This window comes from Mus musculus, chromosome 8, assembly GCF_000001635.26.
Source record: "Mus musculus strain C57BL/6J chromosome 8, GRCm38.p6 C57BL/6J".
NCBI lineage: Eukaryota > Metazoa > Chordata > Mammalia > Rodentia > Muridae > Mus > Mus musculus.
This window is the reverse complement of record NC_000074.6, coordinates 60,580,827-60,725,005: the sequence shown is the minus strand read 5'-3', so window position 1 is coordinate 60,725,005 and position 144,179 is coordinate 60,580,827. Positions and strand designations below refer to the sequence as shown.

Sequence of the window (144,179 nt, the reverse complement as noted above, 5' to 3'; positions counted from 1 at the left end):
AACAATACAATGGCTATGATTGATAAGCAAAAATGTGGCCTCTCACTAGGGTGAGGGCTCAGCAAGTAAGAGTGCTGAGAGAGACCTGTGCATGAGGACACAAGTTCAAGTCCTCAACATGCATGTCAAAAGCTGAGTGTAGCCAGACACCCTTTGTCTAACTCCAACTGTGGGAAACAGAGATAGCAGCTTAGCTTTTGGTTCAGTAAGAGACAGAGTGTCAATGGAATGAAGGGAGAGTGATAGGGCAGGCCACCAGGCAAGCCTCTGGATCCACACATATACATGTGTACATACAACACAAATGGAATACCAATAAATTTACATAATAAATTGTATTGGTTGTATCCTTTTGGCCCTACTACAATCAACATTTCATTATTACCTATGGTATAGGATGGAGTTGGTGTCATTTAAGGCAGAGTGTGTGACTCTAATTTTGTCATTGCCCTTGAGAATTAAAATTCTACAGTCTTTCCTCCAGATAGCTATATGGTAAAGCAACTTGAGAGACGATGATCAGCCAGCTTACACAGCCATGTAGGAAAAAGAAAGTGAGCCTGGTTTCCAAGACTGATTGAAATAACCTTAGATGTTTGATGATAGTCTTCTCAACTCCCATTTAAAGGAAGTTCCAAGTCTATTCATGGCTGTATCCCTAGGACTCCATACGTGACTGTGCTAGCTTTCTCTAATAGTTCCCCAATAGGAAGAAGAATGGATTGTGGTTTTTTATTTTTGTATTCCCTGTCCCCTTGTGCTCACCCTCCACCCTTGCAAACCCCCTCCCCCGAAAGGAAATAAAAAGATATAAACAAAAAATAAACAAAACAAAGCATAAAAAACATCTCATCATACAATCTATACTGTGTCACAATGTGCCCCCACAGAATACCCCTCTGTCCACACATCTTCCCTTGCGTATATTCATTGCAATGAGTCACTGGTCTGGTCTAAGGTCTCTGGCTTTGGTGACACCATCAACATTGAATCCTCACTGGGACTCCTCCTGGATATCCTTTTGGTGTCCTGTATCATGGAGATCCTCCAGTTTTGGATTAGCAGGTCCTACCCTTTCACACACTCCAGTAGTTCACAGGTGAGGTAGATTTTGGGGTGGGTCAACTCAGCAGAGGACTGAATCTGGGCCTGGATGATAGCTGAGCTGGTCAGCACCCCAGCTTTCTGGATCCCCACCACCAGGGTGAGCTCTCCAGCACTGCTCCAGCCAATGGTGCCATCAGTAGGAGTCAGGGTCAGCTTTCCAGCTCTGGTTTGGGTTTTGTTGTTGTTTTCTTTCCTGAAATGAGATTTTAAAAATTATTATTACTATTATTATTATTTATATTAATTTTCTAATTATCCCAGTCTGACTTCAATTTATTTCTCTTGCCTCAACCTCTGAAACTACTTGGGTTATAGTGTGCCTTAAGTTGGTACTATATAACTTCTTCAGAGTAAACATAATACATTAGGTCCTCTGAAATGGGACGGATTAACTATTCCTCTCTGGTTTGGAGGGAATAGTGAGATGGAAAGCGGATAGAGAGGTGTACATGAATGAACACTTGCTTTAGACAGAGCAGTCAACATACAAGTCTTGGGGCTTTGATGTGTATCATAAGGCATGTTTTGGATGCTGTTAGACAATTAATAAGTCGCTGAGTTCTCAGAATGTTTTACTGGGTGGGAGCAAGGAGTTACACTCACAGGTTAACAGAAGAAGAGATGCCCAGCAATGAATAAATGCAACGCAATTTTAAGGAAATGAGCAGCATGCAATGCAGTCAAGCTCTGAGCTAAGTTCCGTGAGAGAGGAAGTTCCATGATGGTCTGGGATACATGGAATCAGAAACTCTGCAAAGACTAAGAAGAGCTTCCTGTGCAGAAAATGGTCATGAACTGAGCAAGAGAGCTGACACAAGTATTTGATTTGAATAGATGTTGCCCTTAGAGAGCCCATAAGTGACTGGATTAGATTCTGCTCACGCTGTACATATTTGGAATTCTCGGATGGATAGAGTCCAGAAGCTTCAGAAAGGGACAACAGAAATACGAGGAGCTGAAGGAGATCTGGGACGATATTCTCTCCCATTTAAGGATCTGGTCATCTTTTAGGAGGGAGGGAAAATGGGTTCCACTCATGGATGATAAACATGTGTAATAAACATGGATCTAACTATGCCTGCTCTTAGGATGACCCCTGGTAAAAGTGATTAGAAGAATGTTAGAGGCCACGTGCTGAGAAGTTATTTGCTTTCAATCTGAAGAGGTTCAGACTAGATATTGAATAGCTTTCATGGGAGCCTTTTACACAGGAGCATCCAAAGCCTTCTCTAAGACATTACTACTTATAGGCATTTACTAAATGACCCTTGATCTGGTTTTGATAGGAAGAATTACCTTAGATAATTATGGAATGTCTCAATTTACCCTCAGCTACCTCTCTTGTATTTTTTTGAATTCAAAGGTGGTCATTTTTGTGAAGCGACAAAGATCCAAATATCTCTGTTGTATAGACCATTTGTATACTGTAACGTTCTTCTAAAACCTTCATGGTGGCTGGGCAGTGGTGGTGCTCACCTTTAATCCTAGCACTCAGGAAGCAGAGGAAGGCAGATCTCTGTAGTTTGAGGTCAGTCTGGTTTACCTAAGGCTACACAGAGAAACACCTGTCTCAAACAAACAAGCAAGCAAACAAACAACCCCCTCACAACAAAAGAAGAAAATAAAAGGAAAAAAAAAACCTGTCTTTGAAGATATATTTATTTTCATAATACAAAGCAGCCAGCACATAGATTGAGACATTTGCTGCAGTACAAGAGTCATATTAATAAGAACTCTTAGTCTGACCCCAGGACTTTTGGCTGACCTTAACACTTTAATAGCTTCTTGATCTTAATAGGTTTCATTTGGTTCCTATGGTGGTTTGAATAAGAACGTCTCCCATAGGCTCATATGTTTGAATATTTGGCTCCTAGTTGGTGGACTATTTAGGAAGGACTAGGAGGTGTGGCCTTGTTAGAGGAGATGTGTCATTAGGGTTAAGCACTGAAGTTTCAACAGTCCCTGCGCCCGCTCTCTCTCTCTCTCTCTCTCTCTCTCTCTCTCTCTCTCTCTCTCTCTCTTTCTCTCTCTCTCTCTCTCTCTCTCTGCTTGGTGCGTGTTGTTTCAACATGCAAGCCCTCAGCTACTGCTCAAGCCCCATGCCTGCTTGCCTGCTGCCATGCTTTCTGCCAAGATGGTAATAAGACTCTGAGACTCTAATCGTGCTCACAATGGACACTTTCTTTTATAAGTTGCCTTGGTCATGGTGTCTCATCATGGCAATAAAACAGTAACTAAGGCAGTTCTATGTGATATTTCTAATCTACAATCCCAGAGATTGATCTTTATTTCAGTGACATCTCTGTCAAACTCTTTGGGTACTCCTTGGCAGATTATTTTCCATCTGAATGAGAGCTCCTAGGTTAAATCCACCCTTCTCTATTTTGTTGATCTTTTACATCCCAAGACATGAAAGACCCTCCTCTGTCTTCACAGGAGCTGAAGGTATTTGGGTCAGATAATCCAACCTTTCCCCTTTCACTCACCCACAGTGCCCACCTCATCTGGAGCCAACCTGTAGGGAGTCCTCCCCATTATAATACCCCCATCTCCTTTCCCCCCACTTTGTCTTTTTATGTGATATGGCCATCTTCAGGATATTTAGCCTGGGAAGGAATATATCTTTCTAAATGTATCAAGAGACCCTTGTCTCTTGATGAGTGTGGAAAGCATCACCACAAAGGGTGGTACATGAAGAAATGGAAAATCCAGCAGAAACACAGAGGCTACTGAGTTTCCCCTGGACCTTCTTCGATGGAACAGCTCATAGAACCTGGGAAAGTCATCCCTGAACTTTCTTTTCCTCTGAACATTTATGGATTAAGTGTGCAACCCCATCTCCAGCAGGAAGGACAGTCCCACAAAGACCAAGGAGAATCTGACTGAACAGGTCTTGGTGAGCATCTTGCCTGTTTATTACCATTAATTAAGCATCCTGCCATCTTCCAATCACTTTCTTGTATTGCTGCCCATTTGCAGCTTTCCAAGCTTCTTTGGTTCTTAATTTCTTAAAGGCCTTATATCGTATAAAACTGGTGTGAAGGTATGAAAAACATTTGTATGCGTTCCTCTTGTTAATGTGGTTTTCACTAAAAAAAATCCAGCAATGAACTAGCAAAAGTTGAATAAAGTATATTTCCCTTACTGTCCAGTCCCTGCCTTTTGAAATGCACTCTGTGCAGGTAGAAGGTGTGGGCCTGGTACTTTCATTCACCTGGTCATTACTTTTCCTCCACTATGTCCTCCTTCCTGCCTCCTTTCCTAGGACTATCATGGGAGCCGTGAAGCAAAGAGAGAAACCAAGGGAAGAGGCCGACTTAGTCTTTTTGTACCATCATCCCCTAGATCTGGGGAACATCAAGAACCTCTGCACTCTGCAGGCACTAAAACCCTCAGAGATGCAAATGCTTTGAATGATATGAACCCCATAGGCTCATGTGCCTGAACACTTTGGTGCTACTATATGGAGAGGTTATAGAACTTTTAGGGTGAGGAGTCCTGCATGGGGTGTACCTGACTGGGATGAGTGTTAGATGAAACAGTGTACTCCTGAACTAACCAAGCCAAAGCCAGCACAGGTCTCATGTGAGAGGCTTTATTACAGAGGTGACTCTGACGGGGAGTGAAGGCGAAGAAGTGAAGAAGAGAGCTATGGTCGGGGGTATACATCTTTTATCAGGGCCAGGACAGAGGTAATGTGTGTGTGTGTGTGTGTGTGTGTGTGTGTGTGTGTGCGCGCGCACACACACACACACACAATGGGTGCTGTGGAAGGAGCAGCGCTAGAGATGCTGTCCTCTCTGTGTTCAAGAGCTGGCTGTAAACAGTTTCATGGCTGTCCATGGATGGACCTGATGCTAACAGTGAGCTTTGAGGTTTTATAGCCTCATCTCACTCCTCGTTTGCTGTCTCTGCTCTCTATGTGGGTTGGGTTATGGTTTCTCAGTTTCCTGTTCTTGCTGCTGTGCCTTCTTTGCTATTATGGAATCTCTCTCTGTCTGGAATCATAAGCCAAAATGAATTCTTGCTCCTGTAGGCTGCTTTTTGTTGATGGCATCTTATCACAGCAACAAAAAAGTAACTAAGGTAACATTTCCACATGATGTTTGCTCAGTCAAGGAATTCAGAACCTGAAGATACTAAAAACGAACCACACTAATATTATGAATAGTATTTAAGAATTTTCAAGTTAATTTGTCTAAGGCAAAGGTTCTCAAACTGGGGGTCCTGACCAATTTCAGGATCAAATGACCCTTTCATTGGAATCATTTATTGCATATCAGATATCAGAAATTTGCATTACAATTCACAACAGTAGTAAAATTACAGTTATAACGTAGCAACAAAATAGTTCTATGGTTGATGTCACCACAACACGAGAAACTGTATTAAAGGGTCTCAGCATTAGAAAGGTTGAGAACCGCTGGAGTCTGAGGAGACTTCTGCTTCAAGTCTGCCAGATAAGTATCCTTTAAGCTATTCAAGAAGAAATGAAGCTTTCTGGAGAAAGTCAGCTATGTGTAGAAAGCGGGACACTTACGCTCTTGTGGAGACCCGGCGCAGCTCTTCATGCTTCCTGGTTATCGTCTTTGATCTTTCTGCTTGGCTTGAGGGGGACTACAGTGGCTAAAGAGCTCTGAACTTAGAATTGTAAATGAGAAGCTTTTCTCTTCACCCAGTAAGCAGGCAGGCAACTTGACCTTCACTTTGCACCCAAAACCAAAACAAATTCCAGACAATTCAAGCATTCAGTAAAAAATAAAATTAAACAACAAAACAAGAGCCCTAGGAAAAAAAAACAGTCCAGCGAATATCTGCATGGACAAACCCAAGGAATAGTAGAAGTCACATCAAAGTCATGAACAGATTTGAGTCAATGAAATTAATCTTTAAATGAATTTGTTTTACTCTAATTAGATGTAGTGGGGGGTGGGTCTTAGGCAAATTGGCTTTTAAGTGAATTTGTTTGGGAGGAATTGGCCAGCTTCTTCTCAGGGGAATTGTGATTGGAGCAGAGCCAAGAAGGGGAATGAGAGAATAAGAGATGCCACTGTTAGAGGCAAAGGATTGGCCTTTGGTCAGACCTGGAGGACAGGTAGGAGGGCAGAGTTAAGAAAGTATGGGCGGCAGGGAAGGATAATGGGACTAATCAAACCGGGAGCAAAGAGGGAAGAGCTGTTGACAGTTGGAGTTCATATCACCCAGTGTACGGAACCGTGCCTCACATTTCAGGCTGAAGATTCCCATTGCTGGGCTTGAGATCCAGAGTTGCTGAGTTAGCAGGTCTGCATTGGGACTGAAGGGTTATATTTCTAAAGGGTTCTGGGATGCTGCTGATGCTGCTAAAACAGTGGCCTCACTTTGAGAACCATTACGTAGTTTGGGGATGGACATGATGCCATGTGTCCAGCAGAATAATGTGGTCAGGAGCCCTGGAAAGAGATTGGTTCTCTCTCTCTCTCTCTCTCTCTCTCTCTCTCTCTCTCTCTCTCTCTCTGTCTGTCTGTCTCTCTCTCTCTGTCTCTCTCTCTCTCTCTCTCTCATGTGTGTGTGTGTGTGTGTGTGTGTGTGTGTGTGTAAAGCTTCCCAAAGGCATATCAGCAAGGAATAATAGACTTGAATATTGAGTTGGGTAGTGACTTGGCAGAAGCTGGAGTGGCCAGAGCACTCAGGACTCTTTTCTTGGCTGAAAGGACTTGTTTCAGAAGCTATGCAAGCATTATTATCGAATTTCATACGTGTGCAGTTTCTCAAAAAGCAAAAATGCTGAAACCAAGTACTTATTCAGTGACAGGTTAAAGTGACACCCATATGAAAAAGATTGTATTGTTATCCAGATTTATAGGGGGTGGAGATGGAGGCTTAGAGAGGTCAAGCCACTTTCTCAGCGTCACATGGCTGGAAACAGACAGATCGAGGATTAAAACCTTCGTCTGGCCTCTGTCCAGTCCTTGAACTTATAATCACAATGTCTGGCTTTGAAAGGATTTTCCCATTATCTGTATAGGGGTGAGATTTAAAACCATGACCCTGAAAGAAATTGCTTAGGAAGAGAGTGTGGACACAAATACTGAAGGAACTGATTCCTAGACCCTGCCCAGAAATGAAAGAAATAAGAAGCAAGAAAGTGTTTCTCCGGTGTCATGTGCCTTGGCGCTGTCAGGAAAGGAAAATGCACAGAGAAATCAGAAAAGGCTGCAGAACTTTTAGAGAAAGTCAATGAGAAAACAGCTCCAGCATTGAAAGACAAACTTAAAACCAGTTTAGTTTGAAGGTCTTCACCGACTTTTCTTCCTGGTTCTGGAATTTGGCAACTCCTCACCATTAGAATAGCCATGTGCTCCATGAGTTGAACAGATGCATCTGGAGCTAAAGATGGAACGGGACTCGGGAGAACAGATGCAGAAAGGGGAAGGTCATTTCAAAGTTATTTTTCTTTTTACAGGTTAAAGAAAGGGGTGTCTCCTAATGATGACAGCTAAAACCGATTCATCTGGGGACTTGGCTCTTATCCCTTACCTTCCGGATTTCCCAGTAGATCAGATGAAAAACTTAGTTTTGGTTGATGTGAAAATTTAATTAGCATGAGTAACTCCATTTTGGTTTCATTTGGTTGTTGGACAGATAGTAGAAACTCTGTAAAAAACAGTGGCCTCTTACACATTCTATTAAGTATGAAAGAAGTAAAGAAAATTATTGTGGAGTGTTCTAGATATCAGTTTCTGCTTAGCAAATAACATCAAACTTAGTACCTTACAGCAATAGCATCTTTGGTCAAAGGAGATAGTTTGGTGGGTAAAGTATTTGCTATGTACATGAGGACCTGAGTTCTACCACTGCCCCCAGAACCCATGTAAAAGAGCTGTGCATGGTGACACATGCTTTGATTCAAATATTGTAGAGGCAGAGTCAGGAAGATCTCTGGGACTTGCTGGCTACCCATGTACTCTAGTTAGTGGGCCTCAGGCTAGTGAGAGAATCTCAAAAACAGAGGGCTTCTGAGAAATGATACTCCAGGTTGACCTCTGACCTCTACATGTACCCATCTACTCACTCCCATGTTCCTGCACACACATGCACATACATGTGAACAGCCACACTCATGAAATAATAGCATCATTTACTTTCTTCTCACACTTGTGGATGCTTACTGAGTCCACAGAGGTCATTCTTCAGCTCCCAGTGGTGTGAGCTGGGGCATAGGAAGGCTGCCCCTGTTGGTCTGACTGGTCAGGAATTCTGATATATGGACGACATGTGATAGAAGTCATTCCTGGTTGCCAACTGAGAAGTGCACTGAGGAAGAGGACATTGGTTATCCCCACAGAGTTTATGCATGAAGTTTGGCTCACAGCACTGTGATGGCCTAAGTATAGAAACACACATGTGACAGTTGCCTAAGATGTTTGACTATGGACCACAGTTTTGACAGCTGGAGGTAAGGGGCCATTTTCACATTTCTTCCCTTATGCTTACATTCACATGGGCCTTCCATATATGACTACTTGGATTCTCTGAGCCATTAGAGGGGAGGAATGGTCTATAAGACAAGCATATGTATCTTATGTATCATATGGATCATAACCGTATGTATATAGTCATATATATTTTGTCACCTCTGTCTTATCCTAATTAATAAAAGCAACTCACAGGTCCTGCTTACATTCAAGAGAAGGGAATAGGAAATAGTCTGTAGAGTCCATATTTGCATACATGTGATTCAAGACATAAATTTAACCATAAACTGTAAAGCAATGGCCTCACGAGAAGGAGGCGATTGGTTGGTGACAGTTGGTAGACAAGAGACAAAGTCACGTTTAAGTGAATTACATTTGGAAAAAAGCTTTTGTTTTTGATGTTTACTTTTAATATATAGAGAAAGTGAATAAACGAGAGAAATTCTGAAGTGTGTAGGAGGAAAGTCTCCATGCAAGGATCATCAGTCAGCCGCCACTTTCCTGGTAAAGAAGAAGACATAGTTCTTTGGTGAGTTTGAGAGTGAAAGCAGTATTTGTGGATTGAGGAAAAGGGAAGACAGCTAAGATGTGGACTACAGGGGTGTCGTATGTGTAGATGTTAATTGGGAAAATAGGAAGATAACAGTGAAAGGTAGACAGAGTCATCTTAGCTTGTGAATTTCTTTTAAACTTTTGGCCAGCTATGCTGGATATAGTGGAGAAATGCATGATTAAGGTGTTGACGTCATCTAAAGAGGCAATATGAGGTCAAGTAAAGTTTTAAGACATAGGAGTAGAGGTTCTTCAAGGATAGGATACTGTGGGGAGACAGTAGTTTCAGTAAGACTGAGGGGTTGGTAAAGAGAATTCAATTTTTTAAGTTTTATTTGAATTTCTAGCAAAATTTGAAAATTAGATTTGCCTCATCCTTCGCTTTCCCAACACAGGCTCTGGTTTCCTCTACTTGCATGAAGCCTTCTTCTTTTGGAATAACTCTTGTCCAAGAGCCAGCTCCACTGACTGAAGGTGATCATCGGAGTTTCTCCAGGTCAGCTTCGTAGAATTTATTACACTTGAAATGCTGTAGTTTCCCAACATTGTGTTTTCTAGCCCAGGTTTCCTTATTAGTTTAAACCTATGCACAGCTGTTTGTGTGACCACCAGCCATTATAAAAAGAAAAGAGCATCTTCCTTCCTTCCTTCCTTCCTTCCTTCCTTCCTTCCTTCCTTCCTTCCTTCCTTCCTTCCTCCCTCCCTCCCCCCCTCTCTCTTGGGCTCCCTCCCCCCCCCCCAGCCAGTGTTCTTTTTTCCCAGAATGCACCGTGCTTCCTTACTTGCTCAGGTGGGAAGCTCGGTGTCATACTTCATTACCCCCCTTTTTTTCTTCACCCCCACACCCACCATATCCACCTTTCTCCTCTCTCTGCTGTCATTCTGTTGTACCACCATTGTCATTTTGCCCAATCACCCCATCAGGCCACATACTGCCTCTCTGCTTCTAAAACGGCCTTGCTTCATTTCCTTCTGCCTTGCAGCCAAAGGAAGTTTGTAAACCTCAGCTCTTGTGAGGTCATGACCAATTCCTCTACCCCCCAATCCTACCTTGTAGACAGCAATGAATTCTTGTCACTCATAGCAGAAATAAGACTTACTGGTAACTTATTTTATAAAGGGAGCTAGCTATTCACACTGCACAGTGCTGAAGTCACCAATCCTTTAGGAAAGCATGCTGTTTCAGGACGTTGGTGATCTGGTCCCATAGTAATACTCTTTAGCTTCAAATTGTGTATCCCACAATGTTTCAACTCACCTTTTAAGACCCAGCTCACAGTTTCAAGTTTGGGGAAACCTTTCTGCTAGGTTCAACTTTGTTTGAGAAACTTAGACTTAAAGTTCTGTTTGTCATGTGTCTCTAACCCTTCTTGATTTCATGAGCTATTGCACCTGCAATGTTTTTTCACAGTATCTGGGTTATAACAATTACCGAGTAAATATTTATTGAATTAATTAATGAATCTTGAATGCATAATTCCCAAAATTAATAGATTCAAAAGAGAGTCATGTGTGATTCCACTATAATTGGTGGGGCCATTGTCATTAATGTGGTCCATCACTTACAGAAACACTCATGGGGCGAGTGTTTGATTTTTTCTACCTCTTCTACTGCTCTTTGTCATCTCTGTCTGTCTTTTCTATTATAGATGTAATGTACCTGGGCACTGGTGACCTTCACTACCTGAGATCATATCTCATTAAACTGGTAACATACCAGTTGGTTCTGAGAAGGTGAGGGGCTCTAGATGGAGCCTGGAGCTGAGTGAGAGCCTACAGTTCTCAGGATGAGGTCTTCAGAGATGCAGCATATGAAATACCTGGGAAGGTGTGTGAGTAACGTGAATTCTCACATTGGAACTGAGAGGCACAGTAGTCCATATCACGGGCTGTACACAAGATCCTGACTCATGTGAGAGTTGGAGAACCACACTGGGTTGTGTTATTGTTCCACTAATTTCATAACCACGGCTAGCAGCTACTTTGTCTGTTTTCTATTCTCTTCTATAAAAAGGGTTTCTATAGAGATGGCATTAGGAGGTAGAATTTTAAATAATGATATAGAGAAACCATATCTTGAAAGCATTGAATATTAACCTGGGAACTCAGCAGTTGCCAACCAGGACTTGTGTTGAAGTCAATGTGGTTAATGAAACAGCTCCAAAGGGTGCTTGGATCAAAGCGGGATAGGATAGATTGCAGGCCCTTCCCATCGCCAGGATTACCACTCTGACCAGTCTGTTCTTGGGTGGAGGCCATTATTTCTCTAGTAGATGCAACAAAAATCATCCCGCATCCTCTTCTTAATTAACCATGATCATCCACATGAATGGTGCTTGATGGTTGTCAATGCACTGATAGCACATGTGTGATAAAAATCTCATCATAGAAAATTCTAAACTCAGAGGCCGAGGTTTAAGTTTTAGGTGAATTTCATGTAGTCTTTAATCTCTTCCTGGCCACATAACTGGTTGGGTATATGGCCTCTTAAATGTTGTTTTGAAAATTAGACATAAAAACAGTATCATAATTGGTTTTTATGATATCACCAATTCAAAGACTCACCTGCAACTAGAAAAATATAGGCAGCTAGAATGAAGCCTAGAGAAAACAAACAGCCCCAAACAATTCTTCCACTCACCAGCAAACAGATCCTGACTCTTTTGAGTCTGACTGGGTGACTTATGATATAACTTACAATATAAACAATTGTTATTAAAGGACCCCAGTCCTTCTCAAATATACAATATTCACACATACACTCTCTCCCACCCATATATCTTCCTCTCAATTAATCTGTAGTGTTCTCATCCACAGTGTGTCTTTATGAAAACTTTTAGTAGGCATTCAGGTCTAGTATAAACTTTTGCTTATGCCCTGAGCTCATTATTCCCAGCAAAACGTGAAGCTTCTGCTTGGCATTCGGCAGAGCTGGCTCAGACTCTACTCAGCATGCACATGGCAGAGCAAATGAATACAATTCTCTCAAGTATCACCGAGAGAAATCAGTCAGCTAAGAGTGGAGAAAACGTTAGTGTGAGCATACATCCATGTTACTTACCCGTGTGAGCCGGTCACCCAGACCCATTTATAGTGAGTGAAAGCTGGCAAGGGCAACAGAGGCTCTCTGTTCTTGCCTTACTCCAACTGCATAAATCCAGCGCTTGGCAATCACAGGAAAGCTTTGCAAGCCGCTGGCAGTTAACAGGTGTATGCACAATCCATGAAAGAATCTATCCCGCGTCTTACTGCCTATCTGCTGCCTTCGGAAGACCAGAGATCGACTGGCTCTTTTCTTCTGTGGTGGCTCAACAAGAACGGTCTCAAGGAACGCTTATGCTCTGGCACTGGTTAAAGTGGTAGGAAGGAAAGCTTTCTCTGGGCTGATTTAAACTGGGCTGATGACCTGGTAGGATGATCCACAGGGTAGAACTGCAGTGGAGTGTGTGAACCCTAGCGGGTACATGTATGCACATATGCGAAGGTTTTCATTTATTACCTTTAGTGTTGAGCAGTCTTAGAACTTGAGTCAGTAGATAAAAATTTCTGGTCATTGGTCTAAAGAGACAGCTCAGTGACTAAGAGCATGTACCGATGTTGCAGAGGACCCAAGTTCAGTTCCAAGCACCAAGGTCTAGTGGTTCACAATCACTTGTAATTCCAGTTCTAGGGGATCCAATACCTCTGGCTTCCATGTGCTCACAGGTGCCCGCACCTCCTTTCTCCATAATTAAAAATAAAATAAATTTTCTGCTGTTTATAGATGATTATTTTATTTAAAACTTAATACAATGTTATTTGATGAAATTCACTTATTTGACGTAATGTGACAAGTACTTTGTTCCATAGACAGATCATGTATTCAGCATGTTCAAGGCTGTAAGCTTGGACCTCCACATATAAAGGGGAAGAGCTGAGAGCTCCTTGGGAGCTCATCCAGTAGGTGTGCCCAGTAGAAGTTACTGCTCTGCAGTGTGAACTAAGCCTATAATGTTGGTAGTCACAGAGTATTTAGGATCACAGAAATTTGTTCTGCTTGCTTTTACTATGTAATAGATTAGTGCCGGTCACACTGGCATAAAGCAACCATTTTGTTATTCTCACAGATTTGTGGGTTAGGGATTTGGAGAGGGCACAAAAGAAACAGAGGAGCCGGCTCGACGGTTCTGCAAGGTCTGGGATACCACAAGGGAGACGTGTTAGGATTTCCAATGGGAGTGCGAACACGTGGTCTCTGTGAACAGCCAAGCTACCTCTCAGTGGGCTGATTCAGGCTTCATGCAAGGATTCTTCAGCCAAGCCAGCCAGTCATACTTAGATAGTATGACTATGTAAGTATGACTTCTGCCATTCCTTACTGCATTAAGCATTCTCAAACCCTCTCTAATTCTCAATGTGGGGAATGCCAAAATAATCTGCAGGCATTCAAAAACTGCCATGAAAAAATATGGTCCTGCATCTATCTAGCACTTGGGAGAGCACAGGATACATAGGCTACCTCTGGGGAAAGGGGCAGATGATTGCCAGAAGAAGTGACTGAGATTTTTCATAGGGATGGATGCTTGGTGGGCTCACACTTGCTTAGAGAATACATCATTACACTTGAACAGCTAACACATAGGCTATGCGCCAGTTCTAAATTATATATAAGCATAGCTTTATAGTATTTATGTCAGTGATGGCCCACATCTGTGATGGAGTCCCTTAAGAATGCAATGTGGTTCAAAGGTTCCCATCACTAGTGATGTCATAGTTTTGTGCCTTACTACAATGTATTACACATGTGTTTGAAGCAACGCAAGCAAACCTACTGTCCCATTAAAAGTATAGCAAATACGATTATGCATAGTGTGTTGTGTTAATATCCGTAATATATTGATAATACGTGACGATATTGACTGGTAGGTGTTGTGCCATCTGGGTTGCACTGTTTGTTGTTTGCCGTTCTGGAGATTAAACCTCAAGCCTTGCACTTTTAATTGATATATTAGAGTATCATCTTTCTACTCCTACCTTTAAAGTAATCTGTAAAACAGCCTCAAGCAGGTCTTTCAATAGGGTTTGAGAGCTGCAAGAGTGTTCCAGTCCCCTAAAGCTCTTCTTTTGAGATATGAAGTACGCATGCATAAACCTGACCTGGGTAGGCTGAAAATAATATATATGTTAGTGTCTTAATTTTTATCAAAACATTTAAAAAGTCAAACTGAGAAAATTTAATAGATAAAATCTTAGAGAGTATTGGCATATAGAAATAAACCATCCTGTACACTTGGACAACACAGTTGTTTTGTAAGCAAAGTATTATTATAAAATTATGAAAAAAAGTTTTAAAAGAGCTATTTATTGGTGTATGTGGTGTGTGTGTATGTGTGCGTGTGTGTGTGTGTGTGTATGTGTGTGTGCATGTGTGTATGTGTGCATGTGTGCATGTGTGTGTGTATGTGTGTGTATGTGTGTGTGTATGTGCGTGCGTGTGTGTGTGTATGTGTGTGTGTGTGTGTGTGTGCGTGTGTATGTGCGTGCGTGTGTGTGTGTGTGTGTGTGTGTGTGTGTGTGTGTGTGTATGCATGTGCCCACAATGGCCAGAAGAGGACATTGGATTTTGAAATTCAGTTGGAGCTGAAATTATAGGTAGGTATGAGCCCGGAACTGAACCTAGGTCTTCTGGAAAAGCAGTTACTGCTGTCAACCACTGAGCCATTTCTCCAGCACCCTGAAAAAGTTCTTGAGAAATCTGAAAGTTGATGAAATGTAAAACTAAATATTGAGAGGACAGAGTTAGCCAGAGCCAGGCTGACTCCATGACAGGTTGCAAACTGGCAGTTTGGGAGACTAGGTCTAAAACAAGTCAACTCTAGGGAAAACCTTCACGGCAGCCAGTCAGAACGATGCCCCACTACTTAGCCTGAGCCAACCACATGGGCAGCCAACCAGGAGCTGTCAACGCTGCTCCACTATCTACCTTGAGCCAAGTATAGTCTCCATTATCATTCCGCCCCCCCCCCCCCCCGAGCTTTAACCAATCACAAAGGCACCCAGACCCCTGGAGATAGAGGCAACCAATAAAGAGAAAGAAAGGTAAAATTCACCCACTCCCACCCTAATAGGCTTTGAATTGACCCTGCAAAATCTACACCCCTGTCTTCCATGTCGATGCATGGTAGGACCCTGCATGCAAGTTCTCTGCAAAATAAATGTTCTTTGCTGTTGCATGCTATTTGACTCTGGGGTATCATTCTTCAAGAATCATGGACACTTACAGTATGATGGTTAAGATTAATCAAGGTTATCAGCTTCAGCAGACCGAAAAGTACCAAAAGCCTGGTGAGCCACATTCTTCCTGTGTCTGTGAGGGTGTCCTTAGAGATACCTAGGCCATGAAAGCTCCGAATTAACGAGTGGCTCTATCTCTTGATGGATTTATGATTTAGGCAATTAAAGAACTTCCAACACAAGATGTTGTGTCCATTGAGAGAAAAGAGACCACTGTGGGCATGCCCTGGGTGGTGACAGCTTGTCTTGGCTCTTCGTTTCTTCTGTCTTACTTTGAGCTTAGAATCTCCAACCATTCCCTTTAACTGCCCTGATGTTCTCTACCCAATCTCATGGGACAAAGTGACCACATACTGAGCCCTTTGAAAGTGTCAGTAAAGATAATTCTTTCATCCTTTAGATTGTTTTCATCAGGCACTTGATTACAACTATAAAACTTAAGTAATACACTAACTTTATTCACAAAATGAATTTTTTGATAATTTTAATATCATGTATGTATGTATGTATGTATGTATGTATGTATGTATGTATCTACTGCCAGATCTCCCTCCCATCAGTATTCAATACAGTAACACATTAAAAGCTGTAGGTTATAACACATGTGTGATAGGATACACCATTTAGGCTTGTGTATGTATAACCATGTGCCCCAAGGTATTGGTGTAATGATGAAATTACCTAATTTTGAATATTTCAGAATGTGTTACCATCAACAGCAATACACAATGGTAACTACTTGGGAAAGCTTTATGAACCAGATAGGTGTGAAGTTAGGCTTTGAAGTGAAGGTTCCACTCTCTTTTGGAAATATATAATACTCCTTGTCCATCTCTAAACACATGGCAATTTCAATTTACTCAACACATCCCTACAAGATAGCTATTCTTATTGGTCAATCAAGGATTAAAAACTTGAGTCCCAGAGAGGTCACACAGCTGGTTGGTGGCAGACATAGGACTCAAGCACTAGCTGTCTGGTTTCAACCTGGGCATCACACTAATATAAGTTACCGGGATGATTGGAGTAGTATAATGATTCAGGTTGAAGGCAACACTAGGAGCCTCAATTCGTTTTATATGCCAAACGAGAACCACTTTGTGCATCATAAATGTCAATGAATGTGGTATAAATTGTGTTCACATAGCTGTTGGCTGGGTGAGATGTGAAAACTCGTCTCTACGTTTTTAGCATTCTAAAACTCTCTTGTGCCTGTAGATAGAATTTCTGTTTTTGTCTTTGTTTTTTGGCTCTGCATCACTTCTGAATCCCTTCCCCTTCATTTATCCCTCCTCCTCCCCCCACCTCCCCCTCCCCCTCGTCCTCCTTCTCCTCCTCCTCCTCTCTGTGCTTGTGTACATATTTGTATATGTGAATAAACATGTATGGGTGTGTGTGCCCATGGAAGTGACTGGGTTGATGTTGGATATTTTGTTTAAGTGCTCTCTATCTTGCTTTGGGGGTGAGGTTAGTTATCACTAAACTCAGTATTTGCAATTCAGTCTGACTGGCTGGCTGGCAAGTCCCAGTCATCCTGTCTCTGCTTCCCTAGCTCTGGGGTCACATAGATCAGGGCTAAGCTTTCCACATGGGTGCTATGGATCCTAGCTTAGGTCTTGTGCTTTACAGGCAAGCACTTTTCCAACTGAGCCATATCTTTAGGTCCTTAATCTCTCATTAAGTAAAAACTGAAGGTCTGGCTTCTTGAAGAAGTCAGCAATGGAGAAAACCCATGTGCTGGCATTTAGGTTTGACCTGCAGGATATTCTGAGTGACCTAAAGATGGAGTTTGAACCCAATCTAGAGCCAGGAAATACATGCTTCTGTCCTGTGATTCTTAAAGATAAAATCCAATATGTCACTGGAAATTAATTTCTCTATTATCGGTTCAGGCTATTTTTTTTTCTGGCATGAATAGTAGTTGGCCTAACATTTTGTTGCATGTTGTGGTACCATTTAAACATGTATGACTATGGCATGCAGTCAAGAGGCAACAGTAGTGTACTGGCTAGTTTTGTGTCAATTTGACACAGCTGGAGTTACCACAGAGAAAGGAGCTTCAGTTGAGGAAATGCCTCCATGAGATCCAACTGTAAGGCATTTTCTCAACTAGTGATCAAGGGGGAAAGGCCTCTTGTGGGTGGGACCATCTCAGAGCTGGTAGTCTTGGGTTCTATAAGAGAGCAGGCTGAGCAAGCCAGGGGAAGCAAGCCAGTAAAGAACATCCCTCCATGGACTCTGCATCAGCTCCTGCTTCCTGACCTGCTTGAGTTCCAGTCCTGACTTCCTTTGGTGATGAACAGCAGTATGGAAGTGTAAGCCAAATAAACCCTTTCCTCCCCAACTTGCTTCTTGGTCATGATGTTTGTGCAGGAATAGAAACCCTGACTAAGACAAGTAGTAAAAGAAATGTGTCTGAATTAAAGTGGGATTAAATGATCAAAATGTCACATGGTTTTCTCAGCAAACAGAAGCTTGGGTATGGAATCTGAGGAAAAGAATGTTTTCCTTGTAATAAATTTTAGTCTCAGATCTGGTTAGAAGCACTTGGGCACAACTGCCATGTCCTGTAAGTCTTGGTCCTGGAAACATGACTGGTTCACTGGGGAATTAGGAAATGATAGAGAATGAAAAAAATGGCAGATAAAGATACTGAAAGCTGGGACTAAGTTGCATGTGCTCCCTCTGATGGAATGCACCCTCTATATAATTCAGAAACAGATTCATGCAGGATTTCATCCTATCCTTGCACATTAACTCTCAGCTCCCTCCACTCCCACAGGGCAGATTACAACAACTATATCAGAAAATGGAACGAATTGTTGGCAGCTTAATTTCAGGTATTCAGGTTGCAAGGACTTTGTACTAACAATTTTATACAGATCATCTATCATCTATCTATCTATCTGTCTATCATCTATCTATCTATCTACCTATCTATCTATCTATCTATCTATCTATCTATCTATCTATCTATCTAATGTCTATCTATGTATCTATGTACCTATCTGTCTATCTATCTATCTATCTATCTATCTATCTATCTATCTATCTATCTACATAGAATAGAAAGAAATTTAAAAACTATGCTTCTCATATGTATGTCTATTTGAATACATATCTGTATTCCACACAATTTCTTCTTCTCTGGTGAAATGACCTGCTTGCCCCGCTTGATGTCTATGCCCACTCTGAGCAGGGATGGAGAAGGAGGATGTCCAGCACTGAATTGCGAATGAACCAATGCCAGCACCAGGAGCTCCTTTTCTGCCTTGAGTCCAGTGTGCATCTGCATTTATGATTGCAGTAGAAAAGAGAGCCAAGAATTTCCATTTGCATGCCACTAGCATTCTCTACAGACTGTAGCGACTCTGAAAGAGATATCCACACAGGCTGGACTCATTTTCTGGTTAAAGTAATGAGACTGATCACTGATTCTTAAGTTGTTATTTCAAAGACACATGGTGAGGAAAATTGATCTGTAAGCATTAAAGTGAACTTTGGTCCATGGCATTAGGTGATGTGAAAAGATTACATTCCCTTCTGGATCAGATTTTATTAAGCACTCATTGAAGCTTATTATTGACAGTTATTTCTCTCCAGGAAGAAAAAAAACCTTTCTGATTGACAAACCTAGGGTATTATTACTAGAAATGGAAAATGAAACCCCCTTACCCACATGGGCCCAAAGAGTGTAAAATGGAATACTGAGAACTTCCTATCGATTTGTAAGTTATGTGGATAAGCAAGGGGTGCAGAAGGGTGTGTGCCATGGACTGGGATCTCACTCATCATTGCTTTGTAGTGTTTCCTTTGTATGTAGTCCAGGCTGGCTTTTATTAAACCTGGGTTGCTGCTGTGGTCCTTCCACGCTAAGACCATACATGGAACATTTGAAAAGAAGTCTAATAAACTACATTTTGGGAAAGAGTTTGTTTTTCCGTGTAGAATGAGTTTCCTGTAAGGGGGAATAGGAGGTTATTTTGGGATTCTTTTTTATATTCTGTTAATGTCAGCTCTGTTGAAACTCTTTGATTCTTCTCCCCTGTTGCTTAGAAACATTGTATTAAATGTTGTCAGCGCTTCAATCTGATCTGATTTAAAATGTTATTTCTGTCACTGTAAAATGAGCTCTTTGATTTACCATCTTCCATTTTCTGGAAACTGTGTTCTAAGTTATTTATAGCTATTAAAAATGTTCTATTGACAGGGCACGACAGATTGAGGAGCCAATGTCTCGTGCTTATCTATTTTAGGGTCATTGTATTTGAGGTTGGTATGGCAGAATTTGTGATGGGCAAAAGAGGATGTTTTTTAAATCTTTGACCTTTGATCTGTTGACGAACCCAAACATAGGCAGAGTTGGGAATGCTAAGGATTAAAACTCTTTGCTGAAATTTCCTTCAACCCTTCTCAGAGTTCAAGAACCTGTCATTACCTACTTGAATTCTGTCACTAATGGTAGTACCTTGACTTTACTTAATAAGACATAAGAATTCAGCTTCCTTGAAGACTGGCTTCATCGACTAGCTGGATGATTGTGAGTTTCAGGAGAAGTGGGACACAAGACAGAAAGTTGGTATGAACAATGGGATCAGGAACGAAGGGGGAATGACAGGAAAGATGGAAAAGAGACAAAGCCAAAGATAAAGTATTTGGCTTCCTCTATTTACCTCTATTCAACAAGGCCTATAGGTCTTGGTGAAGTCCTTAGGCTGTGGACATATGCTTCAAGGGGAGGAAGAAAATCAAGTTAGCCTCCTGGTTGCAAAACCGTGATTAGGTAAAGTCAGAAAGTAGAAACTAAGATAAATAGATTCTTGTTTTCTTCATGTAACTAAAGGATAGGTCCTTAATAATACTCATGACATCCTTGAGATCTGATTCAGTTGTTTCATTTACACACACACACACACACACACACACACACACACACACACACACACACGGAGTTTACATTTAACTAATGATTCCTGTAGCTCCTACTCCCTTTTGGGGAGAAGAAATTTTCCTGATATTTTTATGGACCTCAGTATTCTGATTCTAGTACTTTGTATAACATGTAACTTTAGCCATTTCAGAGTCTTTCATCCAGCTGGGTAAGACAGAAAATGGCATAGGGATTATGGACAATACAATCTTTTGTAATAGAAAGCATCTTACCATAACAATGTATCAGGCTGCTTAACATGTAAACTGACAAGGCTCAGAATTATATTTCATTTGTGAGAGATTTTTCCAATGGGGGAACCACACAGACTGGAAGGGAATATTTAAACTAAATATAATTTGGTTATGCCAATATCATTTCTCAAAACAAACAGATTTTTACATGATCCCAGTAGGAAAAGTTAATAATAACATGGTGTGGAATTACTGTTTTTGCCCCTGTGCATTCAAGTGTTGATGCAATCAGATTGTGTGATTAGGCACACATCCAGGCTATAACATACACTATGGCATTAAATAGTTATGTAGGAAAGTACTGGAAATGTATTTTAGCTTTTAAGAGAGGTCCACCTGGTGAATCAGTACATTTCATTGTAGCCAGTGTTTGTGTTTCACGTACTTTCCTCTAACGTTTGTTTTGAGATAGATTTCTCTAAGTATCCTAGGCTGTTCTGTAATTCCTTATTTTCACAGTGCTGAACTTCCAAGTGTGTGCTGTCATACCCTGGCTGTGGAATCTTAAGGAAGTGGTCCCTAGCTGGAGGAAGTGAGACACTGGGGATCAGGCCTTATGGGTTATAACCTGATCCCAGATGGAGATCTCTCACCTTCTCCTGGTCAGTGATAAATAACAAGTAGCCACATGTTCTTGTCATGAAGATGCCCACTCCTATGCTCTCCCATGATGCACTGTGTCACTTCAAAGTACAAGCCAAAATAGAGTCTTCCTCCCTTAAGTTTCTTCTGAGAGTATTGCAGCTATGATAAGTAATATAGGAACTATACCCAGTGATGCTTCTAGCTCATTAGAAAATAAACATGCGAAGAAATACAGTCTAATGCACATTTCCAAGCATTTTACATTAGTGGACACAATCATGATGAAATGCTTTATACCTCTGAGATTCTGCAGAATTTAGGATGTTTTAAAAGTTGGTTTTGCACACTGATCCCCAGCAATTCTCAAGACGTTCAAAGTAATGGCAAGATGCAATTGCTAGTCAAAGCACAGGCCATTTAAGTGGAGAACTCTTCATAAATAATAAATCTGTGGATAGGTGAGTTTGAAAGACAGGAACTTCCCTGTAAAATGTCTCCTTTTAGATGGATAACCCTCAAGTTGCAAACTTCATGAATAGTTAAGAAACGTAGTAGCACCAGCTGTGAGTTCCATCGGCTTCTTCTATCATTTCAGTTCATTGTTGGTTTCTGCATCCTCTGACCTACTAATCTGAAAAAGCAGTCGTCTACATGCAGTTTTAGTACACACAAAGCCCTGGGGCTACAGAACCAAGACCTGATCTCAGGGATGATGAGAATGGAAAGACTGTGGGTTGAAAGGATCTCTCGCTCTCTCCCTCTCTCCCCCTCTCCCTCTCTCCCCCTCTCCCTCTCTCTCTCTCTCCCTCTCTCCCTCTCTTCCTCTCTCCCTCTATCACTGTATACATCTGTTTGTATATGGATACCAGATGCAAATTCTAGGTGCTTTCCTCCATTTCTTCACATAATTGTTATTGTTATTATGTGAGACAGAATTGAGCATGGAGCTCACTAACTGACTGGCCAGTGAGCTTTGGAGATCTGCCTGTCTCCATCTTCCCTCAGAGCTGGTGCGATAGACACTACTATGGTGCCCAGCTTTAACATGGAGCTAGAGATCTAAACTTGGGTCTTCATGCTTCCAATGCAAGCACCTTATCAACTGAGACATCTACCTGGCCCTTCAAATTGTTCCAAGAAATCACTGAGATGTTGTGAAAACCTTATGCATGCTGCAGATGTGTTCTATATAAGGAAGGTACCATTATTTACTAAATCTATCTCTTGCATTATTTATTAAACCCTATCTCTCCCCAATTTAAAAACAAAACAAAACTGAGACCATTAGACTCTGGCCATTTCAGCATGCCTGTTTAATCATAAAGGAGCCTGAGCTAGCCAGCATAAATTCAGACACAGACGATACTGCCTGTTTATTTCACCTACTTAGCTAAAATGCATTTACTGTGAGTCGATATGACCTCATGACCTCAGATCCCTTCCTCTCATCTTCATAGAGTGACAGTGCTAATGGCATCTAGGCTTATACACAATTACAGTACACTAGCTGTAGTTTCAGGAGCTCTTACAGTGAGAAGGAGATCAAGTCAGACCAGAGAAGAAGGGAAGGGTTCCAGAGGTAAACCAGAATAATGCGGTGTTCAAAACCAATTTTGGATATGAGAGGAGAGAGAGAGAGAGAGAGAGAGAGAGAGAGAGAGAGAGAGAGAGAGAGAGAGAGAATAGGAAGTCAGAACATTGGACTGAATGAAGCTGGAGGTTGGGTATAAGCCCCAGAACATAACCACTACAACCACATATAACATGCTAGTGTAGAACAGAACCCTTGCCACTTCTGTCCCACTGCTGTCACTCCAGTCCTCAGAAGGATGGGAAATACATAATACTTCTTCCCAGGTCACCATCCTCCTTCTCGTACTGTGGAGAAAGGCTTGTCTTGTTTGTGAAGCCAGGTCTGAGATGCAAGGGGAGCTAGTACAGTATTAGCCATTCTCAACTTCCAGAGTGGTGGGTGGTTCTGGCTTATGGGTCATGGGGTTTGTGAAAGACAACAAAAAGGCTTCATTTGTTGTTTTTGCTTGATGCACAAAATGGTTGACTCCTACCAAGACTCTGCATTCAACACAGATAAAGACAGAGGCACGGACTTTATGAAGGCCAGATTCCTGATCCAGCATCATGTTCTTTTCGTCCTTGTACTTTATTACTTAAGAGACATCCCCACTTACAAATTTCCTAGATCATTCCTCACAGATGGTGAACCCCCCCACCAACCATGTCCCATCTCAAATTGGTGTAATAGTTCTTATCACCGCCACTAAGTCCCTGTACAACATCTGTACCATGCCCACCTTTGCCTTATTGCCAGATATCCTCCTTTCAGCTGGCTCATGCTGGATCCCTGCCCACAAAACCCCATTCATCCTCTTTTCTAGTGTGTTTGTATTTCTACTATGGAGGCCACAAATGAAATAGAGACTGGCTCCACATTCTTTCTTCTTCTCTTTATTCAACATCATTATCTGCCTTAGCACTTACCACATCCAATGTAAATGTAAATGTTTATCTTTTTGTCTATTGTCTGTCTGTCTGTCCAGCTAGAATATTATCTCATTGAGGGAAGGAATTTTGTTTTGTCTCTAGTGCCTGGAACCAAGCCTGTTTGGGAAACAGCAGGCATTCAGTAAACACTTGTTGGAAGCACTGGAGATTTGTTAGGTTTCATTCCTTTGTTTTGCAGGCAACTTGTTATCATTGTTAAACAAAGTCCCTGATGTGTTACAGCTCCAAGAGGAAAGGTGTCCTGGTAGTCCAGAGCCAAGGAATACCACAAAGTCACACCACACAACAGTCCTCACACAAGAGATTTATTAGAAGGGAGGGGAACCCAGGAGGGTGGCTGCATCTGCTTGAGGGAGAGGCAGCAGGAACTGAGCAGAAGAGATGGTTTATATAGTGCTTCTTGGGAGAAGTGGGGAGGAGCTTTTTAGGGCGGAGATTGGTGGGATTTCAAATCCCAGGCATGGGGAAAGCTCAGGGATTGGTGGGATTTCAAGTCCTGAGCTTGGACTTTATACTCTTTGGGGCAGGGGCTGGTTCTGGCCACTAGGGCAGTTAGTGTTCTGTGGGTAGGAACCTGGCAGTTGGAGTTCCTCAGAGGTGGGACTTGTGTGCCTTGAGGGGCTTGCACCTGTTCCAGAGGGGATTCTTGTATAGATGCATTTTCATCCATACAGGGCTTTTAGTAAAACAGTCTGTACAGTCTACATACATCATATTTGCGTGTGCGTGTGCATATGCATATTTGTAGTGAGAAGAAATACACATGTATGGTAGGTTGTCATTGCTATACTTACTACACAGTTACAGTGACTTATTTTTTCCATATCACTTAACTTGTTGGTTATTCACACCAACGCAAGAGGCAACTGTGGACTCCCTTTGTGAACCCTCATGACATACAAGTGGCCAGGCCCTTAGAGGAACTCCTATGGCTAGACCCTACCCCAAGACTTCCCAAAGAGCAGTTTTCTAATGGCTGGAGAGTGGCCAGGTCTAGCCATACAAGTAAAAAAAAAAAAAAAAAAAAAAAAACACCAATCCCTGAGCTTGGCCCAAAGAAGATCAGGCTACATAATTTGTCCAATCTCAGACCACCCTAGAAATCCTCCCCCCAGGAAATCCTATATAAAGCCTGCATTCTACCCAGTTCTCTGCTGCTTCTCTCCTGAGCAGTGGCAGCCCCTCCTCCTGGGTTTTTCCCTCCCAACAAGTCTCTTGTGTGAGGTTTGTTGTGCTATGTGACTTTGTGGTCTCCTTGGCTCCCGACTGTCAGGATACCTTTCTGAGCAGAGCTGTAACACTTTCATAGGGGAAACTTCCCTTGGCCTGAGCAGAGCTGTTCTACCTGAATTGGGGAAACTTTCCCAGGAGCTGGAGCAGAACTTCTGTAGGAGAAGCTTTTCCCTTCAGAGCCGAGGACACTTACCACATGGCTTGACTTGAAGATACCAAGAATTCAGCTGTATGTGCAAGGGTCTCACTAAAGAAACCACTGAAACCGTTTCTCCATAGTTAATTGGGAAGTTTTTTTAATGTGTAAGAGAAAAAAAATCCAGAGGCACCTGGAAGAGTCCAGAGCAAAGAGAAGAGCAGACTGGACATGGCCAGGACTGTCTGTGAGAGAAAGTAGTGGGGATGGGGACGGAGCAGGCAGATAAAAACCTTGAGAGAGGATTTGGTTCAGCCTGGGGTAGCATAGTGCAAGGGGAGTGGGGTAAGGGAGAAGAGTCAGGAGGCTACCTGTCGGGGATTTGAAATATATAACGGGTACTTGTGAATAGGGACTGAGAGAACATGGGGGACAACATGGGTTCTGATATGAAGCCACAGGTATAGGTTGGTGGAGAGCCATATATCTCTTCTGCTAGAGGCAGAGGCAATGACTCTTTGGTGGATTGGAACCAATTTACAAGTTCCTGAGGAATTCTTGCTTTTATCTTACTGCCAGAAATTCTTCTAATACTCCAGCTTGAATCAAGCCAAGACTCATTTCTGAACACACGCATTGCCTGAGACCTACCAATAGTTAAAGACTTCATGAATCTGAGATGGAAAGTTTGGAGCAAATTGGAGACACTCAGCCTAATGATTATGGGAGGGCAGTGTCTCTTCTAGGGTATGAGCAAAGTCTGCTAGATGTACTTATGGAAAGATTCCCTTTCCTTAAGACAAAGTAGGACACATCATCCAACAAGAAATGGCAACGTGAAGAGATGATGTATACAGTTGTTTCTTCCATCTGGAGGTCACAAGTAACCTCGTTGAACCAAGGTGCTAATAGAACCACTGGAGCCTATAAAATCCTTGGCAGTTAGTGATACTGGCAATTTAACAAGTCTGGAAACTTTTACATCTCCAAAATTCTTACATGAGCTTAAAAACATTTAAGTTATATTCAGTCATATTTTCTCCTATTGACCTCAAAGTTTCTTAATAAGTCATTTCTTTCCTACTCATTTGTTTGCTATGATTCCATAATTCCCCTCTCTTTATTGACTAGGGACTTCTGAGCAATCAGACTTTCTGGTAATTGTCCCATCATGATAAAAGACAGTAAGTGTTTGTAACAGAAGACCAATTGCTAATTGTGTTTTTTATATTTTAATTTTAATATACAAAATGTTAGTGAATGTTTTCATCTCTCAGTGGGCTTTTAATGTCCTACCACATGAAGGCATCCTGTGGGAAAGCATTTCATAATTTCCATTGTATTAAGAAGGAAATGGACATGCTCATATGCACATAAGTAGCAGTTGTAAGGAGTGAGAATGGATTTCTCAGGATTCATTATGAATGTAAATTTATGCCAAATGTCTTTGTGCTAATTTTGCTAACAAATATTCTGTTAGTTATAGAGGCTTTAAATCTCCAACTTTATTTTGATGCTTCTCCATTTTACTGTCATCGGTTGTCAGGCTTCTGATGACACCTTCTGACAAATATTTCCTACGTCCTTTCCTTATGATAAAAGGACTATTGCAAATTGCAGCGGACTTCGCAATTCTTGAGCTCTACTGGGTTTCCCATAACGCTGTCAAGTCTTCCACATATCACCTTATCATCATCTAATTGCAGTTAAATATATTCAAATACTTCTTTTCTTCTTTTAAAAATTTTAAAAGAGGTTTCTTTGTGTAGTCCTGGCTGTCCTGAAAACACATTCTGTAAACCAAGCTGGCCTTGAACTCCAAGACATACCTGCCTCTACCCCTGAGCACTATGTCTGTATCAAATATCTCTTAAAAGGAAAATCATTTTTCTGTTAAGGAGGTGATATATTCAGAATTCCATCAATTTCAACTGTATATCCCTACCTCAGTTTTCTGTTCTAGGGACATTCTTCCATAGTTCCTATTTCTTGAGAGTTATCAGAATGGGTTGCGACCTTATCAAGATGGGTTTCTTTTCTCTTGTCTCCAGTTTTCAGTGGTGTGCTGAGCTATGTGTAATGTATGTGTGTAGGCAGCATAGATCACCCTCTATGCTGTGTAGATGTGTAGGCAGCATAGATCACCCTCTATGCTGTGTAGATGTGTAAGTAGTTTGCCACATGGGGAGACAGTTCATGGTTAAATAGCTTGAGGCTTCTAGGATGTGTTGATGTTGTTGACAGTGGCAGGATGCATGTCCATGGAGGGAAGCTTCAGGGTGAGGGGAGGAGATGAACTCATGAGATCTTGGGGATCTGACAGTAAGGAGGGTAATAGAGGTAAACCAGGCCCTACCACTTTTAATCTTTAAAAGTGTGGAGGAAGTAAGGAGTTATCCAGCTTTCAAAAGATTGCCTGTGTATATATGTTTGGTGTTTGTGTAGATGCGTGTTCTTACATGGTTGGGTGCACATATGTGTGCACATGCAGATAGAAGACTGAAGTTGAAGACAGATGAGTTCTTCAGTCCCCCTCACTATGTTTATTAAGTCAGGTTCTCTCATCAATTCTAGCTAGTCTATCTGGCCAGCTTGGTCTCTCACCAATTCTAGCTAGTCTAACAGTAAGTCAGGGTTTTTATTTGAACCTAGAGTTCCCCAATGCTAGCTATTCTAGCTGGCCAGCTTTCCCTAGGGCTTCCTTCTCAGCCTCTGTAGTACTGGAAATGGTGATGGCCATCAAACCTGCCTGACTGTTATGTAGGTTCTGGGGATCCAAACTCTGGTCTTCCTGTTTGCATGACCAATACTTTATCCACCGAGTCATCTTTCCAGCCAATGGAAGACCCAACCTTGACTTGCAAAGACCTCTGTAAAATAATGGGGAGGAAGACTAATTTTAACATAATATTTGGACATTTTATGAATGTTAGTGGTGACTAAGGATGTCGAGGGTAGACTAGAGATATTTATGAGTGTCATGGCCAATTTGAGACGTCAACTTGACATGAGTGAGAGATGCCTTAAAACATTTGCAAAGCACATTCCTAGGTGTGACTGTGGGTATGTTTCTAAGACAGTTACTGAGTATAGACCACCCACCCTGAATGTAGGCATCACTGATCACATCGCTACCAACAGATCTGAATAGAGCAAAGCGTAAAGGCAGTGGGATAGCTCCTGGGTGTGTGTGCTCCATTTTCTCCAGTGGATGCCCCCTTTCTCTCTCCTCTTATTTCTGCTGTCATAGTCACAGATGTCACACTTCAGATTCTTCAGCCTTTGAACTCAGATGTGTGCCAGACTCTCCAGGGAGCTTCTAGGTCCTCAATCTCCTATTTCCTTTGTTAGAAAAGAAACCTGTGACTAAGCCATTTCTTTTTGGACAGCTAAATGTTTTAACCTATAGCTGGGTGTCCATATAGTTGGCTGTCCATATAGCTGGGTGTCCATATAGCTGGGTGTCCATATAGCTGGGTGTCCATATAGTTGGGTGTTCATATAGTTGGGTGTCCATATAGTTGGGTGTCCATATAGTTGGGTGTCCATATAGTTGGGTGCTCATATGGCTGGGAGTCCATATATCTGTGTGTCCACATAGCTGTGTGCCCATACTGTCTCTGAAAATATCTGCTCTGTGGAAAGGAGGTGGTTCTGTTTTGTCTCCTCCTCAAGTGCTGACACAGGATATGATACACAATGACATAGAAATGAGTTCAATATCAAATTTTCATGTCTTGACTTCAGCAGAGATTTCTAATTGTAAAAATTACCTTATTATGACAGAAATGAGTGAACAAAAACCTTTTTAAAAATTAGGATAAAGTTAAAAAGAAAAAAAAAAGAAATGGGGAAAATTAAAAGTCATCTGTTTGCTTGCTTGAGATCTGACAGAGCTTGTCACACTCTAACACAGGCTGAGATGGAACTCACTGTATAATCCTGGCTGGCCTTAACTCACACAAATCATCCCATCATGCCTCTTGAGTGCTTGGGCCACGAGCATGAGTCACCCAGTCTGGCTATTACTCTTGCAAAGAAGAGATATACTGAGATAACGCATTGCCGTAGTCTGTTTGTCTGCTCTCGCAGCAGTACCATAGTCTAGCTAGAATATAAATAACATAAAGTTATCTCACACAGTTCTGGAGACTAGAAAGCCTAGCATAGGTGACAGCAGAGGAGGTGATCAATGAAGGTCAACTTTCTCATAGGTGGCGCCTTTTCCCTGAGACTCCTCTTGGCAGTCAGGGCAAATGATCACCTTTGAGTCCCTTTTTGTAAGATCTTGGTCCCATTCTTGAGGACTCCACTTTCATGAACTAAGTACCTCATAAAGGCCCCATCTCCTCACAGTATTAAAGTGGTTTAGGTTCTAACTTACAAACTTTAGGTATACAGAAACATCTAGATTGTATGGAGGAACATCTAGGGTATGAAGGCCTGTACAAATAAAGTTTAAAATTTAAAGAAATTCTTCAAAATGTGCTTTTGGGGCTTAGGGGCATACCTCAATTGCAGAGGGCTAGTTCATGAGGCCCTGGGGTTTGAGCCCTAGAACTGTCCTTCATTGGGGTTACTTATTTAATACAATCCCAACAAATCTTGATTAATTGGAAGAGATACTCTTTTCATTTAATCGTGATTTAGTAAAGCCAGCAGTCTTTAGGATTTGGGGGGAAGGGAAAGAGATGTGCAAGTGTGGATGTGGTTCTGGTCTTTGCAGAGCCCAGATGCCAGTTGCTACCATGGCTGTGTACCTGCATGTTCCTCTATGAGAGTATTCATATGCATATGGGGGCCTGAGATTAAGCTTGGCTATTATTTCTCAGGATGGCTGTCCACCTTGGTTTTTTTGGGGGGAGGTGGGTGGTCAAGGCTTCCCACTGGGGCCTGGGTTCTCTGCTTAGGCTGGCTGGGATCTTTCTGCTCTGCCCCCCATGCACCACCATGCCTGACCTTTGATTTCAGTGCTGGGGCTTACACTTAGGTCCTCTGCAAGCCCTTTATGGGTTGAGCGATCTCCCCAACTCTAGCTCTTTCTTTCTTGCTGCCTACAAGCCATGGAGTAAGGAGGATGAATATTATCATGGAGACAAACTACAAAACAAAAATGACTTACAGGTTTATCTAGCTGTGGTGAAACATTCTGATATCAAGAAAATGACAGGAAATGTCAAATCGTGCTTTTGATAAATGAGTAAAAGTAAACATTTAAAGCTGTGAAATATATCATGTTCAGAAAGAAGAAACAGTACAACTTATAATAAATCTGGACTTCACATTTGAGTGCGCTGTATAGATTTTTATTCTTTTTTTTTTCTTTCTTTTTTTTTTTTTTTCTTTTTGGTTTTTTGAGACAGGGTTTCTCTGTGTAGCCCTGGCTGTCCTGGAACTCACTCTGTAGACCAGGCTGGCCTCGAACTCAGAAATCCACCTGTCTCTGCCTCCCAAGTGCTGGGATTAAAGGCATGCACCACCACTGCCTGGCTTAGGGTTTTATTCTTAACCTCGCATTTTGAAAAGCAGTGTTACCAATGAGCCAGTTACAAGGGACAGTTTTGAGGCTGATGAACCAAAGCATTCCAATTATTTCATCATGCTCTGAATAAAGGAGCATTTAAAAGATGCCTTAATGTCGCTACTTGACTGAAAGTCTGCCTTCCACTGTTGGTGGCAATAGTTTCTTGAAAAAGAGCTGACAATTTGATTTTTAAAAACAGTACATCAATGAGCTTATAACCAAATGCTTAAGCACAGAGGTTCTGTCTGTTGAAGAAATAGTAATGGCTAAAATTGTAGAGGTTTCTTGACTGAAAATTAGGTAGTGAATGTAATTTTTATGAATTTACTGAACAACTTATAAATGGTAATACAGATAGGATATGTCATATGTTACAAATTGATTGGTATCTAGGCATGGCTGTCCATGGTTGACAGTATGAAGGAGCTGCTTTTTAATATTCTCAGTCTTCTTAGGCAGCTTCTGTCTTCAGTTTTCAATAGGCTGGATTCAGGATGCTCCCCTGCATTGAGCAGCACCATCACCACCAACCCTCTTTTTTTTTTTTTTTTTTTTTTTTTTTTTGACTTTTTATTAGGTATTTTCCTCGCTTACATTTCCAATGCTATCCCAAAAGTCCCCCATACCCTCCCCCCCACTCCCCTACCCACCCACTCCCAGTTCTTGGCCCTGGCATTCCCCTGTAGTGGGGCATATAAAGTTTGCAAGTCCAATGGACATCTCTTTCCAGTGATGGCCGACTAGTCCATCTTTTTTTTTTTTTTTTTTTTTTTTTTTTTTTAGTGATTTTTTTTTTAGTGTTTTTTTTTCTTCCATTTTTTATTAGGTATTTAGCTCATTTACATTTCCAATGCTATACCAAAAGTCCCCCATACCCACCCACCCCCACTCCCCTACCCACCCACTCCCCCTTTTTGGCCCTGGCGTTCCCCTGTACTGGGGCATATAAAGTTTGCGTGTCCAATGGGCCTCTCTTTCCAGTGATGGCCGACTAGGCCATCTTTTGATACATATGCAGCTAGAGTCAAGAGCTCCGGGGTACTGGTTAGTTCATAATGTTGTTCCACCTATAGGGTTGCAGATCCCTTTAGCTCCTTGGGTACTTTCTCTAGCTCCTCCATTGTGAGCCCTGTGATCCATCCATTAGCTGACTGTGAGCATCCACTTCTGTGCTTGCTAGGCCCCAGCATAGTCTCACAAGAGACAGCTACATCTGGGTCCTTTCGATAAAATCTTGCTAGTATATGCAATGGTGTCAGCGTTTGGATGCTGATTATGGGGTGGATCCCTTGATATGGCAGTCTCTACATGGTCCATCCTTTCATCTCAGCTCCAAACTTTGTCTTTATAACTCCTTCCATGAGTGTTTTGTTCCCAATTCTAAGGAGGGGCATAGTGTCCACACTTCAGTCTTCATTCTTCTTGAGTTTCATGTGTTTAGCAAATTGTATCTTATATCTTGGGTATCCTAGGTTTGGGGCTAATATCCACTTATCAGTGAGTACATATTGTGTGAGTTCCTTTGTGAATGTGTTACCTCACTCAGGATGATGCCCTCCAGGTCCATCCATTTGCCTAGGAATTTCATAAATTCATTCTTTTTAATAGCTGAGTAGTACTCCATTGTGTAGATGTACCACATTTTCTGTATCCATTCCTCTGTTGAGGGGCATCTGGATTCTTTCCAGCTTCTGGCTATTATAAATAAGGCTGCTATGAACATAGTGGAGCATGTGTCCTTCTTACCAGTTGGGGCATCTTCTGGATATATGCCCAGGAGAGGTATTGCTGGATCCTCCGGTAGTACTATGTCCAATTTTCTGAGGAACCGCCAGACTGATTTCCAGAGTGGTTGTACAAGCCTGCAATCCCACCAACAATGGAGGAGTGTTCCTCTTTCTCTGTTATTAGACGCGTTCTCACGCCCGGCCAGGAAGAACACCACAGACCAGAATCTTCTGCGGCAAAACTTTATTGCTTACATCTTCAGGAGCAAGAGTGCAAGAAGCAAGAGAGAGAGAAAACGAAACCCCGTCCCTTTTTTAGGAGAGTTATATTTCGCCTAGGACGTGTCACTCCCTGATTGGCTGCAGCCCATCGGCCGAGTTGACGTCACGGGGAAGGCAGAGCACATGGAGTGGAGAACCACCCTCGGCATATGCGCAGATTATTTGTTTACCACTTAGAACACAGCTGTCAGCGCCATCTTGTAACGGCGAATGTGGGCGCGGCTCCCAACATCTCCCCCTTTCCTTTTAATAAGAGCAAATAGGCCACCCATATTAATGAGAGTGGAGATAGAGGTCAAATCCCCAGTGTGTAGGTAAAGGAGCCATGTACAGGATTAGCTCTTAGGCTCACAGGCTTTTACCCAGAGCAACCCTGACCTGCTCCCGTGTCGTTTTGCCTGGGGGAAGGGAACTAGGACACTGAACCTTCATGAAAGATGACATGTCTCCCTAGAATAGGCTCATATATGCCGCAGAGCCTTTCCATTGCAGTGCTTAGCCGTGCAACTCTCTCGGGCTGCTGAAGCACACTCACTCTATCCCGTGCAATGAGACTAGCCTCATGGGATATAAGAGCTGAGTGGCCAGCGACCTATTGCCTAAGCATAGATATATCAGGGGAAGCTCCATGTTCTAGTCCTGCAAGCGCCTGGGCAATAACCACCTTGTCTCTCCTAGTTTGGGCCTTAAGCTTACAGACCAATCAAAGAAGCAACACTAATCCACAGCAAAGTGTATCTCCAAATAATATTAATCCCACCCAATTTTTTAAAGAAGGAAAATGCTGAGGAGATCCAATTGGGTAATCCTTTGGTCAGCGACAGGTCCAAGCGCGTGGAGTTGACCTGAAGTCTCAATTCCCGAAGGATCTGTTCAAATTCAGCCATCCAATTCTGTAACATATACTGAAAAAGACTTTTTGACAAATTAGCTGTCCTAGTAAATTTAACATACTGAATGGAAATAACACACAATCCCGGAAACTTTTGTTCACAACCCTGCTGAGTTATTTGTCATAATACATCTAGTTGTATCTGGACAAGATCTATGAGTTGATTAACCAGCATGAGACCTCTCTGTATCTTGACATTAGCTGAGGCCTGTTCATCTATGACTGTAGTCACTGAGGCTGACAAAGTGTTAATGGTGTCAGTTGTCTGGACCTGTCCAGACAGAGCCAAGGCTGTCTGAATTAAGGCCAAACCCAGTTCCCAGTTAGTGGTAAAAAAGCAGGAGAATACTTGAGCATTATACATCACCGTCATTGGGAGTGGAAATGTCGACATTATCCCCCAACGCTGCTCTCTCTTTATTATTGACGCCCTGGACATCACCAAGACGAGGGACATTAGTATTCCCTTGGTCAGTCTGGATTTTTCGGGTGAGTCTTTCTGGTATCCAAAATGGGTTGTCTTCATTCTGTGGGAAAACACAGACCGCTCCCCTGGATCTTATCAAAATAGGATCCGGGCCATACCATTTATTATCAAGGACATTTTTCCATTTAACCATCTCATTGGGCCTATCTGGCTCTGTACAATGACGTTCAGCCGCAGTATGGCCATGAGCATCAATATTTAAAAAATTGAGTGTAAAGAGTGCCAAAGACACAGACACTCTTGGTGCTCGGGGTACAGTCTCCTCAAAAGTTCCCCTCTTCTGTTTTATAAGATAGGCTTTGAGGGTGCGATGCGCACGCTCAACAATACCCTGTCCTTGAGGGTTGTATGGAAGTCCAGTCAGGTGGGTCACATCCATCTGACGGCAGAACTGCTGAAATTTTTGAGACGTATAAGCTGGTCCATTATCAGTCTTAAGGAGTCTGGGTTTCCCCCAAGCACTCCATGCCTCAAGACAATGTTGAATCACATGTGAGGCTTTTTCTCCGGTTAACGGAGAAGCAAACATGATGCCAGAACATGTGTCAATGGACACATGGAGATATTGAAGTTTTCCAAAGGAAGAAACATGTGTAACATCCATTTGCCAGACCTGTAGAGGTCGAATACCGCGTGGGTTAATTCCCACATGAGGAACTGGCAAGAACTCACAGCAGCTTTGACATTGAGTAACAATGTCACGGGCTTCTTTTCTTGTCAAGGAGAAACGACTGCGTAATGTTTCAGCCGTCACATGAAAATTGTTATGAAAATTTCTTGCAGCCTCTACCGGGGATGATAGGGCAGCAGCCACCACTTTAGTGGCCTTATCTGCCAAATCATTTCCCAGAGCCATGGGGCCAGGTAGGCCTGAATGGGCTCTAACATGAGTAATATAAACAGGAAATCTTCTAGATAACAAAACTAATTGTATTTGCTGAAAAATATTGGCAACTCTACTGGAAGGCTTAATCACTCCAGCCACTTCTAAAAGATTTACTGCATTAACCACATAACAGGAATCTGACACAATATTAAGGGGTTCTAAAAAGGTTTTTAAAACTTCTAAGACCACTAAACATTCTACCACTTGAGGTGAATTTTCATTATATTGTTTGGATACCACTTTACCATTAGCCACATAGGCACCTATGCCAGTTTTTGATCCATCAGTATATACCACAATCCCATTTTTAAGTGGGTTTCTTACTGTTATTTGTGGAAACACAACAGATTGATTTTGGGCAAACTGTAAGATTGGATGCTTTGGATAATGGTTATCTATTTTTCCTGAAAAGGAGGTAACTAAAACTGCCCAATCATTAGATGTGGCTGCCAAGGTTTGAACCTGTGCAGCGGTATAAGGTACAATTAAAAGATATGGACTTCGCCCAAAGTGGGTGATTGCTGCTTTTAGACCTTTAAGGGCAAGCTGTGCAATTGCATCAGGATACCAATCTATTATTTTAGCTGGGGATACGTTTGGATGGATCCACAACAATGGCCCATTCTGCCACAAAACTGCAGTTGGCAATTGTGCTGTCTTAAAGACACACAAACTGAAAGGCTGCGAATCCTCAATACGTTGTAATTGTGCATTCTGTAAGGCTTTTTCCACTTTTTGTAAGGCCTGGTTAGCAGCTAGAGTAAGAGTCCTAGGGGAGGAGATATGAGGATCTCCTTCTAAAATACTAAACAAAGGCCTTAACTCAGCGGAAGGAATCTTTAAAAAAGGTCTGAGCCAATTAATATCTCCCAACAGCTTTTGAAAATCATTTAAGGTATGGAGGTGATCTCTTCTTATCTCTACCTTTTGGGGCACAATCTTATCTGGGGACACCACAGAGCCCAAGAATTGTCCTGTATCAGAAATTTGGACCTTTTCTGTGGCTATCTGTAAACCCCACTGACTTAAAGTTTTAAGTAGAAAAGGATATGCCTTTTGTAGCATGGTAAGGTCTTTATGGCACAGGAGGATGTCATCCATGTAAAGGAGCAAAATTAAAGAGGGGAATTGTTCCCTCACTGGCAAAAGAGCTTCTTGTACATAAAGTTGACACATAGTAGGACTATTGGACATTCCCTGTGGTAAGACCTTCCATTGATACCTCTTATCAGGTTCCATGTGATTAATAGAGGGGATGGTAAAGGCAAATCTGGGCCTATCTCTTGGACACAAAGGTATAGAAAAGAAACAATCTTTAATATCTATAATAATTAAATTCCAGCCACGTGGTAAGGCGGAAAGTACAGGGAGACCCCTCTGTACTGGGCCAAATAAGTTCATTTGCTCATTAATGGCTCTGAGGTCATGGAGCAGTCTCCACTTTCCTGACTTTTTCTTAATTACAAAAATTGGAGTATTCCAAGGTGAGGTAGATGGCTCAATATGGCCTAGTTTTAATTGTTCCTCTACCAGTTGAATCACAGCTTCTAGTTTTTCAGAGGATAGGTGCCATTGAGGAACCCACACTGGGTCCCCTGTTTTCCATGGTATGGGTCGTGCTGCCCCAATGGCCGCTAAGGAAAACCCAGACCCTGTCTGTCTTGGTTTCCATTAGGTGAGATGGGCTCTATCCTTCCCTGTTCTTGATGTCCTAACCCTTTTCCTTCTTTATAACCCATCTTTGCCATGATATTTTTTGCTTTAGTTGAATACCCTCCCGATGGGGCGTTTTCATTGGACAAAATAAGGCCCAAATGCTGCATAATATCCCTTCCCCAGAGGTTAACCGGGAGTGGGAGCACATAAGGTATGAATTTCCCTTGCTGTCCTTCAGAGGATTCCCACGTCAAGGCAATGGAGCTTATAGTGGGACATGATTGATAACCTAGGCCCTGTAATGAATGAGATGACTCTGTGGTGGGCCATGCTTTGGGCCACCAATGTGTAGAAATTATACTTTTATCTGCTCCGGTATCAAGGATGCCTTCAAACTCTTTTCCGTTAATCTTAAGGCGGAGCTTAGGTCTATCATTTAAAGATACAACCAAATAGGCAGAATCATTTCCTGAGGAGCCCATTTTCTTTATCTCAGGTCCTGCAAATTTCTCCCTGGTATTATCAGGGAGGAGCAGCAGCTGAGCTATCCTATCTCCTTTACTAATAGAAAAAACGCCTTTAGGGCTTGAGCACAGGACCTGTATTTCAGGGGAATGTTGACAATCCATAACTCCAGGGTGGACTACTAAGCCCTGCAAGGTGAGTGAACCCCGGCCGAGAATAAGGCCCATGGTTCCCGGGGGCAAGGATGGTATAGGCTCCACTGGCACCGGCTGAATACTCATTTGAGGCATTAATAGGAAGTCGGAGGCGGCACGCAGGTCCACCCTTGTGGGTCTTCCTGGGTCGCCTCTCTGACTGCTTCCTGGGTCCTGACAAACCGGTTCCCATATCTTTGAGGGCCCTGGGACCGAGGGCCCGATGACCCGTTTTTTGGCACATCAGTTGATTGACTATCAGGTGGGGGAAGGACTCTGCCCTTTATATCCCTCACAGAGCGACACTGGTCAGCTCTATGATAACCCTTGCCACACTTAGAGCAAAGAGTGAGAGTCCCTCCCTGTTTATCTGGAGCTCTGCAATCTTTCTTAAAATGCCCAGGCTTTCCGCAATTAAAACATGTCCTCTGATCATTTCTGCTCATGGAGCGGTTCTGAGATTGGAGGATGGCGGCCGCTAAGCCTGCATTGGTGAGAGGTCCCCCAAGCTCTCGACAGACCCTGAGCCAGTCTTGTAAGCCTTTGTTCTTTCTTGGGGCTATGGCCGCTCGGCACTCCTTTGTGGCTTGCTCATAGATTAGCTGTTCTATCAGAGGCGCAGCTTGCTCTGACTCTCCAAAAATACGCTCTGCTGCCTCTGTCATTCTGGCCACAAAATCTGAGAAGGATTCCTGAGGTCCCTGGATTATCTTTGTTAACTGCCCAGTGGTTTCACCTGCTCGAGAGAGCGCCTTCCAGGCCCTAATAGCCGTGGAAGAAATCTGGGCATAAGCTCCCCAATGGTAGTTTGTTTGATCAGCAGAATAAGCTCCCTGACCCGTTAACAAGTCAAAAGTCCAATCTCTCTGCTCTGGAGTCAAAGCAGCTGCGTTTGCTCGGGCCTGCGCTTGTGCAGTTTCATGCCAAAGAGCTCTCCATTCCATATATTTGCCCATACTAGGGAGAGCGGCTTTTACAACCGTTTGCCAGTCAGCAGGAGTTAGTGCCATGCCGGCGAGCCTGTCTAACTGCACCAAGGTAAAATTAGCATTGGTTCCGTATTTACGGATCGACTCGGCGAGTTCTTTAATTTGTAAGTATTCTACCGGAGCGTGGACACGCCCACCCTCGGCTCCTTCAAAGACTGGAAATGCCTGTTGTATTTTCCTTTGTTCCTCTCTGGGAATGAATGAGTCTGCGCACTGCCTCTCTGCGCACTGCCTCTCTGCGCAGGGCTGACGCACTACGCAGGGCGGGGACTCCGCATAGGGCGGACCTTGAAGCCGACTGCCCTGAGGCCAATCAGCAAACTGGCCTTCGCCAGCCGCTTTTGGCTTCCTTAACTGATTAGTTAGCACTTTACCTGGCTGGTACCCTTTTTTCTCATAATGAGCTGCTTCTTCCTCCCAGTCTGTTTCTTCAGAGGAGAATTCATCATCTGATTCAGAGCTACCAAGAGCTGGCTCCCCGAGCCCATCCAGCGATGAGCACAGGCTCCTTTTCCTAGAGACCTCCGCTAATTGATCTTTCTTCTTTTCCCTTTTTCCTCTTTTTCTTCTAATCTCTCTCCAGGTATTCCTACCTAACCTTAACTTTTCCTCGGGTTCAAGACCCTTGGAAAGGCCTGTATACTTATTTTGTGTACCATATTTCCTCTTTGTTCCTACTCTCTCTCCCCACTTTACTTCTGATAGCTTGTCCTGAATTTCATCCAGAATCCGCCCTGCCTTAACCACTTGATAACATGTGAAAAGGAACAAAAGGGCTTCTAACACCAGAAAAAATTCAAGGCCAAACATATCTTATAAAGCTATTTTCCACTTTACTTCTGATAGACTGTCTTGAATTTCCTTAGAAAGTTCAAGATCAGACTTACCTCGTAAAGCTGTACTCACTGGTACTCTCGTTCCCCAGCTGAAAAGTTCTGAATTCATACAGTTGAATCCTTCTTAACAGTCTGCTTTACGGGAACCTTTATTACCGCGACCCGCAGTTCTGGTTCTGGAATGAGGGATCTTCCTTGCGCCAGTCCCGATTTTTTTCTCGTCCCGGAATTCGGCACCAATTGTTATTAGACGCGTTCTCACGCCCGGCCAGGAAGAACACCACAGACCAGAATCTTCTGCGGCAAAACTTTATTGCTTACATCTTCAGGAGCAAGAGTGCAAGAAGCAAGAGAGAGAGAAAACGAAACCCCGTCCCTTTTTTAGGAGAGTTATATTTCGCCTAGGACGTGTCACTCCCTGATTGGCTGCAGCCCATCGGCCGAGTTGACGTCACGGGGAAGGCAGAGCACATGGAGTGGAGAACCACCCTCGGCATATGCGCAGATTATTTGTTTACCACTTAGAACACAGCTGTCAGCGCCATCTTGTAACGGCGAATGTGGGCGCTGCTCCCAACATTTCTCCACATCCACGCCAGCATCTGCTGTCACCTGAATTTTTCATCTTAGCCATTCTGACTGGTGTGAGGTGGAATCTCAGGGTTGTTTTGATTTGCATTTCCCTGATGATTAAGGATGTTGAACATTTTTTCAGGTGCTTCTCTGCCATTCGGTAGTCCTCAGGTGAGAATTCTTTGTTCAGTTCTGAGCCCCATTTTTTAATGGGGTTATTTGAGTTTCTGAAGTCCACCTTCTTGAGTTCTTTATATATGTTGGATATTAGTCCCCTATCTGATTTAGGATAGGTAAAGATCCTTTCCCAATCTGTTGGTGGTCTTTTTGTCTTATTGACAGTGTCTTTTGCCTTGCAGAAACTTTGGAGTTTCATTAGGTCCCATTTGTCAATTCTCGATCTTACAGCACAAGCCATTGCTGTTCTGTTCAGGAATTTTTCCCCTGTGCCCATATCTTCAAGGCTTTTCCCCACTTTCTCCTCTATAAGTTTCAGTGTCTCTGGTTTTATGTGAAGTTCCTTGATCCACTTAGATTTGACCTTAGTACAAGGAGATAAGTATGGATCGATTCGCATTCTTTTTTTTTTTTTTTTTTTTTTTTTTTAAAGATTTATTATTTATTATATGTAAGTACACTGTAGCTGTCTTCAGACACTCCAGAAGAGGGAGTCAGATCTCGTAACGGATGGTTGTGAGCCACCATGTGGTTGCTGGGATTTGAACTCCGGACCTTCGGAAGAGCAGTCGGGTGCTCTTGCCTGCTGAGCCATCTCACCAGCCCCGATTCGCATTCTTCTACACGATAACAACCAGTTGTGCCAGCACCAATTGTTGAAAATGCTGTCTTTCTTCCACTGGATGGTTTTAGCTCCCTTGTCGAAGATCAAGTGACCATAGGTGTGTGGGTTCATTTCTGACCACCAACCCTCTTGAAGTCTCCTTGGAGAGTCAATATTGCTCTTGTTAATCTCCTTCAACATTTCCACCACCAGAGATGCTCACATCTCAGTGGGTTATGTAGTCTAATCAAATCATCCCTCCCTGAACACAAATGAGTCCCTGAAAAGTTGGGAAAAATGGTTAAGACTAGCGTCATGGTTTGATTGTGAAATATGTCTCACCACCTCATGTGTTTGAACACTTGGTCCCCAGATGTTACTGTGGGATGTTTTAAGGCCTGTCAGGCATGAGTCTCAGTGGGCACTCACAGAGGCAGGGCTAAAGAGTTGTATAGGCCAACTATGCCTCTGCCCCAAGCCTTTGATTCTCAACTGCCAAAGAGACATAACCATTCTCTTTCTTTGCTCCTGCTGCCAGTCAGGGTCATGCCTTGCCTGCCATAGTGGACTGTGTTTCTAATTCATGAGCCAAGTCAACTTTTCCTGCCTTAGGATGGCTTGTCTCAGACCTTTGGTCATAGTAATGAGAAAAGTAACTTACAGCCTGGGAACTGTACTAAGATGCAGGCAGTGATGCAGAATAATAAGATATTGCCATTAGAGTAATTAGGTAAAGGCTACACTGGACACCTCTTTCTTGAGTCAATGTGAATCTATAGTTATACCAAGATAAGAAGTCTTGATGAAATGCATGTCCCAGATTTGGAGTGCTCAGATAGAGTTCATCCACATAACACACGAACAAAACCCATGCTCCCAACAGTAGTCAAGATGTAGATGATGAAGATGAGAATGTACACATTTTCTCCACTAAATTCACATTTGGGCAATGACGAAGTCTAAAGTAGGTGTCATACAGCAGAGCTATCCTCTTGATTTTGAGATAGAAAAACTACTTTAATATTTCCACAAGAATCCTTCAGTCAACAGGAAACTACAGAAATGTTTATCCTCTGGCCAGATCTGACTTGTTGAGAAGCTAGATTCTGTAAGTAAGTCACAGTTCCTCCTAAGACTAGAGTTACAAGATACTGTTCAATCATTTCACTCTTCTTCAAAGGCAAGTTCAGGCAAGAACAACTTTTCTATTGAAGATCTTAATGCTCTCAAGTAACAATGCCTATGGGGCCTTTTATAAGCCTTTATTTTACTTCTGTGTCCTTGACCCTTGGTGACTTTGTCCTGATGTCTCTACCTTTGCCAACAGTTCATCCCAGTGTTAAATAAATGAGTTGTAGTTCTTTTCACCAGTGTTCTTGTTACCTGGGCTGCAAACCCCCTGGGCAGCCTGATTTACGTCTTCCATATTAATTGCCAGTTCTGGCCTAGGTCACTGTCAAGAGCTCTGATCCCTATTTTCAACTATGTACATATATTCCATAGTGTCTTGCTAAACAATATCATTTCATTGCCTCCTAGACCCTTTAATAGCAATCTCTTCCTGACTCATAAATAGTACTGTTGGATATTAACTAGCTCAGGTCAAAACCAAGAATAGTATTCCTCGAGAGTGTTGGGATTAGAGGTGTGAACCAACAACATCTGGCTTGTATAAGGATGTGAAATACAGCTATGTTGAACTGTTCAATAAAATTGAAGTACATAATCCAGGATGGGCTTAGGTTTGAAAGTATTCTGCTCTTGTAAAACAGCAAACTCGTGATTTCCTATGTTTAATACTCTCTTCTGCAGTTGGAAATGAGTGAGAGATCAATATGGTTTACTGACTGGGTCTCTGAGTAGCAACCATAAAAATCACAGGATCCCCAAAGTAGTTATGATCCCAGAGCCAACTAGTAACTAGAGAAAAATGGCAATGCGTCATGCTTAATAACAAGAGTTGCCAAGTGTCTTCAGCCTTCTCTTCTCATGAGTCTCCCCACCTCTCAGGTCCTTTAGACTGGTGTTAGAATTGTCATAGTTTGGTTAAAAACTCACCTTAGGAAACATGGCTCAAAGAAGGCAGCTATAATCCCAAAAGAGGAACAGAAACTCAGCACCTTTTTAAAATTAAAATAAAACCAAAGCAAGAAAGCAAACTAAAACAAGCAAAGAATTTAATTTTTGAAAGACTCCAAATATTCACATAGCTACCGAGAAGACAGTGATTGTCCCACTTAAACCTCTATTATTTACAGAAGGATAGTTGAGTGACTATCTGTGGCTATTTACAGAAGGATAGTTGAGTGACTATCTGTGGCTCCCCTGCCTGTGATTTTAGGTGATGACATGGGGATTCAGAGTGAGATCTGTGTCACCTGCTTTCAGTGGCACCCTGGACTCTCAGTCCTAGTCCTTTCTTGGAGGGGGTGTCCTGTCTGTTTTCTATTACTGTGATAAAGAGCATGACCCAAAGCAACTTGGGGAGGAACGGGTTTATATGATTTTTGTGTCCCAATCACAGGCTATCACTGAGGGAAGCCAAACTAGGAACTCAAGGAAGACAAGGACCTAGAGGCAGGAACTTCAGCAGAGGTCACGTAGGAACACTGCGTACACTCATTCTTCAACAGCTGAGGACGACCTGCACAGGGGTGGCACCTCCCACATTGATCATTAACAAAGAGGCCCCACAGCCTTGTCCACAGCAATCAGATGGAGGCAATATTGCAGTTGATATTCTCTCTTCCCAGATGACTCTAGCTTCTGCCAGCACAGTGGGGGAAATCTTTTGGGCAAGGAGATGGATTTCCCAGAATGGGAAGGAGTCCTGAGGACAGTGTCCTAGCTTGTCTGGTGGAGCTCAAATATTTATGCTTGTGTATATGATGGGTTCCTGGCTGGTTCCTGACACAGGAGCTCCCCTGGCAGGAAAGTCCAAGGCAGAAGGGTACTAAGTCTTTGACTTTGACCGGGAGAAGCAACTGGAAGTTGGTCACATTGAATGTTAATCTACCTAGGACCTCTTTCCCCAGTGTCTTTATCTGGTGTGATCTGTTTGACTCCTAGTCTTTTGAGTGTTTCAGAAGTCTTTAAAAGATTTTAGAAGGAGAGTTCTAAATCCATACATAAGGATTTGGGGGAAGCATGGGCAATTTCATGGTCTGTGTCTTCCACGGTAGCTCCTTTGTGAGGAGGTGTTAGCCATGTGTTGTCTCGGGATGGAGACAACTTCTTACTAGCTGCAGCTGCTCTGTTTTTTATAGTCATCCTGTAAATCCCTCATTGATTCAGCATGTCTGGGTGTGGGAAGTTTGATTAATGTAGTTTGGCTACAGAGAGCCTGTGTACTTGCCTAAAACACAGCAATTAGCAGTTTCAAAGGATTCATAAAAGTAAAACATACTTCATTCCTTCAAATTAGGGAAGGAGAGAAGGTATCATAAAATACTCCATACATTTCAAATATACACACAACTGTACACGTGCATTCTTTCTGGAATCCAGCAGTGTTCACACACATCACTAATGTCCCTCAACTCCTGTGAAGACATAAATCCTTCTTCTTCTTCTTCTTCTTCTTCTTCTTCTTCTTCTTCTTCTTCTTCTTCTTCTTCTTCTTCTTCTTCTTCTTCTTCTTCTTCTTCTTCTTCTTCTTCTTTAAATCAAACACCAACACAGTTCCCTCTAATGAAGGCAGTGTATGAAGCTGGGACCCACTTCTTCAGACTTTCTTTTTTTGTTTTGTGTGAGAACCTTGGTTGTTAGGACCCAGAAGCCTCTTGAAGCCTCAAGGTTTTGTTTATTTACGTGTCCAAGTTACAAGTCAGCAGCCCCAGCAGGCAGTCCAGCCAGCCATAAATATAAAGAGACTTAGTGTCTCCAGTGTGGAAGAACTTTGTATGAACCATGAACAATTCTAAGAGCATGCTTGTTCAGGGACAGTTGATCCTATTTTTCCTTTTCCTAGTTAAACATAATGTTAACATTTTATTTATTTGTATACTGTTCTTTATGGTGTCTTTCTCCTGTATATTCATGTCCTCAGCTAAAGGTCAACTTGTTATTTTTGTTTCTGTTTTTTTAAAAACTTGTTTCTTCCCTATAATCTTGTGATTCAAATGTCATAAACTGTTTCCATTGCTTTTTGGTATGTTACAGGAAGTGTCTGGTCATAAACCCATAACATGTACCATTCCCATGATCATAAAAATAACTGCAAAATTCCACTTTTGTAATTACTTGCTTGCTTGCTATAAAGAGGTTTCCCTGCATTTGGTCTGGGCAGAATCCTTCTTCTACTAAGAGAGACTACAAGATTGGCTGGACCGTAAATAAAATGTTTTTTACCTTGCAATATCTCAGTGTTAGATCCTGGTTTTCAGCACCATAACATGCTGTGCAGCATTTACAAGAAACAAGAAAAAGGCTCCTAATTTTGCTAGCAGTCTATGCTCAGGTGATTTCTAGGTCCACTGGGTTTTCTAGTCTATTGTGAATTTTAAAACCAGAGTCAAATATAGGAAAAACCATTCTATTCAGTGAATGGAAATGAGGGCATTGTAGATATGAGGGAGAACAGTCAGAAGTATCCAAGAGAGTCTAGGCTGAACATGGTCAGCAGAAAAGTGTGGGTGGTGGAGGAGGGGGAGGGAATAAGAAACAAAGAGAAGGGAAGAGCAAGGGAGGAAAGAAGGCAAATGGTTGAAGAGAGGAGTTGAGAACCAAGAGATCATGTGGCCAAACAGGCAGGGTGGAAACAGAGTGCGGGGTCTGGAGAAGTTTAGGGTTAGGGTCAAAGGTGAGAAGTATAGAGAGGAGCCAGGACTTTGTGTGTGTGTGTGTGTTTGTTTGTTTGTTTTTGGTTTTTCGAGACAGGGTTTCTCTGTATAGCCCTGGCTGTCCAGGAGCTCACTTTGTAGACCAGGCTGGCCTCGAACTCAGAAATCCACCTGCCTCTGCCTCCCAAGTGTTGGGATTAAAGGTGTGCGCCACCACCACCCAGCGAGCCAGGAATTTGTAACTGGTACTTGAGATGCTGAGGGTGTCTTTGATGTATTAATAGGAACCTAGCTTAGCCCCTTGTCTTGGTTTCCTTTCAATCAGTTCTTAGTACTCATCAAAATAATTTACCTTTGTTAATGAATATCAGGCAAGAAGTAGAAAACACATGTGTAATGATAAATTGAATGAGATTTACTGACTCAAGAAAGTCATATTACCATATTAAATCTTATTTTAAATGTCATTATATTTAATATTTGTCATTACCTTAGGAAAATTATTTTAACTTTGGTGATTTCACTTAACATTAGAAAGGCAATTAGTACTGGCTATTTAAGAAGTATCTTGATGTAACATATAAGCCATACATTCTTTTTTTTCAAGTTGATTCTACTAAATCCTTGAAAACATAGTGATCTATCGAGGTAATAAATCTATAGACCTATCTCTTCCCAGCTGTTAAACAGAATTTAAGAATAGATTGATACAGAAGTCTGAGGACAATTTTATTAAAGAAAAACAAACAAGCAAACAACCCCCACAAACAAAGAAAGAAACAAACCACCTCATGTCAGGCAGGCTGTAAATATCAGCAGCTGACCAGGAAGGAACAATGGTGAAGAGAAGCTAAAATCTCACGACATTTAAACAAACATGGAGGTCAGACGTATATATGGCAGACAAGCAGCCACATGCCAGTACTGGCGAGGGCTTTAGAGGACGATAAGGAAGCCCAAAGAGCGTACTTAGGTTCTGGTCTGCAGGAGAAATGAGTTAGCATACCCTGACTGGTGACCAAGATAGTGGCCCACAAATGCACAACAGCTGCATCCACATTTTATAACCTTAAGATCTGCCTGGCACATGGCGACAAAGGACTACAGAGTGCATCATCTGGCCAGCCAATCAGATGGTGCCAGCAACAAGGGGCGAGGTCATGGACCAATGGGGCATGGAGGGTATAAAGGCACTCCCCAATTCTGCAGTAAACGAGTATGCTTCCACTTCTCACTGAATCCAGTGTCTGTATTGTTGATTCTATTACCTTCTTAACCCATACCCACAAGGACCATCCCAAGGGGCCAAGGGCTAGGGTAACACTGGTCAACATCCAAAAGAGATGGAAAAAGAGAAAAAGTTGTGCCATTCTGTCCCAAAAGGCAGGCAGACCCAGATGAAGCTCGTGGTGCCTTCTCTTGGGTGAGGGTGGGGGATGGGAGAATTCCTGGGAAGGAAAAATATAGCATCTCAATTGAAAGGAAAATTACTCTATCTCTAGCACAGCTTAAGGTGAGTCCCTTTCTTAGGGGTGGTCTCATGACCAGGTGATGGACTGGCCCTAACTGGAATGTTAGGTCTTCACTGTGGTCAGAGATTCTATTCTCTTGACCAGTTGTTTTAATGGCTTTTTATTGCCACCGGAACTATGGTTTGAATGTAGTCGTGTCCCCCAACATTTATTGTTAGAGGCTACTTCCTCAGTGTGGTGGTAGTGGGACTTTAAAGAGATGGAGCACAGTGGGCAGCCCTTGGGTCACTGGGGAGTGTATTCTCTGAAGGGAAGGTCCTCCTTGTCTTCCTGTTCTATGATCTTTCCATCTGCAATCCTGCCATTGCTATCCATGCTGAGAGGGAGCAGTCCAGGTGGGTCCTGCACAGACTGCTGTACTCTTTCCAGCAGCCAAAGGTGTGAGCTAAGTAAACCTCTTCTTTTATACTTAGCCTGCATCATCACAGCATGAGAGACACTAAGAATGTCTCATTTGAAAGAAAAGCCATTCTGGAACGCATGGCCACCACACAGCACAGCTAATCTAACAGTGTCCGAAGAGCTCAATCTTTTCTTACAATCCTCTATGTCATGTGTGTTAAATTTGGGTTGTGTTGACAGTAAAGACGACAGTTTTATTATGAAACGACCGAGTCAAGCTTCCGACACAAAGGACCAGTGGAAACAAACACTTAAGATTTTTGACTCAGCACCTAAAAAAAAAAAAAACAGTAGAATATTTTACTTCCGGGGTAAGGGGTTCTCCCTTGTAATTCCAAGCTGAGACGAACTACTTGTCAGTGATGTCCCAGAGAAGACTACATCAGCTAACCTGATGCTTGATTTTCAACTCTACATCTATATGCTTCTTTGAAAGTCACAAGCACTGGACTCAACCTTATCCACTTATGAACACTGCATTCCAGAACCTGAAAAGAAAATCATCAGTACTGTTTTGGGTCTTTGTGATACATATCAGCTCAAGTTTACCAGGACAACCTTTCTCATTTTTCTCCTGTCATGGTGCAGCTTAGAATTTGCTCAATAATGCTAATGTAAACCTCTTAAATCTTTCTGTTGTTCAAGCAAAAGAACAGACGGATGCTATATACAATGTGTCTTGGGTAACACAATCAGCTGTTGTGTCTGGCCTACTTAGAGTAGTTGCTCTACCTATAGCAGAATGCTCTAGTTCTTTTCCACAGTTATTTTAGTCTTTCTTACTCACCCCACATGACATCTAAAAGGATTGGAGCTTTTGCAGTTTACTTGACCATGAAGAACCTACTCATTGAGTCTTTGGATTCAACCTTGGTCTGGTGGTGTTCAGGCGACTCAAAGAATTTCTACTACAGGTGCATTCTTTCTGTGTGATGCTTAAGATGTGTGAGTTTCCTGGTCCAGACTAATTCCAGAAGGATTCTCGAATTGATGGTATGGCTAAAATTTATATGGAAGAGATAAACTGCTCTATAAAGTTGGTCATGGTAGAACTGGGATATAGTTCTGAACTAGGATAGAAATGAATTCATTTTCCACATTTCCCAAGAAGCACTGCAGGTGCAAAAAAAAAAGTGGGGAAACAGATTTCATATCATTTGCAAGGTAGAATTCAGGTCACAATGCAATGCTCTTCAGGTAAGATATGACACATGACACACACCTGTGTAAACCCTTTATTAAAGCAACAATCAGACTACAGGATGGATCACAAGCCATGGTTTCTCTTTACTACAGTGATACCAACTTCTAGCTTAGTCATTTGTTTATACCTTTAAATTATTTCTTATTTCTTCCTGATACATCTTCTATCTCATTTCTCATTCCCAGTTTAACAAAGAATGTTCAGAACTAGTGAAGCACAGTAAACCAAAAAATAGATGCGAACATATTCTTTGAAACCAACTCACTGTTCATGGTTCTGTAGTATTAGAGATGCATTTTGAGGCTTTTATAATTGGTTAAATAATAAAAATTCATTTTCTCCATAATGATGCTCTTAGAATGATTTACTTTCTAGCTTTATTCTAGCTATCTTTAGTGATTTTAGTAGTCTCAGAGCTAGCCCCTTACATGCCCATTTTAAGGAAAAGAAAAGTCATTCAAAGAGCATACTTCTTACATGAGATTTTTTTGTATAATAATCAACCACTTAGTCTTTTGGAAAATATAATAATTATGTACTATTTGATTATTTTACTCACCAATGGTTTGTTTCATCAAAGCCTGTTAATCTCTGAAGAAATCATAAAAGGCTATTAATAAAATGAACTTCGTTATTGGTTTGAAGGCTTTATTGGTGAAATGTAAAATCAATATCTTAAAGTTAATATATGTTCAAAACTGTGTGTAAATACATAATGGAGTTTGAGTGATATTTAAAGACTACCAGTAAGTGTTTGAGAAGCAACAATAAAAACAAAATTTACTTATGGGGTTTCTGAGAGGATGTGCTAAGTCATATGGAGGAAAGCAGTTGAATGTACTGAGAAAACATTGTTTTAAAGAGACTTTGATGGTCTATTTCTTACCAAATGAAGACATGGGAAGGAAATCCCTAGTTCATGTAATCACTGGGACTGCCAGTTAAAAGTTCTAACACAGGAATAAACATACTACTTCAAAGTGTGTAAGAAAAAAGTAGCTGATTTGATTTTCTACAACATTTCTTCCAGTGCCACATGGGTATCCCCATAGTCACCACTATGCTGCACTAAATGTCCACCGTGCCTGTTCAAAACATGCAAGCATTCATTCATTCTTCATGCCCTACCCTTTGTGTGCAATAGAACTGAGCAGATGCCACAAGGCCAGTGAATGGCAACCTGAACCTGGGATTTAAAGCATGCCCCCAATCTGTTAATGTGATTTACCTAAGCCATAACTAGATTCATTCCTCTTGTGTTCTCACTGGCTCTCATTTGCCCTTTAGAAGGATGTGCTCAGTTAAAGAAGGGACAAATAAGATAACGAAGGGAAAGAGAGTCCGAGAGCCACTGTGTAGGATATCAGGCTTTTCAGTCTTCCTTGTGAAAAAGTAATGTTTGTAAGCACCCCAGACATTCTGGCTGTAATGACATGACAAAACAATGCTTGGCTTGGGTGGGAACATTCATGTATTTCTAGAGCAATTTATATACATTATGTATGACATATATCACATTTGGTTCCTAGAGATTTTAGTCAAGTATTAGTTTTTCTTTTTGCCAACTATGATGTACAAAAAGATGAGAACAACAGATATGCCCTAAAGATATGAAAATATAAATATATAAAACAAACCATTATAAATTACATAGATTTTTTTCCCCATATAAAATTTTGGGTATTTTTCCCATTCAGAATAAATACCATCCAAGTTTATAGATTATCTAAGAGAATTAAATATGCATATGTATGTGAATCATTTTCAGAATTTCAAGAAAAAAAATTGCTAGAGGTATAAGCAGGATGAGTCAGAGACCTGAAATTGATTTTTATTTTTAAAAGAATGACTACAGCAGATCCAAAGATTGGGATTGAATGTTGAGTGCTGGGATCGAATGTTACACTTTTAAAACTGCCCAAATGAGTCTGTTGCACGTGTGTGTGTGTGTGTGTGTGTGTGTGTGTGTGTGTATGTTCAATGGGACTCCATGAATAATTCTAAGAATGGGGTTCACTTCTGGGGGAAACGATCAGCTGAGTTGTTATGAGGCTTTCCACATTTCATATTCTTTCCACATTTCATATTCTATTCTCATTTTTGAAGGCTCTGCTGTGGAATATCCAGAGCATAGACTTTGGATAGAGAAATTCCATATGAAGCTAAGCTCCTTTTAAAGTAGGAGATTCTTATCCCAAGAACAGCTGGTGCCTTAAAGAGGAAGGTTTGAAAATTATCCCCTTACTCTCTATCCCACTGCAGGCTAAAGAATCCAAATCAAACTGGAAACATTCTTTGGCCATACATCTTATTTCATAGTAAATTGGCCTCCTTTAGCTTATAATCCTAAATCAGTATCTGTATGGAATGGGTACCTTGCCCTGCAGTTTCCATGAGGAATTCTACACATGGGTTTGGATAGAATGAGAACGGAATAGAATAGAGTTCACATATCATCACAAAACATTCAATAGTTAGTCCCTGTTGGTACTGTGGGCAGATATATCAAAAGTATTTTTCAATCTTCATGAAAATCATGGACTCTGTATATTCTAAGATCTGGGAATAAAATTTTTCTGTATGAAATTGCCCTCCAGAGAGCCCAAAAAGAAGTCATGGCTTCTTATAGCTGCAGGCTATAGGTTTCTTTAGGTGACCCATAAGATATTTCAATTAGGAATTTCTCATAAAGGGTAAATCTGATCAAACTCCAAGCCTGGTCAGATTGATTTCCACAGGAATTGTCTGTAGCCTTGTCCTGGTCATTTCCACAGACAATCCTACTATCCTCACTTACATATACCCCTGCTGTAGAGTGCAGATCACACACGAACCTCGCCTAATGTACCCACTTTTGTTCCCATTGACTTAAAAGGATTGATTATTACAGTTTAAAGACTTTCCATGATATTCTAAGGGGAGCTTCAAGGGGTGACCTACACTAGCGACCATTAGCAGCATAGTCTACTCCAACTCATATGAAAAAGACCAGTACCTCAGTAAGAAAGCAGTTGTCCATGGTCACTTCCTCTGATGGCAATCACATGGTCATTAAACATCTGGGTCTGTTTTGATAGCCCATGCAGCCTCTGAAGTTATAACTCCATCATGCCCATCACACACTATGTGGCTTCTGATCTCTGTTTTAAAGTTTCAGTCTCCCTTGTTTGTATTTAAAAATAAAATAACAGTACTCGTTATTCTTACCGAGATTAAATTTAAATCGGAGAAGAGGGCCTCATTATTTTCGGAGGGGAATGACTCTCGATTTTGTTGAAAAATGCTGTGATCCTTCTCATTTGAGTTAGTAATACAGCATTAAAAGTGGGGTCTCCAGAGATGAAAGCAAAACTCTTTAAAACTTCATATCATGAAAAGAGGCAAAAAAAAAAAAAGTTTAACTATTGGGTTCTTTTCTTCTGAATGTGATGCCATTAGGTGGGGGCGAGGTGCCCTCAGAGTTCATTCCAGGTTGCCCTGTCTTACAGAGAAGGAAACTGAGGCCCAGCCTTGCCAAAAGCCTGGCAGCTGGTTATTGGCACAGTCAAGTATTAAACCTGTGAATGGCTGGTTTGTGTTTTCTCTAATATCAAGCTACCTTACACATCCTGCATTTTAGTGGGACAAAGAATTGAATCATTTTAGGATAAAAGTCATCTAGGTTATTTTCCTCATCTTGCAATGCCCAACAAGTCAAGTATTCAGTCTAATGGGGACCTGGTGATACTGTTCGCCGAGCCACTAGTTTTGCTGCCTTATATCTACGGAGCTGACAATATCTTATGGATCCTGCAAGGCCTTGTGGGAAGGTGATGTGCTATACCTTCAGGAAATCACCAGACATCTCTGTCTTTGGCAGGAAATCTCCCAGGGAAAGAACCTGTCTTCGTTTGGTCTTACACTTACATGTAAACCATTTTCATGAGTGCTACTGGTATATCTAAACATTTACAATCTCACTGGATACCACAGCTGAATGCTCTCAGAACTGGGCAGGCAGGTAAACGTTTTTATTTGACTCTTAAAGTGCTATCTGGGGGCAAAGTTTTTCTCAGTTTCACAATAGCAGCTTCATTGGAAACAAAAAGTCTATGAAAAATAGATGTGAGGTTATTAATTTTTTTAAAGAGGAAATTAGGGAAAATAAAAAGGCGTGTAGTAACTACTTTGGAGCATTACATATGACTTACAGATATCAACTGTGTCAGTGGCTGACACCCAAGACTCTGAGGTCAACCCTACTCAGGGAAAATAAGGACAAAGGTGACACAGAAGATTCCAGCAGAAAGAGCAATTAATATTAATATAAAAACAACTACTCCATTAGGAAAGAACGGCGAAGATAATTCAAACTGACAACAAAGTGCAACAAACCCATGTGTGAGCCTTTGCTACTGTAGCAGACCTGTAATTTTCCAAGGAAAAGCAATGCAGTACGCACTAGACAGGGCTCCTGAACTCAGAACGTCTTACAACAATAGTGTACTCTTGGCCAAAAGGGCATCACCACTTAAGGAATTTGGCAGAGAATGGTCTCTACAGTTCAGATCACACGGACAGACCCCTGCTCCATCTTATCAGTTCTGTACCCCAGCACTCTTCAGATCCTTTTCACTGGGGTGATTCCAGTCACGTGAACTCCATGCAGGCGTCTTCCCTCTCGAGGGGGCATCACTCTTACCTAAGGGATGAGCGTCTCCTGGTAAGGCTTAGCGGCAAGTGCATACTACATTTGTATTAAGGAGCAGCCCCTGATTTTCTTGATATGCATAGCTTTTCGGAGTTAAGATTAGACATGGCTTTCATAAATAATGCAGGTGTTTCTGTCACATGTCACTGCTGGCTCGGTTGTTTCTAGGTGTGCTGGTGGCAGTCCTCGTTCTGGTGCCTCTACAGGAGACGTCTCTTCGGACGTCAGCTCCGTGGTCGTTATGTCTGTAGAAGGCTCTGCAGTCTCTGGGGAATGTTCCTCTGATGGTTCTGTCTCCTCTTCATCTTTGACCTCAAAGTGTCCTCCCTCCTGGTCATCCACATGATCCCTTTTGGACTGGGGGTGAACTGAAACCTTGATGGCAATCTGCTGAGGCTGCTCATGCAATGACGAAGCATCCGAGTCAGCGGTGGGGGACTCACTTCGCTTCAGTGAGTTGGGGATGGTGTATACCTCGTCCCTATCTGGGGCTTCCTGGCCTTCTGGGGTATGCCTCACAAAATTCTGCCCCTGCTCCTCCAGCCCGACTACTTCCATGATCTCCTCCATGATCGTCCTGCAGTTCATGATGAGGGGAGGCAGGGGCACGCTCCTGGCAAGCTCTTCAATGTACCTAGCAAATTCCATGGTTTTGAACTGAGTCACTTTGGCAAGTTCTAGAGTTTTGGCTGAGGTTATGATGGGGATGCGTTTAGCAATCTCAAAAGCCTTCTGCAGCTTCTCTGCACCTTCTGTCCTAAAGAACTCATTGATGGCTTTCTCAGTCTTCTTTAGGTGACTGCTCATCATACACAGGCGGGTGATGTTGAGGATCATGACTATGGTGAAGGCCACGAGGCACACCACCATATAGTACACGCCCATGTCTCCAGAGGTAAAGATGACTCTCAGTGTCACCGTGTTGTTTATAGTGCCATAGATGTTAGATGCCACACATGTGTATTTACCTCTGTCTGAGAAAGACACCTTGGTGATGTTCAGGAGGCCACCGTCCAGCATTTGCCATTTTCCTGTCAGAAGGGAGGGAAGAGATTTCAACCAAGAGTATATGATTTCCATAGCCACGTAATCTTACACCCATCTCAAAACATCGAAGGCAGCTGACGATAACATCTCACACGTGACAGATGTGCCTGCTGCATACTTGTGACACCTTCCCATTTATGTCCTCTGGGACATTTTAAGGAAGCATTAATATTGGCCCTCTATTATGGGCAAGAAAATTAAGACACAGTTGAAGCAAGTTTACCAACATTATCTATTTAGCTGTAGCATATTTAACAAGAGAGTGGATTTGTATTTAAAAAGCTATATTCTTTTCCCTTCCCCTGATTCTTTTTGTGGTGACAAAGTTCAAACCCAGGGACTCAAACATGCTAGGCAATTGCTCTACCAATGGGCTACATCTCTAGGCTCCAGTGCCCCATATCCCTCCCTCTCGACTTCATACCTCCTTTTGTTGTTGTCATTACGAATCCCCTCATTCCAATTATGCTGTCTGTATATGGGTGTGGGGACATTCCCTGGAGTTTGGGCAGCCTACCAGATGCAAAGTCCCCTAAGGAGTGGGACTTCCTTAATAGACAAGATTACATTGCTAACTACAAACTACAGAATTCCAAATCTTGGTGGTAAATAACATAAATAATGTAGAAAATGAAGTGTTCTTAGGAAAGAGCTCCTTAAGGTACCATCAACCTTTCTACCTTGACTGTGAGCACACTTCATGGGAGAGGCTAAGGCCTCTTGGAATGGAAAAAATTTTAGGTTCAACATAAAACCTGGAGAGAATCAATTGAATTATAATTATTTGCCTGGGCAACTTATATTTGGGATTGATGTCATCCTTCTATGACTTCAGTTAATTAAACATAATTTATGTCACTCATTTTGAGAATTCACAGTGAATTAGCTATACTGTTTAGAGTTATAAGCAGCCAGTGAAGATTCAGAGGTCAAATATGAATTCATATCAATTAGTTTTAGCCTTGAAAATAAATGAAGCCCATCAGAGTGATGATAAGTCTGGTAAGAAGGCATTTTGGTAGATATGACCTCATGCTAGCCTGGGAATGAGGTTCCAGATCCACTGGGATGGGATGACTTCTGAGTCTGTGTCCCTGTAGCTCCCAAGATTTCTGTGAAGTAGGGCATTAGGTTTGGCTTCCAGGTATTGGGTCTGAGTTAGTAATTAAATGCTAATACCCACTTCATATTGTCTCCCACAGAGCAAGGAAGCTCCAAGCTTAGGAGTTTTAAGGAATGAGCAGATAGTTCTTCACAAAAGTCTTTTGCACTCTGAACCAACCAGAGGAGGTGAGATCATTTAACACAGCTCTAAGTATCTATTATTACCATCTATCTAAACTGCTTCTTCCCGCCACAGTAGCGGCTTTAACTTGTAACTAAAAGTCTAATGAAGTTGGGACTAGCTCAACTACTTCTAATGGCAGAGCCCATACCTTGCCTTCACAAGTTCAAGCCCCAGCACTATTAACTTCTAGAGCTCATAAAGAGCCGGGGTCAAAGGACTACTGAACGGGGTTTCAGATGATCTGGTGTCTTTTAAGCCAAGGGACATGTTTAAAGAGACTAGATTTACCAATGTGATCCTTGCCTGGAGTTACAGCATCTCCCTGTTGCCCACTGTGTTGACTCTGGCAGGAGGCCCCCACTTAGATGCTGTCAAATTTCTTTGCCTTCTGAAAGGACATGTGCAAAGGGTGTTCCTGGGGGTCCCCAAGTAACCTCGTTTAACAATGAAGCCAGTGTACTTCCCCTAAGAGTAGAAAGGGCTGGCTTAGAAAGTCTAGTGATTTCAGTTTCTTAGGAATTTGCGGGAACAGACAACATGGCATGTGGACCGTGATAGCATGACAGTCTCCATGCTGATGTAGCTAAGGCGACCTTTCGTCCTCCAAGCATGAATTTTAATCTTTCTGCTGAAGATTTAGCTGCATATACAATGACTGGAGGCCAGGGAAATGGCTCTATTTACTTTCCTATAATGTGCAAGTTTCATGTAGATTACTGTAGGCACAGAAAAAAATACTCTGTAAATGGACACTTTATTCTACATGAAGGTGCCGGGTTTCAGAGACTAGCCTTGGAAAGTGTTCTTATATCATCTGCTTCCCTTCTGTTGGATGTAGGATGGTGAGGAGAGTCAGAATTGGAGGAGGTCAATCTGGTTGTCCCCACTCCACTGCCTTTCTACACCCATTATGTGGAGAAATTATTATAAACACAAAGCTGGGCTTGGGATAGGAGAAAGCAGGAGATAGTAGACTAGGGACCGGGGTGCCTGATGGAAGTTAACAGTAGCTTTCTCCACATACTCGAATAGGTTTAGTGAAATTCCATCCACTTTCACAGGAAGAGAAAGCACAAACATACACAGCAGCTACAAGGAATGGTTTCCTTTACTGAGTATTTTTTTAATGTTCCGAATTTGACCTTTATACTTATTCCAGACATACTTAAAATTTTCTATTGACTCTCACTTATCTAATCTTGGGCCAAGCAGTTAAATTCAGACATGCAGACACTTTGAGAGTGTCTTCTTGTAGTGTGAAAAGGAGCATAGTTTGGTACCAAACATACCCTGATTTATTGCTCTCTGCATTTGATTATGGGGAATGATTGTTTACAAATATAGTTTGTAGCTCAGAACTATGATTCCTTAAACTAATGTCTCTTAAATAACATATGTCCAACACTTAAAAATCTCATCTACTCTTTTAAAAAAGCTATTATGTATGTATGTATGTATGTATGTATGTATGTATGTATGTATGTATGTATGTATAGGTGAATGAACCTATATGAGTTTATATGCACCATGTGTGCATGCAAGAAAGTGAGAGAAGGAAGTCAGGTCCATCGGGCTGGAGTTTCAGATAGTTATGAGGTATCATGTGGGTGCTGGAAATAAATCTGTCCTCTCTATAACAGCAATAAGCGCCCTGAACTGCTAAGTCATCTCTCCCGACCCTTGTTTGCCTTCAAACTTTGAAGCCCAAACACATATGTGTGAAGTGAGCATTATGATTTAACTGTAAAGCATAACAACTATAAACATGCATACTGTGATCCCCAAAGAGTTTGGTCTTCTTCTATTACTTCAGTTAAATAACAGCTATTTCCTTTCCAACCTAGGAGGATCCTGACACATCACTTTAGTTCTTGAAACCAACAGCATGTTTGTTTTATGAAGTCACATAATATCAATGCCACTTAGGGTACTGCCCATGTATCATATTGTAAAATGAACACATGATCTAGATTAACAGTTTGTCACCAGGCCAAAGCAAGTCAAAATACTGGGACCCTATATACACATACACACACATACACAAGCATGCATGCACACACACACACCAACACTAATGCATGCATACACACACATATATATATACACACACACTCATGTACACACACATACAGTCATGGACACATGAATGCATATATATACACTCACATATGAACACACTCATGTACACAGACACAGACAGGCAGACATACACAGACACACAGACATACACAGACACACACACACCTTCCAATGCTAAGTTCTGATCCTCTGATCTTAAAGGCTTGGAACATAGTTTTCTTTCTTTCTCTTGGCTGGCAAGTTCACTGTTTTCTAGACAGTGAGGCTCCAAAATTCTACACAACCTTAGCTTCCCCTCAGATTCGTGGAAAATCATCTGCTCATGATCTACTAACACATAGAGACCTGCAAACCAGAAAGATGCCATGAATTATGCTTTGTGGTTTTTCTCTCTCATGTTGGACCAGGGTCAAGAAACATCTCCACAGGATAGCTCCCCAGCTGGAACCATGGTGGGCCTTGTCTGTGTGCCATAATTTTCTATCCACCTCCATCTATGAGAATACCCTCCCTGAGACCTATTCTGGAAGGGTCCCAACATTGGCTGCCAGAACTGGAACGTGGAAGACATAAGCACACCCACAGTGACTGTCACAGGAAATCTTTGGTGCCATGAATACGAAGCAGACACACACACACACCAGGCTGCTGCCAGGTGGTTTAAACTGTAGCTGGTGGGAATGTCAGAGCTATGCACTGAATTTTCATGAAGCTGTGCCACTTCAGTGCAAATAAAAACCTGAAGTGTCAGCAGCTGAAGCCAAGGCGGCTCTACAGGCAATGTTTTGGGCAGCAATAAAAGGGCAGGCTGGTAAAGATGACTTACCTTCTGAAAAGCAAACATAAGATGGACTGTCAAGCATTTTTCCAGTACTGTATGAGTTCCTTTTCTTACTCACTTTCAGGGTCTGGCTCGGGTTGTACCCCCACCCTCAAATTCCGAATTCTTTCCCTCCATCTTTTCTTCCCAGTGCTACCTTGCAAAGTGACAGGCACCTCTAAGGCTTCAGGCTAAAATACAGACACATTCATTATTGTAGACTTGTGGTCACCTAGCAATCTGTCACTGTCTTCCTCCAGGAACTCCCAGGCACACAGATATTTCTCACACGTGAATGAACGTGCTGTGACAACCTCTTCTTTGGAAAGAGAGGAGCTAACAGATGTGGGGTTTGAGCTGGGCTTCAGGGTGTGTGCTGGCCTTCTCAAGGATGCTGACATTTTCATAAGGATGGTGATCTTGTTTATCTTGCTCACTCATTCAATCAACGGATACCACTGAATAAATTTTGTGTGTGTACCAGCTCGGCACTAGATGACAAGAATACAAAGATGAGTAAGACACAAATCCTGACTACCAAAATCATCCAGTCCCCGTGGGGAAGGACTCCAACAGCCAGCTCCAGTACTGAGTGCACTGACAAGCTGCAGATGGAAGGAGGGCAGAGGTGGGAGCAGGTGGAACCAGGACTCTTGGGGCCAGTGGGGGATGTGGAGGAAGCAAGAGAGAACACTGGTGTGAGGTTCTGAGCTTACAAACCATGGATAAAACCAGAGCAGGACTTGAATGAAGACAGCCTTGAAAGGAATACAGGCCAGAGTTCAGATGCCTGTAACACACAGTGACGGAACAGAAGGACTTTGGCCCCTTCAATTTTTGTGTTCCATTTTAACCAACCAACTTTTTCAGACACAACACACACACATTTCTTATTCTAGAGAGAGGACCACGTTACCTCCTTCCCAATTCCTCTGCCTAGACCACTCTCTTTCTCACTCGAGTGAGTCCACAGGCTGACTCAACTCTTATGTCCCGAATTTCTTGCCATCTCTGACCCCTATTAAGTCAGAGAAGAAAGTCTGAAATTCCTGATTAGAAGTAACTAGCTGGGGTTTTAAGAATGAGTAAGAAGGCATTTCAAATGTCAGTGGAGAGAGACCTTTGGGCTAACTGACCAGACATTATGTGAAAAAAAAATGTTCACATCTATGCTTTGTGTAATAAATAAAAACTCAGTCAGACACTCTTAGGATATGAAATTAAAACTATGAAATTAATAGAGGACATAAATTTGACTAACTTGGGGGATAGAGGTCCTTTCTAGGCATTTTCAAGAATTTCAGAGGCTATAAAGGGAAATGTGGATCAACTTTTCCATCAAATGAATAGGTTTTGAGTCTTAAAAATTTATCACAGAAAAGTTGAAGGAAGATATAGACTGAGAGAAAATTCTAGAATGTGTGACAGACCAATGCCTAACAACTATGAAACATAAAACAACAATGATACAACAAGCCCCAAATAACAACAACAATATCAATAATACCTTATGAGTTAAGATAAAATTCAAAAGAAGAATAGGGAAAATATATGAACAGGCAATTTGTAAGAAATAAGGACCAGAAATAGTATCAGAGTTTCCCGGCCAGGACTGATTAAATTAACCATAATTAAATTTAAAGGGATCAGGCCTATTTTAAAACATTAACTTTCACTTGTGTGGCTAAAATAAAGAGGAGAGCAACAACTGCAAATTGCATCACTCAGAACGTGTGGAAGGACACTACCCACACTCAGGTAGGTTAATCTGGTTGGATAAATTTTTGGAAGCATAATTGGAGGCATCTATGATCTTCCTCTAGACCTCTCGAAACTTATCAAACCAGGAAAGTCCCCTCCCCATATCCCCAACAGGCAAACATTAATGGATACAACAAAAATCATGGCGATGAAAAAAAATATTATTTTTAAGACAATGTGTCTTGCTTAGATGATATCTCCTCCTGGAATCCCCCCACACCTGACACACACACACACACACACACACACACACACACACACACACTATGGGATTGGGGTATAGTTCTTGAACTTTCCTTCCCTGCCAGTTCTCTCTAGAGGAGGCTGCAACTTAGTTCCAAGGCAGGTAGGTGATGAGCCTAGGTCCATGATCCTGGCATGTTGGCTTGTGTACGAGTTACATCATAATGTCACACCAGTAGGACAGTAGCCCTTCTGGCAAAGCGATCAACAGAACTCTGTGGCTGAAGTTAAACTTGGAAGTAGCAAGGAATCCTCCAATTATGATTATTATGACTCAACAGGAACCCAACATAGGGCACCATAGCAACCATACAACATGTTTGCAAACAACCTCTGATCCAGTTACTGCTTCACAGACATCAACACCATCGATGAGTTTAAGAGCCCAAGAGTCACGAGGAAAGTTGAGGATACAACTTATAAGGATCCCCTGGGTGGTCACAGCTTCTCTCTCCCAAAACCTGTATCTTCCCTGCCTTTCCTGAAGCTGAGCATTAAAGAGGCGCATTATTGTTCTCAGGATGTTCACAGATGACTTATTTAAAGGAAAGAGGTTTTCTCTTGACAATATCACTCTGAATATACTCATAAACCAGCTGGTATGTTACTCCCCTCTATCTGCAGAGTGGTAGGGTAAACAGATTAAAACTGTGCCCAGTCTCCATTGGGTACTTAGACCCTTAAGCTTCACAGCCCTGAAAGGAGGCGATTTGGCAAAATTAGTATGCTATTTTTTAAAACCAATATACACAAAAATGATCAGGTGGTGAGGATACCAATGCACACTTATGCAAATATATAAATAAATGATCTCTTGAATGAGTATCACATTGCATTGATACTCTTCAAATCAGCGTAGAATGTGTGTGTTTGTGTCTATAAACGTGATGCATATTTTCAACTGTGAAAAACAGGCTGGTGAGGAGAAAGGATCTCCCATGCCTCTCTTCGAAATATAATTGAAAATAAATTTAGTACTGCATGGCTGCACCTGTTCCAAGGGTTTCTGCAGCAGATGACAGCTCCTTGAAGACTCAGGTTACAAACACTACAAGCTGCTCTTATCCCCGCGCCCCCCCTCCCCCCAACCCTCCTAAGAGTCCTCTTCAGAGAGAGCGCTGGGGTAGTTCTAACAAGCCATTTCCTATGTCACATGGAGCAGAGGTACCCTGGGACACTAGTTCATTCTGCTTTCAAGGCAGGAAGGTCAGGGTGGAGGGATCTGCTCTTCAAATCTGCAGTTCTGTTCTGCTTAGAGGATTGATATTTGAAAGGAACCTAGTAAAGGGGAAAAAACAAAAAGAAAACAAAACAAACAAACAAATAAACAAAACCTGATTCTCTTGCCAATTTAATATGGTAATGTCAATTTAAACAAGAAAAGCCAAGCACATCATTCTATGCATGCTAGTGACAGGCTCTTTTGAGAGTAGCTCTTCCAAAATAGGAGCACAATACGCTTGCTTCAGAAAAGTGACTTCCATTTGGGGAAATCTCAGCTGTCATTCTTATGTGACATGGATCTGAAAGGGTCCTTTCATGGCTAAGACTGTAACTGTCTGGGCTTACATCCCAAATTAGGCATAACTTTACTAAAGAAACACTCAAATGGTGGTTTATCGGGTTAACCTGTAATGTGGACCAATCTTGAAGGTGAACCCAAATATCATTAACTGACCCCTGTTATGGGAAAATACATTAAAGGTTTAAAGACCTTACTCAAAGATCTATTCAGTGAGTGTGTGTGGGGTCTCTTTGTGGAGGCCAGGGCTTCTCAATCCTGGCAATTCTGCCCATGGTGCTGCTGTTGTGGGGCCTATTCTGCCATCCTAGGTCTTCCAGCAGCGTCCTTGGTCCTTGCTCATTTCATGTGGACAGTGGAGCTCCCTGTAGATCCCCAGTTATGAGACTTGTGGAGACCCTGTAGATCTCGGAATGGACTACATGGACCCTTGATGGTGGTAGGAACAGGTTCCAGCTGAATACCCATGCACAAAAAAAAAAAAAAAAATCAAGATGGAATGTTTATCCTTCACAGGATATATTTGTAATTTTCATATACTTTGCCTTCAGGAGAAGAAGGGTAACAGCTACAAAAGAAAAAAAAAGTTTGTACACAAAAATGACTCACCTACTAAACTGACAGGATGGTTATTTTGAAATTTCAAATAGCATTTAAGAGGGTATTAATTGTTTTGCACTTACTAGGAAAAATATGATTATTATTAGTGTGTGTCAAAATGCACATGTGGAGGTCAGAGAGGGCATCTGAGAGCTGTTTTTCTCCTTCCACTGTGGGTGCCAGAGGCTCAAACTCAAGTTGCAAGGCTTGTAGGGCAAGTGTTTTTACCTACTGAGCCGTGCTACCAGCCCCAAAATAAAACTTAAGAAGGTTCACTTCCTTTGCTTTTCGAGTATGAGTGTTGGCCTTCATGTTGTATGTATGTGTACTTCTTGAAAGCCTGGTACATGGAGAGGCCAGCAAAGGCACCGGATCCTCTGGAAACGAACTTACAGATGTTTGTCAGCCACTGTGTGGATGGTAGGAACTGAATATAGTCTCCTGTAAGAGCAGCCAACACTCTTAACTGCTAAACCATCTCTCCAGACCCCCAAAAGTAATGAAGTTGAAAAACTGAGATAAAAATGAGAAATTATCCAAAACAAATCTTAGTATTACAAAAGACTATATTAGGAAATGGGGACTTCAGCACTTGAAGTATATTACTGTGAGGACAGAGAAGAATATTAACAATCATAGCAGCTGTCATTGACTGTGAGCTATATCTTAAGTACACTATACATTATGAATATTACTGGTGTATATGTGTGTGTGTGTGTGTGTGTGTGTGTAGGTATGTGTGCATATGAGTGAGAGAGTTTTAGGTACTGTGCCAAGCATTTAACAGACAGGTGTTTATTCAATACTTGAAACTCAGCGTGGTGGTAAAGAAAGGATTCTCTCTGTTTTATGGAAGAGAAAACCTGGGCTTAGAGCAGCTTATCACTTAAATTACAAAAACTTGGTTTAATGCCTTTGAGTGAGTATTTTTAAATTTTCAAGTATTTAATGTACTAAATGAGAAATTTGTGGCATTTTTATAGATCAATTTCTTATTTTACACTGAAGATAAAGGGCAATTTATATTTAACTCTGTGAGAACTGATTCCCTATATCTTAGGTACAGTGTACATTTATATATATATTACATGGGTGTGTATGTGTGTGTGTGCATGAGGGTATGTGAGTGTATATGTGAGTTTGTGTGTGTGCATGTATGTGTGCATGAGTGTGGGGGGGTATGTGAGCATGTTCATGAGTATGTGTGTATATGCATGAGTGTGTATATATATATGAGTGTGTGTATGTGCGTTTGCTTGAGAAAGCAGAGAAGCGAGAAATTACCCTCTTGAAACTTGAGTGGCATGCACCTTGCAGAACTGGTTGGTTAAAAGGCATTTCTATTCTATGAAAAGATTCTGGGCTACATTGAAGCAATGCAAGGGCAGTTCTAGTCAGTTTTCTCCTATGCTGCTTAGTCAAGAAAACTCTTGAATGATTTCAACAACAGAGTATTATGTAAAATAAATCCACACAGAAAGGAGATTTTTAAGGAAGGGGGTTTAAAGAAAGAATCTGTCATCTCTAACAGTCAGGCATATTTTCAGGGTCTTGCATAAGTAGACTTTCTTGAAATACTTATTACTTTTATTATGTACACCTCTGATGGAGGTGTTAATGTGAATTTAAATGGTTTAACATTACAGTAAGAAAGTACGGTGAACTACGTTAAAGAATTAGCATGTTTGAAATAGTCGACCCTTCTCAGTCATGTAGCCATTTCCACTCATCTCCAGCAAAAGAAAAAAAAATGGAAGGCGGTACATTTCTGGCCAGCTGTGCTCATGCATGTTTGAATTCTGGAACTCAGTTGGTGGACCACCCGAAACACACTTTTAGTGACCTTCCAAGCTGTAACTCTCTCAAATGGAGATTACACATTATCCTTTCCTGCTTCATTTCCTGGAAATGAACTGAGGAGTGTCAGGAAAGCCAAGTGAAGCAGCTGCTGCTGCTCCTGTCAGGACAGGAAATGGCCCCGTTCTTCCTAGCACAGATGGGACCGCCATGCAGAGCAGCTGTATCACTCTTTCTGCATAAATGAGAAAGGAGATTGTTTCTTTCCAGGCTAATCACAAAGCCAATGGGAATCAGCTCCTGTGAGCAACCTGACCAATGATTTTGAAAACTTTTGTGTGTGCATGACACATGCACCCTACAGCAAAAAAATCCTAACTCTAACTAGGATGATAGTGGTTAAACTGTCTCTTCTCTGTGGGGCTCTTCCCACACTCATTCTAGCTGTGTTAAATGCACACAATATTTCTCATTGGTTGAGACCTTAAGGCTATACAGACTCCAGTCTGCCACAGGGAAGACAACAGGCTTTGTTCTGGTTGTGTAGTGTCTTCTCCAGCCTTCTGACTTCCCATCTGCGTCCCTGAGGACCGGCAACATCTCCCTTACATGCTTATCATCAGGACTAGAAGTTTTACATATATACTTGGTACACGAGCTTATGTGTAGAAGTTGTTAATGAAGATGATGCAAATTTGATTAATCTAGCTTAAACAGTCCCCCTGTAGGCACATAAACTCCTACTAATGTGATACCAGCATGATATTCATCCTGTAGCCAATCACCCTTTTGCTCCATTACTAATGAAATGCTGCCCAATTTAAGTCCCCAGTGTACTGGCTTGAAAACAGAAGTCTATGCCGGTGTTATAAAATGGACATTTATATAATGAGAAATTAAAGGCTGTGGGCCCTCCCAGGCTGCCCCAGTTCCATGGCAGTGCTAACGCTTCCTGAGGAACTCTGCCACTTCCCACATGCTGCCCACTTGCTAGGTGTGATGTTTGCTGCGTTTCCCCGTGTGCCTTGTGTTCTGAAATTACTATTATTACGCACTGTAATTACAAAAGCTGTGCGGGGGACATCAAGTACCGGCATTGCACATTCTTTTCGAGAAATTGAAAATCCATCTTCTTTTATGAGATTTAAAACAGCTAGCTGATTTATCAGCAAGTCTACAGAGAAGATGTGAGGCCTGAATGATGCTGCAAATTCCCAAGCACTGGGTGGCTTAGAGTCTACAGACAGGATATTCTAATAGGCCACTTGAACTTCCACAAGCAAAATGCATTTAAAATGTCACTACCATCTAGTACAGCTCAATCACCTTTACAGGCTGATGAAGAAGGCAAGCCAGGGTGTCTGCTGGCTGAGACTGATTTCATGGTCCCTAGGACCTTTGCAGTGAAGAAACTGTGCATTTCTCTGAAGCTGTAGGTAGTACTATGGAGCAACATTCAAAATGATGCGACTGAATTTCCGGCTCCCGTATTATGTTGTTACCATGGGTTTCTTCCTCTCTAGGACTTGGTAGCTAAGAGCACAAACTCCTCTTTAAATACCAAGGGGTATCATTTGTTTCACAGTTCTCTCGAAAGGTGAATTCCAGTCTGGAGTTCTTGTTCCTTTCAGTTTAGTCATCCTGATGTCCCTATGTGCCACACCCTCTGTTGGGGTCTACTTGACAGGCTGAAAAAAGTCTGTAAGCACTCAATGAGGAAAAGAGTTTCAAGGAACCTCACCTCCTGGAGTTTTGGTGTTCTCATTTACCCATATACTCATACTCTATTCCCGCGTTAGTCTGGTGTATGAATCTATGCGCTCTCTTTTAATATTTTATTATAAATGCCTTTTAAGATTAAATTCTGTTATAGTTAAGCCTCCCCATTGCTCTAAGGTCCCAGAAGCCTGCAAGCTTGAAATCTGAGCTTGAATTCCGGCAGGAATACAGAAAGGAAGTTACCTATTCAGTTACTAATTAAGCATTACAAAAGATGGAGCCAGTAACTCAGAGCTAGTCTGCAAAATATTTACCAAGGACAGTAGCAATTCTCACCCAAACAAGGGAATAATAGAGCTAGGGAATCCCACTGAGACAGAGGTCTACTCTACAGCTAGGTATAGAGAGCTTCATATTAGAAGTAAGTTGGTATATTCTTGTGTAGACCCAGGAAATAGGGTGTTGGGGTATTGCAGTATTCATGAAAAGATCTGCTAGTGCAGAACCCCTGGTGGTGGGTTTAACAATAGACCAGTTTACAGCTGGCTCCCTTCTTTTGTGACAGCAGCCTGGTCCTCATCTTCTTTTGATGTATACATTCTTTCTGTACTGCATCACTGTAACTTGGTGGATTGTATTTTGCCTGGTTTCTTGTTATTTCTTTGGTATAAAAAGTTTGATGCTCGACCTGACACAATGCATTTAGATTCTACACAATCTCACATGTTGGTCTGTCTGTCACCCACCGACGCTTTGCCCACCTGCCCCAGAGACCCGTTCCATGAAGACAAAGGGACCCAGAGGGTCTGCGGCACCTATGAGTGGCCCAGCCCTGCATAAAGACCTGCTAAGGTTACTGAGGCCTGCACGTGTGTTACCATGGCTACTGTCTTCCCTTCTCTAGTGTGATGTCATCCTTTTGACCTATGGTTGTGGAAGAAATGGTGGTGTTTCTCATCTCTCCACTGTCAGTGGTGAAAGCTCTGGCAACAATTTGATTGACAGCAGCACCTCAGGAAAATTTCAGCAAAGGAGATCACTATGATATCTGTAAAATTCCCTCTCCCTTAGAATTCCTATGGCAGCATAATTTTAGTGGTGGAGAATGGCTGTCCCTTCTCTAGGTTAAATGTTCGTACTATATATAATATTTTGATTGAAGGGGAGTAGCTATATGGTATAGCTGGGAGTGGCTAAACAAAACAATGTCAGTGGGAGCGTGACAGCCAGGGGCACATCCCAGGCAGTTAGACTTCTAGCAGCCTTCTCCACTGGGAACAGAACTGTGACACAGAAGTGTGCAATTATAAGAACCTCCTAAGAAGATGCAAAGCATTTGCCTTTCTCCGTTTGCAGAGCAATTAAGATAATATGAGGGGAGGAGATTATATATGGAGCTTTTTTTTTTTTTTTTTGGAGCAGAAACTCTTCTGGGGATTGTTCATTGGCTAGAGGGTTAAGGAGTGGGGAGGGCAAAGCAGAAGGGGGTGGGGGAAGAGGGCTGCTCCTGAACAACGGTCTTTGTATTCTCCCACCCCCAATGCCCTACTTCATTAGTCAAAACCCTAATGAAGCAGATTAACTCTTCCCATCAATCACAGTGTGCTTGGATTTTCCCATAATTATTCCGCACAAGAAGAGCATAGTCTAGATGCCGAGCAAGCCTGTTTCTGGGTGAAGCCATCTCTGGGGAAGGAAGCTCAGGGCTCAGGGAGAGAGGATTCATATTTTCTGGTGAGAAACTCATTCATTTAAAGCCACGTGTCTTTTATGTAGCCCCAGGCAGGCTACTCCTTACCTCCCTGACCTCAGCTAGGTCTCCCAGAGCATGGAATGGACTCTGCAGGTGGCTGAGAGCTTGCACAGACAATTCTTTAAGAAGTTGGTCATTAAATCCACAGTGGATAAGTTGAACTGCCACTGAATGATAAACCACTGCTCTACTGCTTGTTTGAACCATTTCTACAACAGGCAATAGAAGTCTGGAACATATATTCAAGGAAAGTCCTTCTCTAACCTCTACAGTGTCTTGAGTACATCATAGCATAACATCCTAAGGGTTCTTTCTAAAGACATCAGTGCTTGCCTTTTGACTTCCAAGTCAATGAATGATTAAAAAAATGAATCAATTATACCTTTGAGTGCTTAGGAGTATACAGTCTCCCTTATACTTTTGCACAAGAAGACAAAAAGGAATCTTTAAGTGACTTGTATGAGGACCACTCACGTTAAGGGTATGGGCTCTTATGTCCCCATTTCTAATTTATGACAAAAGAACTGGAAGCCTACCTCCTCCTTTCTCCTTCTCGTCGTCCATCTCTTTCAGCAGCTTGCCAACAGAATTATACCACTTAAACTCTAGGTCAGGAAAGCCATAAGCACTGCAATTAATCAAGGCACTGCTCCCCTCTTTGACTATGATATGGTCAGTTCTGGCAATGATTACGGGCACAGAGCCCAAGACCACATCAGTGCCATTTAAAGTGCTGTTGGTCACACTCTTAGCAGTGGCTAGAGTGGATACTAGGATTAAGAAGGGCACAGAAGGTGGTAAACACACAGTCAGATGGCTCTTCTGAAGACCCATCGTCTTTGCTTGTTCCGTAAGGCCAGAGATGGTTTGCCAATGGAATCTTCTCTCAGACTGCACACTGCTCAGAGCAGGCCATGGGACAAACCTGTCCTGGATCCATGGAGTTGGTACTTGTTCAAGAAGAATCTGTTTAAAAAATATACACGCAAATATTAACATTGACTCCATAAATAACACTGGTAAAATAATAGCAATCCAATGAAAGCATAAACCTCTATCTTTCTTAACTAAAACACATGCTCTAGTACTCCAATATTAGTTTATATAACTGTAATCTTAATAGTACACATTTACATTCCTGTATTAAAACCATAAAAACAATTATGTTCCTGATGATAAATTGATATTATCTTACTTTATTTTTGTCTTTTTTGGTTGTTGTTCTTCAGGCAGGATATCATATATATAGTCCAGTATGGTTGCAAATTTGCTATGTCGCTGAAGATAGCTATGAACTCCAAATTCTCCTGCCTCTACCTTCTAAGTGCTGGGATTATAGACACGGACCACCATACCTGAATATTATATTACTTGTTAATTTACATTACTTCTTCTTAATTCTATAATATTTCTTGACTTTCCCACTTTTCACTGAGGGAACTATTACAAGGTTCCCTCTACCCAACCCCGTCTTCATGACAGCCCAAGGGTTCCTATTTCCTCTTCAAAGCACACGTCTTCCAAAACTAGTCCCAGCTCCAACTCTGCTGGCATTAGGAAGGACTCCCTTGAATTAGTCTGGTGTTCTCATAACTCATGATAGCATCCATACCTCACCCAATTTCCCCATTCCTATAAACTGCACAGTCATATTCTCTCTTCTCTCTCTCTCTCTCTCTCTCTCTCTCTCTCTCTCTCTCTCTCTCTCTCTCTCTCTCTCTCTCCTGTGTTAGTTACCAACTGATGAACAGTCACTCACTAAAGTCCCTGGTTTTGATCTTCATCTGCTTCCCCAAGGCTGGGTAACATCATCCGGATATATAGAGTAACATGATGGCTTCTTCTACCCCTAAGGCCTAACTTCCACTTGTTCCCTTACCCCTTCCACCCCTCCCATTTCATCCACTATACTTCTAGCCACACCCAGCATCCAAGTTCTAAATTCTAAAGTTCCATGTAATTCCCAGGTTCTAAATAAACCTTCAGTTGCCGTCTACTGTCTCTGCAGATATCTTTCTCTTCTCTTTGGGCTCTTGGACCCTAGTTTTCTCAGTCTCTCTCCCCATATATGACTTTCATGTTTTGTTCAGACCTAACCACATAGACCATAGTCTACATTATCTTCTCTCCTTATCTTCATGGCACATTTACTCAGCTTGTAGATGACCTTGATCAAGCCAACTGTCTTCCTCACTTCTATACCCAGGAGGCAGAGCACTGCTGGGAAAAACTGCTCAACCATGTAATCACTATGATATTGAAGGAATGAGCTATGACTCTTGCCAGGCATCGGGGACATCTGGCAGTCTACCCGAACTCATTGGGTTTAGGATTGTCTTTCCACAATGTTTATGACATCACCAGCTTGAGAATCAAGTGTCTTAAGCCCCTAAACTTAAGATTCTTATCTTAAAACAGCCGAGACCATCTTTCTTCTACCAGTGCTTCAGGCCATAAACCCCCGGTACTTATTATTCTGCATTTTGGAAAGCATCTTGTATCTCAAGTTCAGTTGCCTACATGCCATCCCTCCCCCTGTACTCTCATGTTTTATATTTTACTTGCTCTTTCATTCAGTAGCCCTTGATAAACCCACCATCACTCGTTTCCAAGTGGTTGTCTTCCTCTACCCAAGGCATCATGGCAATTGGTTCTCTGTACAGGATTATACACTTAGTTATTACTGAATGCTGTTTTTATATGAGGTAGAGCCTCACTTGATAACCTAGACTGGCACTGAACTTCATACTCATACTTCTGCATGCCCAGGAGAGACATGAGCCACTAAGCCCAAGACCCTCTGTCATTCTTGCTTCTTAAACTTCCATTAATTCTTAAAGTTCATCATTAGCTCTGCTTCCCTTTTTATTAATGCATAGCCCTTTTTAAGGTTTCATCTAATGTTTTTATTCCCACCCAAACTCTATTGTGTCCAAAGCCATTTCTTTCATCCCTTTTCCCAAGTTTCTTCTAGTTAGTGTGATCAACTTCTCACTAGACATCGTTGGCTGGATATTCTGTATAAACCTCAAATTTAACATTTCAGAGGCAAACACATTTTTATACCCAAAATTTGCTTTATTTCTTGGGTCTATGATCTCTGCTCAGGAACCCAGTATCTGTGAAGGTCTGGCTGTGTATTCTCCTTTCCTAGAGCTTCAGTAGACACAGACTGTTGAGTTCATTTCAGGAACCACATGACTAGCCCAGAAGGATACTTCTAAATGGTGCAGTACTGGCATTTGCATCTGAGAGGTGACAATAAGCTATCTAATTTGAATTAAGGCCTGATCATTTTGATGGCCCCTACCCTTATGGTCTACACATGGCTGGAGAGGTCAACAAACCCTAGTGGACAACCAACTACTTCAAACATCTTATTCTTATACCCAAAGATAAGTGGAACTCCTACTCTTCTTCATGGCAGCTTATTTTGGCAGCAGATGGAGACTTCTACAGAGATGCAACTGGTCAAAATGTTGAGAATAAGTGTCAGTGAGGTACCCAGCACTTATTAGTAAATCTATGCCATAACTCAACACCAAAGGCTAAGGAAACATGGTGGAGGAAGGAGTGGAAAGATTTTAAGATCCAGAGAATCAGGATGCCTGGTGTGAGAAAGTGTCTTCTAGACATGCCAGGGAAGCCACACCCATGAAATTTTAACAACATGGTTGCCTAAACAAGGCCTTCAAGATGACCCCACAAGTAGGCATGAAAATAAGGATGAAGTAAATTTCTTGAGGCCCCATCCCTAGATGAAGAACTACAGCAATCACAGGTGCTGAGGGAGGCAGAGCTGGACTAATCCCCTGCTGGGTTACCCAGTCCCTAGTAGTTGACCCCAAACACAGGGACATGTGAACAACAACAAATGGACTCAGTATATTATGTACAAGCATGTGACAATAGTAAGTATAGAAGAGGAGGCATGAACCTGGGAGCCACTCACTGTGAGGAGAAGTTAAATGAGGCGGGAGATGTAATGATAAAAAAAAAAAAAACACAGAGTACTCATATATAACATTCTCAGGAAAACATTTAAAAATGTAATAAATGGATGTAACCCCTGATAGATTGATCATGCTGAAGTGGATAGGTTGCATAGCCAAAAATATATAACAGCATAAATTGGACTTGATGGTTTTAAGAAAAAAAAAATAGATAACGTGTGGGCCTGGGAGGAGTTGTGTGTGTGGGATGAACAAGATCAAGATAAATTATATGCAAATTTTGAAGAACTAATAAGAATAAGTAAATAAATTAATTAATTAAAAAAAAACAAAAGTGCAGTTAAAAATATTGGTTGGAACTTTTCCATCCTTGCCACGGCATGAGAAACTGTGTGGCAGTGAGGATCAATTCCAACTTCATATCATCTTTCAGAAGTTGTGAGGCGCTCTTTTGCAGCGTCTGTTCATTCTTTCTGTAGCTCCCCGCCTGGTTTCTACAGCCTTCTACAGGGAACTGCCTTCCATAGGCCAAACCATTTAGTGCTGTTCCTTTGTCTCTCTTCTCCCCATCCCACAAAATCTGAACTCTAACCCTTTCACACATTCAAAAAGTATTTATTGAGCAAGCACCATAGGCAGACTCTCCTCTCAGTCTTGGAGATATGAGAGTAGACAACAATGGTGGTTTATGATAAGTGGGGCTTACAGTCTTCTGGGAGAAGCAGAAAAGAATTATGAACATGTAAAAATAAGAATATCAATGCATGATGCAGCTTTAGAAAAACACACTGTGATTACTTGGTGCTGAGTTAGCTAGTTAGGAAAGACTTCACTGAGAAAGGGAAACAGAGCCAGGGCTTTCAGTGCCAAGACCTGGGAGAAGAGAATTCTGGGTAGAAAGGCACAGAAGGCAGGTCCTGGATGAGGACGTACCACCGAGTGGGTACCGCAGGATGGGTGAGAATAAGGGAGGCTCTGATCACGACCTTGTAGGCCAGAATAAGGAGTCTGCATCTTCGCTCATAATGTTCTCACTGAGAACATTATGCAAGGGAATTGAAAACAATTTTCAAACTCACTGAAGTCTCATTTCCATACAGTAATCCTTACCTATTTTAGGTATTTACTTTATGAGCCTATGCAACTGCCACAATAAATATGGGTAAGACACTTTTCTCACCCAAAGTTCCATGTGACCCCCTTCCCAGTTTTAGCATTCTATGATCCAGCCTAGTGATTACTGAGCTCCAATGGGTTAAGGCTCACTTCCCCATATGGACACCTAGTTGTTTTAGCACCATCTCTGAAAGACTCTCCTTTCTCCAATGGATTACACTGCCTTCTTGTCAAATACTATCATATGTGGGTGGTTCTACTTCTAAACTTCTTCATCTGTCCCACTGATGTTGAGATTGTCTCCTTATGCCAATAGCATAGTGACCATACTTTCTCCCTCATTCATCTGCGTGGTCTGCTATGCCTCTGACACATAGGATGCTCAGCATATGCTTGGTGAATGAACAGAGACCTCTCCAAGGGAAAGGGATCATGCCTCTGGTTTCCAACACAATCAACAGAGGAGGTTAACTATAGATGATCACATTGTCCAGCCACTTTTTAGTTTTTTTAGAAGAAAGAAAAGAGTTTTCTCCGCAGTTTCCTTGGGACTTTAATGCCTGCTCTCAGCATAGCCAACACACTCCCCATTAATACAATCCTCACAGCCAAGGCATAAGCTATGAGGCAGGCTAGACCCTAATGTAACTCTGGAAACTGCTTCCTTTATTTGCCTGAACTTGTGGTTTCTTCTCATCAGGATGGTCACAAGTTGACATGTTTCAGTGCAGAAGAGTGGCTCGGAGCAGGGCTTCGGCTAGGACTGGGACTTCAGGTTATCACAGGTTAGACTTTTATTGGACAAGTACTTACTGAGCACAAGGCAGGTCTGAGGACACTGAGAACTGCATATTGCCTGCCTTGATAAACAAGAATGGCTGGCTGCACACACAAAGCTGTCTTTACTGGAGTTGAGCTTAAGTCTCCTTTTTAAGTTATGCTATTTAGAGAATGTAGCTTGGTGGCTTAATGACATATTGATTGTCACCCTGGCACCAGAAGCTATTGAAGTGGCTTCTAGTTTTGGATCCTTTGCATGTGCATTGATGCTGGTGCCTACATATATGTCTGTGTGAGGGAACTGGATCCCCTGGAACTGGAATTCCAGACAGACGTGGGTGCTGGGAATTGAACCCGGGTCCTCTGGAAGAGCAGCTGGCACTCTTACCTACTGAGCCACCTTTTCAGCCCTTGGGTCCTTTGTAAATACTCTATCTGAGAATTCAAAGGCTTGCCTCTTTGGGTATCACACTGAAGTAAATACACTAGATTCTTTCTCTCTCTCTCTCCGTCTGTCTCTCTCTGTCTCTGTCTCTCTGTCTCTCTTAACTTCTAGGGCAGAGGAAATGCCCTTACGCCAAGGGCAAGATAAAATGGGAGAAGGGCTCTTTAAAAAATAGTAGGAGTAAAGAAACCATAGTCCCTTTCACAGTTAAGGAAAATACAGTCATAGTCTTTAAAAAATAACATGCAGGTGAAGAGCTGTTTCCTCCCAGAGGCTGGTCTTGTTGGCACTGCATCCCCAAATGCATCCTTTGTGTTAGCAAGAGTGAAGAGGACACTACAGTGCTGTCTTAATATACTTGGCACAGATGCATCGTGGTTTCTGTACCTGGCTCCTCAGAGTCTCTGAGATGGGCAAACACAGTCACTTGCACTTTAGTGTGGGAGTTGTTGTTAGCAAGCTGTCAAACCTCCCTTCTTACCCTAGCCTATCACATTGTGAAATTACTAAGGGTCAAGTAATACAATTCAAAAACCATAAGGAAGATTTGTCTTACTTGGAAAAAAAATCATGAAAACTTAGTTTGGAAAAAAAAAAGCAGCAGCTTCATGGAGATTTATTAATTAGCAGTTATTTTAGGAAGCTAGTCTATTGTACGCTATGCCCTTTTATTTCTATAGCACTAGCATTTGTTAAGTGGTCGATATATGGCCAGGCACACGGGGGTGAACAGTGCTATAAGCCAGATAAATCAGAGGCCAGGTCTGCTCACAGTCAGCTGGAGAGAGAGACAGCTGCCTCTAGGTGATATGGCCATCTGGAGAGGTACATCTAGGTCATGTTTGTTGAATGCTCCCCAAAGCTTTGCTGTCTTCACCTTGCCCTTGTGGCATGTTCTAGGGTTCATGGTGTCCCTGTGGCATCTGCTATTCATGTGGAACTTCTGATACTCTTCCTACCTGCACCATCTTGTTCTTTTCTCTTTCATAGTGAGGAACTGTCACATCGTGAGGAAATCCTATAGGATTTCCTTAGTAAAAGGCACAAGAACTCACATTCACACACATGCCTTAAGAAGCTAGACTTCTGTGGAATCAAGTGATAATTGTTCATGGGTAAACTACAACGCCCTGCCCAAAGCACAGAAGATACCACATGACTGGATGTTGAGGAAATAATCTACAAATGAATTTTTTAAAAGAAGAACCTATCAGACTGGGATCTGACAGTGTCATGAGAAGTTTAGTTAATAACACTCTAACTTTGTAAAAGCCAATTGAGACTCCAAAGTGTAAATGTGAGTATTGTAATCCAGCAGCTTAAAACATAGTCCTTCAAAATGCAAGAACAGAGAGCATGGGTTTCAAAGGCAGGGCTTAACAAAAGCTACAACAGGCAAATTGTTCAGCTCCATGTGTTTGTTTGGGGCTTCTGGGAAAACCTTCATAGGATATCTTTGTTTCTATAAATAGGGGAAAAAAAAGAAAAAGAAAAAGAAAATGTGTGTCAAACATCAAATGTTCTTTCGTTAATTTGACCCTTTCCTTTTTCCCAACTCTTGTATTTTATCTACAAGTATTTAATAGGACGCTCTGTTAGATCCTGTTTGTTTATTTTCCATCTAGAGCCTGGGACTATAGATGATGTATTTATAGAGTTTGGGGAAAAGGGGCATCTTGTTAAGAGTGTTTTAAACTAAATGAATATACTTTATTTATTTATTTATTTATTTATTTATTTATTTATTGTCTTGGCTGTATTATTGCTGGCATCTTTCCATCAATGGGGTCAAATATTCTGTTTAGTCACACCCTGAGGTTTTGTCACAACATATGAGTCAGCACTGTTTTCTCTGGTGCACTGGTGATTCAGTGAAGCCCAAGAGACACCTTTTGGTTGAGGAAACATTCCTGATAAGTTTCCATGCATGCACGAAGGAGGAGACTGGGAAGGCAGGCTTGTCCAGATGGTGTGGGTGGTGGTACAGAATGCTGAAGACAGGGGCACTCTGTTTACAAAGGTCACCCTGCTCAGAACTTAGTGGCTGCTGATGAAGAGGTCGCTAGGAGACTGCCACCCTATCCAAGGAGAGAAGGAAGAGAGAAGAGCCTGATCGAAAAGCAAAAGGGAAGGAAAGCAGTGGGCAAGTCAGAAAGGGGCACAAGGATTCGAATGTGCAGGATTTAAAGACTGTTTGCAGGTCAAGGTAATATCAGATCGCCTGAGCAGTGGAGTCTATAATTAAACTATCTAAGAAATATCTCATTTGCCAAAACCCAGTGCAGCACTATTGGTAGAACATACATGTACACACAAATTATGGATTTCAACTATTGGATCCTTGGATAGTGCTATCCATTGTCTGCTAGACAAAGGAGAGTTTACAGCAGTTCTGGCCTGGTCTTGTCACTTCTTCTAGCTCCATTGGTCTCCTGTCTCTGACGGATGTTCCAAGGACAAGCAACAGTGACACCATCTAAAGGGATAAAGTGCCATACACCAAGACATATGGCAGTGCATTTTCAGAAGAGTAGAGGCTGTGATTGACCCCTACAAAGAGAAAGACGAGGGGAGACCTCACAGCACCGTGAGTATACCTTGGGCTATTTCTTATCTTAGGACTTAGCTTAGTATATCTTAGGACTATTTCTAGTTATTCATTGGACAGAAAAAAAGCATACATCCGACTTGCTGGATTGCTGTGGATAACCACTAGACACAACTGAGATGGCATACTACACAAATATCTATCCATCCCTACTCTATCACCCACACCAACCTGAAACATTCCAAAGAATCATATGCTTTGCTAAGGTTTTGACATGAAAGATATACATTTTTTTTTCAAAAATGATCTGTTTTAAATCATGGATTTGCCAACTTAAAAAAATAACTATTGGGCTCCATATACCACATGTATACTGTAAATTTAATGGTATGTAAATGCTAAGAAACCATAAATTTTTATTACCACTTCCCTCATAGTCTGTTGTTCTGATTACAAATAGTTATGGTACAGGAGCTGGAGGTGTAGCTCAGTTGGAAGAGTATTTGCTTAGCACACATGTTGTCCTGGGGTTGATCTCGAGCACTGAGCTCAGTGGCTATGGTACCAGAACGCAAAGGGTGTATGCAGGAGGATGGGAAAGGAGTTTAACGATCATGTTCAGCCTCACAGTGAGTTCGAGAGCAGCCTGGGCTGTATGAGACTTCATCTCAAGAGAAAGAGTGGGGCTTAAAAACATGTTTAAATTGCCTTGCCCAGGGTTATGAGATGATTTTAAATGTACAAGTAAGATACTGTTGGCAACTTATTAAATACAAGTACTTATTAAGCTTGATCACTGGAAAGGATGTGTTCTAGGCATTTGTTACTACAGTCTTTTAAAGAGAAAAACATCACAAAGCTGTATAGACGAAGACACACATTATTAAAGGTTTTCCTCTGTAGATATAACTGCTAGACAAGCTGAAGACAGGTCTATTATATGTATTTGCTCACTGAACTAGAAAATCTTAGACATTGTTCATAAAGGTTTTCTTTATGCAAGATAGGACAGGGAATCTAAAGAGAGGACAACCCATTGCCAAGGATTAGTGGCACCGAACCAACATAAAGAGCCTATGGCTGTTCCTGCCTAGTTGGAGCCGGTTAGAATCTCTTGTCACCAGAAAGGCTATGTTGAAGTTGTTCTGGTAGTTGGGACATGAAGACGGTAACCATAGTTATGTCCTTCAGAGGAGCTGGCCATTCTTGTAGCACATATTTAATGTCTACTAGTTCTCATGCTAAAGCCAACAATAATTTGGGTCTCAGTAAATGCAAACATTTAACTGAATACAGGGAGACCTCCTTAGATGCATGCTGGCAGGGAATAAAGCTGGGAACAGAATACACATGGGAAAGGTGTATGATTGCAATGCCTTCATGCTGCCAAGTCAATGTCCAAGACAGATTATACTGCAGACTTTTAAAGATTTTCATGGAGATAGCCAAGTATAGTAGCATATACCTACAATACCAGCACTCTGGAGGCTAGGCAGAAGAATTTCGGTTATTTCAAGGCTAGCCTAGGCTACACAGTGCTATACTGTGTCAAAAAAAGCGAACAGGAGAGGGGCAGATGATTGCAGTGGTCAGGATACTTATTTTGGCATTTATCATTCACCTCTTTTTTTTTTTTGTTTTTTTGTTTTTTTGTTTTTTCGAGACAGGGTTTCTCTGTGTGTAGCCCTGGCTGTCCTGGCACTCACTTTGTAGACCAAGCTGGCCTCGAACTCAGAAATCCGCCTGCCTCTGCCTCCCGAGTGCTGGGATTAAAGGCGTGCGCCACCACGCCCGGCTTATCATTCACCTCTTACGTCATCCTTGCTAGAGTTCACAGTCCACCTAAGGCTGGGCCAGGAGCACCCCTAGTTGCTCTCTAACTTCTATGCTTCTAGCATCAGAATGTGTTTTCCCCAGCATTTTTAACTCTTAATAAAAGCAAACCATCTTTCCTATTCATTTGTCATATACATGGAAGAAAATCCAAATTTTCTAATTTCAACGTTTTCCTGTGTGTGTAATGTATACCTATGTGTCCATATGCCTATGTGGATGTTCATACCCGTCTTGCTCCTGTGGAGGCCAGAGGTTGGCACTGGGTGTCTCTGCCCTAACTTTTGAGGCAGGGTCTCTCAGTGAGTGGCTGATACCTTCCTGCCGCTGTCTCCCAGTACTGGGATTACAAATGCACACCAGCACACCCAGCTTTCTACACAGGTTCCGTGGATGGAAAGTCTGATCTTGATTCTGCCATAAGCATCTCATGCCTGAACTCTCTCCCTAGCTCCTCCCAGTAATGTTTTTCTAATGTTAACTTGATAATCTATACTATGATCTCTGCTGATTTTGAATTCCTGTTTGTAACCTATCTCAAGCCCATTTCCTGACAATTTCTTGGTGTCTATGATTTAGCGCCTCCTCAAGTCAGAGTAAGCCAGCAGAATATATGAGTGGGTCAGAACTCTTCCTAGAGCCTAGAAGAAATGCTAAGCAGATCCCACACAACACGGAGGAGTTTGATTGGAGCATTAACTCTTAGCTGTCTACACGTTGAGTGACTGGCACCATGCCTGTGGCCCTTTGCTAACAGTGAGGTCTATAAACCAGGGAGTGCTATGATACTCTTTTACAAAAGGACTTAATTATTTTTTATATACATGCATGAGTACCTGCATGCATGTTAGTGTATCATGTATGCACTGGTGTCCAGGGAGCCCAGAAGGGGCCTCAGATTTCCTGGAACTGGAGTTACAGGCAGCTGTGTCCCTCCTGATGTGGGTTCTGGGAAACAAACCTGATTCCTTTGGTCCCTCTGCAAGAGTGGCAAGTACTCTTAACTGCTGAGCCATCTCTCCAGTCCCATTATTAAAACATTATTATTATCTTTTGTGCATGTGCACATGAGAACCATAGCATGGATATGGGGGTAAGAGGTCTGAGTACAACATTTGGGAGCTGGCTCTTTCTTTCTGTCGTTGGGATACAGAGATAAAATTCAGGATGGGGCCTGAACTCAGGTTGTCTCGTATGCTTAGCAAGTGTTCTTACCTGTGAGCCATCTTGCCAGCTCAGGGAGTAATATTCTCAACACACTTTCTTAATTGTAAAACAGGCCAGAACCAATTTTGAGTTCAGATTTTCTTGCTAGTTCTGGGAACTCCATAAAGTCTCATGGCTGGCACAGTGAATGAGTCTTTGTGCATACACAGCTTCCCAACTGGCTGAATGCAATTAACTCGCTGCTCTGGAGTTGAGAGAGCAGTTTTTCCCATGCACTCTTTCAGAGGGCGGCTGATTATTTTGCAAGGGCACAGCCTGTAATAAAACTATCAAACTCATTATGAGCCTCAGGATATTAGTAGCTTTCAATAAAGCAAAGAATAACTGAATAACGGCCAATAGGGCCATGCACCATATTCTAGGCTACAGATAGAATTAAGAGCATGATGAAGGCCTTCCTACAGCCAAGAAGCTGAGATGATAGGAGGGCAGAGGACAGACAGGGTTTCTGGAGAAATAAGATGGACTCTGAAGTTAAGGTAGAAGACAGAAATCCTAGGGAGAGATGTGAGGAGGAAAGGACTTTGGATTTTTAAGATTAAGGTCTACAACCTGGGATGAAGGCAGCAACTCATTTCCTTACGTACACAATTCTCTTGATATAACACCAGGGATCATCCAGTACCTCTGACCTGCAGATCTTTCTCTTAAGTTCCTCCCAAACCCAGGGATTCTCTAAGCACAGCAATCAAGGCTGTGGCTGGCCAGGGGAAGAAAGGGTAAGGATGGGGAGACAAGAGAATGAACAAGAAAATTGTTAGCACACAGGTAAAAAATAAATAAATCCTATCCCAGGGTTAGTCTTCACTGTTAGCTTGATTTGGTTTGGGATCACCATAGAAACACACCCAGATGCTAACATGGTGTTTCTAGAGCTCTTAGTTTAATGGAGAAAGGACGATCTGCTTTGAATGTGGGTTGCACCATCCCATGGGCTGGGGGTTCAGACTGAATCAAAAGAAAAAAGGTAGCTGAGCCCCAGCATCCATCTCTCTGCTGCCTGGTTGCAAATACTTCCTCAGGCTCCTGCAACCATGTTTTCCCTGCCACTCCAGGCTGTGGGTCAATCTGCGGGCTCAAAGAAACCCTTAAAAAGGAAAAATAAAATCTCATCCCAGGATTAACAGGTCAAACTGTGACCACAAGCCATTGGAGACTTGAAGGATGGCTCACAGGACTTGTTGGTGCACTATAAGGCAAGTGATAACTTTCCTCCGCAGGAAACAGAGACTCGCATTCTCAAGGCAGGAGCATTGTCCACTCACACCCTCTGGGACACAACCCTCATCTTTGCAGGGACAAACCACAAGGTTGGCAGGGACTATCCTTCTGGGTACAACATAGGCTCCAACCTCTCTTCTGAAACAGGGAAGAGCAAGAACTGAACCCCACCGACTATGGAGCTTGGTTCAAGGCCTGAAATACATGTTCTTAATTAGTATTCCCAAATATCCAAGCACCCTTCACTCCCTGTGCTCTGAGTATTTGATTAAAGCCATTCAAATTCACAGCCAAGGACAGCGACCAGCTAAGGCTTTGTTTTTCATTGGAATAAGACTTGATCCATTTGAAAAAAAAAATGCACTTAATAACTGGAGTGAGTTAAACAGCTTTTCCTCTTTCCTGGTTCACCAGCCCATTTTCACAAAGTGGAGTTGCATAACCAACATTCCACATGTGAAGTGGTTTGGTCACTCGTTGCTAACACAACTGGACGTCTGTGACACAGATCAGAAGGGATTCTGCAATTCAAACTCCACCTGACTTAATTCCTATTAAGGGAGTAACAATGACTTCCTTTATCATTGACAAACATTTATGGCTTATAAAACATTCAATCCTCAGAAGGCCTCTGTGCTCTGGGCTTGGGGCAGGCCTGTGTAATTCTGCCCATGTGACCCCGGAAGAAGCAATTTGAAGCTGCTGGCCCTAGCTCAGGAAGTCTCTTGCTGGACTTGATCCTTCAGATTCTCAGTCCACTGTGTACACAGTGATCGCTGAAGACACATCTCACCTTAGGTAAACTCTCGAAATGCTAGACACATTTAAATTTAATACATTTGCATCCATTTCTTAGTAATCATTATTTCAAAGATTTGGGGCAAAAGAATGACTCTTTTCAGAAGTTGGGCTAGATCTGAATTGTCTTCTAGCTGACTTTATTATATAGATTAAGATAATTTTTCCCAGCAAGCCTACATGTCTTTCGATGTGAAAATATTGCAAATTGTTAGAAACAAAATCAATTTGCAGTTGAGATAGCTCAGTGGTTAAGAGCACTGGCTGCTCTTCCAAAGGGCACAGGTTTGGTTCTCAGCACCCATGTGGCCAGCAGCTCTCGACCATCTGTAACTCTGCAGAGGATCTGATGCCCTCTTCTGGCTTCAGCAGGCACCAGGTACACAAATAGGCACATAGGTAAAACACCAGTATGCATAAAATAAAACCAATGATTAAAAAAAACAAAAAAAACAGTTGAAAACAGGAAGTCCCTGGTTTCCACACAGTTTCTCCTGCTGTGATGGGCAAAGGCCTTGTAGACCCAGAACAAGCACCAGGTGTTTTTAGTGATTACCTGGGCAGTCAGGCCTAGCTAATCGATAACAGCAACAGGGAGCTGATTCTATTAACTAACTGAACAAATTATTTATAAGGCTATTAGTGTTAGTTTAATATCAATTGCTCTAGTAAGAGAGGTTCAAGACCAGGTTTCTACCTCTCAGGTGCCTAGTAATGCAAGGTACAGAAATTCATGGGAGGCAAAATGGAAAAGTCATAGACCATTCCATGGACTTGGCCAAGACCTGGGGGATGAATAAAAGAGACAGCTTAGTTTTCTCAGCAGGACTAATGGCTTCACTGTGGAAAGTAAGTGTAGAAGTAAATTGTCACGGTGAGGAACAGAACCCTGGGTTGTGACACGTTTTCACGAAGCTCCTCCACTTCATCGGCTGTTAGTGCCATCCCAAGAACTCTGGGATGTTGGGCTACACTCCAAACACTCAAGTCTAACAAATGAGCTGCTAGAGCTTCCAACTCTAGGATGGATCTTCAGAGCAATGGGAAGAGCACTTTGGGATAGGTGGTCCATTACTTAGGAAACAAAACTGAGCACTCCCGTGAAAGACAGGTAGGTGACTGACCACGGCCTTGAAGTTGGAACGAGATGCCCGTCAAAGGCAAGAGTGAGCTGCAGCACAGTGTACAAACATCCGTGGGGGAAATGCTGAGCCCCCTCAAGGCAAAGGATGGGCGTTAGGCCAGTGCTTTCTGGAAGTGAATCTCCGGCTTCTGGATAGTATACTGGAATGGAGAAAAGTCCGTTACTTTTGAGACATCTAACTGTAGTCCAACCCAGAGATGAGGTCACCTAGTTTCAAAAGCTTGAAGTTAAAAATAAAAAATAAATAACACACACACAGAGGCGGAGGGAGGAGAAGAGGGAGGGAGGGAGAGAGAGAGAGAGAGAGAGAGAGAGAGAGAGAGGGAGAGGGAGAGGGAGAGGGACAGGGACAGGGAGAGGGGGAGGGGGAGGGGGAGAGGGAGGAGGAGAGGGAGAGGGGGAGGGGGAGAGGGAGAGGGGAGGGGGAGGGGGAGAAGGAGAGGGAGAGGGGAGGGAGAGAGGGAGAGGGAGAGGAGGAGGGGGAGGGGGAGAAGGAGAGGGAGAGGGGAGGGAGAGAGGGAGAGGGAGAGGAGGAGGGGGAGGGGGAGGGGGAGAGGGAGGAGGAGAGGGAGAGGGGGAGGGAGAATGAACGAGAGAGGAAACAAGGACAGCAAAGCCCTTTTTCCAAATTGGGCTACTAACAGAAGTGGCAGGAGACAGGCAGAATGACAGCAAGAGCCACCCTGGCCTATGGCAGGTCAGGATATTCCAGTGCCTGCATTTAGAATAACACAGAACTATAGAAACTGAGATGAGTCACAATAGCCAACAAGCAGGAAATGGAATGGTTTCTAGAAGTTTAAGCTGCCTACTGTCATCCCATAAGCATGCCCCAAATGAAGCCTGGAGAGAGTCAAGTAGCTTCCTCTGCTAATGAGAGAGAAGGTTGGCTTTGCATCTGTCCCCATGGTGGCTGTGTGAACATCTGTCCCCATGGTGGCTGTGTGAGCATCTGTCCCCATGGTGGCTGTGTGAGCATCTGTCCCCATGGTGGCTGTGTGAGCATCTGTCCCCATGGTGGCTGTGTGAGCATCTGTCCCCATGGTGGCTGTGTGAGCATCTGGCCCCATGGTGGCTGTGTGAGCATCTGGCCCCATGGTGGCTGTGTGAGCATCTGGCCCCATGGTGGCTGTGTGTCTACCTTCCTTGCAGAGGAACTGGACCTTTGGGGAAGAGGAATCAGTCAGACTCAGTGCAGTACCCACGGCCACAAGTAATACCTATGCTAGTTCAAGCAGGTGCCATTGTGTATGCGTGTATGTGTATGTATATGTATGTATGTATGTATGTATGTATGTATGTATGTGTATGTATGTATGTATGTATGTGTATGTATGTATGTATGTGTATGTATGTATGTATGTGTATGTATGTATGTATGTATGTGTATGTATGTATGTATGTATGTATGTATGTATTATGTTTGCATGTATATATTCTTGCAAGTGTAGGATGCTCTTTAATGAGCCAGGAGGACAATCTGAAGGTAGCCAAGTCTCCAAACCCTGACCTGTGTAAACTGGGTGATCCCCATCAATGCACAATTCTGGAGCCCGTTGCTCCAACCCCTTTACTTCTTCAGGAAACAAACCTTTCCCCTTCGCTTTCCCTCTGACCATCAGCAGCCTCCAGTCCTCAGTGGACGGAAAGGGCAAGGATTACACTTAAGTTATCTGCTACAGGAAGTATTCTTCTTTCCTCTCTGATCACAAAATCCGCTGTAGCAACCCATACTCTAAAGATACCCTCTCAGCGCAGGCTCCACATACTCCCATCTAGAAGTGGTGAAGAGCTAGAGAAAGAATTCCTTCATTTATATCTCCCTCACAGCGTGGATGCACTGCAATGGTAAAATGGTTCACATATATGGGCTCGGGCTTGGGCATTCATTACCTTCTCTTCCTGCTTTAAGTGTGTACAGTGGAAATTCATCTCTCTGGAGCTTCCAGTTCTGCCCTGGTATAGAGCCAGGAGGAGTTTCACCAAGCAGGAGTGCCTCCATTTATATGCAACGCCTGACAATCTAATTAATTGCCCCAGAGATGTTTTCAACGCCTCCCTTCGTTTCCTGCCCAGATGTACAAATCGATCGCCGAGTCCTAGCAAGTCCCGCTCCTAGGCATTTGGCCACCACCCTGCTTCTTTTGCCCTGGTGCTCATCACCTCGTCAGGCACCACCCTGAGACACTCCTTCCTCCTTGATTTGCGTCCAACCCGCGTGCCCACGCGCCCACGTGCCTTCCGTACACAAGCCTCGTTGGCGTAGTCAGCTGACTCCCCAGAATCTAACTGAAAACATACTCCAAAGGCTATGGATACAGCTCAGTTCACAGAGTGTTTGTCTGGTATGCATTTGGGCCTGGGTTCAAATCCTAGGACTACAAACAAAACAAAATGAACAAATAAAACATCATTTTGTTCTGAGGACACATAGCTTTTCATGCTGTTCTTTATTCTGAGCCCTCAATTTACTGTCATCCTGGTTCCCTCTCTCCGTCTGTGCTCTTTTACTGACATCTTATGCTGTTCTCATAGAACCTCTGTGGCTTCTAATGCTGTCTTCCTTCCCTTACCCACCTGGAAAGGCCCTACCTACATGGGGAGTCTTGGTTAAAAGGCCTCAACTTCACCCCAAACTCCATTATTTCAGGTTATTGCCTTTTGTGTATGCCCGTCCCTCCAATGGAGAGAGGATGATGAAATCTCAGACTGTCAACTTTTGCTGAATGAATGCATGAGTTAATGCATGGATATAAGATATATTTGAGAGATGCTGGTTTGAAATACAGATGTGGAAATATTGAGGTATGGTGAATGATGGGTGCAGTCACAGGGAAACCCAGTTACTCAGAAACAGCTAAGTAGCTTACAAATCAGAAGATCAAGGCTGGAATACCAAGAGAGTACAAGACAAGCACCCAGAGAAAGAACAAAAATCAAAGAAAGGTCCAGGGGCTGGAGAGATAGCTCAGTGGTTAAGATCACTGACTACAGAGAACCTGTGTTGGGTTCCCAGCACCCACAAGGTGGCTAGCAACCATGTGTAGCTCCCGTTCCAGAGGATCTGAAACCCCTCTTCTGGTCTCCTTAGGTATAGCCTGCCTGGATGGATACAGACATTCGTGAAAGCAAGACACTCATACACATGAAATAAAAATAAATAAATCTTAAGAAAGGTATAACTGAAGGTATATTATTCCGAAGATTAATTTATGCTGAAAAAGTTATGAAAGAAGGGAAGGAAATGTAAACGTTGTCAGAATAAAAATGGAGTCGCTTGGTCAACTCTAACAAAATGAACACAGCCAGGAAGTTATAAAGGGCAGGCTCCTAACACATGATCCCCTGAGAACTATCATTGCACAAACTTCTAAACTATATACAAAGTATAGAATAAGGATGTTTATCCAGCAAGCCTGTGGAGTCTTAGATGGAAGCCACTCCTGTCAGTAAGAGCCTGTGATCAAGGATTATGGTCTCTGAACGCCCAATGTAATCTTTCCCGTCTCCTTAAACCTCCTCCCACCTCAATCTCTTTGAATATGCTCGTTGTTTAGTATTCCCAGGGAAACACTGTCAGTCCCAAATAAATATCACTTTTTTTCATTGTAGAATCCCTCCCTGATTGCTTTTTCTTCTGATTGACAAGTTTATTCTGAGCTAGTCATACCACATTAGGAAAGAAGAATTACTGCATCACTGTGAAAGGACATTTGGGTAAAAACAACAAAACAACAGTATGGTATTATGTAAATGGAACATATACAACATACATGCATACAGACAGACACTTCTTTTTATTAAGATAAATTTGAATAAAGCCCCACGGCTATTGTTTTTAATAACAGATACTAACTGAGTAGGGCATCATCTGCTACACTGTCTGAAAAAAAATATTTTTTGAGTCAATCTTTCAACAATAAGATATCTTTTTCCAGTTTAGATTTTTCAAGGCACAAAGTGATACCAACTCAACGAGACTGTAGGTTTTTATAGGGCTCAATGGATGCCCCAGTGTAGGGGAATTTGAGGGTGGGGAGGCAGGAGTGGGTGGGTGGGTGTTGGAACACCCTCATAGAAGCAGGAGGAGGGGGAAAAAAAAGAATTGAGGCCTTGTCCAGAAAAGAGACTAGATATGTTGGAAAAAGAGGAGCTGAATTTCTTATACTTAAGCATGAGGCTTTGTGATCTCATATTAGCAGCTGCCCCAGATCACCCCACAAGAAGGAAGCCAACGGCAAACATGGCTGTCAGATGATAGCAGTCTCCAGATGAATCAGCACAAGTACTTACTTGTACAGGAAATACTTCTATAAGGACATTTATCCAGAAACTCGGGAATCTTAGTCTGAAGCCACTCTTGTCAGTAATAACTGTGACCTGAACAGCCAGTGTCATCCATGGAGCCACAACATGGTCAGCAGCCACCGACCGAGCGGAGCGAAGGAAGCCCATGCAAAATCTCACCACTCTCAGTCGAACGGTCCCAGATTTGTGTTCCCACAGCTCCCTCAGCACTCAGATGTACTTGGTGTGGAGACAGCAGAATAGTGCTCACATGGCATTAAGCATAAAAAAGTAGAAGATGGTCCTACTTTAAAAAAGAGGCTGTGTCCCAGTCAGCCACTATAAGATCAGAACACCAGGTTGAACCATCCTGAACCAGGAGTTGTGTTTTGGATGTGAAACACCCCCTATACATTTATGTGTTTGAATATTTGGTTTGCAGCTAGTGATGCTATTCTGTGCATTTGTGGAACTTTTAAGAAGTCTAGTTGGAGGAAGTGGGTCCCTTGTAAGAAGAGAGCACAGGGGTGCTATAGTGAGGTCCTACTTCTGAGCCAATCTACTCTGTTTCCTATACTTTGCTGAGATTTAAGTGTGTAACCTCATGATCCCATTGCTGGGCCTTAAGGACTAGCCCTTCTCAAATCAGGAGCCAAAAGAAATACTTTTCAACTAAGGTTGTTTCTGTCAGCCATTTGGTTTCAAGCAACAAGAAGTGTAATTAACACTGGAGACATCTCTAAGTTATAATTAACATGGGACTCGTCTATTTGCTTTCAGTCTTATAACCTTCCATAAAGAATTGTGAATAAAGATTTTCTTAAACTATTGATTGCACAAATACATGTGAATGATGTGATTTCAGAGATCTCATTGGTCATTGACTACCTTGGGGTAATTCCCTTAACAAACTGACCTGTGAAATTTGGGGTCTAACCACTGTGACGGTCTTAGCTCGGGTAGTTGAACACTTGGTCTCTAGCTGGTGGTGCTGTTTGGCGAGGTTGAAGAACCATTAGGAGATAGAGCCTTGCTGGAAGATGCCCTGCACCGGGGGAAGGCCTTGAGAATTTGTAGCCCTGGCCCCATTTGCAGTTCACTGTTTCCTGTGCATGGCTAAAGATGTAACCAGTGAGCTTCATGCTCCAGCTGCCTGCTGCATATAAGTCATGGAGTCTCACTCTGGGACCACAATCCAAAATCAATTCTTTCCTCCATAAGTCATGATTGGTCATGGTAAATAAAATTAAAAAAAAAAACCTAGTAGAAATATTTCTGCTTTAGTTCCATTTCTGTTGCCGTGACAGATACCCAGACAAAAAGGAGAATAGAGGAGGAGAGGGCTTATTTCGCTTACAATCTCACAGTCAGCAAGCTTCCTCCTCTTTTTACTGTTCAGTACCTAGGGAGTGGTGCCACCCACAGAGGGCCATGTCTTCCTACATCAATTAACAAATTAGACAATTCCCCACAAACATGCCCAGAGACCAACATGATCTAGATATTCCTCACTAGGACTCTCTTCCCAGGTTACTCCGGGTTGTGTCAAGCTGGAAGATAAAACCAGCCAATGAACTGTTTGTTTCATATTGCTGTCTAAAACCCTAAGCTTATTTCCCATTGTTTACCTATAATGGGATAGAATCCACCCTCCTTTGTGTGTAGTTTAATTCATCACTGCGAAGGGAATACTTCGTGTCCCTTATGCTGCCTCTGTCTGCTATCTCATTACACCAACTCTCCCGTTGAATAAGGCTGCATAAGCCTTCTATGGCGTCCATAAGAGATTACCACAGTTTTAGGGACTTTATACAACCCTCATTATCTTATTGTTCTGTAGTTTGGAAATTCACCACATGTTCTAGTTCTCTTTCAGTTGTAAAGTGTTCTGACCAGATGCCATAGGGAGGAAAGGGTTTATTTGGCTTTGACTCCCAGGGCACAGTCTATCATCACAGGGCAGGAACCATGGGGGATCATACTTCTTGCCTGCTTGCCTGCTGGCTTATTCTCTGACTCATGCCCAGCTACCTTTTAATACAGCTCAGCCCTCTTGGCTGAGGAATAGTGCCTCCCACAGTGGACTTGGCCCTCCTATGTCAATTAGTAATCAAGAAATTGCCCATATTAACCAGACTTGAAGTCTGTATTTTCTATACAATTAGAATTGACATTTAGAACAAAGGCTGTTCCCATTCAACTTTACACTTTGAGAATAAAATATATTTTATGTACTTGTGGTTAATTAGGGTGTGTGGTGTTTTTATTTATTTGCAAGGTTTTCTTAATAACAAAATCCATAATTTTTTTTAAAGGTCAATGCCTTACAGACCTGCCCACAGGGCTAATCTAGTCTGGGCAATTCTTCAATCATCGTTCCCTCTTAGGACATGTAAGCTGTCAACAAAAATCAATGTATCTATGCACACATGTATCTTAGTGGGCTAAATTTAGGGCACTGGTGGAGGAAGAATCGTCATCCTTGCTTTGCAACTGCCCACCATGGTTTGGGAGACCTTTTCATCTTCAAAGTTGGTAGCAGCCCATGGAGTCTTCCTCAAGACACTACCATAGAATTCTTCCTTAGCCTCTGTGAGCCCTGGGATGACACAGGACACACATGGACGATTCGGAATTATCTTCTTATCTCAAAGTTCTTCTTCAGCACATCCACAAGTCTCGTCATGACCATGCATGGAGACATTTTTCTGCCTACCATAAATAAGTTCTTTCTGAATACAGGACCCACTTCTCTGCTTTAAAAGACTCTGAACCAATTTTCAGTATTCCCAGAGATTAAGTACAAAGCCACCCCTTCCACAAGGGCCTTTCCTCCTCCAAGCCCAAGGAGGCCATTTTTCTCTGCCTCTTTTCAGGCCCACACACATACATGGACTGCAACGCTTATTTTCTACTCTAATTGATTTGTCTTCGGGCACATCACTCCAACTAGATGGTATGAGTCATGATGTCTTACTCATCCTTGCAGCTTATGAAGCCTGGCCATAAAAGTTTGTGGGGAAGAAAATTTAATGTGAAATTTTAATGCATGAAGAGGCCTCAGGTGGAGGCAGAAGCAAGACCAATAAATTTACAGAGCCTCTGTTTGGAGCATGAGTATTAAATGGCTCTGTCTGCCTTTAATTAGTTATAATCACATAACCAACCAACCCCTATTCTTTTAACCCCATTCCACAGAGGTATCACGGCAAATTTAAAACCAACCATTTGCACCTTAATGCTGATTTTTACTATATGTGACTGGCCATGGAAACTGTCAGAATTGTAAGTGTTCCCCTGGGTTTTGCTAGAAAAGACAACTTGTATCCCAAATGCTAGAATGAATTCTAAGTTAGGCAAACACTACTATCTACATATTTCCTGAATTCATACAAACACACTTGCTTAATGACGCTATATGACTTGGGCTGAGACTGAACAATTTGGTTACTGCAAGTAGCTACTTGGCATTTAAGTGTCTGGAAGTTCTTGAAGAAAAATATTGAAAGCTCAAATTAAACAATAGCTGTGGTACTTAAATAGTCTTAAATTTTTCAATTGTTAGCCAAAAAGGGTGAGGAGTGGGGTTTGAATAAGGTCACATGAGTGTGAGGAGATTTATTTTTAAAAGAAATGGTCTGTTGTGTTCATCTAGTGTCACTAGCAAACCCAGGGGGCACAGAAGTACAAACCCAGCAACACTTGTAAGACCTAGGTGCTCAGCCCCCTGCTATCAATCAGAAAGACACAGCTAAGGAAAGATCCCACTTGTCTCTTTCTAAACAGCACAAGGCATAGCTAGGTGGAGCAATCAGGGCACATTGTAAACGTGGTGCATCACACAGAGCCAGGTAATGTAACCAGTCATGTGCTGGGCTCCTCAAACTTGTAAGTATTTTAATAGATGAATATGGGTAGCTGTAGGGGAAAACAGTAACATTACCTTAGAAGGTACAGATTGCATTTTTGTGCATTAGCTCACTGCCTGCAAACTACCTTGCTCTAATTTAGTCTCTCCTGAAAAACAATTCTTTTTCCATCTTGCAGATTTAATCCTGAACATTTTACTATGTTGAGTGTAGTAGCAACTTTAAAAAAAAAGTGTTTTGCCTGGGGGGGGGGGAGTGAGAAAACTTCAAAAACCACTGTTTCTGCAATGCTGATTCCAAGTTCCTAATATAAAGCTAGAGCAAATAAAGATTGCTACAGTAACCACACTTTGAACAAGTGTCTTTCAAAACAATGACGACGGAGCCATAATATTTTCTACAGGGTGAGCAGCTGATGTACCTGCAAACATCTTCTTTTCTTTTTTCCAGTTTGCTTTATAAACCTTGGAATTTGCGATCCCAGGCTAATTTAAAGAGGGAGACAAGCAATTCTCGGGCTTAAAAAGGATTGACTCGGCATTTACTTTTTTAGCCAAAGAAGGACGTTCCCCCATTCCAGGCCACCAGACAATTTGGTGTCAACTTGCTATGGTGGGAAATGCGACAAACTCCAAGAGCTCTCAAGACAAGGAAGCAGCTCTTAGCACCAGCTGCTTCCCACACTCCTGCAGCATCAGGACGCGGCGCTTCGGAGCTCCCCACGCCGCCTTCCGGGCAAAGGCCAGTACACCCTTCCCTGTCTGGGGAAACTGAGGCACCGTGACAAGAACGATCCACAGCTGGGCGAAGAGCCCTGTCTCTGCGTGGCATCCTCCTTCTCCCGGGAGATTGGGAAGGCTCTGTGCTAACGCGCTGTGGACAGCGCGCCCCTGGCCATCAGAAGGTTGTGGCACGAGCCTTGGACGCGACTGTCCCCAACCCGCCGGTCTCCGCCCTGCATGTACTTCCAGCATCCTGCGACCAGCCACGAGCTGGGAGAGCAGGGCACCTCCAGGCGCGTAGCCTCGCCAGCCCAGGCGTCCGAAAGTTCTGCAGCTCGGGCGGCCGCTGACCACAAACCCGGTGCGAGGCTCCCTCCTACTGTAGCCCGCCGCCCAGGCTCGCCCGCCCAGTGCCCTCACTGACCTGACACCGCTGCGCCACTCGGGTGGTCGCCGTGCACCTCTCGCCATGGCCACCCGGGGAGCTCTGCAGCACCGAGCGTGTACCAACCTCCTCCGCCGCCCGCGCCTCTTCTCGATGCGGGTTACGAGCCCCGCCGCCGGGAGCCGGAGCTTCCCACCTACGGGCTCCAGAGCCGGCGAGAGCCGAGCATGCCCAGTGCGGCTCCCGGCGGCGCCGAGGTCCGGTGCACTCTGCACAACCGGGTTTTCGCCGCAGCCGCGGCCCGGGGCGGGCCGCTGCGGGTGGTGGGCTCCGCCCACCCCGGGCTGGCCCTGCAGTCTGCAGGGAAGCATCGTGCTCAGAGAGCCCGGCCTCTGGGCGGGACCGGGCGGCCACTGGGCGGTGCTCCCGCGCTCCACCCTGCCTCTTCCTCCAGACTCAGTGGTGCTAGGGCAGCGTGACTGGTAATTGTGGGGAGGCAGGGCGCTGCCGGCGTTGTCACCTCAACTTTCCGGAGCGTCGCGTCTCAGTGGCGTTCAAGGACACGCAGGCAAAGGCGTCTTCGAATGTCATCTTGGATGCCACGGGCAACCAGCCTACCCACGCATTAACCAACCTAGTCTCTAAGGCTGTCTTGTCACAGCACCTCGCGAGCAGGAGCATATGGGGCCTCCTAGGCGGCCGGCCGCGCTGTCACAGCAAAAGCACAGTGGACGCCTCGAAGTGGCACGACAAGACACAGCAGGGTGTTTGCGGTGGATTCTGAGTGGTGTGGTTCCGCGAAAATTTATAAAACTGCCCCTTAAAATTATTTGCAGTTTCGACATTCTCTCTAAAGAGCAGTTAAGTTGTTCTGATGAGAAAAAATAAGTATTCTAAAAATATTTTTACCACCTACATAAGTTTTCTGTGAACAGTCCTGCAATATTAGTGGATCTCTCCCCTGCCATCCCACACGCATTTAAATATTATGTACCTATCATCTATCTTTCTGTCTGTCTATCTATCTATCTATCTATCTATCTATCTATCTATCTATCTATCTATCTATCTATCTATCTATCTATCTATCTATCATTCTATCTATCTATTTAAGGGAGATCTTGTCAGTTTCTGGGACAGTGACCAAGCTCTTCTTCCCTGGCTCTTCTATCCTGGCCCCCTCCGGCCACGCCCCACACCGTGTTTTTTTTTTTTTTTTTTTTAAGAAGGGTAGCCCCGCCCCCACACCTATGTTGGTCATAGGCTGCTGGAAAAACACGGAGAGTTGGATTAAGCAAATTAACGCTACTAAAGTGGCTCAGGCTGTCAGACCCCGCGTATTCCACTCTGAGTTAGGAACAGCTGTCAAGATGACAGGAAGCTGTTAACGGGATAGCAGTCGACCTCCTTCTCTGTGACTGACAAACCCAGAGGCAAAGTATTGTCTGTGACCTCAAGCCCTGAGTTCCGCCGCAGAAGTGGCTGCAGGCAACTGAGCATGCTCTGAACAGTGCCAGACTGCTGCACGTGGTTGCCTCTGGCATCTGGCTGCCCAAGGTTGAGGAACATCAAGACACCAGAGCTCAGAAGACAGGAGGAGGGAGCTGCCCTTACAGCAAGCAATAGCATGGGTACGTGGGACGAACGGACGAACGCTGGTGCAGAGGGATTTATGTGCCAATGGATGCACGGGCTCTCGTTTCTAAGCATATCAAAACCTAGTCCTTCTCCAAAAGCCTGAGAAATGGAAATCATACTTGAACATTAGTTTCCATAGCATCTTAGCTCAACGAACCTCCCTGCCTCTTTCAAAAACCTAATCCGTTCAAGTTTTCAGTAACCATTCTGTACAGTTGTAGCTGAGAACCACACGGAATCTGTCTCCCTTTGTTCCAGTCAGTCATGTGTATTCTTGTAAAGTATTTTGGTATTCGCTTTGGTTCTATTTCTTTTCCTACCCACTCCTTTTTATTTTTTCCTGTCGCAAACCTGCAGAATACTCCCGTTCTATCTTAGAAATACTCGCTGCAGCATGCTTGTGTGTTTAACCCTCAGTGACGGAAGACTGGAGTGGGAAAGGCTACAGGAAAAGAAAAAAAAGAGTGCAGGATCAAGATGAATAAATTCAGCGAGAAGGAGGGAGAGAGGGTATAAAGGGACAGCAGGGAAAGGGGTGGAAGAGGTGAAGGGAGAGAGAGAGACTGTGGCTCACTGGGTTAGAAGAATGACCAGTGAGGTTCGTTGAGATTCTAGGAAACAGCCCAAATGAGAGTGGCTCTTTATGTCAGCCCCAGTTTAGCTTCAGAGTGGTTCGGGTCACCCTGTCTAGTGAAACTTTGCCTCCTTGAAAATACGCTTATGTGCTTCCCCTTTGAATCTGGGGCCATTTTAATTAACCCCATGGGTTTCTAGGATCTGATATTACTTAGGTCTAGAATACTGCACTGGATCTTGCTTGGATCTCCACAGACATGAGGATCAAAGTAATGAAGCCTGGGAACGGGTGGGCAAGGTGTCTCTTCAACAGCTATCTTGGAACTGATGTTTGAAGCTAACTCCTCCCCAGTCTACCTGTGTGACATGCACTTATAATCCCTGTCACCTTTCCTCCACATCCTGCTTCTTCATGCTCTCTTCTTTGCCCCAGCCAATTATCCTCTCTTATTCTCTCACCACTCTCTTCTCTCCTACTGCCTTGTGATCTCTCATCTTTCTGAAGATGGCTGTACCCAGTTGCTAGAATCTTTGCAGATGGGTCTGTTTTGATTGGTCAGTATCTAGTGTTTGTCCATATATGTCAATATTTTATTTCACCTTTATCCTGAACTGCATTTTTTTTCTCTACATATCCCTAAGTTCAGACTTTACGTGTAAGCTAACAAAACAGCCCAAGTGGAATGCCTCAGGAAACCCAAATCCAGTATGTCCTAAGCAGAGTTCATAAGCCATGATTGCTCTTTTGCTGTGTTTTCTAGAGAGCTTCCTGGTACCTCCACTCAGCCAGAGATCACAAATCTGGAAATGTCTAGGTCTAGTCACCTTGCTTTCTTCTGCCATCCTGCTCGTCACAGGCACCCTCCACCTGCCTGTAGGTGTGTCTTCATAGATCCTGTCCTTTGTGTCCCTACTTACTCTGCTCTCTTCAGCCCTCCTCATCACTAGACATCTTTAACCACAGACCTGTCTGTACTCTTCAACACACCCTCCTCTGTGCCTCCTTGGGTTTTTCCTTCTAAGCAAATTATATTACAGTACGTGTGTGCCTCACCTCTGAGGTGAGTTTCCAGCCTGATTCCCTAGCATGCAGTACCCTAACGAATCCAAATAGCCTGTTGTGCAAACTGACAGCCGCCCCATGCTTGTCACTTCTTTTGTTTCTCTGTCACCTTAATTCATTGGCAAAATCTTAAGCATTCAAGAGTGAGTTCAGACTGGCCTTCCTGTAGTGATTTCTACTTGGATATTTCATCTGTGCCTTGTCTCTTGTCCCCATTTTGACATCTGATCTTGATTTTTCTTTCCTTTGTCTTCTCTGCACTGTGGGGAAGTTGATAACCAGGGCTGCATCTCAACCATCTATGTTTCCAATATCAACAGAGGTTTACCTGATGGATGAATGATAGGTGTATATATTGTTATAATATGGGAAGTTTGCTCCTTAAAAAATAATTCTTCTCTAAGTGTTTACACAGATTGCAAATAAATTGACATGCTGTCAGAACGAAGTCACACGCAGTGCAGCCAGAGGAACCTAAGTGAGATCTCAGGTTTGACTTCCTTATACCCCAGAGATTTTCTTCAGCTTCAGAAGTCTGGAATGCTTAGTGAGCCATCTGGTGCCCTTCTTTCACTGGCACGAATAAGCACAGCATTACTAATTAATCCACAAATTTCATTGTTTTTCGTTACTCTGCTTTCTTCTGGCAGTGTAGTTACAACCTCTAATTATCTGAAGGTCCTTATTCTACCCCCTAGAACAGAGCTGCTGCTCCTTCTCCTTCTCCTTCTCCTTCTCCTTCTCCTTCTCCTTCTCCTTCTCCTTCTCCTTCTCCTTCTCCTTCTCCTTCTCCTTCTCCTTCTCCTCCTCCTCCTCCTCCTCCTCCTCCTCCTCCTTCTTCTTCTTCTTCTTCTTCTTCTTCTTCTTCAAATATGATTGTAATACTTCTCTTAACTTTCAGTGTCTACTGATATACACCTAGAAATACACCCTGGGAACTGTAAGAGGTTACATTATTAGTAGTATAATATATACATTTCTACATCTGTATATTTTAGTGAGAATTTTGGTTTCTTTTAAAAGACAGGAATATTGTAAGAATGTGTTTTCATTTTAACCCCAGATGTGGGATGTGGGGCTGCTTCAGACTGTCCACAGCAACTGACTATGACTTGCCTTGTGCTCTAGCAGGGGCGTGATTTTGCCAGCTTCAGATACTTTCTGATTGTGTGATATTTGGAATACTGGGGACTTTTCAGAGGGTATATAAATGCTAGAGCCCTGAGGGTTTGTTGTTTGTTTGTACGCTCTTGGTCTCAGTTTGTTAAGTAGTTGTGTGCAAAGAAGGTACAATAAGAAATTAGTTACCCTGACGGCAACTCCCCTAATCAGCAGGAAGTAGTCTAACAATAACAGCCCCTTCCCCCTCTATCTTTTTTTCTCTCCTATCTAGTGTTAGGGTGTTGAATGAGTAGAAGAAAAGAAAGAACTCATGAAGTAGACAAAAGTCTGCCCACAATGTAGAATTCTACTTCAGGCTTCTCTTTGTTCCTGGAAGTTTGAAACAGCATACTTGGGACAGTGGGATGTGTGTGGAAGGAGCGAAATGAAACAAGGACCTCTCTCTGAAGTAGCTGAGGATACAAAGCCACTTGAAAAGTCTGAGTGTGTACTAGGAAAATATTCTCTTTCTCTTACGAGTTGAGCCTGTGCTCTGGGGTGGGTGAGCCTTTGGAGATGTTTGAGCATGTGTGTGGTCTAACCAGTTATCCAGCTGGAATAATCTAGATATCAAATGGCATGCTTGAAATTAATAGGAGGCAGAGGGCCCAGCTGAAACCACACCCTTCCGGACCTCCTTCCACACTACAACAAAGCCTTTCTTCCCTGGAAAAGTTCACCAGCCTATGATACTAATAGCCATTACAACTGATCACTCCTTAATTATTTCTCCTAAGGCTTCTAAGGCTTCATTTAATTAGGATCAAATTATTGGCGGGGTGGGGGGCGGGGGGGGGGAGGGGAAGAATGCACTCAGGGTTCTGCCTCCTATGTTTGCATGGGATGTTTAGAAGCCACTAGGGAGATGACTGCACCCTCTATGAGACCCCTTGGCAACCATTTTGACTTTGTAGGCGTGCTGACTTGATTCTGGAAAAGTTTTGTGTTGTATATAGTTGGGATCTTTGTTACCCAAGTAATCAAACCAAAAGGTCCAGAACAGACTATGATATTCTCCAGGAGTACGGCCCACTAGCTGACTTCTTTTGTCCTCAGACTTGACGGGGAGGCTACACTATTCACTTCAGAATACTGCACAGAACAAAGGGTCTCTCATGCCCAGAAGTCTGACCTCTTTGTGGAGACCTCTGTAGGAGCAACTATGACTTTGTGCCAGCCATAGACGACATCCAAAAGTGAATGTGGCGGCTTGCACTGATCTTCTCTTTCTGGGGGATTTTCAAACCTTACTCACTGATGTAGTTGTTTATTAAAATTAAGAGGAAAGGGAAGAGAATTCTATATTTTATCCTTTGAATAGACATGACACCAAATTCTTGGAGTGGACACAGAGCTCTCACAGGAGAGAAAGATGAGAAACCCAGAGTGGGCATACAGTCCTCTGGGAATCCCAGAGACTTGCAGAGATAATGATGGGGAGACATGCAAAGAGCTAGTGAGATCTATTCTCATAGGAGGCACTAAGAATACAGGGTGACTAAGTGGATGTCTAGCTCCTTTTCTGGAGACCAACTAGGTAAAGTATGGACAGATTCCAAAAGCCAGATGGCTAAAACCTAGTCCTACCTTAGGGCCTCTATACAAGGAGCTCCAAGACCCAGGGAATGCATTAGTTGTCAGAATGGGAAAGAGGATTTGGCACTTAAATTTACTTTGTGTAATGTCACTATTCTAACTTGATTTGACCCTGGAAATTAAGCTTCTGAGCAAATGGAAATATCTGTTCCTCTCACAGTGAAGGGCAGAATCCAAATGGTAACCTTCAGGATGGGGCCCAACTTCTCTCCCATTGTGGTTACAGGACTGTTTGGCTTGACTGGTTTTTGTCCAAGATAAGTTTTCTTATGAATAGCAGACTTTTTTTTTTTTTAAATCTAGGGATCATGTGAAGACTGTATAATAATTGCAATTATTGAAAAATCACAGGTGATTTTCCAGACAGATAGCAAATGCGGTTTCTCTTTAGGCCTCTTTTCGATCTAATCTCACACAGTTTCTTGCACAATGTAGATTCCAGTGAGTTCTGTTAAGGCTTGTTGACTGCAGTTCCCAGGAGAAAGCTGTGCCTGTATTAGCCATTCTTCAAATCTGGTTGATGGATTAGAAGGCCAGTGGTTGTGGGAATTAAAAAAAAAATTACAGATCTAGGGACAAATTATCTTGAGTTATCTTAGCCCCTTAGACAGCCATTTATTACCTACATCTGTGTCTGATGCGGCATCCTTGTGATTATTAGGTAAATCCCTTTGGAATGTTATGAATGAGCACCAACCCAAAGGATAATAGTGCCATCAGGTAGTGTCTGAGGCCTATAGCAGAGCTTTCCCTCCCTTGCTATAACATGCCTATATGTGATGTTTCCACTGTTGTATTTTAAACTGTCTTGATCTATGGCATTCTTTGCTCTGTTACCATACATGCTTAACTGTTAAGTTGTTGGAACATAGTATTTGGAGGAAAACTAAATTTGAGTCCCTAGACCATGATAACACTTATTTGGTTCCAGAATAATCTACATTTCCCTCTCGTTGAGATGAGAGCTGTACTTTTTGTGTTGTTACCAACATGTTGGTGGAACCTCTTCTCACACCCTGGGTCTGAAATGCCATTCAGACTTCAGCCTCACTGCCTCTGAGTTACTGATTCTGGTTCTCTTTGTTGAGAATGTTTCAGGTCTGCTATGCACATGTTTCTCTTTGGCCTGGGTCAGTAGATAAAAACTGAGGCTACTCACAAGCTGGGGACAAGTGTATAAGCAGCTACCTGAATAATAGCTAAACCACCCGAGGAATATTTAGTAGCTTTTTCTTTCAGTACTGCAAACTATAGGCTTCTTATTGTAATAGGTCAGCATTTCTGTCATTATTGCTACTATTGCAGTGCCAGGGATTGGACTCAGGACCTTATGAGTGCTAGGCAAGTGGTCTACCATTAAGCTATGTCACCAGCCTCTGTTATTAATGTTAATGAGCCTTCCAAATTGCTTTAATTTTAAGGACATTTTAAAATTAACCACTTCCAAAACACGAGGAACATTGTGATTGTATCTAATGAATGAGGTTAAGCAATTTTCACAAACTGCATAGAAATTACAGCTTTCTTCTCACGTGTATAGAACATAGAGTAAAAGATGCCATTGAGAATTAACCAATAATCAAGATGGCATGGGCTGGTACCATGAGGTAGAAAACAGAGGGAAAGATCTGGAACTCTGTAGGTCTCCCTCAACGTGATCAGTGGCAATGATTTATAATGATTTATAGTGCCATGAATAAGCTTTGGCCTATAACTCTAATTACTGGAAATGGACCAGCCATCTTCAAGAATCTTTCACTGTTACACGAATATCACATTTAATTACATTAAAAGCCCACTATTGCTCATTGCTCATGGAGGACATAGTCAGGAATGAGTTCATTCTGAGTCAAACTGCCTCTCATCTCCTAGCCATTTACTTAATTCATCCCACACATCATTCATCAGAGCTGGACCTCCCTCCATCCAGGGAATACCAGAATATCCAAAGAATCAAAGATAGCTCTGAAGGTGTATTACAGAACGTCAAAACAGCCACCTACAGAGTAAAGCGCAGGGCTCTGCTTGACTCTACATGCGCCTGACAGCTTGGAGTGGCGTGCACTTTTCTGTGCTCTCCTTGGTTCTTGGGGTTATGGGTCTTAACAGCCTGGTGGTTGTCTGTATCAGTTTCTTGCTTCATTTCCTCTTAGGCAATTCGTTTTCTGTAGCTGTGCCATTTGCTTTCCTTTCAGAGTGTTATGGGACAACTTAGGAGAGTCTGGATGGAGAAGTGAGGAACTGCATTCATTCTGGGAAGAATGGGAGATACTTCTCAGATCCAAAGCAGCATCGGCTCTCTGCCTGTGGTAGCTCTCCGATGGCTGGATTCCAGGGTTGGTGTTCAGAGTGCATGTGCTGATGTGGCTAGTTATGTTTTCTAAGATACCAGTTCAGGTGAAAGATTCCGTTAAACAGCTGCTAAGTTAAAATGGAAACTATGATGAGTAAGGAGAGAACACATAAACTGTAGAATCCAGGGGTTCTTGAACCTTTCTCTCCCTCCCTCCCTCCCACCATTCCCTTCCCTTCCCTCCCCGCCCCTCCCTTTTCTTTTCCTTTCCTTCCTCCCTCCCCCACCTCCCCTTCCTCCCTTCCTCCTCTCTTCCTCCCTTCCTTCCTTTAATTCTGTGTGCTATATGTATTTTTAAGAAAAACCAACTGGCTGTCCATGGAGCCCCAAAGAACCCCGCTCCCACCCCAGCACTGAAATTGCAGGCATAAGCCCAGTTTTTCACACGGGTTCTGAGGATCTGAGTTCCGGTACTCATGATTTCTACGCAAGCACTTACTGATGGAGCCATCGTCTCCCGTGTGATTCATCTCTTCCATCCCTTTCTGAGAACCCTGTTTATAGGATGCGCCTGCTGAACTGTGAGGAAACCATTTTAAGGAGACGACATTGCCAGCTTTAAAGATGCTACTGTTTCATTGTCTCCTTATCCTGATCCCTATGTTTGCCTTCAGTGTCCGGTCCTAGCTTCAGTGGAGACTCATTTCCTCTAGGAAAAGGGCATATCTAATTGTCCCCGTCTGAGGGCCATGCCCCCTGGGGTGGAAGGGGACTGGAAGCTTAAAGCACAGGCTCACGGGCACTTCTAGATGCTCAAGACTGCTTCTGGATACAGGTTTCCTAAGCACCTCAGCTGCTCCTTGGACCCTACCCACTGTCATCAGGGTTGAAGGGAAGGTAGTGGTCATTTGACCTCCCAGATCCTCCTGATGGCTTCAGAGGCAGAAGCCTGGTGCTGTGGCTTAAGGGACTCTCCCACCACCCTCTAAATGCCCTGCTTCCCTGAGCTTGTTCTGATGGTCTGCTACCTTTCTGTGCTGGAGTGCTGTTATATCTGCTCCTATCTTGGGCACTGTATAACCTCTGAGGATTTCCCAAGTGTCCTTCATAAGCCACCCAGCTTTGGAATTACATTCCTTTCTGGAACTGCCCATTCTGTTCAGCAGTACATTTAAGAGTAGCCCAGGGTAGGGCTCTGGAAGAACAGCAAGCATGGATTTGTCGAGGGAATGTTTACCTTCACTTCATGGTCCTGTGCAAGGAGAACACCTCTTGAAATGGCAGTATCTTTACCATATAGAAACACAATGATTGTGGAGAGAATATTTTTCTCATATAACACTAATTGTTAGAGTGGCAATAGGATGACTGTGGGTCGCTGCTGGATTAGCCATGATAGGTAAGCTCCTGTATGGTTCTCTCTTGATGCCATTACATGAAATTTGCCATATAATTCATGAGGCTTTAGAATGGACCAGATGCAATATGTTGGATGAGTGAAACTGGAATTGGGAGTAAGTAGGAAAATCAAACCTGATGCATATCTTTTAATCTATTATAAAATATATATGTCATGTTTGTCTAATGATTTAGGTATGCTGCATAATTTATAGTGACAGTTCATTTAAAAAAGAACCAGGGTATCTTTTCTGAAAGCCATAAAGCTAATTAGAGAGTGACTTTCATCCCATGATTTAATTATGGCAGGAGAGCTAGAAGATTAATAAAAATATTAAGTACAATAAATGCAATTTCAATGACTGAATTACAAGGAAAAATATCAGCAATCATAAAATAAAATGAAATTTACATTTTTAAACAGTCTGCAGTATTTTGTTAAACATCGTTACATAATTTTATTTTTTTGATACAACATTGAAATTGTTTTACTGTGTAAACCACATTTAGTGTGTATTGTTTGTCTTCACCAATTAGAATTAAAACCCCTTGAAACAGAGGTAACATCTGTTTGTACAGCCTTGGCAACCAGGTTGGATCCTGCATCTAAGATAGCTTTCTAAGTGTCTGTTAATGAGAATATTAATTTGTTATTGATTTATGTAGCTTTCTGATAAAATGGTCTATGTTGGGATATTTAGCATGTGAAAGAAAGCCAATGACTTCATTTTGAATACTCATTTGAAAAAAGAGACTACGATTATTTGGTTATTAGCAATCGAGTGTTTGGGGAGAGATTTCTGAGGCAGAAATAGGTACCATAGTTAGTAGTGGAAGATTCCTTAAGCTGACCACAACATTTATCATACCATTTATACATATGTTTCAAATACTAGTTTGAGGGCCTGGGTACCAGAGTTTTTCCAGAGAGATCTCTGGCCAGGCCTGGTACACAGGTTCTGGTGAATGCAGGCAAGGAGGGGAAGTTACTTCCCCACTTTTGCTGCTCCAGTTGGCTCCACCTCCATCTCTGCCGTGCCATAATTCTGTCCGCCGGTCCTGCACTGAATCAGGTCGGGGTGGGCCAAGGAGAAGCCAACTAGCCTGTGAGAAGTGCAGCAAGGCCTCCAGCGGCGCTTCGGGATAGCAGATCTCTTCCCAAGTGTTTCAGCTCTTAGGACAAAGACTCAGACTACCGAGTAGTTGTCGCACACCTTTATTCCCTTGGATAAGACTTGGTGGCACACGCCTTTAATCCCAGCACTTGGGAGGCAGAGGCAGGCGGATTTCTGAGTTCGAGGCCAGCCTGGTCTACAAAGTGAGTTCCAGGACAGTCGGCTATACAGAGAAACCAAACCAAACCAAACCAACCAACCAACCAACCAACCAACCAACCAACCAACCAAAAAAGACCTATATACAGTCTTGGGGATGATTCAGGGTTTGAAAGCAGGTATTTCTAATTGGTTTGGACTGAGCGTTTGGGGAAACTTTATTTGCATGTGAGAGGGCTTAGTGCTGCTACTTTGTGATTGATGCCTTATACCTCTCTGCAGGGGGGCTGTGGGAGGCTTCAGCTAAGTGCCAGGGGCGTGGCCAAAGTCCTGCAGTCCCATGCAGGTGAAAATCTCCACCCACCAAGGCTGGGGGCGTGGGGGAGGGTTCAAGGCCTATGCTTGACTGAAGACCAGGCTGTCTGTGCGCAGCCCATTGTCCCACACTAGTTTCTGTTTGTTGTTTTTGTTTTGAGACAATGTCTTGTATCACAGGTTGGTTACAATGTCTTGCTAGCACAAGCTGGTCATGAACTCTGTACTGGCTGGTTTTGTGTGTCAACTTGACACAAGCTGTAGTTATCACAGAGAAAGGAGTTTCAGTCGGGGAAGTGCTTCCATGAGATCCAGCTATGGGGCATTTTCTTAATTAGTGATCAAGGGGGAAGGGCCCCTTGTGGGTGGGACCATCTCTGGGATGGTAGTCTTGAGTTCTATAAGAGAGCAGGCTGAGCAAGCCAGGGGAAGCAAGCCAGTAAAGAACATCCCTCCATGGCCTCTACATCAGCTCCTGCTTCCTGACCTGCTTGAGTTCCAGTCCTGATTTCCTTTGGTGATCAACAGCAATGTGGAAGTGTAAGCTGAATAAACCCTTTCCTCCCCAACTTGCTTCTTGGTCATGATGTTTGTGCAGGAATAGAAACCCTAACTAAGACAAACTCCATTATTTTTCCTCAGCTCCAAAGAAAGTTAGAGGTGTATATTCCCACACCTTGCTTCATATTCTAATTCTTATGCACAAAATGCCCCGAACGGCAGGAGTGAAAGAACTGTCCAGTCAGGGAAGCGCTCATATCTGGTTTAATTTTGATTTTGATTTTTTTTTTTTATTATTTTGAGACAGGGATATAGCTCAAGTTGTCCTCCAACTCGCTAAGTAGACAAAGGTCAACTTGAACTTCTGATCTTCCTGCCTCTACCTCCTGAGTATTGGGATTATAAGCAGGTACCACCCTGTTCCTTTGGGGTGGGGGGCCTAGGGCTGATGATTGACCTCAGCCTTTGTGCCAGCATCCTATGAAATGAGCTTCTTCACCAGCCCCACTCGGTTGTTTGCTGCTTTGAAGCTGTCTATCAAATTCCCAGGAGAATGGAAGCTGAGAAGTGACAGCATAGTGTTCCCCCTTCCATAGAATTTACTCCTTTGTGTCTCAATAACAAGCTTTTATCCTTTTAAAGGTTTCTGTCTTAGGGGAGTAAGCATCGTAAGACATATCTTATGTAGAGAAGGCTCAGGTGCTAAATCAAGAGAGTCTATTAACCCTTAGACAGCTCCCTGTGATATGAAAGGAAAGATCTTTTCTAATTGAATTTGATTGTTTCAGAGCTGTCCTAGATCTTCCTGCCATGTGGAAGTGAGCTTGCTCGTCGAGATTTTGGTGGACTGAAACTGTAGCTCGGTGGTAGAGTGCTTGCCTATCGTGGACAAAAGTCCCGAGTTCCAGCGTCGAAGAAAACCACGCCAAAGCCTTGCTGCTGGAACTCTTGCTCTGGTGGTTATTTTCCTCAGATCATAAGGTGCACATGATGTGCCGCACACATCATTTATGTTTAAAATCCAGTTTCATTTTTAACTCCAGGCCTTAGGAAGAATCTGCTCCACCATTCTAAGGTTTTCAAAGGAGAGATTTTATAGGGTAGACCCCACTAGTTCACTGTTTCGCCATTATAAGCAAAACCATGCAAATCCTGAGGGTCAGTTTAAAGTCGATTATGTGTCTTGAGGTTTATCATTGATAGTGTTTTGGGGACTGGAGAGACGCCATAGTCTATAAAGTGTCTGACCTGAAAGTATGAGGATCCCAGTACAGACTCCCTATACTTGGGTAAAGTCTGGGCCTAGCAGCACACAAGTCTAGCACTAGGTTGGAGAAGGCTATCTATAAACCTAAAACTGGGGTGTTTGTGGAGATAGGTGGTCAGTTAGCGTAGATGAATCAATGAAAACTCATTCAAGAAGACAGTTATCATCATGTCTGGCTGCTATAGGCACTCACACATGCATGTGCATCTTGAACACATGCACAGGTGGGTACACACACACACATCTTTGTACAAAAGTGCAGTGTTTTCACTCTATAGTTAGAGCTGCATGGTACTTGCCCAAGCCTTTCTTTTGATAATATCTTTACTAGCTTAAGTACCAGGACCTCCTCGTTAATGCTGGTAAAGAATCCAGATGCCAAGGCTCGTGAGAAATTCATTGTGAGAAAACTTGATTCCTTAGATGCCAAGAAAGCAGAATTGAATTTAGCTTCCAATAATGACTATGAAGGTTTAACTCAGCAAAAGGATGCATTCCTGCTCATTCTGCAGAGGTCTTAGTCTCAGATTGGTTATTCTGAGGTCACATGGACACTTTGCACTTACCATACTACTGAATGCAGACTGAATAATGAACTGCTTGGATTCTGTGGACATCATGGATCTTTGTACTTCTGTCATATGATCAGGGTTATTAAGCTGGACAATTTTTCTTTGATTATTTGCTCCATGGAAAGGGTAATATGGCTGGCCAGGCAATAGTTTGGTTTTGAAAGCCCAGCCTGCTAGCAACATGGATAAAGCACACATTGCCATGTAGTATCTGAATAGATTTTATAGTGCTATAAAAGACGATGATCTGTCCCTTTCAGAGTACACATTTCACAATTAACATGGTGGGCAGGATTTTACTGCCTGGCACCCCAATCATCTCATGAAAGTGGAGATGCTAATTAAATAAGTAAAGCAAATGAGCACGGAGAAGGTACACCTTGTTGTTGTTTCTTCATTTAATTTCCAGAATCAGCGAAGTCTTCACACTGAAGAAGGAAAGTTCCAAGTTCAAGGACCAAGATTAGGATCATTCTGGAACACCTTTTTGGGTTGGCATTCAGAACTGAAAGTTTAGCTCTGTTGCACAAAGGGTACAGTGCCAGGTGATGCACTCTTTGACCAAGAAGGATAAAATGGACTAAAGAAAAGGGGCCACCTACCCATCTCAAAACTATTAACCCAGAATTGTTCCTGTCAAAAGGAAATGCAGGGACAAAGAGTGGAGCAGAGACCGAAAGAAAGGCCATCCAGAGACTGCCCCACCTGGAGATCCATCCCATATACAGACACCAAACCCAGACACTATTGCTGATGCCAAGAAGTGCTTACTGACAGGAGCCTGATATGGATGCCTCCTGGGAGGCTCTGCCAGAACCTGACCAATACAGATGCAGATGCTTGCAGCCAACCATCAGATTGAGCATGGGGAGCCCAATGGAAGAGTTAGGGGAAGGCCTGAAGGAGCTGAAGGAGTTTGCAACCCCACAGGAAGAACAATATCAACCAACCAGACCCTGACCCTCCCAGAGCTCCCAGAGACTAAACCACCAACCAAAGAGTACACATGGAGGGGGAAGGAGGGGCAAGGAGGGGGAAGTGGGTTTAAGGAGGGGAAACTGGGAAGTGGGATTACATTTGAAAAGTAAATAAATAAAATAACCAATTTAAAAAAAAAAAAGAAAGAAAGAAAGGAAGAAAGAAAAGAAGAGCCAATAGGACAGCCCAAAGTGCAGCGATGCTACCAGTAAGCCCATGATTTATAGCTGTGCTGTTCCTGCAGTAATGCCCTGTGAGCATCCCTGAGGCCAAAAATTCAGATGGAATCCTCCTCAGAGCCCACTGCCTAAGTTTTCACTGATCTTTACCATCAGTCACACTTAATATTAAATTGCCAAAGAAGATTTGCCCAGAATCTTTGACTTTCTACAACTTCCTCATAAAATACTTTTTTTTTTTTTCCTTCAAGCTGCTCTTCTAATTGATGTGTGAACACCTACGTCAGATTTCAGTGCATTTGTGAAGACAGAGGCACTGGGGGCACTTGGCGCATTTACAGTCAGTGCATCTGGGGACAAAGGCAGCATATCCTGTCTAACAGAGCACCAAACATCAGAGTATGATGTAATCCTAACTCGTGCTGCAATCTTGATTCCATGTAAGATCAGATTCCAAGAGTGGGAATTGGGATTTTCTTTTATAGGAATGTGGGGGACACAGTTCACCTTCTGAAAGTGTGGTTTCCTTGAAGAAAAATTAGCTTCCTGTAAGAGACCCAGCAAATATTTTGAGAGTAAATACTCATTTGCTATGACTGCCAAGTAGAATTTGCCATTTTAACTTTGAACAATATGCTGATGGACCTTGAAGTGTTAAGTGTATGTTGGCCTTCCTAAGAAGCACACACACACACATACACACACACACACACACACACACACACACACACGCTTCTCTAGAATAAAAAATAGTCTTAAAAAACATAAAAACACCACTTCAAGACTACGCAATATTCTGCCAGTCTCACATAAGAAGACAGATTATATTAAGTGTGTCAGTTGTAAAAAAAAAATCAATATTTAAACTGATTCTGTTTTCTACCATTCCTTAGAATTGTTTCAACCTTGTATCTTCATCTAGTATGCAGCAGGACACCCTGTTGATGGAATCAAATAATGCTTGTATACAGTGACTTGTATTTTTGAAGTTAATTGAATGGACATGTCTAGTTGGCATTGTTCATAAAATTTCAGGCTTATAGTACGATTTAATCATATTGGATGCATAGTTCTTTCTAAAACTTGAAATTTTCTTAATATCAGATTTCCCAAATTCCCACTGATCTTTTCTGCAAGACTGCCACCTGCTGGCAAAAGGTTTGTTACTTTACATAGAAAACAATTGCACAGTTTACTCAGTGTACAAGGGGATGCATTACAACTTGAAACATGTACCTAGGCTTTGGGGTTTCCTAGGTTGGTGTAAATGACCGAAACATAGATGTCCCCAAAGCCCTCACCCTACAAGGTTTTATGTGTATTCTTTCCAGTTGGCTGTTAATAGCAAGCCATGAATACATGTGTCTGAGTCTTGGGAAGACGGGCCAACTGTGGCTCAGGCTCATTCCTTTTGAATGATTGTGAAATGACTATGACTGTGGGCGAGGGGTCTCTAAGCATTGTTAAAATGTATGCATCTCTGAAGTCCTTTTGTAACTACAATTTTTCTAATGTATTGGGAATGCAGCTTTGTGCTCTGCCAGGACTGCCACCTTACTCCCCTGGCTGGCAGCAGCAGCCCCAGGACTACCCCTCACTAAGGACTTCCTCAGATCTTCATAAAGTGACACAATTTTACACTGTGATGACAGGAACTGCTTACATGTGAGCTTGCAAGTCTGCTTTAAACAATCTCCTATTTCCTTGTCTGTAGCAGGGTTAACGATTCTGTTGTAACAGGGCTAACATTTTCTAGTTGTCTTGAAGTTTAAATTAGATTTCAATATATACATGAAAACTGTTAACTTTGTTATTGGTATCTCAGGGTCAGATATGGCACCACTATCACCAGTAATTAAAAGACTGATCAAGATATGACAATGGCCTCCTCTTTTATCTACAGTGATAAATCCATGTTTACTCCCCTCCCTGACTTGAAAGTCAGGTAGATAGAATTTGAAGTTTCTTGACCCTGTATATCACTAGGATCATGATAGAGATGCCTCCTAGAGTCATCAGTATGTTTAGAGCTCCTTTAGGTTTGTTAGTGTGCTCCCTAGTCTTTGTTCATTAAGCCTAACTATGTATTTGTTAGAAAGAAAGGTGAATGATGAAGACAGTTGCATGAGCAAGAGCAAGAGCAAGAGCAAGAGCAAGAGCAAGAGCAAGAGCAAGAGCAAGAGCAAGAGCAAGAGCAAGAGCAAGAGCAAGAGCAAGAGCGGCCATTAGTTCAAGGACATGAATTTACTCTACTTAGCTTCTGTGAGAGGTGCCAGAATCCATGATCAGGAAAAAGAACCCCCTTAAGAAAGACAATTCTCTTCTACGCTAATTCCCCCAATGAGGTAACATTTTAGGTGCTATATCATATCATGACTGGATTTTTGCAGATTTTTGTTTTGTTTTGTTTTCCACTCTTGCTCGTCTCAGCTTCAAGGGCCTGAGGTTTCCCTTATTTGCCCGTATCCCTAAGAGACTTGAGTAATAGAGCTGCTGGCTGGGTCTCTGGCTACACAGAACAAACAGTGCCCATGTGTGAATTGAATTAGGTGTTCAGGATGAATGTTCATCATTTTAAAAGCAGTGTTGATCAAATCCTAGTTTCCTGGAAAGCATCCCATAAACACTTGTTTCAGTCATTGGCAAAGATTCCCAAGTTGTCAGGGTGACGTTTAACTACAGCATGATCAGTGTTTAGATTTGGAGGCATTAGACAGGGCGCACACAATTTGATACTTGTTGGGACACTTGTGCTGGGAGTGGAAGCTGGCACTCCAGCACTGCAATCTGTGCTGCCTCCTTCTGAGACCTACATCCTTGGAACTCCAGCATCAACCTCAGGTCAGGGCAGGTAGGGCATGAAGTACTTAGGAAGGAATGCTTATAATAACCTTGGGTTTGTGTTTGTCATAAAAGGACTGTGAGTTCAATTCAATTAATGAGTAAAATGATACAGAGACTAAAAGATGTTGGTACCCGTGACTCAGAAATACAACCTGGTTCGTGGACACCATCAGATGTTTTTCTTTGAATATTACTGTGAACAGTTCTCTTCTCTCTGTTTTATGTAAACCCACTGTAGTCAACTTTTCTTTCTGTTTTTTTTTTTAAGTGCTTTTGAGAGACCACACTTTTGGGGTTCAGACTCTATCTTAGAAAACCTGACCTAAGTTTAAAATCAAGTAAACTAACAGGCTGGTACCTGGCTTCAGTTTTCAACTCATCCCCCAACAAAACCTGAGCCTAGATTCAGTTTCCATGCTGTTCTCCCTCAGCAAATCCAGCATCTAGCACCAGTTTCCAGGTTATTCTACAGCAAATCTGCACCTCCAAGTTACAAGCCCACCCCTGCCTAACAACCACCCGTAAGGAGGAAAGCAGAAGTTAAGTTTATGGTTTGGCTCCCAGCACCAGCCAATTGTGCTAAAGGCCACAGTAGCCCCCCAAGTAGATGCTTGCTAGGCTAGAAACACTCACCCCATGCTTGTCATTTCCTATAAAACCTTGTCCCAATGAGTGTTTGGGGCTTTTTCCCACCAGAACAGTCCTATGGGTCAGAGGTGAATTAAATCCGAGCTTGAGCTTATGAATAAAGACCCTGGTGTGATTGCACTGGATCGGCTCCTGATTGGTCCTTCAGGGTTCACAAACACTTCCTTATACTACATTTTGGTGTGTTGGTGGGAAAATTCCCCTTGACCTTCAGGACTACTAATCTAGAGTGTCTTGATGTTGGCAAATTCAGTCTAGGCCTGTCTATATGTGTGTTTGTAGTTCTATGATAAACTTCCTGTTTCCTGTCTGCCTGTATGATAAATCTGTCCATGTTAAGAGCTTCTTTTATTCTCTCTTCCTCGGGATCAGGTATGGGAGGAGATGGGGATGATGTACAGAAAAGTCAGGAATTTGAATAGAGGAGGTGTGTAGCAATGGGGGATGGGGAATTGGGAGTAATCACTAACAAGTCCCAGATGCCAGGAAAGCAAGAGACTCCCAGGACCCAACAGGGATGAGATTAGCTGAAATGCACAACAAAGGGGAGGGACTACCTGTAGAGACCATACCCAGAGGTTAGTCAAGGACCCTGGTTGGGGGATGGGACCACCCACTCATCTCCAAAATTTTAATCCATAATGGCTTCTGTCTAAAGGAAATACAGGGAAAAATTATAGAGCAGAGACTGAAGGAAAGGCCACCCAGAGATTGATTGCTCCACCTGGGTATCCATTCCATAGACAGACACCAAACTCAGACACTATTGTGGATGCTAAGAAGTGTTTGCTGAAAGGAGACTTTTATAGCTGTCTCCTGAGAGGCTCTGCCAGAGCCTGACAAATACAGAGGTGTATGCTCACAGCCAACCATTGGACTGAGCAAAGGGACCCCAATGGGGGAGTTAGGGGAAGGACTGAAAGAGCTGAAGGGGTTTGCAACCCCATAGGAAGAACAACAATATCAACTAACCAGACCCAGCAGAGCTCCCAGGGACTAAACCACCGACCAAAGAGTACATATTGAGGGAGTCATGGTTCCAGCCGCATATGTAGCAGAGGATGGCATTGTCTGGCATCAGTAGGAGGAGAGGCCCTTGATCCTGTGAAGGCTTGATTCCCTAATGTAGGGGAAATGCCAGGGTGGTGAGGTGGGAGGGGGTGGGTCTAAGGGGGAGCACCCTCATAGAAGCAGGTGGAAAAAGGATGGGATAGGGAAACCAGAAAAAGGGATAACATTTGAAATGTAAATAAAGAAAATATCCAATAAAAAAGGTTTGTTTGTTTGTTTGTTTGTGTTTTGAGCTTCCTGTTTGTCCACATGTTAAATCTGTCCATGTAGTCTGCTTAGTGAAACAGCTTGGTTCCACACAGTGCCTGGTCTATGCTGTTCTTTGTTGGTAAACTCTGAGTGGTGCCACATCTGTAATCTGTTCAGAAAAAAAGGCCTTGAATCTGTATCCAGGGATCGGATTTGGTTAAGATAAATGTATCAGGGGACCAACCGTGGCCATGAGGGACATGGAGATGTTCTGAACCCCGATCTGGGGTGGGTGCGAGCTCAGAAAGACAAGGGTGTCACACCAATCTGACTACCTTTGTCTCTTCCTGACAAGGAGCAAGGGGTGAGTTTCTTTTTTGTGTTTGAGTGCCATTTTCTTGTTTCTCGCTTCTGTATGATAGGGAGAAAAGGTCAAACTTGTGTTTTTGTGTGCTACGTGACAGAGAAGAAGGGATGAGTTTCTTTTTTGTGTGTATGAGTGCCATTTTCCAGTTGTTTCTCATTTCTGCCTGATAGAGAGGAAAAGTCAAATTTGTGATTTTGTGTATTATACTTGGGTTTCTCATTATGAGGTAACTTTGACGGACTTATCAACATGGAACAGGCATCTTCAACCCCATTAGAATTGCTCCTTAGTAATTTTAAGGATGTTAGAAATAGGAGGGAGAATCTCTCAGTCATTATTAAGAAAGATAAGTTGACCACATTCTGTAGGTCAGAATGGCCCACTTTTAACATTGACTGACCCCCCAGAAGAATCTTTTGACCTGAGATTGTGCCAAGGGATCAAGAAAGTCATTTTCAAACTAAAATTTGGCCAACTGGACCAAATACCTTATGTGATGGTTTGGTAAAACCTCCTAGAGGACCCACCATCTTGGCTTAACTCTTTTTTCACCAGACAATAGGCGGAAGATCTTGCCTTGGCTACTAAAAAGCCCAAGGATACAAAGGATGCCAGACCATTCATCTCCTTTCTGCACCATTCTTCTATTCTGTCCTCCAATGGAGAACAGAAAAGGATGCTATCTTTCCACCCATACCTTATTCAACCCCTCAGGCAGGAAAGAAGCCACCACAGGCATCCCGATAGCAGGCAGGGAATGGGAGACTTGATGTAGGGACACAAAGTCGATGTGGACTGCCTTCTGAGCCAGAGTCCATCTTCCTGCCCTTGCGGGTAGCTGGACCAGTTGATCACCAAGGGAACCAACCGTATCACTATTGGCCTTTTGCCACTACTGACTTTTATTGACTTTTGCAAATTCCCTATATCACAGAAGAGAGGGAGAAAATCTAGGCAGAGGTTCTTAGATGTACAGGGGAGTCCTCCCCCCCAAACAACCTAGCAGCTATTTATGCTTGCTTCCCCCTAACTCAATCAGATGGGTAATGTAACACTGTTGAAGGTAAGAGGAGGCTCTTGGTTTACTGTGAGGCTCTGCTAGAAGGTCTCAAAGTGGCTGAAAAACAGCCAACTAATCTGGCCAAAGCATGACATTAGGCAAGGAGGGAGGTTAGGAGAAGAGTCTGAGGGACTTAGTGGTAGGGATAGTGGCAGAAGAGTAGCAGATCAGAGGACAGAGGCAACAGACTTAAGACCTGGCAAAGATCCAGATGGCAGCCAGAGCCAAACCAGAAGACCACAGGAGATGCCTAAACCAGATGGCTTCTGAAGAAAGAGGTAAGGGGGGGGGGGACTAAGGATGGAGAGTGCCCCCACTTAAGAAAGAACCAATGTACTTATTGGAAAGAGGAAGGACACTGGACTAGGGAATTCCCCTCTCAAAGAAGAAGCCCATTGAAACCTTAGCATTAGAAAATAAAGAATAGGGGGCATGGGGTTTAGATGCCCTCCCCAAGCTCAAAGTAACCCTAAAAGTGGAGGGGAAACCCACTAGCTTCCTTGTTGATAATATAACTCAACATTCTGTCATGCTGAAACCTGAAGATAAAGTCCCCTCAACAGTTTATAAATTACCTCCTGGTGACAGCAGAAATAAAACAAAAAATGTCTAAAAGACACACAGGACCCCTTGGAAGCTCAGAGAAATTTAGATTATCAAGCCTCTATTAAAAAGGTCCTACTCTGGCCAGAGCACGTGAGGGAGCCATCTTGGTTCCTGGATCCCTCAGAGACTAGTCTGCACAAGTGAGAGTGTGGACTACAGAAGCTACACAGCTTCTGGAACAGGCAGAAGGGACATAGCTTCTGGGACAGATCCATTTCAGGTTCCAGACATCCGGGCACCTTCCCTGCCAGAGAAGAGGTGTCCACCCCGCCCGAGAGGGCTTTGCTGGAGCGCCTGGGGGAGCCATCTCTGGTCCTGGATCACTCAGAGACTAGTCTGCACAGGTGAGAGTGCAGACTACAGAAGCTACACAGCTTCTGGGACAGTCCCTGTTTCGAGCCTTCATCTTCTGCCAGGAGACAGGTCCAAATGCCAGATATCTGTGCACCGTCCCTGTAAGAGGAGAGCTTGCCTGCAGAGAATACTCTGACCACTGAAACTCAGAAGAGATCTAGTCTCCCAGGTCTGCTGATAGAGGCTAACAGAATCACAGGAGGAACAAGCTCCAACCAGAGACAACTATAACAACTAACTCCAGAGATTACCAGATGGCGAAAGGCAAATGTAAGAATCTTACTAACAGAAACCAAGACCACTCATCATCATCAGAACCCAGCACTCCCATCTCAGCCAGTCCTGGATACCCCAACACACCCGAAAAGCTAGACCCGGATTTAAAAGCATATCTCATGATGATGGTAGAGGACATCAAGAAGGACTTTAATAACTCACTTAAAGAAATACAGGAGAACACTGCAAAACAGGTAGAAGTCCTTAAAGAAAAACAGGAAAACACATCCAAACAGGTGATGGAATTGAACAAAATAATACAAGACCTAAAAAGGGAAGTAGAAACAATAAAGAAAACCCAAAATGAGGCAGCACTAGAGATAGAAACCCTAGGAAAGAAATGTGGAACCACAGATGTGAGCATCAGCAAGAGACTACAAGAGATGGAAGAGAGAATCTCAGGTGCAGAAGATTCCATAGAAAACATGGGCACAACAATCAAAGAAAATGGAAAATGCAAAAAGATACTAAGTCAAAACATCCAGGAAATCCAGGACACAAGGAGAAGACCAAACCTATGGATAATAGGAGTAGATGAGAATGATGATTTTCAACATATAGGACCAGCAAATTTCTTCAACAAAATTATAGAAGAAAACTTTCCAAACCTAAAAAAAAGAGTTGCCCATGAACATACAAGAAGCCTACAGAACTCCAAATAGAATGGAGCAGAAAAGAAATTCCTCCTGACACATAATAATCAGAACAACAAATGCACTAAATAAAGATATAATATTAAAAGCAGTAAGGGAAAGAGGTCAAGTAACATATAAAGGCAGGCCTATTAGAATTACACCAAAATTTTCACCAGAGTCTATGAAAGCCAAAACATCCTGGACAGATGTTATACAGACACTAAGAGAACACAAATGCCAGCCCAGGCTACTATATCCAGTTAAACTTTCAATTACCATAGATGGAAAACCAAAGTATTCCATGACAAAACCAAATTCACACAATATCTTTCCACAAATATAGCCCTTCAAAGGATAATAACAGAAAAAAAAAAAAAAACCTAATACAAGGATGGAAACTACGCCCTAGAAAAAGCAAGAAAGTAATCCTTCAACAAACCTAAAAAAAGATAGCCACAAGAACAGAATGCCAACTCTAACAACAAAAATAATAGGAAGCAACAATTAATTTTCCTTAATATATCTTAATATCAATGGAATCAATTCCACAATAAAAAGAGATAGACTAACAGACTGGCTACACAAATAGGACCTAACATTCTGCTGCTTACAGGAAACCCATCTCAGGGAAAAAGACAGACACTACCTCAGAGTGAAAGGCTGGAAAACAATTTTCCAAGCAAATGGTCTGAAGAAACAAGCTGGAGTAGCCATTCTAATATAGAATAAAATCGACTTCCAACCCAAAGTTATCAAAAAAGACAAGGAGGGACACTTCATACTCATCAAAGTTAAAATCTCCCAAGAGGAACTCTGAATTCTGAATATCTATGCTCCAAATGCATGGGAAGCCACATTCATTAAAGAAACTTTAGTAAAGCTCAAAGCACACATTGTATCTCACACAGTAATTGTGGGAGACTTCAACACCCCACTTTCATCAATGGACAGATCGTGGAAGCAGAAACTAAAAAGGAACATAGTGAAACTAACAGATGTTATGAAACAAATGGATTTAACAGATATCTACAGAACATTTTATCCTAAAACAAAAGGATATACCTTCTTCTCAGCACCTCATGGTACCTGCTCCAAAATTGACCATATAATTTGTCACAAAATAGCCCTCAACAGATACAAAAATATTGAAAATTTCCATGCATCCTATCAGACTACCATGGACTAAGGCTGATCTTCAATAACAACATAAATAATAGAAACCCAACATTCACACGGAAACTGAACAACACTCTACTCAATGTTACCTTGGTGAAGGAAGGAATAAAGAAAGAAATTAAAGACTTTTTAGAGTTTAATGAAAATGAAGCCACAACACACCCAAACTTATGGGACACAATGAAAGCATTTTTAAGAGGAAAACTCATAGCCCTGAGTGCCTCCAAAAAGAAACTAGAGACAGAACACACTAGCAACTTGACAACACACCTAAAAGCTATAGAACAAAAGGAAGCAAATTCATCCAAGAGGAGTAGACAGCAGGAAATAATCAAACTCAGGAGTAAAACCAACCAAGTGGAAACAAGAACTATTCAAAGAATCAACCAAAGGAGGAGCTGCTTCTTTGAGAATATCAACAAGATAGATAAACCCTTAGCCAGACTCACTAGAGGACACAGGGAAAGCATTCTAATTAACAAAATCAGAAATGAAAAGGGAGACATAACAACAGATCCTGAAGAAATCCAATGCATCATCAGATCCTTCTACAAAAGGCTATACTCAACAAAACTGGAGAACCTGGATGAAATGAACAAATTTCTAGACAGATACCAGGTGCCAAAGTTAAATCAGGATCAGATTAATGACCTAGACAGTCCTATATCCCCTAAAGGAATAGAAGGAGTCATTAATAGTCTCCCAACCAAAAAAGCCTAGGACCACATGGGTTTAGTGCAAAGTTCTATCAGACCTTCAAAGAAGATCTAATTCCATTTCTTCTCAAACTATTCCACAAAATAGAAACAGAAGGTACTCTACCCAGTTCATTCCTTGAAGCCACAATTACTCTGATACCTAAACCACAGAAAGACCCAACAAAGATAGAGAACTTCAGACCAATTTCCCTTATGAATATTGATGCAAAAATACTCAATAAAATTCTCCCTAACCAAATCCAAGAACACATCAAAACAATCATCCATCCTGACCAAGTAGGTTTCAATCCAAGGATGCAGGGATGGTTTAATACATGGGAATCTATCGACATAGTCTACTATATAAACAAAGTCAAAGAAAAAAAAACCCACATGATCATCTCATTAGATGCTGAGAAAGCATTTGACAAAATCCAACACCGATTCATGATAAAAGTCTTGGAAAGATCAGGAATTCAAGGCCCATACCTAAACATGATAAAAGCAATCTACAGCAAACCAGTAGCCAACATCAAAGTAAATGGTGAGAAGCTGGAAGCAATCTTACTAAAATCAGGGACTAGACAAGGCTGTCCATTTTCTCTCTACCTACACAACAAAGTTCTTGAAGTCCTAGCCAGAGCAATTCCACAACAAAAGGAGATCAAGGGGATACAAATTGGAAAGGAAAAAGTCAAAATATCACTATTTGCTGATCATATGATATATATAAGTGACCCTAAAAATTCCACTAGAGAACTCCTAAACCTGATAAACAGCTTCAGTGAAGTAGCTGGATATAAAATTAACTCAAACAAGTCAATGGCCTTTCTCTACACAAAGGATAAACAGGTTGAGAAAGAAAATAGGGAAACAACACCCTTGACAATAGTCACAAATAATATAAAATTCTTGGCGTGACTCTAACTAAGGAAGTGAAAGACCTTTATGATAAAACTTCAAGTCTCTGAAGAAAGAAATCAAAGAAGATCTCAAAAGATGGAAAGACCTCCCATGCTCATGGATTGGTAGGATCAACATATAAAAAATGGGTATCTTGCCCAAAACAATCTGCTGATTCAATGCAATCCCCATCAAAATTCCAACTCAATTCTTCACTGAGTTTGAAAGGGCAATTTTCAAATTCATCTGGAATAACAAAAAACCTAGGATAGCAAAAATTCTTCTCAATGATAAAAGAACCTCTGGGAGAATCACCATGCCTGACCTAAAGCTGTACTACAGAACAATTGTGGTAAAAACTGCATGGTACTGGTATAGTGACAGACAAGTAGACCAATGGAATAGAATTGAAGACCCAGAAATGAACCAACACACCTATGGTCACTTGATCTTTGACAAGGGAGCTAAAACCATCCAGTGGAAAAAAGACAGCATTTTCAACAAATGGTGCTGGCACAACTGGCAGTTATCATGTAGTAGAATGTGAATTGATCCATTCCTATCTCCTTGTACTAAGTTCAAATCTAAGTGGATCAAGGAAGTTCACATAAAACCAGAGACAGTGAACTTATAGAGGAGAAAGTGGGGAAAAGCCTTGAAGATATGCACAGGGGAAAATTTTCTGAATAGAACAGCAATGGCTTGTACTGTAAGATCAAGAATTGACAAATGGGACCTCATAAAATTGCAAAGCTTCTGTAAGGCAAAAGACACCATCAATAAGACAAAAAGGCCACCAACAGATTGGGAAAGGATCTTTACCAACCCTAAATCAGATAAGGGACTAATATCAAGTATATATAAAGAACTCAAGAAGGTGGACTCCAGAAAATCAAATAACCCCACTAAAAAATGGGGCTCAGAGATAAATAAAGAATTCTCACCTGAGGAACGCCGAATGGCCGAGAAGCACCTGAAAAAATGTTCAGTATCCTTATTCATCAGGGAAATGCAAATCAAAACAAACCTGAGATTCCACCTCACACCAGTCAGAATGGCTAAGATCAAAAATTCAGGTGACAGCAGATGCTGGCGAGGATGTGGAGAAAAAACACTCCTCCATTGTTGGTGGGATTGCAAGCTTGTACAACCACTCTGGAAATCAGTCTGGCAGTTCCTCAGAAAATTGGCCATAGTACTACTGGAGGATCCAGCAATACCTCTCCTGGGCATATATCCAGAAGATGTTCTAACTGGTAAGAAGGACACATGCCACAGGCAATCTGGGTCCCTGGTCTGTGAAGAACGGGATTTCTTAGGCAGATGGACAAAGATTCCGGATGAAAATGACAGACAGATCACACGAGAAATGTGTTGAATCTGAATGTAATGTTCTGGTTGAGCTTCAGACTTATATAACAACGAATTATCAGAGGATACAAATCACAAAAAGACAAGATACACTGAAATTCACCAGTTACAGCAGAAAGGAATTTACAGGGACTAATTAAATGTTTACATTAGGGATAACAAGCCCTGCCTAGGATCAGCCTAATGCCAGGCAAGAATTTCACACTTTAAGGTTAAAAGCATCAGGGGGTTGTTAACTCTTGACAGGCCTTAAGAGTAATGTGCTATCACAGAGCTCTAAATTCTTAGGTCTAATAAAACTTATCTTGTCTGGAGAGTTTCCCCTTATCAGGGTAGTATATCAACTTATACTTGACATGGAAGTAGCCTGTAGTAAAAGATTTCTATCTCAGTGAGACTTTTAGTCTCTATCTGTAAACAGCTGAGTAAAATGGCAAGTGCTTAATTGTTTACTGAATGGGTTAAGCTCCTTGCTGCTATCTGGAATCTAAGAACACTGGAAAAAGGCTTTAGCTATGTTAGAATACAATCTTAAAAGGCATTTACTATAAGGTAATACTATATAGAGTGCACGTGGATCTATACACTAGACTAATGTGGGAATGGAAAAATTAATTTTATGGTTTATATAGATTAGGGAGATAATGCCAGGCCCCCGGGAAGGGAGTTTCCTTGAAACTCTTTGCTTCATGAACCAGCTTCCCAGCTTTCGCTTTGTCAAGCTGACTCCACCAGAGTCCCTGGCATTCCACCCTTTTTTTTTTAATAATTGATAATTTATCTTTATTTCTCAGCCGAAGTTCCAGGATGTCCCGCTTCGTCGTAGCTACAGATCTCAGGAGCACTCTAAAGATGAGTGGAAACACAATGATTACTAATAAAGTAATGCCAAAAATAATAACAAGTAGGATAATATATTGAACCCAATCCAGAGGGTTTAATGCACTTAAGTTGTTCTTTAAATCTCTAGTCAATTCATCAATGTTCCAAGTGTCCAGATGGCTTTTACTAATATCTGAAATTTTTAACTTTAACTGTTCTAAGTCATGAGAAATATCAGTATCTTTCCATATACCCTGTAAATGAGTTTTTGTCTTTTCCTAATCAGTGGTTGTAAGGTAAAGGAGTGACATAAATGTATAGAAAAGAAGCATGACATTTAGTAGCTAACCTGGTCTTGATATTAGCAATATCTTGCCCTATTGCCAGCATGACTTTTTTTAGGGCGTTAACCTTTGCTTCCAATTTTTTATCTATAAAATACAACTCTGACAAGGCTACAGAGATATTCTTATGCATGTCATTAACAAAATGAGCAGTATGCAGTTGTTGTACTAAGGCTGTGGTGGATATTGTAAGGGTAGTTAAAATAGCAATTAAAGCAGTAATTCCCAGGATCAAAGCTGCTACAAATCTCTTAGGTCTAATAAGTTCTTTTAGTCTTTTTAAAGCTTGCAATCCCGAATTCTCAAACCAAGGATCGTTTCCTAACTCTACAGGCAGTAAAACATAAGCAGAATCTTTTTAACAAAATCATAACAGTAGATTCCTTATTTAAATTAGGATCTACACAATTAGTTAATTGACAGGAATTACAATGTATATAAAAAGACTTGTTAAGATTGGTGATCTTAACTCTTAAAATTATCTAACAATAAGCATACAGGTAAGGTACACAAGCTTTTACAGCTATAGGGGAGTTGGCCTGAATGGCCAAAAACAGTCTCTGATGAAATCTTGTCCAATACTTTGTAGCAGTCCTTCCACCTCACAAGTCAGCTGTTTTAGTTGTCTCCAAGTTGACACCAGGTCTACTCTCCTTGTTGTAGTCCATGGCGGAGATAGGAAGAGTTTCTTTATTTTGCTTGTGAATGACTGATTTCTTTTTCCTCTGTGCACTCAATACAGCTTTCTGGTCACCACTGTCAGGGCACTCAGGAACTCACAGGTCAGCCTGTCACATGAATCATTTTGGGAGCTAGCACGCTCTTGTAGCATTCTGTGGAAAAAACAGAAATATTGCCCCCTTTCCCCCATATTAAGTATCTGAACAGGATCATACCATGTGCCAATAAGTGGATCCCTTTATCTCATGAGTATGTCTGATTGTAGGGTGCCATAGACACTTAGAGAGATTTTTGACATCTAAATTTTTAAAAGATATAGATTTAAGGTTCCACAGTACTGTTTCCTTGGGAATAATAAAAATCTCAGTAACATGGATAACATTAAATTGTTGATAAAACATCTCAAATGCTTGGCTATAATAGCCAGTTTTAATTGATTTGGAACACCAAGTAAAAAAAATCAACATAGGCAACTATACTTTTAGTTGCTATTTTTATTAGAGCAGTTGTAATTAGAAAGATTAAAAAGGTATCAATAGTCACATGTGCATGATTTATTTTTGTAAAATTAAAAAGTATCTATTTGTAATAATTGATTAAGTATACGTCCTCAAGAATTAATACCAATGTGTGGAACAGGTAGAAACTGAGGACAGTGAGATCAAATCTTTACAATATGACATGCACATTTATTTATTTATTTATTTATTTTAAATACCAAATTATTATTTCGAGCCATTACTATTTTGATGATGTAAAGAATGAGATTATATGGCATTTATTTTTTTTATAAGATCTATAATTTACCTGGGATAGAAATCTAGCGTGGCATTGCCTTAAGAGGTTTTTACCAGGCAATCTTTAACATTTTAAAACACTATCTACAGCACATAATTTAATTATCTGTGCTGATGTAGGCAGAAACTCAAAAGAATAAACATGTGATCCAATTTACATATATTTTTCTTTCCATAGAAAGGTTGTTTTTAAATACAGTAAATGGGATGCATGTATGTATGAATTTACAAAAGTATGTATAATAAGCAATTAGCTTATTTTTAAGATGAATATTAATTTTATTTAAAATGATGGTATGCAATAGGTCAAATATCAATATTTTGTAATAACTAATAGCTGTTTGGAAAAAAGAATTTTTAATTCTTAATTAGTACCACAGCAGCCTTATATATAATAGGATGTTAAAACTTTGAGGTGAAGAAAGATGATTTTTACATTAATGTTTTTTCTTGCCAAAGAATAGCTGTGGACACATTTAATAACAATAACTAGAATATGTAGCTAATATTTGATTGCCATCAATTACAATCGATATCAATATATTATAGAAGTTTTCTCTACTTTCTGTTAAAGCCTTTTTAGTTCTCACCAGTTAACTTGAACTTCACTTGATACCACTTAACAAAGGCTTAGGTTTTCTTGTGGTGAATTTAAGGTGAGGTCTTAGTCAATTAACATCTCCTGGAAGCTTTTTGAAAATAAAATTTTGAAGTAAATTTGTACCAATTTTTTAATATAACTAAAACTCTAGATATTAAAAAAGACATTGCCTCTGAATCTTATGAAGCAACAACTATTTTCCAGAACTTTAAACTTCTCTCTAGAGACATTAGTTAATAAAATACTTTCCACTTAGGAAACAATATATACTGAAAGATTTAAACTATTTTGCTTCTTGTATTGAAGCCTGGACAATGAAAATTTCTTACATAATATAAGACTATATTAGCCATACCTAGGGGTAAAAACCTTTAATGGTCACCAGTTCACTAGAAGTAAACTCTTTATAAATGGAAAAAATAGACTTTTAAATCTATAATAATTTTACATGAAGTAGGCAAGTTATTTTGTAATGCCTTTATAAGTTTTATAGCCTGATTGACCTTTTATAAATCTTGAGTTTAGACTTAATCATGAACAACACCTGGGTAGATCTGAAAAGAAAAAATGTTGTTTAGCTAAAAGAAATTTCCCCTGAAGGCAGGGAGGGTGAAGTTTTAAGAACTTTTCTAGGCGCAGTCTGTAAAACGCAAGAAACTTTGCACAAACTTCTCTGAGGCTGCTTTAAGCTTTGTATTAACCCAAATGTATATATTTTTTAATTTGAGCATCTTGCCCTCCTGCAATGAGGACAGATTCTAAAGGAGCAATTTAACTGTTTGTCCATGCCTCTGATTTTGGACACTCTTTCTTAAGATGACTTATACCTTAAACATTTTCTTTTATGACCTTTTATGGTCCTACAAGGCCGCAGCCATAGTCAAACTGATTGTGTGGGGGTCTAATTTCTGCACAAAGATGAATATATCTAGTTAATTTTACTTTGTTTTGTATGGCTGAATGTCCCAAGTGAGCAGCATTAGCACTCTTATAAGTTGATTATTTTAGTAATAATCTTAATTATGGGTGAGTTAAAAGTCTTAAGCTTTTGATTAAACTGCAAACTGCAGTCAATGGGACACTGGCAATTTTAACCAGAATTTTTAAGTTTTTGTTGCAATATTAGAATATATCTATAACTATTGGAAAGCAAGACCCAATTTTAAACAATTTATTCTCCTTAAAATCAATACTAAAAACATCACTACTACGTTACAAAATTTTTATTAATGTATGACAGTTTACATTTTAATGTTTCATTAAAGAGACATTGTTTTAAAATCTTATCTTTATAAGTCTATCTTTTAGGATAAGAATTACATAAAATGTTATCTCAATTTAGAAGTATCTTTAGAGGACTAGTTTTTTTGGGCTGATTTATGCCAGGTGCTTTTGTTTGAAAATGACTCTATCTCTGAGTTACTACTTTTAACTTAACTTTGTAACCAGTGTTACATCTTTTTAATTATACCCAAATAACTTATAAACCAATTCTCTATGACCAAGACATGTTAGATCATATTTATACCTTTAAGACCAATCAAAAACCAAATGAAGTGGCTACATGAATCTTATAAATTTAGATCAATTAAAGAGTTTTACCTTTTATAGCTATACTTGTAAGATAAAAAAGCAATTTGTTATTTGCTAAACACAATGATCACAAACTTGCAGAGAAAGTTTTAGGAAAAAACAACTATCAGCTTATTTGCCTTAGAACTAAGAGGTTGTAGATTCCTTTTCTTTAAAAACAGTTTCTAGCAGGGCCTCTCTTGCAGTGCTTGATTTATGGCTATAGTGAAGGCTCTTTCTCAGCCTCCTTTGTGCAAACTGAGAGTGAATCAGCAGGTAAAGTTTTAACCATTATTTTTGTTTTATTTTTTTTTTAACATGAAACATAAAACAGTCATTCAGACAACGACACAATCATTCAGACAATGAAACAAACGACATACATGAATTGACATGATTGGTGTACCGAATATTAGACAACAAAGAATTTCTCCTGTAGGGGCCAGAGAGAATGAAACAGGGCGTCCCCCCGATTTCTCTCTGTCCCTGGGAGAATTCTAAAATCCATTTTCTTTTATCCCTTCCTTTCTTTTCCTGCTTGTAAGAGGCAGGTTTTTGAACCAAGATTAAAACCCAAAATTTTCTAATAGCTCTGGCAAGCATCCAAACTTCTAATTTATTTAATCTGAGGGCAAATTTTTGAGAAAACATACAATCTCTATACGCTAAATGTCTCAAATAGCCAAAAAGTTTACCATGCTGAATCTTTTTGAAGCCATCATCAGTCCACACTTAGTCATATATTTTATAGTCACCTGCAAAAAATGCTATTTTCTGCAACCAACAAAAATACCATTTATGGAATGAATTATATATGTTTTAGGAGATTACTTAACTTTCAATAGAGCCTTTTCTTCGGATTTTTAGCACAATGTAGGATTGGGAAATTGTAAATAAGGTAACAGTAAGAAGTGACCTATATTTTGACTTTTAAGTCTCTTTTTATACTTTGACCATAATTTAACCATAACTTTTAATTTAGCCTAAAGTATCAGAATTCACAACTTGAAGTTTTTCTTATAACTGGAGCTGTGTCCTATAATGAGCTCCACAGTTTCTGAACGGGGCTAAGAGACTGCCCCTTTAGTCTTTCGCCTTACCTGCTTCTTAGTGAGCAGAGTCCCATCCTTATGGGACTTTGATTTACATTCACTTCTCCAGTGCTTGTCACAACACTGGGAGGGACCCAAAGGAATGCTCTTCTTGTCTCCTGAGAGATTTTTACAATCTTTTCTCAGGTGCCCCGGTTTCTTGCAACCGAAACATGTAATTCCACACGTAGCGCCGAATTTTTTCCCTTTCCTTGCTGTGGCGTAAGCTAATTTCTGCATTACAGCCAGTGAGGCATCTACACATGCTTTAATATAATCTTGTAGGGAGCCTGTCTTACGAATTGGTCTGATCAGGTCTTGACACAAGGTACTAGTGTTTTCCCAAGCCAATTGTTTCATTAGTATATTAGTACCTTCCGAGGGAGGAAGCATCCTGGAAACTGCCTCTTCCAATCTAGCTACAAAACTTTCATAAGATTCATCATGCTTTTGTCTAATTCCTGAAAGGACTGTGGATTTAGCCCCAGGTACAGGTAAACTCCGCCAGCTAGATATAGCTATCTGATTTATTCTCTCCAACACTGCCTTAGGAATATTCAGTTGCGCTGCTGGTCTAGCATAGTCTTTTTGCCCAAGAAGCATAGGGACTGTGGGTCTAGCTCCATTTCTTGATGAAGATCTTTCCTGAGCTAACTTTCTGGCCCTTTCTTCATATTCTGTTCTCCAGAGAATGAAATCTCCGGGAGCAAGAGTAGCTTTCGCGGTTTGGTACCAATCATAAGGGGTCAGCCACTGACTAGCTACTGCATCCAGGACCTGTAAAGTATATGGTGCAGTAGGGCCCAGCGTTTTTACTGCTGACTGTAATTCCTTAAGAGTTTTTAACGACAAAGGTTCCCATTGTGGCTCACTCCCTTCTTCACAGATTACCTGGCAAGTGAGTGTAAAGTCTCCTTGCCTTTTTGCCTCTGCCACAGCAGCATCAAAGCCTACCGGTGGCAAAAGTCTACGTGGCTTTGGCACTGGTCTGCGGGCGGCTGGTGTTATAATTAAAGACTCCTCCTCACTGCTATCTGTGTGCTTACTAAAACGATCCTTTCTTCCCTTAATTACACACTTTGCCATTCCCTTAGTCCTTTCCCATTCATCATCATTTTCACTGTCAGTGATCTCTGATTCACTTTTTTCTAGCTTTATCCCTTTTTTTCTTGAACAATACGATTTCTTTTTACCTGTATTGGGTTTCACTTTCTGATCATCAGAGAGCTCTGAAGGAGCTTCCTCTGCAAGGAATTCTAGGTCTGTTTTCTCAGTCAATAAATCCCTCATCTGTTGCCACAATATAAAAGCACTGTCAGGAACGTTCCTGGATAAATTTTCCTCGTGAAACTTCCTCATATCCTTTCCTACTCGCTTCCAATCTTCTAGTGTCAAGCTTCCCTCCTCTGGAAACCAGGGACTGATTTTTTGCACGAAATCATAAAATTCTTGTAAAGATTTATCTGAGATTTTTAGGCCTCTTCCAGACAGCATGTGTTTAAACACTGACAGGAACAATTTTTTCCCTTTTGATTCTGATTGCCCCATGATAAATACTTACCCGACTTTATAACGAACACTCCAGTCCGCCTGCCTGCAGCGCAGTCCCACGGGGTCCTATCTTTGCCTGAGAAAATAAAGAATAGAAAGAAAAAAGGAAAGAAAAGAAAAGACTAATCTGCCCAGTTGTCCCTGTTCGAAGGCGCCAACTGCCACAGGCAATCTGGGTCCCTGGTCTGTGAAGAACGGGATTTCTTAGGCAGATGGACAAAGATTCCGGATGAAAATGACAGACAGATCACACGAGAAATGTGTTGAATCTGAATGTAATGTTCTGGTTGAGCTTCAGACTTATATAACAACGAATTATCAGAGGATACAAATCACAAAAAGACAAGATACACTGAAATTCACCAGTTACAGCAGAAAGGAATTTACAGGGACTAATTAAATGTTTACATTAGGGATAACAAGCCCTGCCTAGGATCAGCCTAATGCCAGGCAAGAATTTCACACTTTAAGGTTAAAAGCATCAGGGGGTTGTTAACTCTTGACAGGCCTTAAGAGTAATGTGCTATCACAGAGCTCTAAATTCTTAGGTCTAATAAAACTTATCTTGTCTGGAGAGTTTCCCCTTATCAGGGTAGTATATCAACTTATACTTGACATGGAAGTAGCCTGTAGTAAAAGATTTCTATCTCAGTGAGACTTTTAGTCTCTATCTGTAAACAGCTGAGTAAAATGGCAAGTGCTTAATTGTTTACTGAATGGGTTAAGCTCCTTGCTGCTATCTGGAATCTAAGAACACTGGAAAAAGGCTTTAGCTATGTTAGAATACAATCTTAAAAGGCATTTACTATAAGGTAATACTATATAGAGTGCACGTGGATCTATACACTAGACTAATGTGGGAATGGAAAAATTAATTTTATGGTTTATATAGATTAGGGAGATAATGCCAGGCCCCCGGGAAGGGAGTTTCCTTGAAACTCTTTGCTTCATGAACCAGCTTCCCAGCTTTCGCTTTGTCAAGCTGACTCCACCAGAGTCCCTGGCAGACACATGCTCCATTATGTTCGTAGCAGCCTTATTTATAATAGCCAGAAGCTGTAAAGAACCGAGATGTCCCTCTACAGAGGAATGGATACAAAAAAATGTGGTACATTTACACAATGGAGTACTACTCAGCTACTTAAAAGAATTAATTTATGAAATTCCTAGGCAAATGGATAGACCTGGAGAGTATCATCCTGAGTGAGGTAACCCAATCACTAAAGAACTCACATTATATGTACTCACTGATAAGTGAATATTAGCCTAGAATCTTAGAATACCCAAGATACCAGATACAAGTTGTAAAACACATGAAACTCAAGAAGAATGAAGACCAAATTGTGGACACTTTCCCCCTTCTTAGAATTGGGAATAAAACACCCATGGAAGGAGTTACAGAGATAAAGTTTGGAGCTGAGATGAAAGGATAGACCATCTAGAGACTATCACATCTGGGGATCCATACCGTAATCAGCCTCCAAACACTGACACCATTGCATATACTAGCAAGATTTTGCTGAAAGGACCCTGATATAGCGTTTCTTATGAGGCTATACTGGTGCCTGGCAAACACAGAAGTGGATGCTCACAGTCAGCTATTGGATGGAACACAGGGCCCCCAATGGAGGAGCTAGAGAAAGTACCCAAGGAGCTAAAGGGGTCTGCAACCCTATAAGTGGATCAACAATATGAACTAACTAGTACCCTACCCCCAGAGCTTGTGTCTCTAGCTGCATATGTATCAGAAGATGGCCTAGTTGGCCATCATTGGGAAGAGAGACCCCTTGGTTTTGCAAACTTTGTATGCCTCAGTACAGGGTAATGCCAGGGCCAAGAAGTGGGAGTGGGTGGGTAAGGGAGTGGGGGATATGGGCGACTTTTGGGATAGCATTTGAAATGTAAATGAACAATATACCTAATTTAAAAAAGGAAGAAAAAATGTTACATAACTGATATGAAAATAAATAGCCAGTTGGTAAAGTTAAAAAAAAAAGAAAAAAAAAAAAAAAAAAGAAGGCACTACTCTGCCAACCACAGGTGACTTCCCTTGAACCAGGGGACACACAGTCAGAATCTGGGCCCTGGCACCTGCCACTGGCCTGTCAAAGAAATTTAATCCAGTTCCTAGAAGTGGCTCCCCTGTTTACAAGCCATTTCAGCAATGGCCTCCTTATTATGAATGATTCCAGAATGACTCATTATCAGTCTCTTCTCTTAAATGCCCCCAGGATAACTTTTCAGCTGCAGCTGCCCTAAGCCCAGCTAACCTGCTGCTTAACCCAGACATCGATGGGCTTTTGCATGACTGCTCAGTCATTTTGGCTTGTTTCCATGGGTCCAGACAAGATCTTCAAGATACCCTCTTGATGAATGCAGAGGGTTCATCAATGGCAACAGCTTCATTCAGGGTGGACAGAGGTTTGCTGGGGCATCGGTGGTCTCAAATACTGAGTTCATATGGGAGGAGCCAATCCCAGCAGGAATGTTAGCCCAGAAAGCTAAACTGGTAGCTCCGACTAAGGCATTAGAGCTGAGAAAAGACAAGAGACATACATATCCTGTGTGCATTTGCTCATGTCCATGGGGCTGTTTTTGGGGAGAGAGGCCTTCTGACAGCAGATGGAAAGACTCAAAAATAAAGAGGAAATCCTTACCCTACTAAGGGGTCTATAGGGGCCTAAAAAGCTGGCCATCATCCACTGCTTGGGACACCAGAAAGGAAAAGACCCAGTCTTAGAGGGCAACAACAAGGTAGCGTAAACAGCCCATTGGGTGCCCCTAGAAATTGGACTCCTCATGTCCTTGTTTGCCCTGGACCCCAGAGACAACATGCTTCCTGACACACCTACAGAAGACCTGATCTGGGCCAGAAACCTACCCACATCTTCATGTCATAAGGGATGTTGGAGGACAGCAGACTGCAAACAAATCATACCAAAGAAAATGGGTCTACAAATATTGAAAAAGATCCATAGTTCTTCACACACGGTTGCCCAAAGAATGCAGGACTTATTCCCCCATCAGAATCAGAGATGCCAATTTGAATATAGCTGAAATTTTTAGGAACTATATGGCCTGCCAGTTTACCAATGCAGTTGCCAGTGAGAAGAATCCCAGTACTTGATATGGGGGCATCAAGCAAGAAGTCTATTGGAAAACAGACTGCATGGGGATAAAATCAGGAACACTAGGATACATATATTTACTAGTGCTCGTAGATATCTTTTCAGGATGGACTTAGGCTTTCCTAACTAGACGGAAACAAAGAAGTTCTTCCAAGATATGGGTTTCCTAGGCTTATAGGGTCAGAAAATGGATCTACATTTGTGTCCTAGGTAAGTCAGAGATTAGTTAATATTCTGAGGATTGACTAGACGCTTCATTGGGCTTACAGACCTCAGACCCTTCTCCCTCTACAATGGAGTACAGAACTCCCCATACCAGATGGGACCCACCCCTTTTGAAATTATGTTTGGTTTAGGCCCCACTCCCAGTTATCCCCAACCTACAGGCAGAGCTTATTACAGAAGCAGATGATTACCAGTTATTGGACTATCTCGAGGGTATACAGTGGGTACAAAAACATATTTGGCCTGAATTTCACTCTCTCTCCTGAGCCCCATGGATTCTAGCCTGGAGATTGGGTCCTAGTCAAGAGACACCACCAGGGGTCACTAGATCCTCACCGGAAGGATCCCTATGCCACCTGGAACATGCCTACCATCCTGAATTGCAGCTTACATAGATTTACCATACTCACACTGGAATTGTAGATCCATTTGCAGTTGAGAAAATAGGACCAGCTACAAAAGAAATGGAAGGCTACCAAGCACCTTTCTAAGCCTCTCAAGCTCAAGTTACAGCGATCTGGATGAGACTCCTTACTGCATGTACTAAAGAACCCAACCACCACAAGACCCATAATCTTACCTGGACCCTCATCAATATGGTCACAGGAAGGATTGTCAACTTCACATCCTGGGTTACGCCTCTGGGTACCTGGTTCTCCAATTTACATGTTGACCTCTGTGATCTGGTGGGCAAAGAATGAGATCCCCTCACACACACCGCAACCCCTATCTAGAGCAACATTGCAAGAGTACCCACCAGCTTATGGTTGTAGCACACATTTGATGCATTGAGAGACTAAATACCAAGCTTCCCAGAGCTATAACTAATGCAACAAATGTGGAAGCCCAGAGGTCTTCTGTGCAGCCTGGGGATGTGAGCCCACTGTTTGGATATACTGAAAGTTCCCCAGTAAGGACCTCATTATCATGACTAGGCTTAATATGAGGGTCTGTGGGGGAGAAATGCAACCCTCTTATTATTAGGTTCACATATGATAGCAGGAAAGGTGAATGGGCTACTGGTAAGTCTTGGGGACTGAGATTTTATGCTACTGGTAAGGATGTTGGAGTCAGGTTCACCACCCAACTTTATGTTTAGACATCCCCAATTCCTCTCTGCCCCAACATCCTCTTGACTAGACCCCCAACTACACTACCTCTGCGGGCCCACATATTAATCCTACCTGAAGGCCCATGCCCATCTTCCACTAGTAAGGCTCTAATTCAGGTCACCAGGACAACACAAACACTGAGTAATGAGAACCCTCTGGAATATGATGGTCCAGGCTTTTCAGGTCACTAATGCCTTTAGACCTGAGATGACTGAATCATGCTGGCTGTGTTAGGAGATAAGATCACCCTACTTTGAAGAAATAACTTTGACTGGAGACTTTACTGAAACTAAGAACCCCAGTGAGTACAGATGGTAACTCTAAGGCTAGGCTGACCTTAAAGGCCACAGAGGATCAGGGTACCTGTATAGGGACAGTCCCTGGGGTCTATAGCCACCTTTGTAACTGGACCTACAAGATAAATCCAGATAATGATAAATACATTTTGCCTTCCAACAATGACTGAAGGGCATGCATTTTAGGACTCATCCTATGCATCCACGGGGCTATGCTACATCAGGACCAAGAATTCTGTATACTTGTCCAGTTGTTACCTAGGATTATTTATCACAATTACAATCAAGTCCTAGATTTCCTAGATGTAACTTCTGACCTAGTTCTCACAAAAGCCAAGTGAACCAATTTTGGCTGTAACTGGTGGTTGTTCTAGGATTGGGCATGGTCAGCACAGGAATGGGGTAGCTTCCTTGGTGTTAAAAAGCAAATATTACAACCATCTAAGAGAGGCCATAGACACTGATATGGAGAGATTAGTGAAAGGGATCTTTCTCCCCCAATATTCTCTGGGCTCCCTGGCAGAGGTAGTACTCCAAAAGTAGGAGGGGGCTGAATCTCCTTTTTATGCAACAGGGGAAGGCTATGTGCAGCCCTCAAAAAAGAATGTTGTTTTTATGTTGACCACTCTGGAGTAAAGAGTTGATGGCCAAAGGGCCTGGCCAAGAGAAAAAGAGAAAGAGAAAAGGCACAAATCTGGCTCGAATCATGGCTCACAGGTTCCCATGGCTGACCACCCTGATATCCACCCTGCTGGGCCCTCTGCTCATTTTCCCTCTGCTCCTTGACTTTTGCTCCTGCATTCTAAACAAATCAGTGTAGTTTATGAAAGAAGGACTTGGGACTATTCAACTTATGGTAATAAAAAGTCACTACCAGTCTCTCCATAACAAAGCCTGTGAGCTTCAGGAAGTCCCATGACAGGGCCTTCTAGTTACCAGAGAAAGGGGGAAATGAGTGGCCAAATTTAGGGGGTTCACACTCTATGTTAGAAAACCTGACTTAAGTTTAAATTCAAGTAAAGTACTAGGCCAGTACCTGACTTCAGTTTCCAAGTTACCCCTCAACAAAACCTGAGCCTAGATTCAGTTTCCAGGTTATTTTCCCTTAACAAATCCACCCACCACCTAGCACCAGTTTCCAGGTTATTACTCAACAAATACACACCTTCAAGTTACAAACCCAACCCTTCCTAACAATCACCAATTAGGAGGGAAGCAGAAGTTAAGTTTATGGTTTGGCTCCCAGCACCAGCCAATTATGTTAAAAGCCATAGTAGCCCCTCAATTAGATGCTTTCCAGGCTAGAAACCCTAACCCCTTGCTTGTCATTTCCTATAAAACCTTATACTGATGAGTGTTCAAGGCTTTACTCCACTGGAACCATCCTGTGGGTCAAGCCCAAGCTTGAGCTTATGAATAAAGACCTTTGTGTGATTGCATTGGATCAGCTCCTGATTGGTCCTTTGAGGTTCTTGAACACTTACTTGGTACTACATTTTGATTTGAAAATATTTCCCATTGTCTAGCGCTGGGCTTGCTCTTTAGTCCAGAAGAGCCTTGTGGGATGCTACGTTCTCCAGTCGAGTCACCTGGACAAGCCGAAAGGCTTAAAAGTCACTCATGAGGCAAAAGAGTTTCAAGCAAGCTCTCCTCCTGGAGTCTAGCGTTCTCTACCCATACATTAATTTTTCATTCCCGCGTTCCATTTCTGCGTTAGTCTAGTGTATAGATCCACATGCTCTCTTTCAGTATTTTCCTATTATAAGTGCCTTTTAAAATTGAATTCCGACATGGCTAAAGCCTTCCGCCAGTATTCCAACAGTCCTAGAACGTCCTTGAGCAAGAAAATGGGCTTGGAATTCAATAAGAGCGTTGCCTATTCAGTGACATTCAGAATAGCCTCTGGTACTACACTATCACTTAGAATAAAAGCCAAGTCACGCCCTTTCCGGTCCGAGCAGCACCAGGGTAGCTAGGGCGCAGAGTCGGCTGACTCCCGCCAGCTACCCACAACACCTGCCACGGGATCTTAAGACTTCTGGTAAGTGGAACACAGCATCTGCTCCAATCCAATCGTGCGGGACCTGAGACTGCATTAGTTAGGGAAGCAGAAAACCCGGCCTGAGTAGGGGCACAAGCCCCTTCCGGTCCGAGCAGCACCGGGGTAGCTAGGGCACAGAGTCGGCTGACACCTGCCAGCTACCCACAACACCCGCCACGGGATCTTAAGACTTCTGAGGATAGGAATCTGCCCGGCGTGGGAGCACTTTGCCTAAGCATTGGCAGCAGACATCTCAGTTCCGGGACCCTGCCGAGTGTATCCTGCACAGGCAGCTGGCTATTTTCCCGGCCAGAGGATAGGGATCTGCCCGGTGCAGAAGTGCTTTGCCTGAGCATCAGCAGCAGACATCTTGGTTCCGAAATCAAGACCACTCACCATCATCAGAACGCAGCACTCCCACCCCACCTAGTCCTGGGCACCCCAACACAACCAAAAAGCTAGACCCGGATTTAAAAGCATATCTCATGATGATGGTATAGGACATCAAGAAGGACTTTAATAACTCACTTAAAGAAATAAATGAGAACACTGCTAAACAGTTACAAGTCCTTAAAAAACAAAAACAAAAACAGTAAAACACAACCAAACAGGTAGAAGTCCTTAAAGAAAAACAGGAAAACACATCCAAAAAGGTGATAGAAATGAACAAAACCATACTAGACCTAAAAAGGGAAGTAGACACAATAAAGAAAAGCCAAAGTGAGGCAACACTGGAGATAGAAACCCTAGGAAAGAATTCTGGAACCATAGATGCGAGCATCAGCAACAGAACACAAGAGATAGTAGAGAGAATCTCAGGTGGAGAAGATTCCATAGAGAACATCAGCACAACAATCAAAGAAAATACAAAATGCAGAAGGATCCTAACTCAAAACATCCAGGAAATACAGGACACAATGAGAAGACCAAACCTACGGATAATAGGAGTTGATGAGAATGAAGATTTTCAACTTAAAGGGCCAGCAAATATATTCAACAAAATTATAGAAGAAAACTTCCCAAACCTAAAGAATGACATGCCCATGAACATACAGGAAGCCTACAGAACTCCAAATAGACTGGACCAGAAAAGAAATTCCTCCCTACACATAATAATCAGAACAACAAATGCACTAAATAAAGAAAGAATATTAAAAGCAGTAAGGGAGAAAGGTCAAGTAACATATAAAGGCAGGCCTATCAGAATTACACCAGACTTTTCACCAGAGACAATGAAAGCCAGAAGAGCCTGGGCAGATGTTATACAGACACTAAGAGAACACAAATGCCAGCCCAGGCTACTATGCCCGGCCAAACTCTCAATTACCATAGATGGAGAAACCAAAGTATTCCACGACAAAACCAAATTCACACATTATATTTCCACGAATCCAGCCCTTCAAAGGATAATAACAGAAAAAAAAAATACAAGGACGGAAACCACGCCCTAGAAAAAGCAAGAAAGTAATCTGTCAACAAACCAAAAAGAAGACTGCCACAAGAACAGAATGCCAACTCTAACGACAAAAATAATAGGAAGCAACATTTACTTTTCCTTAATATCTCTTAATATCAATGGACTCAATTCCCCAATAAAATAGATTAACAGACTGGCTACACAAACAGGACCCAACATTCTGCTGCTTACAGGAAACCCATCTCAGGGAAAAAGACAGACACTACCTCAGAGTGAAAGGCTGGAAAACAATTTTCCAAGCAAATGGTCTGAAGAAACAAGCTGGAGTAATTCTAATTACTCCATTCTAATATCAAATAAAATCGACTTCCAACCCAAAGTTATAAAAAAGACAAGGAGGGACACTTCATACTCATCAAAGGTAAAATCCTCTAAGGGGAACTCTCAATTCTGAATATCTATGCTCCAAATGCAAGGGCAGCCACATTCATTAAAGACACCTTAGTAAAGCTCAAAGCACACATTGCACCTCACACAATAATAGTGGGAGACTTCAACACACCACTTTCATCAATGTACAGATCGTGGAAATAGAAACTAAACAGGGACATAGTGAACATAACAGAAGTTATGAAACAAATGGACTTAACAGATATCTACAGAACATTTTATCCTAAAACAAAAGGATTTACCTTCTTCTCAGCACCTCACGGGACCTTCTCCAAAATTGACCATATAATTGGTCACAAAACAGGCCTCAACAGATACAAAAATATTGAAATTGTCCCATGCATCCTATCAGACCATCATGGACTAAGGCTGATCTTCAATAACAACATAAATAATGGAAAGGCAACATTCATGTGGAAACTGAACAACACTCTTCTCAATGATACCTTGGTCAAGGAAGGAATAAAGAAAGAAATTAAAGACTTTTTAGAGTTTAATGAAAATGAAGCCACAACATACCCAAACCTATGGGACACAATGAAAGCATTTCTAAGAGGGAAACTCATAGCTCTGAGTGCCTCCAAAAAGAAACTGGAAAGAGAACACACTAGCAGCTTGACAACACATGTAAAAGCTCTAGAAAAAAAGGAAGCAAATTCACCCAAGAGGAGTAGACGGCAGGAAATAATCAAACTCCGGGGTGAAATCAACCAAGTGGAAACAAGAAGAACTATTCAAAGAATTAACCAAAGGAGGAGTTGGTTCTTTGAGAAAATCAACAAGATAGATAAACCCTTAGCTAGACTCACTAGAGGGCACAGGGACAACATCCTAATTAACAAAATCAGAAATGAAAAGGGAGACATAACAACAGATCCTGAAGAAATCCAAAACACCATCAGATCCTTCTACAAAAGGCTATACTCAACAAAACTGGAAAACAATGGTGCTGGCACAACTGGTTGTTATCATGTAGAAGAATGCGAATTGATCCATTCCTATCTCCTTGTACTAACGTCAAATCTAAGTGGATGAAGGAACTTCACATAAAACCATAGTCACTGAAACTTATAGAGGAGAAAGTGGGGAAAAGCCTCGAAGATATGGGCATAGGGGAAAAATTCCTGAATAGAACAGCAATGGCTTGCACTGTAAGATCGAGAATTGACAAATGGGACCTCATGAAGCTGCAAAGCTTCTGCAAGGCAAAAGATACTGTCAATAAGACAAAAAGACCACCAACAGTTTGGGAAAGGATCTTTACCTATCTGAAATCAGATAGGGGACTAATATCCAATATATATAAAGAACTGAAGAGGGTGGACTCCAGAAAATCAAATAACCCCATTAAAAAATGGGGCTCAGAACTGAACAAAGAATTCCACCTGAGGAATACCGAATGACAGAGAAGTACCTGAAAAAATGTTCAACATCCTTATTCATCAGGGAGATGCAAATCAAAACAACCCTGAGATTCCACCTCACACCAGTCAGAATGGCTAAGATTAAAAATTCAGGTGACAGCAGATGCTGGCAAGGATGTGGAGAAAGAGGAACACTCCTCCATTGTTGGTGGGATTGCAAGCTTGTACAACCACTCTGGAAATCAGTCTGGCGGTTCCTTAGAAAATTGGACATAGTACTACCAGTAGATCCAGCAATACCTATCCTGGGCATATATCCAGAAGATGTCCCAACCGGTATGAAGGACACAGCTCCACTATGTTCATAGCACCCTTATTTATAATAGCCAAAAGCTGGAAAGAACCCAGATGACCCTCAACAGAGGAATGGATACAGAAAATGTGGTACATTTACACAATAGAGTACTACTCAGCTATTAAAAAGAATGAATTTATGAAATTCCTAGGCAAATGGATGGACCTGGAGGGCATCATCCTGAGTGAGGTAACCCAATCACAAAGGAACTCACACAATATGTACTCACTGATAAGTGGATATTAGCACAAAACTTAGGATAACCAAGATATAAGATACAATTTGCCAAATGCATGAAACTCTAGAAGAATGAAGACCAAAGTGTGGACACTGTGCCTCTTTTTAGAATTGGGAACAAAACACCCATGGAAGGAGTTACAGAGACAAAGTTTGGAGCTATGACAAAAGGATGGACCATCCAGAGACTGCCATATCTAGGGATCCACCCCAAAATCAGGTTCCAAACGCTGACACCATTGCATACACTAGCAAGATTTTGTTGAAAGGACCCAGATATACCTGTCTTCTGAGAGATTATGCCGGGGCCTAGCAAACACAGAAGTGGATGCTCACAGTCAGCTATTGGATGGATCACAGGGTTCCCAATGGAGGAGCTAGAGAAAGTACCCAAGGAGCTAAAGGGACCTGCAACCCTATAGATGCAACAACATTATGAACTAACCAGTACCCTGGAGCTCCTATATACAGGAATTTACAATGGTTTAGGAAGTAGATCAGGCTGTGGTTTTAGAGTATTGCATTATTCATGAGATGGTTAGCTAGAACAGAACTCCCTAGTTAGATCCATGACTTGGGTGTGAAAGCCCTTGCCCTAGGAGAGTAAAGTTCTCACACCTGGCTTCTAAGACTATAGCTGACCTTAGATAGGGCTGACTCTGTCTCAGTTATTTTATTGCCCAGCTCCTGCCAGTCTTTGCGTTTTCATTCCTCTGTTTTGTGTAAGAGTCATTAAGCGTCCGGTTACCTCATTTGTACCTTGCGGGTATGTCACCCAACTTCCTTATTGTCTTCTGCATAAAAAGTCTGATGTTCGATTTGAAAAATTACACTCAGATTCTACACGACCTCTCCTGTGTGTGTCTGTTTGTCATTCATCCACGCTTTGCCCACCTGTGTCGAGAGACCCGTTCCACTCAGACACAGGGACCCAGTGGGACCCCCAAGAACATCTAACTTCCCTGTGGAAACCTTTGGGGGTCCCAAAACTAATCAGCTTGGACCCTAATCCACTAATCCCACCCTAGTTGGATCCTGATGCCATCCCAGTTGGGTCTGACTTGGATACAGTCTATAGGGTATGGTCTGCCTGAGTCAACAGAGTTGGGTACTCTGATCTCCATTGTATGGTCCTTGGTTTCCCCCACCTTCCAGAGAAGTACTGTTCCCATCAGGATAATCCTACCAACACCAGAGAAATCTACATGCCTAACAGACAGTATAATAACATAGTCAACAAGGCCTAGGGTAATATGGTATCACCAGAGCCCAGTTATCCTGCTACAACCAACCAACAAACCCTGGATATCCTCATGAAACTGAGGCACAAGGAGAAGATCTTAAATCCAACCTTTTAAGGACAATAGAGGCCTTTAAAAGGGACACAAATCAATCCCTTAAGGTAATACAGAAAAATACATTTAAATAGGTAGAGACAATAAAAGAGGAAGTAAATATAAAGAAATGTAGGAATATACAATCTAACAGATGAAGAATATGAATGCAACTGTCCAAAGACCTGAAAAGGGATATAGAAACAATAAAGAAAACACAAATTGTGACAATCCTGGAGGTGGAAAATAGGAAAGAGAACAATAACTACAGACATAAGCATCACCAACAGAATACAGGAGACTGAAGGTAGAATCTCAGAAGTAGAAGACACAATAGAAGAAATCAATATATCAGTCAAAGAAAATGCAAAATCTAAAAACTTCATGACACAAAACATCCAGAAAATTTGGTACACTATGAAAAGACCAAACCTAAGAAAAATAGGAATAGAAGAAGGGTCTCAGCTCAAAGGCCCAGAAACATCTTCAGCAAAATCATAGAAGAAAATTTCCCTAACCTAAAGAAAGAGATGCCTAAAAAGGTATAAGAAGCTTACAGAACACCAAACAGATTGCACCAGAAAGGAAAATCCTCCTGTTATTTATAATCAAAACACTAAATGTACAGTTTAAAAGTTTAAAAGTGAAAAGGGCCCAGGGAGTTCTGGGGGTACTGCTTAGTTCATATTGCTGTTCCTCCTATGGGGCTGCAAACCCCTTCAGCTCCTTGGGTATTTTCTCTAGTTCCTTCATTGGGGACCTTGCGCTCCATCCAATGGATGATTGTGAGCATCCACTTCTGTATTTGTCAGGTACTGGCAGAGCCTCTGAAAAGACAGCTATATCAGGCTCCTGTCAGCAAGCTCTTGCTGGCATCTGCAATAGTGTCTGGGTTTGGTGGTTGTTTATGGGATGGATCCCCAGGTGGAACAGTCTCTGGATGGTCATTCCTTCAGTCTCTGCAACTCCTTCCATGGGTCCCTGTTCTAGAAAACACATAGTGGGACTCATGGCTCTAGCTGCATATGTAGCAGAGGATGGCCTAGTCATTCATCAATGGGAGGAGAGGCCCTTGGTCCTGTGAAGGTTCTATGCCCCAGTATAGGAGAATGCCAGTAAATGGGAGTGAGTGGGTTGGGGAGTAGGGAGAGGGGGAGGTGATAGAGAATTTTCAGAGGGAAAACTAGGAAAGGGGATAACATTTGAAATGTAAATAAAGAAAATTATACACACACACACACACACACACACATATATATACACACACACACATACATACACACACACACACACACACACACACACACACACACAAAGTGAAAAGGGTCAAGCAACATATAAAGGCAGATCTATCAGAATTATACCTGAATTCTCATCTGAGACTCTAAAAGCAAGAAGGTCCTGGTCAGAGGTCTTGTAGACCCCTAAGAGACCACAGATGTCAGCTCAAACTGTAATACCCAGAAAAACTCCCAATCACCATAGATGGAGAAACCAAGATATTCCACGACAAAACCAAATTTAAACAATACCTTTCCTCTAACCCAACCCTTCACAGGATACTAGAAGGAAAACTCCCACCCAATGAAGCTAACTACACTTAAGAAAACACAGGGACTAAATAATTTATGTCAGTTTAGAATTTTCAAAATCTACTTACATACGAGTTCTCAAATTCTTCAACCCGCTTCTAACTCACTGTCTAAAAGTAGGAGTGAAAGTTGGTAAATAGGACAAGGGGACAGGGAGCTGTTTAGAAGTGAACTACTTCTAAACAATTGGGGACAATTTCAAACTTGTTGTCAGAATACCATCAGTTAAGTTCAGTAGTGTCAGCATTGGAACAGTCTAATTTACCAAACAGGAATCAGCACCAGTGGCACAATCCAGCAGAAACAACCAGGCCTCTGCTGGATCTCCTCAAATAAGCCAGAAAGCCAGGAAAAGTTCTCAATGAAGTGTAGATCAGAGAAGATGCAAGACCAATGAAGCCTTGCATGGCGAGCAATGCTAGTGTCCCATCACTGTCTGTTGGCTCCTATTTATAATCTCTCTATCACATGTCCTCTCATGGATCTGTTTCAGCAAAACATCATATGTATCTTTATCACATGATTCAACCAGAAATTTCCACTTCAAATTTCACAGTATTAAAGCCAATTGAAGACAAACACACCCACACACCCCCCCCCACACACCCACACACACACACATACACACACACACCTCCATCAAAATAACAGGATGTGACAATCATTGGTCAATAATATCTATCAACATCATTGGACTCAATTCCCTAGTAAAAGACACAGGCTAACAGAATGGATGTATAAACAGAACCCATCATTCTGCTGTATACAAGAAACACATGTCAGCAAAAACGATAGTCATTATCTCAGTATAAAAGGCTGGAAAAAGGTTTTCCAAGTAAATGGACCCAAGAAACAAGCTGGAATAGCCATTCTGATATCTAATAAAATAGACTTTTGACTGAAAGCAATCAGAAGAGACAGGAAAGAACACTTCATACTCATTAAAGGAAAAATCCACCAAGATGACATCTCAATTCTGAATGTCTATGCTTCATATGCAAGGGCACCCATTTGTAAAAGAAACATTACTAAAGCTTAAATCACACATCAAAACCCACACATTAATAGTGGGAGACCTCGACACCCCATTATCGCCAATGGACAGATCATCGAGACAGAAACTAAACAGAAATAATGAAACTTGCAGACGTTATGATTCAAATGGATCTAAGAGATACCTATAGAACATTTCACCCAAACACAAAATAATATACCTTATTCTTAGTACTTCTTGGGACCTTCTCCAAAAGTGACCATATAATCAGTCACAAAGCAAGCCTCAAAGGATACAAGAAGACTGAAATAACCCCTCACATCTTATCAGATCACCATGGATTAAAGCTGTGCCAAGGACCAGCCTCAGCATGGTCAGGGCTACTGAGGAAGTATTTGGCAGCGGCAAAAAGAACAACTCAAAATCAAGTCATGGGCCTTGTAGTCTGCTTGGTATGGTTCCTTAGACAGCATTCTGTAGATAGCTCTTGGCTCTATAGTCTGCTCAAAATAGCTTTCTGCTCGTGACAGCTCTCTCTTGAGACCTCTCTCTCTTGCTAGGAAAGAATTTTAAAAACTCTCTGGATAGCTCATAAAATTTCTGACCAAAGTCAGAAAAGCTGCTATAAAAAATTCTTGGATATTTTTAGAAAAAAAAATACTAAAAGAGCTCTGTTCACTCTCCAAGCAGCTTTCTCTGAGTAGGTACAAAAAGAAAAAAAAATCTAAGAGTTGTGTTCATTCTCCAAGCAGTTCTTTCTGGATAGCTGCTAGTTCTTTAAAAATATTAAAAATCCTGAAAGAGTTTGCAGATGATATGATAGTATATATGACTCCAAAAATTTTACTGGGGAACTCCTACAGCTGATAAAAACCTCCAGCTTCCAGAACAGAACTCCAATGTTTGAGGCACTAAGGCCAAAAATTAGTAAATTGGACCTCATGAAGCTGAAAATCTTCTGTAAGGCAAAGGATACTGTCGTTAGGAAAAAATGACAGCCTATGGATTAGGAAAAGATCTTCACTGACCCCACATATGACAGAGGGCCAATATCCAAAATCTATGAAGAACTCAAGACTTTACACACCAACAATATACATACCCCAATTAAAAAATGAGGTACAGAGCTAAACAGAATTCTTCTATTCTTGGTTTCAGCCCACAGTCCTAAGTTCTGGTGATTCTGAGCCTGGAGAGAACCGAAGCATCATGTTAGTGGGAAAATGTGGAAGAGGATACTCATCTCATGACAGAGGGAAGCACGGGAGCACACAGAGAGGAATGGACTGGGGACTAGGTGCGACATTAGCAGCATCACTCCCTGAATGACTTCCTTTGAGTGTGTGCCCACCTTCACAATCTTCCTTCATCTCCACACATAACACCACAAGCTGAGGGCCTGCTGCTCAATCAGAGCCCATGGGAGACAGTTCATACTCAAAGTATCAGTAAAACAGAAGTCCAAAAGTAAAAGAATTCAACAGAGGAATCTTGAATGGCCAAGAAGCACCTAAAGAAATGTTCAACGTCCTTAGTCATCAGGGAAGTGCAAATCAAAATGATTCTGAGATTCTACCTTATACCCATCAGAATGGCTAAGATCAAAACCTCAAAGGATAGTAACTGCCTCGAAGGTTGTAGAGCAAAGGGGGACACTGCTGGTGGGAGTGCAAACTTGTACAGCCATTTTCGAACTCAAGTCAGCAGTTTCTTAGAAGATTGGGAGTAGTTCTACCTCAAGATCCAGCTAAACCACTTCTGGGCAGAAGCCCAAAAGATGATCCATCATCCTTCAAGGACACTTGCTCAAATATTCTCATAGCAGCTTTATTCTTAATAGCCAGAAACTGGGAGTGACTTACATGTCCCTCAACTGAAGAATGATTAAAGAAAATGTGGTTCATTTACCCAATGGAATACTACTCAGCCATTAAAAAAAGGACTCAAGGGGGTGTTAGTCGGGGGTAACACACAGAGTGGGGCTTTTCCTCAAAAGTAAAGGGGAAGGTGGAATTGGGGGAGGCCTTTAATGAGGGAGTTCTGGGAGGAGAGGAAGGACTGATACTGGGTTGTAAATGAATACATAAATAAATTAAAATTTATTTATTAATTTAAGTATGAGTGCTCTGTCTGCATTTAAACAGGCATGCCAGAAGAGAACATCAGATCCCTTTATAAATGCTGAGGATTGAACACTGGACCTCTGAAAGAATAGTCAGTTCTCTTAAATGCTGATCCATATCACAAATCCCTGTAGTCAGCTTTCCAATTCCCCTCTACCTACAAAGTGGTTTTATGCAGATACCATAAACTCCCTACTGTGTGATCCAGAGGGTCAGTTCTCAGTTTTCAGCACCGGACACTGGTGACCATTCTGTTTGCTTTATACTCTCCTACCATTTTCTGCTGAGATTCTCGCAGCCCTTCCTGTCAGTCTAGATCTGAAGCTAGAAAGAATGTGGTTATGATTAGTGTGTTGGTCAGCCTTTTATCCCCATGATCAAATACTTGAGCTGAAAGCCTAAGGAAGGAAGATTTTTTTTTTTTTTGTGGGGCAGGGGGGTTTGCTCACAGTTCATTGGTTTCAGCCCACAGTCCTCAGTTCTGGTGATTCTGAGCCTGGGAGAGAACCGAAGCATTATGTTAGTGGGAAAATGTGGAAGAGGATACTCATCTCATGACAGAGGGAAGCACGGGAGCACACAGAGAGGAATGGACTGGGGACTAGGTGCGACATTAGCAGCATCACTCCCTGAATGACTTCCTTTGGGTGTGTGCCACCTTCACAAGCTCTCTCCATCTCCAAACATAACAACACAAGCTAAGGGCCTACTGCTCAATCAGAGCCCATGGGAGATAGTTCATACTCAAAGTATCAGTTAAACAGAGGTCCAAGGTACATGATACATCCTGAATGCAGTATGGCTGATGTTCTTAGACAGGATACAGACATGTTCTTGAGCGGGATTCCCTCTAAAGTTTGGTGTACATGCCACAAGACAGAGAACAATCAGAAGTCAGAGGAGAGGTTTGAAATATCCCTCTCTGTTCTTTTCAGAGAAACCATGACCAGGTGACAACGTTGCCCTTGTAGTTTCTAGACCCATAAGACTTCTACACTTATTTTCCTCAATGCACTCAGTTTGTGGTCCTCTCTTACAGAACCCTTTAGCTACACAGGACTCTTCACTGTGCCCCAAGCAGACCATGTGGTGCTCCTCAAGGCTTCAAACTGGAAGTTCCCTCTGCAATCAGCTC

At 42.1% G+C, this 144,179-nt stretch overlaps 1 protein-coding gene and 2 long non-coding RNA genes across 6 annotated transcripts in view; 1 reads left to right on the top strand and 2 right to left on the bottom strand.

The window, feature by feature from the left end:
- Nucleotides 1–5,750, bottom strand: part of Gm45650 — a 6,627-nt gene extending 877 nt beyond the window's left edge. The window contains exons 1-2 of the long non-coding RNA XR_003947495.1: nt 5,648–5,750; nt 1–1,300 (exon numbers count right to left, since the gene is read on the bottom strand). The exon at nt 1–1,300 is cut by the window's left edge and continues 877 nt beyond it. This is a non-coding gene — a long non-coding RNA (predicted gene 45650). The remainder of the gene's footprint in view (nt 1,301–5,647) is intronic.
- Nucleotides 5,751–48,274: 42,524 nt separating this feature from the next.
- Nucleotides 48,275–92,181, bottom strand: Mfap3l (microfibrillar-associated protein 3-like). 4 transcript variants are annotated; one of them, NM_027756.5, is made up of 3 exons: nt 91,948–92,181; nt 68,117–68,546; nt 48,275–53,982 (listed from the first exon to the last, which is right to left on the bottom strand). In NM_027756.5, the coding sequence occupies exons 2-3, from the start codon at nt 68,412–68,414 to the stop codon at nt 53,051–53,053; spliced, it is 1,230 nt and encodes a 409-aa protein (NP_082032.1). In that variant the 5' UTR covers nt 68,415–68,546; nt 91,948–92,181; the 3' UTR covers nt 48,275–53,050. The 4 variants fall into 4 exon arrangements, with proteins under 4 accessions (NP_082032.1, NP_001171352.1, NP_001171353.1 ...); NM_001177881.1 differs by lacking the exon at nt 91,948–92,181 and adding an exon at nt 69,561–69,902; NM_001177882.1 differs by lacking the exon at nt 91,948–92,181 and adding an exon at nt 69,340–69,449.
- A 969-nt stretch (nt 92,182–93,150) lies between these two features.
- Gm34730 lies at nt 93,151–108,592 on the top strand. The gene is made up of 3 exons (XR_379010.3): nt 93,151–93,539; nt 104,512–104,704; nt 105,972–108,592. It is a non-coding gene; the product is annotated as a predicted gene, 34730 (long non-coding RNA).
- The last annotated feature ends 35,587 nt before the right edge of the window (nt 108,593–144,179 follow it).

Coding starts and splice junctions, on each gene's coding strand:
- Mfap3l (NM_027756.5), bottom strand. CDS start 68,414: ATGGGTCTTCAGAAGAGCCATCTGACTGTGTGTTTACCACCTTCTGTG. Junction 53,983..68,116: donor CGAGAAGGAGAAAGGAGGAG/GTAGGCTTCCAG, acceptor CCCTTCTGACAG/GAAAATGGCAAATGCTGGAC.